Source organism: Phoenix dactylifera, chromosome 3, assembly GCF_009389715.1.
Source record: "Phoenix dactylifera cultivar Barhee BC4 chromosome 3, palm_55x_up_171113_PBpolish2nd_filt_p, whole genome shotgun sequence".
Lineage (NCBI taxonomy): Eukaryota > Viridiplantae > Streptophyta > Magnoliopsida > Arecales > Arecaceae > Phoenix > Phoenix dactylifera.
This window is the reverse complement of record NC_052394.1, coordinates 5,987,990-6,115,492: the sequence shown is the minus strand read 5'-3', so window position 1 is coordinate 6,115,492 and position 127,503 is coordinate 5,987,990. Positions and strand designations below refer to the sequence as shown.

General features: G+C 40.9%; 12 protein-coding genes across 30 annotated transcripts; 7 read left to right on the top strand and 5 right to left on the bottom strand.

Annotated features, from left to right (window-relative positions):
• Nucleotides 1-10,479: 10,479 nt before the first annotated feature.
• Nucleotides 10,480-18,645, bottom strand: LOC103700937 (YTH domain-containing protein ECT4-like). 7 transcript variants are annotated; one of them, XR_003384513.2, is made up of 10 exons: nt 18,401-18,645; nt 16,532-16,589; nt 15,886-16,033; nt 15,708-15,781; nt 15,033-15,542; nt 14,170-14,724; nt 13,855-14,067; nt 11,184-12,378; nt 10,984-11,076; nt 10,480-10,841 (listed from the first exon to the last, which is right to left on the bottom strand). XR_003384513.2 is itself a non-coding variant. In XM_008782835.4 (8 exons), exons 2-8 carry the CDS (start codon nt 16,571-16,573, stop codon nt 11,293-11,295), a joined length of 2,628 nt encoding a protein of 875 aa, XP_008781057.2. In that variant the 5' UTR covers nt 16,574-16,594; nt 18,401-18,645; the 3' UTR covers nt 10,902-11,292. The 7 variants fall into 7 exon arrangements, 2 of the variants coding, with proteins under 2 accessions (XP_008781057.2, XP_008781056.2); XR_603098.4 differs by having other exon boundaries at nt 10,984-11,052; XR_003384512.2 differs by having other exon boundaries at nt 10,984-12,378.
• Nucleotides 18,646-22,553: 3,908 nt separating this feature from the next.
• On the bottom strand, nt 22,554-27,146 carry LOC103700936. Its single transcript, XM_008782833.4, has 3 exons — nt 26,864-27,146; nt 26,667-26,738; nt 22,554-22,891 (listed from the first exon to the last, which is right to left on the bottom strand). Exons 1-3 carry the CDS (start codon nt 27,014-27,016, stop codon nt 22,724-22,726), a joined length of 393 nt encoding a protein of 130 aa, XP_008781055.1. The 5' UTR covers nt 27,017-27,146; the 3' UTR covers nt 22,554-22,723.
• A 1,638-nt stretch (nt 27,147-28,784) lies between these two features.
• LOC103700935 (nitrogen regulatory protein P-II homolog) lies at nt 28,785-34,634 on the top strand. The gene is made up of 9 exons (XM_017841310.3): nt 28,785-28,887; nt 28,971-29,254; nt 29,364-29,409; nt 29,583-29,610; nt 29,730-29,817; nt 31,617-31,684; nt 32,290-32,359; nt 34,023-34,058; nt 34,410-34,634. Exons 2-9 carry the CDS (start codon nt 29,062-29,064, stop codon nt 34,478-34,480), a joined length of 600 nt encoding a protein of 199 aa, XP_017696799.1. The 5' UTR covers nt 28,785-28,887; nt 28,971-29,061; the 3' UTR covers nt 34,481-34,634.
• Nucleotides 34,635-41,158: 6,524 nt separating this feature from the next.
• LOC103700934 (WAT1-related protein At1g09380) lies at nt 41,159-45,744 on the top strand. The gene is made up of 7 exons (XM_008782830.3): nt 41,159-41,615; nt 42,536-42,598; nt 42,799-42,915; nt 44,188-44,443; nt 44,646-44,804; nt 44,909-45,060; nt 45,245-45,744. The coding sequence occupies exons 1-7, from the start codon at nt 41,440-41,442 to the stop codon at nt 45,453-45,455; spliced, it is 1,134 nt and encodes a 377-aa protein (XP_008781052.1). The 5' UTR covers nt 41,159-41,439; the 3' UTR covers nt 45,456-45,744.
• Nucleotides 45,745-47,012: 1,268 nt separating this feature from the next.
• LOC103701030 (ABC transporter I family member 20) lies at nt 47,013-50,380 on the bottom strand. The gene is made up of 7 exons (XM_008782964.4): nt 50,109-50,380; nt 49,851-49,984; nt 49,182-49,301; nt 48,876-48,971; nt 48,621-48,773; nt 48,465-48,542; nt 47,013-47,486 (listed from the first exon to the last, which is right to left on the bottom strand). The coding sequence occupies exons 1-7, from the start codon at nt 50,287-50,289 to the stop codon at nt 47,247-47,249; spliced, it is 1,002 nt and encodes a 333-aa protein (XP_008781186.2). The 5' UTR covers nt 50,290-50,380; the 3' UTR covers nt 47,013-47,246.
• A 309-nt stretch (nt 50,381-50,689) lies between these two features.
• On the top strand, nt 50,690-57,276 carry LOC103701028 (trafficking protein particle complex subunit 4). Its single transcript, XM_008782962.4, has 3 exons — nt 50,690-50,886; nt 51,026-51,194; nt 56,788-57,276. Exons 1-3 carry the CDS (start codon nt 50,827-50,829, stop codon nt 56,982-56,984), a joined length of 426 nt encoding a protein of 141 aa, XP_008781184.1. The 5' UTR covers nt 50,690-50,826; the 3' UTR covers nt 56,985-57,276.
• Nucleotides 57,277-61,675: 4,399 nt separating this feature from the next.
• On the bottom strand, nt 61,676-63,457 carry LOC103701029 (galactinol synthase 2-like). Its single transcript, XM_008782963.4, has 4 exons — nt 62,961-63,457; nt 62,531-62,854; nt 62,303-62,437; nt 61,676-62,204 (listed from the first exon to the last, which is right to left on the bottom strand). The coding sequence occupies exons 1-4, from the start codon at nt 63,297-63,299 to the stop codon at nt 61,959-61,961; spliced, it is 1,044 nt and encodes a 347-aa protein (XP_008781185.2). The 5' UTR covers nt 63,300-63,457; the 3' UTR covers nt 61,676-61,958.
• Nucleotides 63,458-68,866: 5,409 nt separating this feature from the next.
• Nucleotides 68,867-76,381, top strand: LOC103701027 (30S ribosomal protein S1, chloroplastic). Its single transcript, XM_008782961.3, has 7 exons — nt 68,867-69,242; nt 70,209-70,484; nt 74,245-74,325; nt 75,037-75,318; nt 75,399-75,509; nt 75,591-75,677; nt 76,091-76,381. Exons 1-7 carry the CDS (start codon nt 68,949-68,951, stop codon nt 76,217-76,219), a joined length of 1,260 nt encoding a protein of 419 aa, XP_008781183.1. The 5' UTR covers nt 68,867-68,948; the 3' UTR covers nt 76,220-76,381.
• Nucleotides 76,382-77,949: 1,568 nt separating this feature from the next.
• Nucleotides 77,950-84,495, top strand: LOC103701026 (Golgi apparatus membrane protein-like protein ECHIDNA). Its single transcript, XM_008782960.3, has 6 exons — nt 77,950-78,110; nt 78,510-78,566; nt 78,661-78,864; nt 78,981-79,040; nt 82,251-82,377; nt 84,150-84,495. Exons 1-6 carry the CDS (start codon nt 78,096-78,098, stop codon nt 84,236-84,238), a joined length of 552 nt encoding a protein of 183 aa, XP_008781182.1. The 5' UTR covers nt 77,950-78,095; the 3' UTR covers nt 84,239-84,495.
• Nucleotides 84,496-85,308: 813 nt separating this feature from the next.
• Nucleotides 85,309-101,587, bottom strand: LOC103701141 (pentatricopeptide repeat-containing protein At1g13040, mitochondrial). 6 transcript variants are annotated; one of them, XM_017841312.3, is made up of 5 exons: nt 99,217-101,587; nt 98,870-99,001; nt 97,256-97,332; nt 87,150-87,263; nt 85,309-86,107 (listed from the first exon to the last, which is right to left on the bottom strand). In XM_017841312.3, exon 1 carries the CDS (start codon nt 101,231-101,233, stop codon nt 99,221-99,223), a length of 2,013 nt encoding a protein of 670 aa, XP_017696801.2. In that variant the 5' UTR covers nt 101,234-101,587; the 3' UTR covers nt 85,309-86,107; nt 87,150-87,263; nt 97,256-97,332; nt 98,870-99,001; nt 99,217-99,220. The 6 variants fall into 6 exon arrangements, with proteins under 6 accessions (XP_017696801.2, XP_017696800.2, XP_017696802.2 ...); XM_017841311.3 differs by having other exon boundaries at nt 87,150-87,234; XM_017841313.3 differs by having other exon boundaries at nt 87,150-87,234; nt 97,256-97,326.
• Nucleotides 101,588-102,454: 867 nt separating this feature from the next.
• LOC103701023 (AP-3 complex subunit mu) lies at nt 102,455-107,945 on the top strand. 8 transcript variants are annotated; one of them, XM_039124392.1, is made up of 9 exons: nt 102,455-102,620; nt 102,705-102,850; nt 102,982-103,092; nt 104,417-104,506; nt 104,794-105,041; nt 106,207-106,416; nt 106,554-106,761; nt 107,033-107,087; nt 107,718-107,945. In XM_039124392.1, the coding sequence occupies exons 1-9, from the start codon at nt 102,470-102,472 to the stop codon at nt 107,750-107,752; spliced, it is 1,254 nt and encodes a 417-aa protein (XP_038980320.1). In that variant the 5' UTR covers nt 102,455-102,469; the 3' UTR covers nt 107,753-107,945. The 8 variants fall into 8 exon arrangements, with proteins under 8 accessions (XP_038980320.1, XP_038980316.1, XP_038980315.1 ...); XM_039124388.1 differs by having other exon boundaries at nt 107,713-107,945; XM_039124387.1 differs by having other exon boundaries at nt 107,033-107,945.
• Nucleotides 107,946-122,083: 14,138 nt separating this feature from the next.
• On the top strand, nt 122,084-123,827 carry LOC103701022 (transcription factor MYB2). The gene is made up of 3 exons (XM_008782952.4): nt 122,084-122,397; nt 122,635-122,764; nt 122,853-123,827. Exons 1-3 carry the CDS (start codon nt 122,220-122,222, stop codon nt 123,415-123,417), a joined length of 873 nt encoding a protein of 290 aa, XP_008781174.2. The 5' UTR covers nt 122,084-122,219; the 3' UTR covers nt 123,418-123,827.
• Nucleotides 123,828-127,503: the final 3,676 nt, after the last annotated feature.

Genomic DNA, 127,503 nt, shown 5'->3' with positions numbered 1-127,503 from the left:
CTTGTACCTTTCGTTGTCTTCTTTTTTTTTTTTTGTATACCGGCGTTTTGCCAAATTGTATGGGCCTCGGCCCTGAAACAATGAAAATTAATGCAAGTTGAATGTTTCTTCATCTCGCCTTCGTCCTTTTTTTTCTTTTAACTCTCGGTAGCGTCTTGCTGACTCCTGGCTCCCGAAATTCTTCCGGCGCTAGGCCAGGCATCCGAGGGTTAGGCCTCAGGAAACTCTTCCGGCGCTAAGCCAGGCATCCGAGGGTTGGGCCTCAGGAAATTCTTCCGGCGCTAAGCCAGGCATCCGAGGATTAGGCCTCGGGAAATTCTTCCGGCGCTAAGCCAGGCATCCGAGGGTTAGGCCTCAGGAAATTCTTCCGGCGCTAAGCCAGGCATCCGAGGGTTAGGCCTCAGGAAATTCTTCCGGCGCTAAGCCAGGCATCCGAGGGTTAGGCCCCAGGAAATTCTTCCGGCGCTAAGCCAGGCATCCGAGGGTTAGGCCTTAGGAAATTCTTCCGGCGCTAAGCCAGGCATCCGAGGGTTAGGCCTCAGGAAATTCTTCCGGCGCTAAGCCAGGCATCCGAGGGTTAGGCCCCAGGAAATTCTTCCGGCGCTAAGCCAGGCATCCGAGGGTTAGGCCTCAGGAAATTCTTCCGGCGCTAAGCCAGGCATCCGAGGGTTAGGCCTCAGGAAATTCTTCCGGCGCTAAGCCAGGCATCCGAGGGTTAGGCCCCAGGAAATTCTTCCGGCGCTAAGCCAGGCATCCGAGGGTTAGGCCTCAGGAAACTCTTCCGGCGCTAAGCCAGGCATCCGAGGGTTAGGCCTCAGGAAATTCTTCCGGCGCTAAGCCAGGCATCCGAGGGTTAGGCCTCAGGAAACTCTTCCGGCGCTAAGCCAGGCATCCGAGGGTTAGGCCTCAGGAAATTCTTCCGGCGCTAAGCCAGGCATCCGAGGGTTAGGCCCCAGGAAATTCTTCCGGCGCTAAGCCAGGCATCCGAGGGTTAGGCCTCAGGAAATTCTTCCGGCGCTAAGCCAGGCATCCGAGGGTTAGGCCTCAGGAAATTCTTCCGGCGCTAAGCCAGGCATCCGAGGGTTAGGCCCCAGAAAATTCTTCCGGCGCTAAGCCAGGCATCCGAGGGTTAGGCCTCAGGAAATTCTTCCGGCGCTAAGCCAGGCATCCGAGGGTTAGGCCTCAGGAAACTCTTCCGGCGCTAAGCCAGGCATCCGAGGGTTAGGCCTCAGGAAATTCCACTCGTTGGTCGACCAAGGCTGGCGCATGCCGAGGCAACTGGTCGGGGCTTCAGGCTAGTCTGCTCCCGGGATGGTCATTGGGTTAGCCTGGCATCCGAGGGCCGAGCCTCGGACCTTCCACTCGTTGGTCGGCCAAGGCTGGCGCAAGCCGAGGCGACCGGTCGGGGCTTCCGGCTAGTCTGCTCCCGGGATGATCATCGGGCTAGCCAGGCATCCGAGGGCCGTCAAGCCTCAGGAAATTCCGCTCGTTGGTCGGCCAAGGCTGGCGCAAGCCGAGGCGACCGGTCGGGGCTTCAGGCTAGTCTGCTCCCGGGATGATCGTCGGGTTAGCCTGGCATCCGAGGGTTGTCAAGCCTCAGGAAATTCCACTCGTTGGTCGGCCAAGGCTGGCGCGAGCCGAGGCGACCGGTCGGGGCTTCAGGCTAGTCTGCTCCCGGGATGATCGTCGGGTTAGCCTGGCATCCGAGGGCCGAGCCTCGGGACATTCCGCTCGTTGGTCGGCCAAGGCTGGCGCAAGCCGAGGCGACCGGTCGGGGCTTCAGGCTAGTCTGCTCCCAGGATGATCGTCGGGTTAGCCTGGCATCCGAGGGTCGAGCCTCGGGACATTCCACTCGTTGGTCGGCCAAGGCTGGCGCAAGCCGAGGCGACCGGTCGGGGCTTCCGGCTAGTCTGCTCCCGGGATGATCATCGGGCTAGCCAGGCATCCGAGGGCCGTCAAGCCTCAGGAAATTCCGCTCGTTGGTCGGCCAAGGCTGGCGCAAGCCGAGGCGACCGGTCGGGGCTTCAGGCTAGTCTGCTCCCGGGATGATCATCGGGTTAGCCTGGCATCCGAGGGCCGAGCCTCGGGACATTCCGCTCGTTGGTCGGCCAAGGCTGGCGCAAGCCGAGGCGACCGGTCGGGGCTTCAGGCTAGTCTGCTCCCGGGATGATCATCGGGTTAGCCTGGCATCCGAGGGCCGAGCCTCGGGACATTCCACTCGTTGGTCGGCCAAGGCTGGCGCAAGCCGAGGCGACCGGTCGGGGCTTCCGGCTAGTCTGCTCCCGGGATGATCATCGGGCTAGCCAGGCATCCGAGGGCCGAGCCTCAGGAAATTCCGCTCGCTGGTCGTGCGCTTGTCGCTCGCTGCCCGACGGGGTTTCTCCGTGGCCAGCCGCGATCATGTTTCTCCTTTTCTCTAAGCGTTGCCTGGGGGAACACGAGAAGGGCATTAAACGCTAATTAATGCGTTACCTGGGAAATCGGATCGCCAGCTGCTGCTTGCGAGGAGTGTTAGTTGAGCGGCCGCGATACGCGGGTTCTTCGAGGAGGATACGGCCTGGGCGCGAGCGGAGATATGTGGACCTAGGGGTACATGACACCCGGATTGTCCTGCACAAAGAATGCGGTTTAAGGAGAATGACGCTTAGGAAATCGCGGGGAGATACGCCTCGGGAGCCGGAACGGCTCCGGTTTCAATGCGCCTGCATTTATTGGAGCCACCCGCATCGGAACGACCAGGGGGCCGCAGTTTGGCTATAAATACAGGTGCAGGTACGATGGAGTTTGCCAAGCCGGAGCTGTTCAGGTTGCCATGGATCGCGGACCTCCTCCTTGGCATATGACTGAGAGACTCCTGTTGAAGGAAAGGGGAGGCGCTCCCCTTGCGACTTCAGCCAACTAGCCGTTTCATCTGGGATCAACAAGGAGGGTCTTCCCGGCGGAACTCCGCTCTAGGCGTTTCATCCGGGATCACATCTCCCCTCCTTGAAGTTCAGCCTCCCGATTGAGCTCTGCACCAGACGCTCAGTCCGGGACCGCGCCTCCATATGCTCTTCCCCCTCGAATTCCTTCTCTTTCCTACCACTGGGGAGGATGGGAATATCCTTTGGAGGCGGCGTTCCCCTGGGGGCAGCGGGAGCTTCTTCTGCGGCGGCTCCTCGTCTTTTTGGTGAGGTGCTGGATGGCGCCTCCGGTTAGAAGCACCCACTTCCGATGGGATTGCAGCTGCTTTGGGTTGAGGGTTTGGGATCCTCGGTCCTCAGCTCCACGGATTCTCCACCTCTTCTTTGCTTTCTTTACTCCCTAATTCCCCTCTGGGAATTCCTTGTAATCACACGAGCACGCCATTGTAACCAGAAATTATTGAAATGAAAAGTGTTGCACCTTTTCAAATTGTCTTTCTGGCCTTGTTGTTCTACTGGTAATACATCCGCAGGTTAGCGGAATTCCAGCCCCTTGGAATTTCTCGGCCATCTAGGGCTTCCAACTGGTAGGAGCCAGGTCGGTTTACCCAACGAACTTTATACGGGCCTTCCCAATTCGTCGCTAGCTTCCCACCTTCCGTAGGTTGAGATGCCTTAGCTCGCCTCAGCACCAGATCTCCAATTCTGAAAAGCTTCGGTCGGACTTTGGAGTTGTAATATCGGGCCACCCTCCGCTGATACATTGCCATCCGAACCTGCGCCATTTCCCTTGCTTCTTCCAAGAGATCCAGGTTCCCTCGGAGTTGCTCCGAGTTGGCCTCGGGTCGGTGTGCGGCTACCCGAGGTGAGGGAAGTCCGAGCTCTACGGGGACAACGGCTTCCGTGCCATAGGTTAGGCTGAAAGGCGTCTCCCCGGTAGGAGTCCGATGCGTGGTCCGATACGCCCAAAGGACATTCTCGAGTTCCTCGACCCAAGCTTGCCCCGTCCGTCCGATCCGCGCTTTGATACCTTGGAGGATTGTCCGATTTGTGACCTTGGCCTCGCCGTTGGTTTGGGGATGCGACACGGACGTGAACCGATGTTCGATCCCGAACTCCTCGCAGAAGTCTCGGAAATGCTTGTTATCAAACTGTCGACCGTTATCCGAGATGAGGACCCGAGGTACCCCAAATCGGACAATGATGTTCTTCTTTACGAACTTCCGGACTTGCGCCTCCGTGATGGTGGCCAGTGGCTCTGCCTCCACCCACTTGGTGAAGTAGTCGATGGCGACAATCAAAAATTTCCGCTGGGCCGAAGCGATGGGGAATGGTCCGAGGATATCCATTCCCCACTGTGCAAAGGGCCAGGGGGCGGTGATTGGCGCCAAGGAAACAGAGGGGACTCTCTGGATGTTGGCGTGGCGCTGGCAGGCGTCGCATTTCCGTACGTGATCCTTTGAGTCTTCCAATAAGGTCGGCCAATAGTAGCCTTGCCTCATGATCTTATGTGCCAGGGACCTAGCCCCCAGGTGCGATCCGCAGATGCCTTCGTGGACTTCGCTGAGGGCGTAAGCCGCTTCCGAAGGGCGGAGGCACCTTAAGAGGGGGGCGGTGAACGAGGTCCGATACAGCCTCCCTTCGTAGAGTACGTAGTGGGCGGACTTCATAACAAGTCGCCGAGCTTGATCTTCATCTTCGGGGAGGATCCCTTCGGCGAGGTAAGCTACAAGTGGGTCCATCCAAGATGGTTCCGGATCAATTGCCATTACCGCTTCAGCCTCGCCGATGCTCGGGGCATCTAGGGTCTCCAGGTATATCGCCCTTGACAAGTTGTGTGCCTCAGCGCCCACCAAGCGGGACAACCTGTCGGCCCTAGCATTTTCGCTCCTTGGGACCTGCTGAATGTCAATACTGCCGAGGTCGGGAATGAGTGCTTGCACCTTCCGGACGTAGCTCTGCATGGTCGGGCTCCGTGCCTCGAACTCCCCTCGAACCTGCCCGACCACCAGCTGGGAGTCGGTGAAGACCTTCAGACGCCGGATGCCGAGCTCCTTGGCGAGTTTGAGTCCCGTGACTAGGGCCTCGTACTCCGCCTCATTGTTGGTCACTGGAAATCCGAACCTCAAGGCATACTCGGCTATCACTCCATCGGGATTGGTAAGGACCAGCCCAGCCCCTCCACCTTCAGGGTTCGACGACCCGTCAATGTGGAGCGTCTAGATCGGGAGATCGAGGCTGGGTGTTTCCGGCGGCCTAGGTTCCGCCTCCTGCACAGTGCACTCAGCGAGAAAGTCCGCGAGCACCTGGGCCTTGATGGCGGACCGGGGCTGGTAGCGGATGTCGAACTCACCAAGTTCTACTGCCCACTTCACCAGCCGTCCCGCATTCTCAGAATTGCTGAGGATCTGCCGCAGTGGTTGATCGGTCAAAAGGGTGACAGAATGAGCCTGAAAATAGGGGCGAAGCCTCCTGGTCGCAGTCAGCAGCGCGAAGGCGATCTTTTCAGCCTTCGTGTACCGCGTCTCGGCATCCCGGAGGACTCGGCTGGTGTAGTACACGGGCTTCTGAAGTTTTGCCTCTTCCCGAACCAGTACTGCGCTGACTGCGGTTGGGGAGACCGCCAGGTAAAGGTAGAGCATCTCCCCCTCTTGCGGCTTGGACAGCAGGGGAGGAGACGCCATGTACTCCTTGAGCTGGTCGAACGCCACTTGACATTCAGCCGTCCAGAGGAAGTCTTTCGGGCGCTTCAACACCTTGAAGAACGGTTGGCAGCGTTCGGCCGATTTTGCCACAAATCGTCCGAGCGCGGCGACCCTTCCAGCGAGCTCCTGAACCTCCTTCACTTTGGTCGGAGGGGACATATCTTGGATGGCCTTGATTTTGTCCGGGTTGGCCTCGATCCCCCGCTGGTTGACAATGAAGCCGAGGAACCTCCCGGCCAAAGCACCAAAGGCGCACTTCGCTGGGTTTAGCTTCATACGAAACTTCCGCAAGGTGGCAAAGGTCTCCTCCAGATCCGCAATGTGCTGATCCGCATGGCGGCTCTTTACCAGCATATCGTCCACGTACACCTCCATGTTCCGGCCGATCTGCTCCTTGAAGTTTTTATTGACGAGGCGCTGGTAAGTAGCGCCAGCGTTCTTCAGACCGAAGGGCATTACCTTGTAACAGTACAGCCCCCTGTCTGTTATGAAGGCCGTTTTCTCCTCGTCCTGTGGAGCCATCATTATTTGGTTGTAGCCGGAGAAGGCGTCCATGAAAGACAGCAGCTGATATCCGGAAGTCGCGTCGACCAGTTGGTCTATTCGCGGAAGCGGAAAGCTATCCTTGGGGCACGCCTTGTTCAGGTCGGTGTAGTCGACGCACATCCTCCACTTCCCGCTCGCCTTCCGGACAAGTACGACGTTTGCCAGCCACTCGGGGTAGCTCACTTCCCTTATGAAACCTGCCTCCAAGAGTTTGTCTACCTCCTGGTCGACCACCCGGATCCGATCCGGGGCACAGTGTCTCTTCTTTTGCTTTACTGGTCGGTGGGTCGGGTCGACGTTGAGGGCGTGAGAAATGACCTCCGGGTCGATCCCAGGTACATCGGCCGCCGACCAGGCAAACACATCAGCATTGGCTCGGAGGAATTCCACTAACCGGAGCCGAGCTTCCAAGTCGAGGTTGGCACCGACCCGGACCGTGCGGTCCGGGCGGCCTTCTTCGAGGGGAACTTCGATTACGCCCTCGGCCGGCTCCCCGTGCCGCAAGGCCACTTCGTCTCTGGCGTCAAGGGACTCGACGCTTAGGGCCTCCATGGGCTTCTTCCCTTTGAGAGTTGCTAGGAAACACTGCCGTGCGGTTGGTTGGTCACCTCGGACCTCTCCAATCCCGGCCGCCGTGGGGAACCGCATGAGCAAATGGTAGGTAGAAACCACCGCGCGAAGGGCGTTCAGTCCGGGTCGTCCGAGGATAGCGTTGTAGGCCGAGGGGACACGGACGACCAAGAACCCGAGTCGCACCGTGGCTTCTGCGGGTGCAACGCCCGCAGTCACAGGCAGCTCAATGACACCTTCGGCCGAGATAGCGTCTCCAGTGAATCCTATGAGGGGGGTGGATGTTTTGTGCAACAATTGTCGGGACAAGCTCATCTTTTGGAAGGCCTCGTAATACAAAATATCAGCTGAGCTTCCACTATCCACAAGAACACGCCTTACATCATAGTTCGCCATAGTGAGAGAGATCACCATGGCGTCATCGTGGGGAGTCTGAACCCCCTTTACATCTTCATCACAAAAAGCGATTACATTTCCGACCCGCTGCCTCTTCGCGACGGCCACTCCTGATGCTTCCGCCGAGCCCCCTGCGTTCCTCACGGGCCGAGAGCAGCCCCCAGTGATGGTGTGGATCACTCCCGCAACGGGTCGATTCTGCTCCCGAGGCTCCTGAGGGGCCGGGTCGGCGGGACGCGGGTCTGCCGGGGGACGTCGGTCGTTTACATATCGACCGAGACGCCCTCGGCGAATGAGAGCCTCGATCTCGTCCCGAAGCTGGAAGCAGTCTTCGGTATCGTGGCCGTGGTCTCGGTGGTACTCACAGTATGCCCGAGAAGGCCTCCTCCCAGGGATCTTCTTCATCTGCCTCGGGACCGGGAGGTCCTCCCGCCCCTTGACCTCCATGAGGATCTGGGCCCGGGGGGCCAGGAGTGGGGTGTACCGGTTGAAGCGTCGGTGCGGAGAACGAGGGCGTGTGGCGCCGTGGTTCCTTGCTGGTGACGGGCTTCTGCGCCGGCGTTGAGGCGTCGGGCTCCTCCTCTGGGGTGCCTCTTTTCGCCTTTTCTTCCCGGGCTTTAGAGGGGCCTCGGCGGCCTCCTTGTTCCGGTGGGAGGCTGCCTCCTCGGCGTCTGCATACTGGTTTGCCCGAGATAACAGCTCCGGGAAGCTCCGCGGCAGGCGTTTGTCCAGGGAGAAGGTGAGTCTGCCCTTCCGGAAGCCACGCTTCAGGGCTGAGAGAGCCACTTCCTGGCTCAGGTTCCGGACCTCCAGTGTAGCCTTGTTGAAGCGGGTGAGATAATCCCGCAGGCTTTCTCCCTCGTTTTGCCGGACATCAAAGAGGGAGTCGGAGACCAGTCGCCGCCTGCTACTGACGACGAAATGGCTGATGAAGAAGCGGGTGAACTGGTCGAAGGACTGGATGGAGTTAGCCTCCAGGCCGGCGAACCATGCCCTTGCCGGGCCACGGAGGGTCGCCGGGAAGGCCTTGCAGAGGAGCGGATCCGATGCTCCATGGAGGAGCATAAGAGTCCTGAAACTCTCCACGTGGTCCCGCGGGTCCGCCGCCCCGTCGTAGGGTTCGATCGCCGGCATTTTGAACCCCGGCGGGTTCGGGGTCCGCAGGATCCTCGAGGCAAGCGCCGGCTGGGAGGAGATCTCCAAGTCAGCGAAGGGATCTTTGGAGTGGCCCTTCAGGACCTGGAGCTGTCTGTGGAGATCGTCCACCCGCCGGTCCAGGGAGCGCGACCGGTGGGTGGGGGACAAGGAGCGGCGCGAGGGGGACCGACTGGAGTGCGGGCCCCTCGAGGACTGGGGTGTCTGAGAACGCGCCCGGGTCCGCCTCTCGTACCCCGCACAGCTCCGATGAGAAGGTCCTGGCAGAATGGACCGCACTCGAGAATCCTCCTCGCGCCGGCGCTCCTCTCCATGGGAGAGGAAGGAGCGCGGGTTGTGAGGAAGAGGCGAGTGCTCGGGGGGCAGCGGCTCCTGAGCCCGTTGCGGCACCCGAGAGATCACACCCTGCAGATTCTGCACTGCCTCCGCGAGGGTGCGAACCTGCTGGGCTAGCTGGTCGAACTGAGCAGCTTCGACCGTCTGAATGGGAGAAGGGGCGGTGGAGTGCTGCTGAGAGTGCGTTGGGGACGCAGCAGCCTCCCGGCCGGAGGCGCGAGAGGCTCCGCGACCGGAAGCATTGGAAGCTCCACGACCACCTCGCCGTGCCATTACGATCGTTCTAAGATTCGGGCCCTCCTTCTAGCGCCAACTGTTGCTGGTGGTCCAAACCGAGAACGATTGGCACTGCGGTGTGAACGGGGTTCCGTCTGAGTTGTCTTGGTTGGTGTTGGTTGCGCTCCACCTTCCGCCAAGAAACCTGCAAACAAGCCTTGCACCACCACCAGGGTGGTGATGGCCCTCCGACGGTCAAGTCAGAGGAGATTGGAGGAGGAGGAGAGGTGATAATCGCAAGTAAGAGAGTGCTCTGGGAGATATTGCTCACCCCCCCTTTCTCCCCCCAGCCGCATATATACCTGGCTGGGGGGTCTCTCAGGGGGGTTCGTTATCGTGGGGCACGATGGTGTGGCCACTGACATGGCCGTTACAGGGCGTCGTGGAGCAGCACCGGGTACGGCCACGTCAGGGCATAGTGGGGCTCCACTTTGTACGGCTGATGCAGGAGATCGTGGAGCAGCATCGGATACAGCCGTTGCAGGGAGTAGTGGAGCAGGAGGCCGCGGCGTGCCTCTGGGGAATAGCCTGTCGTTATCAAGAGATCTCCGACTCGGGGTCGGAGCGCTGGATCAAGGGGCAGCCGACTCGGGGTCGGGCTGCGGAGCCGAGGATGTCCGACTCGGGGTCGGATTGCTGGATCAAAGGGCAGCCGTAGTCTTCCTGGGCGCGCGTGCCGGTCACGTGGGGCATGGCGGCTTAGTTCCCCCGTAACATTATGTATTTTCATCCTTATGTTAGTTGCTGGCTTGTTATGACTATGTTTAGTTGTAGTGAACCATGATATTTGTTAAATCATTGGTAGTTACATGATCACTTGTTGGGATCATGAATAGTTGCATAGGGAGCTATATTGGAACCCCATGTCTCTTGTTTAGTCAGAGTATATTTTAAAATGAAAATATTGCTTTGGCAAAGATACTTCTAGATTGGAGACTAATAGAGGAGGATTCCTCGAATCCAGTAAATTCCAGATCTTCTTCCCCCCTTTCTCTATATATCGCCTTCTCTAAATTTTCTGTCCCGCATCATGTAATTACCCATATTAACATTACAATAATTATGTACTAACAAAAAACTTGAGTACTTAGACAAGACCGAAAACTTAACTAATAACTTCTAACTAATCTTCTTTTATAATCAATAAACAATAGAACTATAGATTGATGGATAGATAGATATTTCGATATTAGAAAATCAAAGAACAGAAGTCCAATGACCATCAACACTTCCATCTTCACCTTTACATACAGAAAAAAAAAAAGAAGAAAGCATCTCTCTCCCATGAATATTAGTAATAGCTGTCATCAGAACATTACTCTGCTATTATGTGAAGTGCTCTCAAAACCTTGGCTTCAAGCTCCTCTTTCTCTTGTCAAAGAACCTAATACCGCTCTCCTCGAAACTGCATTTTACAGCTTGTCAAGTCCCTCTATCCTTCCCCTTGATGCACACCATGACCAATCATTCCTAGCCTTAAGACTGGCTCCTTGTTTTTATTCAACACAGAGCACGGAACAGAAGAAATTAAAGGGAAAAAAATTATTATTTTCAATGAAAAAGAATTGTTTGATAGCAATGCAACCGTAGAATTAAAACCAAAAGAAGATCTAGTCATAGATCATGAATGTAAGCATGGTCAATCCTCAACAACGAGCCCGTCATACAACTTAAATAGAAGGAACATTATTTCCTCCTCTTAAGTCACAACTCTTTAGAATGTCTGTCCCAAGTATCAACCGCCAAGTCCAGAATAAATGTTTGATTATGACCCATCACCAACCCAACAGACGAGAAATAATTACGAACACATTACTCCCAATTATATTTTTGGTTTGGATACTTTGTTCCCTCCATGACTCCATAGGACATCCACAGAGTTGAGATTCTGTAGGGGCCCACCTCACCAATCTCCTTCAGAATAGCAAGTTAGCGACAGAGGGTCATCAAGTGCCTGATAACCAGGTTCACAGTTGCATCAAAGTCATCCAAACGCGAAAGAAAACACCAGAGAGACCATAAAATAACTCCGTAATTTAGTAACTATATTTCACCTATTGATATCAAAAACAGAAAGAAAAAAAAAAGATTACAACCTGTGAGCTTCCAAAACGAAATTTCAGCAGTAGCTGAAAAACAATTGCTCCATCCCCGATACCATTTTCCTAAAACACCAACCACCAGGGCAACTGAAAACGCAGTAAACAAACAGCAAATAACTCCACCAAAGTTCTAAGATTTGGTGGGATGAATTGGACCGACGAAGAAAGAACGAGCTACTGTAAGTTGGACTAACCTTGGATAACAGAGTTCAGTACGGTCAACTTGCATTGCCACTAAAAGATCCATTGAGACAATACAAAAGATAGAAAAAAGCAATTAGTTTGCTGTTGTAAACCTCGACTTCATTTCTTTGGTGGATGACTGTCAGGAGTTGATCCCGGCTTGTTAAGTTTTAGTCCTTCAGATTGACTAGGAACGGTCCCTGCATTTGTAGGCCCGGAGAATGATTCACCAAAACCCTTCACCTTGATTTGCACCGAACCAACTTTGACGACATCAGTCGGAGTGGCCTCTGCTGCCATGACCCCAGAGCTTTTCGAATCACCTCCCTTTGCGTGAATAGAGAGAGACCCAATCTTCATTATAGGATTTGCACCCTTAGCATCTCCTGCCCCATCAGGCTTCGCATTGGTGGTATCATGAGATGATTTGGAGGAATCCAGCTTTATTGTTATCTGTCCACCACTAAGGACCAACTTACCTGAACTCTTAGCATCCTTGGTCTTTGTGGAGCCATCTGGTGTCAATAGCTGATCAACTTTTCTTCTTGTTCCATCTTCCTTAGGAAGCGGATGTACTGTCCAACTTTGTTTTTCTCTATCAGCTTTTGAAGGCTGGTCAACTGCACCCATTAATTGTTTTCCATCCATTTTCGCATGGTGATCAAAAGGAATATTCAATTGCTTATCATCTGATTTTGAAGGTTGAGCAACTGGAGCTCTGCCTGCCTCTGAAGGTTGATTGGAGACATCACTTGCACATTTTCCATTGGCTTTGGGAGGTTGATTGATGGGAACGCTCAACTGTTCTCCATCTGTTTTAGGAAGCTGATCAATTGCAATACCTTGCAGTTTTCCACCTGCATTTGGAGGATGACCAACTATAACATCAGTCTGTCTCTCATTAGCTGTTGGAGGCTGATCTGCTGCACTGCCAGGTTCTTCCCTAACTACTTTTGAAGAGTGGTCTATAACTGATTGCTTTTCACCTGCTTTCAGGACGAGGTCTGTTGTACCAGCAGGTTTATTTGCAGGAACAAATGCAGGCACATAAGGAGACCCATTGAAGCTTCTCCCAAGATGCCTATATTTTTCTTCAAGCAACACCTTCTGTCGCTCCTCATAAAACATGAAGTCATCAAGTATCGATGTCCTTAGAGGGCTACTCTTGAATATATTCAGCATATTCATGCCTGAGTTATATGGTATCTGATATAAATGAGGCAAAAAAATGAGCTCAACTTGAAGTAACAGGAATTCCACTTTAAACATAATCATAACAGATGCATCAGAAAAGAGCTAAGTAGTAGTAAAAATTCAGCAGTGACTATCATTTTACAATCAATGTATCAGATGAGTCACCAGGGACTACGTGATATCCTACAATTTTAAGTTGATGATAATAAAGCAAAAGGACACAAAAAAAAAAAAAGAACACGGAAGAAAGGACCAGAATACTGTAAGAAAAATATACAATTCACTACTAGCTCTCTCCATGTAATAGAACCAACAGGGAACTTGAAACAGAAATCTCAATGGAACATGCAGCACCAAACCAAAATCACCAAAAAAAATACATGGAAGAAAGGACCAAAATACTGTAAGAAAAATATACAATTCACTACTAGCTCTCTCCATGTAATAGAACCAACAAGGAACTTGAAACAGAAATCTCAATGGAACCTGCAGCACCAAACCAAAACCACCAAAAAAAAAACATGGAAGAAAGGACCAAAAGACTGCAAGAAAAATATACAATTCACTAGCTCTCTCCATGCAATAGAACCAACAAGGAACTTGAAACAGAAATCTCAATGGAACCTGCAAACCAGACCACCTATTCAGTACCAAAATCCCAACATGATCTTTCAACAACTACATGCAAGCAACAAGAACATCATCACCTCCCACCCAAAAATGGAAGAGGGACGCTTAACTCTTTGAGATGGAAGTTAAAGTGTAATGTATAAAAGATCAGGCTGATCAATAAAGAAAATCCTAATTAAAATCCTGTGCATGAGAAACTGTTCGCATGGTGCCCTAAGACACTCAAAATACAAATACAAAGTGGAACAAAAGTTACACTTGTTGAATGTGGCTCTGGTTCTTCACTTGGTTGACAGTGCAAGAGTATGACAAGCATCAAATCAGGTGTATTAAGGCTCAAAGTCTTGGCAAAAAATTCAAAATTCTAGAAACTAAATAAAAAAATTTAATTCTTCCTCCTCCATTTCTCACCTCTAGGCCTCTAATTTTTTTAACCAGCTTTAGAAAACAAAATTATTAAATAAACAAACACTTGAGAAACATTAAGAATAAAGAATGAAACCCTTGAATCTTGACATAAATCCATATTTATGTCAACAAATCGACAAATTTGTTGCATTGAAAAGCAATGTCTACTCACAGACAAACTATGCCATGTTCTTGGTTAATAAGAAACAGACATGACGGATTATATGTGAACTGTCTCTTTATCTCTGCTATTATAACTGATTAAAAGCAATGCAATATTTAGCTACATCTATTTACATGTATTCAATGACCATAGCTGGTTAACATTGTTACCGAATGGAACACTTCAACATGAAAAAAATAAGTTTCAGATACATGCACTTAGCCAACAGTAAATCAATGCTCAAGAAAAGGCAACAAATAGTAAAGCAAGAAGGTTTTGCTGCATACCTCCTGGGTATCTCTGCTGTTTGTTACAGGCTTGTTTTCATTGTTCTCGAGTATGATGTGACGAAAGCTAGCATTCGGCACATCCTTTATGATGTGCCATTTCACAGGGAAGCTCCCAGTCCACTTATCTTGCTGCCAGAAATCCATGTCCTTCTTGAAATCAACAGGTCCAATCATCTCAGCAACACCACAAAACTGGCCACTTGCATTAACCTGCGCACAGCAAAAATTCTCCAGTTAAAGATCTCCATATAACTCGTCAACAGAACTATGGTGCCTCAGATGTGGTATCCAAATTAAAGGCAGATCACTCACAGAAAAGAAGAGAAAGACAGGACACTTTCTTGGATTTCCTACAGATATTCTCTGTGCGTCTTCAAATGCACTATCCAACCTCTTGTTTCCATTAGGAGTGCTTGACCACACATTATACTTGATGCTCTTGTGCACATCATCTTCACTATAAGATTTGATGACAAAGAACTTAGCATCTGGATAGTCAACTGGGAAGTCATCCCTATTATACTGGTCAGCATTAATGATGATGTTTCCCTCTACAACACTAGCACTTCCTTTACTCAGTTCAGCTCCATCGGAACCAGCTGTCATCCACCGACCTTTCAACCTGTTTGTCCTAGGTCCCCTATTTTGCTCACCTAATACATTTGGACTTCCACTACCATTGTTTGCAACTGCATTAAAATGGAACCTTGGTCTATATGTATCCACTGATGCCCATCCATGAACATGGGATCCAAAGTTCGTGGAGTCATCATTAGATGATGCAGTAACTTTTGTGGGACCAGGAATAAAAGTAATTTCATGTGAGAAGCGATCTGTTGCTTGCATCAAACCTGAAGAAATACCATCCTGTGAACAACATATTCAAACACAAGCCCCAATTTAGTTTTAAAAAAAGGTGCAGCAACTAATCAAGATAGTGAAGCAGGTTTAGCAATATAATCTGAGGGTACCTATAATGTGGAAATGCACAAAGAGAAAGAGAAAAATAAAAGGACCATTAACTAATATGGCACAGTTAAAAATTAACTGCAGCCCATGACTAATCATTTTAAGTGGCCAAAGTGATCCCTTGATAGATCAACTGCACAAAGGACATGCAATGTACTTCTGCCCCAATTAAAACCAGTACTATCCCTAAATTTCAGTAATAATACCTGATTCATAGTACTGGCACTACCATGCATCACGGAGTCCTGCAATAAAGGCTGATTACTATGTGGCATATTATCTTGTGGCCCTTCTGATGGTTTTGTTGTGGTTCGGTTTCGCTGTGAGGGCTGGTAAGGCTCATATGCTGGCGGCGGATTCCCTGCGGCAGCTGTTTGAGAAGAGGCAGCTACACCGAGAGATGCTTGCAGAGGAGCAGATTTTGTGCCTGCATTAACAGATCTGCTAGCAATTGATGCACCAGAGCTGAATAACAAAGGGTCTGCAGAGCTATGAGGCACAAAATCCGAAGTAGGGTGAACAACGACTGGAATATAAGCAGGTGAAGAAACAGGAGTCTGGTATTGACTGCTGAAATACTGCTGGCTTCCTATAAATGTGCCATCAACTCCTACGACCGCACCAGGTATGTAAGGATTGTATTGGTTGTATGGTGTCTGTGCATATCCATAGCTAGGTGTATAATATACACATGGCAAACTTTCAGTTTGCATGCCCTGAAAGATCAAAGAGCAGAAATATTACGACATAAGAGGTGCTGAGTGTATATATATATATATATATATATATATATATATATATATATATATATATATATATATATATATATATATATATATATATCAGTTATTCTAATCAGAGTTCATATAATTAAACCTTACCGAGTAATGGAGATCTTGACCATCTAATGCAAAAATCCTATGGTGGTCACCCCATTCACCAGGCGATTCAAATCCTGTTTTATGAAGTACACCGGTCAGGCAACAGAGACACCCAACATTTTAAAAATTACCTAAGTTGATAAATCAACAATGAAATTGCAGAAGCTAACAAATTTACCTGTACAATAATACCCATAATTGTTGGCAGCTGGATAGTTTAGACCCTGATCAAAAATATATTCTGGTGCCACTTCATTACCCATATAATCAACCCCACCAGGAGGTGGAACAAATGCTACATGGGGGTTCAGAACAACACCAGGCATCTGTAAGCCATAGAACAAGAACAGTTCTCATTAACAGATGGAACTCTTATGTCCAAAAAATACTAGTTAAAATTATAATACCATCTTCTTAATGCAGAAAAGCAACTATCATTTCATGCAACACAAAAAAAAAATGCTGAGATTTCCCGCACATCACAGCGTATTAACCTGTAGTGGCCTGTTGACTTACACCATTTCAGCATGGATAAATATAACTTGATACTGCTCGGTACCAAGCCAAAAGGTCCTTTTGAAAAATAAAATAAGCACATCCTCTGCTGTCAGCACTTTAATCCTTGACCTCAAGAAGCTTTCATTTTGCTAGGGATTCTCATTTTCAATTATTTCTTTAGTTTGTGAGGTTTAATCATTACATGACTAGTAGACTAAAAAGAAAAAATGATTCAATCAAGGCTCACTGAAATTGATGATGTCTATATCTCCTATTGAACATTATATGGTATAATGCAACTAACTGCTGCTGAAAGGAAAGAGTACCATGTACGTCTCCGTAGTTCCAGGTTCAGAACCAGCATGCATCTCTGCACCAGAACAGCTGCCCTTGTGGAAGAAACAATGGAAAGTATGAGATAGTAAGCATTTACAAATGCCCATTCACATAAATTATAATAAATAAGAATTTATCAAACAAAATGTATGCACGGAAAATCCAATTATTGGAGAAGTCATCCAAAAAAAAAATCAAAGACGATACAAGTTTTAAATGAACCTTATATATGTGAACAGTAATTGAAAATATATTATGTTACCAACAAGAATCTTACCATTCAAACCTAGAAAAAAACTTAAATAAAGGGCAATAGGGCCCTCAAGGTTGCATCTTCTACAATGTTGGACAACAATGAGGCAGAAATGAAAATGTCGAGATGAATTTGTAGCAAAACCGAAGGATAGAGTGCTACAGTATATTAGAAGGGATCAGAATTGCACAAGTTGAAGACAAAGTGATACGGAACTAACTGGAAAGGTATTGGCACACTAAATGAAGACGTAAGGAGACCAGAAATATTAGTAAGGAGTGTGCTCAAACTTGTGCTGAAAGATCTGAAGAAAAAGGATGGGAAGACCTAAGCTAACATCAGCAGTTTTTGGTTGAGAGGATTTGAATAAGCATGTAGTAAAACTAGAGCCCTTTGTGGGAACAAATGGCAAATCATTGTTCATAAAGCAGAAAACAATAATCTGGACAAGGCATAATGGTTGCGGTTGAGGTATCTAATAACAAGATCCCCCCCCCCAAAAAAAAAAAAAAGATAATGGCTATTTAAGTGAAAGCACATTCAGGAATTACCTTGGGAGAGGAAATATGATTGAATAGTCGGTAATATCAACACATGCAAAAATTAATTCGCTTAATGTAAAAATAGGTCCAAATATCAACTACAGATGATTATTCAACATTCCCTTGGGATCAAAATCAAATTGACATAAAGCAAGCAAACAAAAGAAACAGTATCTTTTGAACGTACTACATTATATGCACCTACATAGAATTGTCTTGAACTTGTCTTTGCTAGAAATTTATGCCGAATGCAATGACATTGACAAGCATAATATTATTCTTCTCATATGATTACTTTAAAGTGCTTCAAAAAAAATATTACTATGTGTGGGCACCAGTTCTCTAGTTTATGGCAAATGATGCACTTTCTCGCTTGAAAGAAAGTTTTATCAGAAAGTTAAATACTAATTCTGCATCTGATAGCACTTGTTCTTGAGTAAATTACCAACATTTGCAGCAAAACAAGGCAAAATATCCACATGTTTGCTGCAGTACCTACAATGCCAATTAAGTCAAAGCAGAGGCCAACTTTAACAATGATGCAACCTCTCTAGAAACACAAAGCAAAAACTTTAATCTCACAATACAACACCTTCCACATATCATAAGGCAGGAATATTCTTTTATCACCAAAAACAAATTATAGTCATCTATCAAGCAATTAAAAGAAAACAAATTCACCAGTTAACGCATCCGAATATCATGTTCTCACCTATTTTCCCTTTCTAGCAGATAAAAGTTGGCCACTGAGACAGGGTCCATAGTGACATAAGAAACTAACATCAATAAATCAACGATTCACTGTAACAGAACATACAATTCATATGATAGAGCCAAACCACTTCATACAACGCGTTCAAGGAGCATGAAAGACCCTAAACCCAACCCAAAATCAATTTTTCCCCATTGCAGAAATTCAAAAGACCATCAAGAACCCAAGAAAACCATAAAATCTTACAGGAAACACAAAAACATACCAAAACACAGCATAACAAGTGAAAAGGTAAGATTTTTTCCACGTATACGAGATGAGAGAATCAAAAAAGAAAAAGAGGGAAGCTCACCGGCAATGGGAAAGTGAACCTAAGCTCAAGCCATGAACGACTCGGTAAGGGGGAAGACGGAGGCTAAGGGGAGGGAAATATGGGAACTTTCTACGGCGACAGCGATTTCTTGCCCCATAATTTTTCCAATTCTGGTGCAGCGAAGCGCCTCAAAAACCCTAACCCTAAAATTTATACATTTGAAAAGGGAAAGGAAAAAGGGTTGAGGGGGCCGTGAGAGGGATCGGAGAAAAAAAAAGGCAATTTATAGAGAGGAAGAGGGGGGAGAGATTCCCAAATGGAAAGCGTTAGGAGAGCCTCTGGTGCTAACGAAAGTATCAAAAACACCCTTATCTTTATGACTAAAAATCGAAAATACCCCTTTGTTCTGTTTACAATTATTTGAAGAAATGACCATTGGGAGAGCGTTTGGTGTAATATGATTCGCTGATAAGGGTAAACTTGTCATTTAAGGATTCGTCAGTTCTCCTCCCATCTGAGCTGCACGAATCTTCAGGTAAATGGACTTGGGGGCTGGGAGCCTGGGACCGTCTACCCCTCTTTCTCTTTCCACCCCTATCCAAAATAATAGAACTGCAAGTGGGCTGGGTGTGAGTAATCCGACCCGGTTTCGCATTCGGGTCCGAATACATAGGCTTGGACTCGACTCGGACCCAACCCGACCCCAATGACCCATCGGGTCAAAATTTGTAGACGTGGACCCAGACGGGTTGGGTCGGGTCCATGTCTGCAAATTTTGACCCGATGGGTCATTCAGGTCGGGTAGGATCCGGGTCGAGTCCGAGTCAACCGGGTTGGGTCTGGGTCCACGCCTACAAATTTTGATCCGACGGATCATTCGGGTCGAGTCGGATCCGGATCTATGTATTCTTATATTTAAAGTTCTACTATATAATAGTAAAAAACTGATCCAAAAAAAATGAATCAAATCGGATCCAGGTTCGGACCAAAATGGGTGGACCCGATCCGATCCGAAAAATATAACTGGTCCAAATTTAGGACCCGATTCGGCCCTGCGGATCCTAAAATTCGGGAGGTCTTATGCGGGTCGGCAGGTCGGGTCACCGCCCGACCCGACGCATTTACAGCCCTACAAAATAATGAGTCAATTTCCGTAGATAAAAATTGTTCTCCACGTAGGGTCTGATGAACAAATTAGCCCTACTGATCTAATTGAGTGCATAGCCATAGCTCAATGATTAAGTTTGGAAGGTACATTGATCGTATTGGTGTACACGAGTTGGTGCCCAAACTTTGCATATGGATACTTAATTTTGGAAGGTGGCGCATGGGTTTTTTTTTCTAATCCAATGTGTCTTGATTGTGGCATCACCGTCAATGCAGCTCCTCTCTTACAATACAATGTGGTATACAAATGGATACTTATCTAATAGACGTATAAATATAGGGTGCAATATAGAAAAAGTTAAGTCTAACCATATATTTTATAACTTACCTAAAAAATAAGCACAATATTGAAAAATATATTTTATAATGAATCTATTAATAAACTTTCTTGATATATGTATCATAATCCTAGTAGAGTCCCTACAAGCCTAATCAAGGATCCAGCACTTGCTCATGGGTGTGCCAATCTATGATACATCATTATTTCCACTATGATCTCAAAGCATTTAAACCAGTGCTCTTTAATTGCAATGCAAAAGTTGCGTATTTCATGGGTTGCAGCCACAAAAATCCAAATGCAAATTGCCTTTCATGAGAATCAAATCCAAAATCTTCTCCAAAAAAACAAATGTACTGTACCAAGCCTCAACTATTAACTGTCATTATTTTTTTATGAGTGCTTTAATATTTTACTAGTGGAAAGATTTTGATACAAGATATGAAAGGATAGTTTTACGTTTTTTTCTCATCTGGTGAGCCAAAAGACAAGCGAGAAGACAAATATAATTTAAGGGCACAATTTGGGTCGGGGTCGAGCCAAACCTACCTATCTAACCCACTCTTTGGGGTAGGGTTGGATTGTTTTATAAATTTAAATAGGTATTGGGTTTAAAAATCCTAACCTGACCTCAAGTAAGATTGAGTTAAGGTTAATCTTCAATCCAACTCATACCAATCCATCTCTGCCCAACCTAACTTAAACCAACTTGACTCGATGTATATATAAATAAATAAATAAATAATCATATTTATGCCTTATACAAACTACTTATATATTTATATAATTTTATGTTTTATCTTGTCATTGACTGAAACTTATGAATGGCTGATGCTTCAGTCCAATATATTAATCCAATAAAATGCTTCAAACTTTTTTCCTATATTAAAATTTCTATTCAAACCAATTTAATTTAATTAATACGGCATAACCTAACTCAACATGACCTATTTGACCTAACTTGAATTTAGCTTAAAATGGGGTTGGGATGGAGCAATCTCAACCTACGTTCAGATTGGGTTAGGTTAGGTTAGGCTTTGCTTGTCCGAGTTATACCGTTGGAATAATTAGCCATCCATATATTTTTAAAAAATTGGGCAAGGACCTCGCAAATTCTAGACCTCTCGCCGAAGAGGAGTGTCAACGAGTCAAGATAAGGATGGCCTGCAATAATCAAGCTAGGATAAATCAAGAAAATCAATTAAGACTCAATTTATCCAATTAATGCTACAGATACAGAATTATACATACACAAGTTTACCAACCCAATCAGTCAATTGACTAAATAAAATATTCAAGCAAACTCGCCATAGCCAATCTATCTGGCAAGGATGAAATAAGTCAATGTTGGTTGATTTCGATGACAGAGTCTTCTTCGAACCAAGGAACATCTGCTCCCAAAACATTACAGGAATACGACAACTAATCCTAAGCCACTCGACATTTGGCTACAAGAATAAAAGCAAATATCACCATGGAATGCCTTCGACCTCGCACCCAAGAATCAATTCTCTTTCATCACAAGAAACATGAGAGGGGTTCGCAAACCGATCACTCTTTAGTCTTTACATAGCCAAAAGTTGGCTCTCAAAGTAGGAGAGACCCAAGTAAAAGAGAAGGTTGAAGAAACTGGGGTTGTGTGGGTTGCAGGAGCCGAGAGCGTGGTGTTGTTACGTATTGCTGGTGTTTTTAGCATGCAAGAATCTACCGAGATATTTGCTCATTGCGAGCTTACCGTGGCCTTCAGCATCTGATGGCATTTTGTCTAAGCTTCGATTATTTGTTAAATTAAATGAGTTCGAACAAGCTTGTTAATGAGCCAATTCTTAGTTTCTGTTTATATTTAGAAACCAAGCTTATACAAGATCCGCTCATTCATGAGTTGACCTCTGAATGATGTCTGATGAGTTTAGCTTGTCTCGTGAAGAAAGAAGCCTGATTCATGAACTGGTAGGTCGATTCGCAGCCCTAGACTTCTTGGGAAAGACAGAGAATGTTCCTCCTAACTCATGCCTGCACTCGGCCAGAGGAAGGACAATAGAGGAGAAGGCCTTCATTATTGATGCACGTATGTGTTGATATATGTCTACTCAGAAAAATAATATAGATTATACGTAAATAGATCAAGAAGAGCATTTGTGATGTTCCCATCATGATAGAGCAGCTTTCTTAGCAAAGGCCTGCATTGCTTCCCTTCTCCGGCATTGCTCTTTATTGCATTCCTCCTGAACTGTCTGATATGGAAAGATGATTTGCATGGCTTTTTCAGATGTTGTAACTTAGAAGGAGGGGGATGGGTCCATCATTTGCAATTATTCCAAGGATACTGTGCCGGAAGATCAACTTTAATTTACTTAAAAGAGATGCTTAATTCCTTCTGTAGAGTTTCTATGGTGGCACCCATTACTGCATTTCCTTCCCCGTCCTCCGCTCTTCCTCTGGTGCCCAGTGCGGTTTGACACGAGCTTGGTCGATTCTCAAACCGGAATTATTTTTCTCTAATTTACTCGAAAAATAATCCATCATATAATCTATTTTCAATCGATTCGAGAAAAAGATTACTGACTATGTGCTCCCATGGCGCTGCCCGTTTGCTATTGTTATTAACACAATAGCAAACAAGCTACCGTGTTAATAACACCTAATTAACAAAAGAACAGATGGAGGATTGATTTTAGAAATCAAATAGTATTTTGGGCTAATATTTCCAGCTAAATACAGCATTTTCAATACGCAAAACATCCTAAATTATAGGCTAAGGCACTGATGGATACTTTTATATTTGTCTGTCAATGTAAAAATACTTAAAATGCAAACCATCATTCAATGTCGAATTTACAAGGACTAATAGAGCTTTTGAACAACAGGCTCGATCCCATTTTCATGACAGCCATTGAACTGAGGGAGCAGAATTAACTTCATGCTTGATCAAGTAGACTACAGGTGAATTCTTCATTTACCAGTTCCAATTTCTCTGCCCTGGTGACAGCATCTATTGAGAGAGGTCTAAAACTCCGAGATGGTCCGTAGAAATGTGGAAAGGCGTTGGATTCATCAACCGCTTCATAAATTAAGCCCTCCCCAAGCTGTAAATTTATTTAAAAAATGATAAGCATGTATAAACATTACATTCGTAAATATGAGGACGAATGAATAAATTGTACAAAACTAATGCCCTTCAATCAAGAACAATAAAATCTTGCTAGTCAATTTAGAGTGTGTTTCGTTGCTGTTATCTGCTAGTTAAGGCGGTTATCCATTTAGCGAACCAAACATGTTCCAAAAGCATGGATTAAGTTTATTTGGTCAATGCCTGCAAAACCAATTTAACCTGGTTAACTTTATTTCATGAGGGAAGGTGAAATAAAGTTAATCACCGGAGCTTTATCTTCTCTCTCTTAAATTTTCCACTGTTTCCACAACTTATCCCATAAACCCTAGAAATATCAACCAAATAGTGGATAATTTTAACCGCTTGTTAGCTGATTTGGGGGTGATTGCTGATGGTTAAATCCATCAACCCCTTAGATACCTATTCAGCATCCAAACGCAGCCCTAGCTAGCAAACCATACATTACAAGACGGCAGGCCTATCTGATTTAGTCTCTAATAATCAGTTTTGGCATCAATTACTAGTTTCTTGCTTAAAGGAGGATGTGAAACAAGGAAGGAGCTGCCAGCAGAAGATGTATGAACATTGAAACTACATATATTCAATGAATTTAACAGGACAAAGGGATAGAAACAGCTACATATTGAATTTTTTTGTCAAAGGAACCATCATTTTCTAAGCTGAATGCCCTTACGAATGAGATGGCAGATAGTGCCCCTTATGAAGATCATAGCAGGGTTGAAGATTTATATATAGAAAAATCATTAAGTCCCAGATGTTTCTTCCAGTAAGACATTTAATATGTACTTCAATTTTCAATCAGTAATTTATAGCATTTTACTAAGAAAAGGAAAAAAATCTGATGACAAAAATAATCTACTTTTCATTCAGTACCATGTCACCTCTTAGGTGATCAGAGATGTTCTCAGGTAGTAGGCACAATACACAGGATCAGAAAGTTCACGCACATCTCTAGCACAAAGAGCAAACTATGACACATAAATGAACAAATTAGAGATGCATTCAGGAAATGCCATTAATTATAGACAGAATTTATAAATTATACTTTAATGCATGCAAAATTAACTGGGAGACCAACATGTAATCATCAATCCTTCTAATGCCAATCTCCAGCTAAGAACTAAAACTGCTCTATGGTAACTGCTTATATGGAGCATGCTCTATAGTTAATGCTTTTTCCATGGAAATAATATAACTTCACTTTCTCCTTGAAACCCTTATCAATCACCAAAATCAAAGGTTTCCATGTCTTAACTCTTGATACGCTTTCTCATTAAGCCTCTTTCCATGCTTGGCGTACAAACTGGAATATCCCCAATAAGATATTCCATGACAAGGCACAAAATAAAGTATGTTACAGGGCATGGTGATGAGTACATGGGATATCTCAAATTGTGATCTTGCAGTGGTATAACAAATCAATGCAGAAACACTACCTTCAGTTCTCTAACTAGTCTGCCATTTATTTTAGGGTGATCTTACAATTGTATTCTAAGTGGTACACACAGCCATCTCCATCACGTGGAGCAAGAAAATGAAACTTGAAATATAAATTCTCCTTGCAGAAACACTAAATTGGGTTCTGTGACTAGTTTACCAACAAAATAACTAAGTAAAGAACTCCTGTTAGACACCTCAATCTGCCATGTAGCTTAGGGTGATAGGCACTCTTGATAGGAATCAGTTTTGCAACTCCGTAGACACCCATTACCAAGTCCATCAAGTGGAACAAGAACCGTAAGCAAATTTAGCATCATGTTTCACAAATTGGTTATCAGATTTCCATGTAATTAAAAATACATATTTTAAGAATATCATCAATTATCAAAACATCCAAAGCTTTGTCCTTAACTGACACAAGATGGACCACTATGAAAAAATAAACAGTAGTTAAATAACTCAAACAAAATATGATTTTGTACCATTAAGTCCACAAAAGATTCAATGTGAAAGCATGGGTATGACAAAGATCCTACAAGGTATCCATGTTAAACCGCTTATGCTGTGGTTGTCCCATCCCACTTTGAAAGTAGCATTCCTCTACAGAATTCTTAGTATCCATAATGTGATATGAATATCAAAAATATTGGTCTAATTATATTCTAATAACATAGCTCTAATTTGGTTCTTTGTATTATAATCTTTGCCTCAGAAACGGATGCAGTTGTGGAGTTGTCTATACCTGTCTTGCTTGTCAAGAATTTTCTCATATCACAACCAAGGCTGTCCCCCCAAGTTGCGTGAACTTAAATTGTGAAACCAACAAGGTAGGTCCCTCTTCCTGCAATCATCTTCTATATTTAAGGATCCTCTACTTTTCAAACTTGACTTAAATAATTTTACCACGGAATTGAAAGTATCCAAAGTTTGATGGATGATAATGCGATCCATATGGCCAACATATACCAGCAAGCTAAGTCGTAGTGGTATGGTCAATGTTAAGTCACCTGCACAGAACTTTCTTCACCATCACAAGATATGATTTCTTAGCTATAGCCTCTATTCATATGCATGCCATGATCTTGGTACTGAGTTCTGCTAATAATGCAACCATTTGGAGAACTTTGAATGTGCAATCTATACAGCACATCCAGCATTTAGTCTTTTGCAAATTGAACTACTGTACAATTTAGTTATAACAATCTAGAGCAACATTTTTAGGTGCTGAAATGCTCATCCAATATGTAAGTGCTCAGTTGTTTACTAAGTATTCGAGATCATGTATGGCACATCTTTTTCTAGTTACAGAGATACATCAATAATCACGAGTAGATTCCCTTGTTGGCCTTTCCTTTTCTGTTTCATCTTTGAGAGAGAGAGAGAGAGAGAGAGAGAGAGATTATCTTTAAGACTATCAATGTCCAGTGAGTTGTTGCACCAATACCGCAATCATCCTACTCTTCACTTTTAAAAGTCTTTGATATTTAGTTGTGTGCTCATAATGTTTGTGATAGAAACCATGATAGTAGTGAAGTTATACGATAAGCAATGTGAAATAATCACTTTAGTAACCTTCCAAGTAGGGTTAACATGCAGTTATTTTAGATCTACCTAAATGAATGTAATTTTGATCCCCATCCCCGTCAATTAACATTCCACCCCTACGAAATAAGCTGTTCCGTAATCATCTTTATTTTTTCCAGTTACACGTCCTTCCTGGTAACTATGAACCCTACCAAGGGCCCGTATCAACAAAGTAAACTGCAAAATATGAAACTAGAGAAGAAACAAAGGTACTCATACAAAAACCATCACCAATATTACATGCTGCGTGATATATCAAACAATATGACCAACCACTTGTACAACCAACCTTGATCTTCCAGTCTTTTACTGATCCCCTAGTTGAATTCTAGTTTATTAATAACCATGAAGCTCAGTTTTCAAACACAAAAACGATGCTGAAACCATGCCTATCTTTTAGTACAAATGTCAAACAGCATATCTGCACCCATTTATCATTTAATCTTAACATTTATCATGCGCATTTCTCATTTATTCATGCACATTTTTCATGGCCTATCTTTGTCTGACATTAGGAACATATATCACATTTTACTACTTATATGACTAAAAAAATATTTCTCTGTCTTATCAGATTTCAACTATGAAGGACAGGGTAACTATCCCAGAAGACAAAATCCAGAATGAATCTTAACAAGATAAGATTTAAACAGCAAAATCCTAACTCCCAAGTAAATGATTTCTTCGGTACATGAAAAAATTACCTTCGCCGCGTCGACTTGGAGCAAGTAAAGATCCTTCCTTCCTTGATAAAAGTTGTTCAAAACCATCTTTACCTGCAGAAAGATGGCAACTTTACATCACCTCGTGGCTCAAAAAGAGAAAATAAAGAACAGATCCTTATATGTCGATTTTGATCAAATTTTCTCGAGGGTTTTGATGGGATTTGGGTTTCTTGTACCTGGCGAAGGTCGCTGAGGTGAATGCAACCAGTCCTGCGGTCGAGATCTCCGCCAAGCGTCGCCTTGGTCTTCTGCAGCTCTTCCCATTCCTCGTCCGTGCTCACCCTGTACACGAATTCTTCTTTTGCGACTCCCGCCGTCGCCCCGGCCATCTCTGTGGAGAGAGTGTCGGAGCTGCGAAGTCGCCAACCCACGAGGGAACCGTCTCTGAGACCTTTTAAAATCGGCAGAACCTAGACCGGGTTCTTCATCCCCATTCTGCTATTCCAAGTGATTCATAAAATCTAGTACTTGTATACGCCCTTAGCCCTTGAACCTTTATTTGTAGCTTTTCATTAGCATAATATAATTAGCAAGCCTGGCATCAGTTATTTTCAGAGATTTCTCATTTTGGTTGGTGGTTATTTGCTTGAGAGTAATTATCTTGCTCATATGGAGGCAAGCTGATTCGTGAATGTAAACTTTTTTTTTTTTTGGTATAACAGAATGTATATGAGTCATCCACCAGCAACAACCATCCTGAAGTCCGAGCCTCTGATGACAAAACTCGTACCACCCCTTCTGCTACCATCTAACACGCATCTGTCGAAGTTGCTCTAGAGAAAACTCGAAAGTGAAGGCTTTCAGGTAAAAACACTGTCTGTGGCACTGTGGTTTCCTTTTCAACTGTATATTAAAAGCCGGCTTATGATGGGCAAAGTAGACACAAGGCTCGGATAGGTACAAGCCAAATTGTAAACAAATATATTGTGCCTAACCTAGCTTGACCAGTGGATTGGGTGAGTTGAATTTGAGACCTTAATCTAAAATAGGTTTAGTTCAAGCTATTCTTGGCTTGTTCGTGTTGGTTTCTTTTTTAAGGACTAATTAATAAATGGATCATATTTGCACTCGCCACAATCAACCAGCTAAAATACATATTTGGATGTACGATTCTATGGAGACAAGTTATATAACGCTTTCACGAATTTTTTAAACCATAAAAATTTTACATTGTATCCACTATCCACCACTAGGTGAAGATAATAGTCTCTATCCAAGGGCCAAATGAACCATTAAATTCATGAAAGAAACATTTAACAAGATTTTTGCATCTGTACCAAGAAATTCTAGTACTAGAATAAATGATTGTTTGTATTTTTGTAAGGTTTGAACTCAAGTAAAACAATATGCAATACCCATGCATCTCATCCCTTTATTGGTATAGATTCTGTTGGTTAATTTGCTCATTTCTTTCACTTACCAATGGAGGAGTAATAAGGAAAAAAGAAAAAGGCTTTTTTTTTTGGTATAAAAATAAAGTATGCTTTCAATATTCATCATTTATTCAATAAGACAATGCAATTTTATGGATGTGCTGTCTGTCCGATGCTCTTTCAACATGTCATCACCATCATTCACTGGAACAACAACAAGTATATGAGAGGAAGATCCTGCATGTTTCTTATTGAACTAAAATTTTTACAACATAATCACACCTGCAGTTATTCATATAATTCACTAAAACAGTTTCTTGATGGACAAATTTGGAGAGAGAGCAAAGAGGGAGGGGAAATTAGAATATTTTATTTAGATGGTAAAATGAGGAGATGATGGTAGAGAAGGGATTTCTCTCTCGGCCTACTTTTTTAATCTCTAAAAAGGTTTGGAAAAGAGAGTTCAAATTATTAAGAGCCAAGTCTGGGTTTTTTTTTTTGGAACACTTTTTATTATTTTTTTTTTGCTATAACAGGAGACTCATACAATTTTCGTGTAAATTTATTCAAAAAAAATAAAAAAAAATAACGAGTCACGAAATCGCTCTTATAAAATAATAATAATAATAATAAAAGCCATCCAATCTATCAGCTCAATTTATCTTGATCTGTCCTTTTCATAGTTGTTTGTCACCCAACAAAAATGCCCGAGGTTATATCTCTTCTAAGTTCGGAAACAAAATTTCTTCTCTGCGGAAAAGGACTGCTGCAACTACTGGATTATGGCCCCGCTACTCGGGGTTTTTTCCTTGCGTTTTCCTCGCGTTGTAAGTACCAACTACTCGAGGTTTTTTCCTTGTATTTTTTCCTCGCGTCGTAAGTACCAACGTATCCACTTGGCACTTGGCAGGCACGAAGCGCCGCTTCCAGCGTTCTGAGCGCTCCTGTTTCACTGCAAGACGTCAGGGGAGATACGGAGCGGCTCGGGTGAGATCGAGAGCATGGCACCGACCCTCTCCACGGCCCCGGCGAGAGCTCTCAACCCCTTCCATCCCCCTCTCACGGAGCCCCTTCTAACCTTTCCCAGCTCCAAGCCTCCCTTCCCCGCATCGAGAGCTTCGCACCCCAGCGGAAGGCTTCGAGGCGGAGGGAATCCCCCTCTCCTTCCGGTGATCAGAGCTCAGAACACCCCAGGTACGCCTCAGGATCAGTTCTTCCTTGCAAAGATCGCACCTTGACCTTGGTTTTTATCGCTTCGAGCCGAACTTCAGATCAATACTTCGTTTGTTCTGGTTCGGTGTAGATTACGTTCCGGATTCGAAGTTCTACAAAGTAGAAGCGATTCTGAGGTGCGTCTCTCTTGCCTGTCTTGTGGTTTTCTTGGTTTCCTTCTGGTTAAATTCTTCACATATATTAAAAAAAAAAAATCCAATCTTGATGGTAGACTGAGTGGAATTTAATGGCTTTTCCTCTTAATTTCCCTTAAAAAACTTGCGCCGTGCTGGTGAATTCGGAAGTGAAGGCCGTGGCGAGTCCCGCATGTTTCATCGGTGAGACGGAAATAGTATTTATGTTTGATTCTGGGACCTGCATGTTTGGATTTTGTGGTTTTGCGGGAGTTTGCTGATAGCATTTGATGAATTAGTGGAATTATTGTGTGTAAAATTAGGGGTTGCTGAAAATGGGTATTCGTGGGGTGACGGTTTCTGATGTTCGAGGCTTTGGGGCACAGGGCAGCTCGACTGAGAGGCATGGTGGTAAGATCTCACCTATAATTGCTATAATTCATGTTGTTGTCGAGCTCAATTGATTGCATTCTATTGCGACAGAGTGTTTTGATGACAGAAACGCTCCTTGGTTTGTCTTATTGGTTTACATAATTTGATCTAGTTATATTTCTGCTTCGCTGCTATTTGTTTGTCACCAAAATGTGTGAACATGTGCAACATTTATATATTATGATTCACCAAACATGCTTGTTTTCTCATCAACAATCCTATGATCTAGTCAGTTCTGTGTTTTTTCATATGTTTTTTCAGGCGCTTTGTCATTTTTCCTTTGAATACATGATCAGTTTGTTATACGTCCAAAACAATTCTACAAGAAGGATTAAATCATTAAGTCTACATATAGAAAACGCCAGACTACATGATCTGAATAGGATGCCTCCTTCATGACATAAGCCATAGATGAAATCTTTACTTATTTATAACCTTATATATTGAGCAACACAAAGAGCAAGACTGACTTTAAACATCAATATGAGAGGAAGAAATAACACAAGGAAGATTCCATTTTTCTCCATCAACCTATCTTCACATTCTGTTGGATTTATCTTCTTTATCTTTCTTTTTGTCTCTCCCTTTCCTTTTGGGATACTAAACAGCAGCCCGGAACATTATTGATGGATTACTTAAGAAAGAACCCCATTCTCTCTGTCAGTTTTATCCAACAGCAAGATCCCAGGATATTCCAAGGAGCAATTATTAATGTTCAAAGAATGTGGAATGCCTCTAGGCTGAAATCAATGGGCAGAAGGCAATAAACTTCTCAATGGTTAGGTTTCCTTGGGAAATTTAATACATGGGTCAGCCTCATCTAAATCGTGCATGTGCATTAAAATTTCCACTAATTATTTGTGTCATCTCCTAAACTCCAGATAGCTTTGCCTGACATTTGATATGAGAATTACCCATGATAGCATGCTAAATGATTTTGGTAACTCTACCCTTTTGGTCCTGGCTATTAAAATCTTCACCTCTTTAAACTTAGAAGTTATCGGCAAACAACTCTTCCTTTTTTTTAATTGATAAATTTTCAATTGGTCCACACTTGCTCCATCAATGCCACTAGCTATGCCTCAGAAGAACATACTCTGAGATAAATGTATCAAAATCTTGAGTATATACTTAACAGCAAGCCTTTTGCTAATTCAGGATCACAAAATACTGAGTTGTACTGACAGAAGATTGTTGAACATATGATTAATAACCAGAAAATTGTTGTATCGACATAATCATAATTTTTCCTCTCCCGCACCTGCTTCCATTATGTGAATTGTTGGTGGATATCTTTATACGCAACAACATGCTAATATTTTGAAAAAAAAGGAACCAGAAGGAAGCTAGAAGAAATGAGTTCTAAAACATAATTTTCTCAATCCTTGGTGCAATGCTAATTTCTTATATGTAGTTAAGGAATATAGTATTGTATATAATAGATCTAATGAGCAAAATCTCCTATTGAATTGGTTCGGGATTAATCTAAAAGCGTATGACAATAAGACTACTTTTACTTAGACATCCTCTTCCTTTAAGTCTCTTCACTTTCTCCTTATTAAGCACATATCTGTGCTGTCACAGCATATGAAATTGGCAAACATATATTTACTCCAGTTAAGCGTTGAAAGAAAAAAAATCAATAGAAACACATGCAGAGAACATATCAACGTGGTCTTGCACATTGGTAACTAGCGTGCATAAGTTTATTCATTCAACTTGCTGACCATAGTTTGCTAGTTAGTAATTCCTAATGTTTGTTTGCTGTAAAATTGCAGGATCTGAATTTTCAGAAGACAAATTTGTAGCTAAAGTTAAAATGGAGATAGTGGTGTGCAAGGACCAGGTATAGCCTCTCTCACTCTCTCATATGGCTTTGACAAAGAATAAAAACATATCTGTCAGTTATTTATTGAAAACAGTCAATGCTTAACAAAGGCACCAAATACCTCATTTGGTACATCTTCCAATTGTATGCATGGTTTCTTATTTATTATTACTTTCTCGAGCAGCATATGCATTGTATCAGAAAATGAAAACAGACAGAAGCATTGAGACCTTTCAAGTATATGATTAATTTATCTATGCCTCCATTTAACAAATGAGGATGGTGCTTTTAAATGACTAAACTATCCATGTGCTAGTGGTAATATTCAAATTAATCAGACCATGTGATTTCAATCAGAAATATCACCATGCTGATCCCTGTAATACCAAAATTATAAATAAAAGATATGGTAATATGATCTGGATAGAGGGAGTTGCTGTTTTCTATACTATCTGTTCTATACTATCTGCTGATTTTATCTCCTAGTGGATATTCTTTCACTTTTTTGAAGGAAGCTAGATTTTTTTTTCCAAATATTGTATGGGTTCTACTTTTTTTATCATTTCTATTTTATTTCCTTTATCTAATTACGAATGATACTTTTGCACCTGATTCTCACTTAGGTTGAAGCTGTAATTGAGAAAATAATAGAGGAAGCAAGAACTGGAGAAATTGGTGATGGAAAGATTTTCTGTAAGAACTTTGTTTCTTGGATGTTCTTTTGTTGAAACAAAGTTTTGGCTCTAAATTTTTACATTATAGTGATAATCCAACAAAAATGTGAAAAGGTCTACTGCATTTTTTAATTTCTCATATATGTTGTTTAGTGTTGTTGTCGTCCACAATTGCAAAGTGCTGAATTTTCTTTCATTTAGTTGTCCCTCAGTTATCTCCGTTGTGTGTGGGAATTGTTAAGTTTGTTTGAATGTTCTACTACAGTGTTTATGCTTATTTTTATGTTACATGCACATAGGCTTAGAACACAAGCAGTGAGAAGTGCAAATTTGGTGCTATTTTGCCATTTAGATAAATAATTCAACTTTATTTTATCTTTGCTTATGGGGGATTTTTCTAAATTTAAATGTCATTATTAGTTAGCCAGTTGTGGACTTGCTTTTTGTTCAATTGGAATTTCCTAGTAGTACAATCATTTTTAAAATGTTAGGGAGTCGGATTGGCAACTCTTTCTATTATTTATGTTTTCTATGTTGAGAGTGCCAATCATCTGTTTTTGGGATGCTCCTTTGTCAAGGGCTCATGGATTCATCTCAAGCATATGTTCAAGGTGAAGGGATTGCTGGGTTCTCCCAAAACATTATGGATGAAGTGGTGAGAGAAAAAGATTAAGAAATGAGAACTGCCATTATGCATTCTCTGTTCTCTGCTATTGGAGGAGAGTAATGCCCATTCTTCACAAACAAGATCTTCTTGCCTAGCAGTCCTAAATAACATCTACTTCTTTGTCTTATTATGGTTGGGGGATGGCAGTTGGGTGCTGACATAGATTCTTGGTAGGGTCAGTAGATTTTATATAGGTTTGGCTGCAAGCTGTAGTTCCCTGGACTTTGATGGCATAAGCTATCCTGTTACAACAGCTTCTAATGCCTCCTTTAGTGTCTGAATTTCTACATTGAATTGGGGTTTTTCCAACTTATCGGTTGTGGCTCTCTTGTTTTTTTTGGGGCGTGGTCAGTGTTTTTGGGCACTCCTATGGTTCCCGACTCTTTCTGCACTTTACCTGTCTTGTTGGGTGCTTGTGTATGTTTAAGCTTCTCACTAAAATGAACTTGGGTGGGACTCTCCCGTCCTATTCTTTTTTTTTTCTTTTTTCTTTTTTAGAAAAAGTTGAGTGACATGTGAAAATGGGATTGTGTCCCCCTTTCTCTTTGGTTTTGGAGTCCATCCTGTGCATGACTTTCTTTCAATTTGCTTTTCTAACTTTGCTAAATACTGTAGATTTTTGTGAGGAGAAAACAATCTTACCCTGCCAATCTTGATTTTTCTTTTTAAAGTTGTCCAACATTTATCCACCTGTTATTACTATTCATTGATCCTATTCTAAATGCTCACGTTCCATGTAAATTGTCTTGCCCTTCATTGTTCAACTCCATGAAATAATTATGAAATATGCTGTAACTGATTGATTTGTGTTAGCCTTTAATTATGATATATATTTATTTATTTATTTCTGCCTAGTGAAGGTTCTTATTCTTCATTATCCTTGAATAGTAAGGAGATATTATGATATCTAGTCTTATAAATTGTAATATTGATATTTATCTTACGAGCGTTAAATTACATGCATTGGATTTGCTGGCTCCGGTATAAATCACTGATGAGGTTTCACTTTTTGCAGTGGTGCCTGTTTCAGATGTTATAAGAGTTCGCACAGGTATGGGCCATGGTTTTCTTTATCTGGGAAAAAATGTTGCACTCCTTTTATGGACTATTCTTATTACACGTAATTGGTATCCTTTTCCTGCGCTAAACTAGATATGATACTATGGTAATGTGAAAAGATCTTATTTCACTCCCTTTTGCATTTGTTTGCTTTGTTTTTTTTGTAAATGATGTTTTCATTTTCAAGATGCTAGAAAGAGCTTATCCTGTGATCCCATCTAATATTTGATAGATTCTAGCTCATGGATGGTATTCTGCACTTTGTTTCCATTCAATATTGTACCGAATTCTTAGAATGGTTTTGCCCATCTTATTTGCTTACCCCTAACGCCTCGATCCTCAGGCGAGCGTGGAGAGGAGGCTGAGAGGATGACCGGTGGACGGTCCGATATGATTTCTGCAGCATCTAGTTAATCAGACATTTGCTTGTTGTAAAATTAGATTTGTTCTGCATTCTGTATCCCTAAATATACTTATGCATAACTTGCAATTATATATCATGCAGCAACTTGTATGTATAACAAAATAAACCTTGCAACCTGTTACTAGATTGCTGTCTCTATGCCTACCACACATGAGTACATACTTGCACACAGATAAACACCCCGATCATCTAATTAATAACAGTTTTATGAATCTTGATGTAATTCGGACATTACTTTGCTAAAGTACGTGAACAAACAGAACTCAATGAAACTGATTGCTAATCTTGCTATTCAACAAGAATCTGAGTTTCTTGAAGATCCTTGATTGACCAAAAACTATTCAAGCTTCAATATGCTATTATTTGAGATGTTTACCTTAAGCAAAAAAAATTATGATTGGATGAAGAAAGAGAGCATTAGGACGACTAGTTAACATGATTGAATGGAAAGTACACCTCTCCGTTGTATTTGGAAATGATATGCTTCTACCAAAAATCAAAAAAAAAAAAGAAGGATGCATGAAGTTGTAAAACAGAATCTAGGAATGGATTTCAAAGATTAGATTTTGTGTTCCTTTGACCATGTATTTGGACGAGGTAACCAAGGTGTTGATTCGGATACTCCTTTTATGGTTCACAAGCTGCTCCCATGAAATTAATTTTCTGTATGTGCTCTATGCAAACCAACACCAACTACACTTAAAACGCTTTTTGGGTAGGCTAGCTACTGTTACAAACTTGCAATTAGTGGTGTAAACAAGACGAACATGAGTGAGCACAACCTGTTTTAGGCTCAAACTTCTCTAGGCCTATCTCGAGCTCGGCTCGAGTTTGAATCAAGCTTAAAAGACCCAAGCCAAACTACAAACTGAGCTCGAGGAGGACCCAAGTCAAACTCTGCTTGAATATAAATGAACCAGTTCGAGCTCCGCTCAATGTGATTCAAAATACAAACTGAGCCAAGCTTGAGGTTGCTTGAGAAGAGTGAAGATTGAGAAGGCAAGATGAGGGACGAAAATATTAGAGTCTGGGCGAGGAAAGGATCATGCTTCATTTCTAACAGTGAGACCAGTCTCGGATTTATGATTTATCCCAATCGCTAAATCTTCATCTAATGGTGAGAATGTTGTTACTGAGTATAAAACAATCCTACCTATTAAATCAACATCTAATGACTAGTATTTTTTTTTTAAAAAAATATATTTATGAGATTATATCAATATCTATATCTATATTTGCATTATCGAGCTATATAGAGCGGAAAATGAACGAAAGCTCAGCTCTAGTTCGGCTTGTTTACTTTTCGAGTTCGAAAAAAACCTCTCTCTGTGTTCGACTTATGTGCTAATGAGTGAGTTGATTTCAAGATGAATCTCGACCCAAATAAAACGTGCTTGGAACAGCTTTACTTAACAATGACAGCTCTCTGTGTTCTGAAATAAATGAAAGAAAGAAACAGAAAAGAGGAGAGGTTGTTGCAGAAAGTTCTCACAGAGAATTATAACGTCTAGTTGGTGTGCATCATGATATTGGCTCCCAAAAGGACCAGAAGCTCGTATCTTTCCACCTATCTTTTTCTGCCCAAATGATGGTGGAAACAAAAAAGCTTGCTCATGTAATTGTCCTACCATTCTCCCATCCATTTTGCGTGCCAGCTACTTTAACATGGACCTTTGTGCGGCAAAAGGAGACCTCCAAAACTGTCTTCTGCCATGTAGTAGGCTATGGTCTGCACCCAAAAAGAAAGGAAAAGGAATCACTTGTTTATAGCAATGCAAATTCATATTTGATTTTAATATCAAATGTTTGGACTTCCACACTTAATCTTGCTTGGGTTATTTAGAATTGCCTATTAGTTTCATCAGACTCTCATCTGACCCATTTAATGAAGAAGGGGACCAAATTGTGGGGTCTGGGACTCAAATTTAGTCTTATGGGTCAGGTTTCTCGGAGATCCAAATCAGGTTACATCTGGGTCAGAGCCAAATCATCTTGCATTCATGCCATTCAACTTTAACTTGATCCTATGAAGAGTCTCCCATCCATAGTCATTCATGAACGATTGGCTTTGATACGATCGAAGGAGAAACATTTTGAGAGTTAAAAAACATGTATCATCTGGCCAAGAATATTGGATCAAGGTAATTAGACAATGATGACATGGTAGGTAGACACAGGAGTTTGTGATATGTTAGTATTCGATGTCGTTACAGAGACGTTTACTATGATGATGCAGCAAAATATAAGTGCATATTGGAGTGGAAGACAATCTATTGAAGTTTCTAATAAAGGCCAAATGGCTTTGCCTCCCTCTTCATAAAGAACAGAAGAAGAAAAAGACAATCTATTAAAGATTTTTGTTTGACAGGAAACTGTGCAACTGCATCTGACGACTTGTTACCTTACGCATCTCGAGCTGCCCTCTGAGATTGTTCTTAATGATCCCTTTCTAGCAATCAGTCATCATCAACCCAACCATTCCATCTTTTTGGCAATAACTGTCATGATCAACCCAACTGCGATCAAACATTTCATAGGTGTCAAAGAGGCTATGTGGGTGGGATTAACTAGAAAGGAATTGCTATTGATGTTGAGTGGCAATTGGTCTTTGGCCACTAAAGACACAATGATATCTTACCTCTAGCTTAAACTGGATTTCTTTACTAACTAGAGGCAGGGGCCTGCATGCAGACGTTCTTTGTTCATTTTAACAATAAATCTCTTCCTTCATTGTCTTTCTTTATCTACTGTTGAACAAACAAAATATCTCTCACTTGTCGAATTCCTGCTCGAAAGTTTCTTAATGAAACAAGAAGAATTGACATGCAGTGCCAAGAATATCGTGTTTTCGAAAATCTAGTCTTTCCTCGAATTATCGTCTGTACTCCTAGTTCATCTCTTTTTCTAAACTTCGTTAGAAACGGAAATTATTCGAGAATTGAAGGCACATATAAGAGGTTTTAGTGGTTGGTAAATTTAAATGAGGCGATGTTGGTCCATCTAAGCAAGTGTACATATTCTTGTGCAGTCTGTCCTTCAAAGATATATTTGCATATATTCTGGTGAAAGATTATGAGGGCATGGAATATGTGTTTGTTGGGGTTGCAGCATTTGATGCTTCTGCTGGGCAAGTTAATGGGATAACTTTTTGGACATCTATATCCTAACACTCATCTTTTCTTTTTCTTTTTTGTTTTTTATCTCTGAAAACTGGGGAAGTTGAGTTTTTTTCTTTTGCCTTTTGAGAAAAAAAGAAAATTAAGTTGTTAAGGGTGGTTTTGAGTACTGGGGAAGAAAATGACATTGGCACTAATTCTGAATAATGTACCTCTGCAAGCTGCAAGTCCCTACATCACATGAAATGCAATCAACAAAAGTTATTCATCAAGCTTGATGGGATCTTGTCCTGAGCATATCTACAGAGACTAAGAGATCACGATTGCCATAGATCTTATCCTGATGAAAGAATATTGACATCAGGGACCTTTCATGAGAATGGTTGCACCTGGTTTCTGACCGGTATAGAATATGTTTAACATCAAGGGGTTTGCCTTGTCTTGAGTATAGGGGAAGTTGATTTCAATTTGTCACAACATTGATAAATTTTGACAAGTTTGTTCCCCTCCAAATACATTCACTGCCGAGCAATTGAATGTGACTAGGTGTTTTACCATAGCTGAACATCTTCAACTAGAAGAATGCTCACAGAAGAGATGTAACAATCCAGGACCTCATCCAAAATGGCTAGTTGGAAGGTATTATTTGGATTTTTTGATCATGTATAAATACTCAAGATCTACTCAGCGAATAATCGGTGTGGAACTAAACACATGCCCATACGGATCCTCATATACTCCTCCCATTTAAGCCCTGATGTCCTCATCAGGGTAAAGGTTCAAATCTAATCATAAGCATCACGATCGGCCCGTGGTCAGCCCTAATAGATCCGTGCTGCAGAGTCTCCTAGTCCACCTAGGTCATGAGTTGGATCCGCTCTGAAACCATTTGCAACAACCCAGGACCTCACCCAAAATGGCTAATCGAAAGTTATTATTGGAATTTCTTGATCTTGTATAAGTATCCAAGATATGTCTAGCAAATAACCGATGTGAGACTAAACACACGCCCGCACGAGTTCTCACAGGAAACATTAAGTATCATATTCGCTAAATAAATGCAGGCTGGTTGGAAAAAGAGAGATGAGCGAGGCCACAGGAGAAAGGGCATCCTGGTTGCCATAGATGGCAGTTCTCTCCTCATCCTGGTTGTTCAGCTTGTTGCGGACAAGAAATCAAAAGATACAGCAAACCTTGTACGAGAATATTAACATGGCTTGCCACTTCGTCACGAAATAAAGTGGGATGCCAAAAAGCATCTAAGAGATGGTTAGTGGGAATCGCCAAAGAACGCATGAATATGTCCCAATATTTCAGCAAGAGGATGTGACGGAAACATATACCAGCCATTTGATGGTATCTTTGCTAATGTTCGATCCGTAAAAATTCGCAGACAAACGGTGATAATGACTCGCAATTTTCAATGAGATGTGATGTTTTTTCTAATGGTTAGTTTGTGGTAAGATCATAGACTTTATAGGTGGTGTTTCATCAGAATTTAGGCCAAATTTACTTGTGATTCGCAATTTTCAATGAGATGTGATGTTTTTTCTAATGGTTAGTTTGTGGTAAGATCATAGACTTCATAGGTTGTGTTTCATCAGAATTTAGGCCAAATTTACTTGTGGCCCTCTGCCAAAAACAGAAAATAACTGATAGTATCAACTAAAACATTAGAATTTAGGCTAACATATTGCTTGCGATGCCATCCGAAGCACCTCCACATTGTGGATTGCTATAATTTAAAACTTTACTAGTCTAGAATCGGATTACTCAAGTCCTTAGATAAGTGTTGTACCAGAATAATCTTTTAACAAAGGAACCAAACCAGCTCCAATTAGAATGCAGATAGATAACGTGGGGCATATAGTGGACTACCTTTTTATTTTGTTGAACGTGGCATGTAGTGGACTATGAACATGACCGCATCATGATGCGAGCTAAACCACTTCCTCAACTTTAGTTTGGAACCTCTGCGGTATATATTTTGTATAATCCTGAGTAGCCACCACGTGCGACAGAAGAATGTTGCAACGTATCATGTTGGGCACACGATACGATTCTTTCTATTCCCTCCAGTTGCGACAACCATTTGTCTTTGTGATAGATGATATGGCATCTTCTTTGGTGCAAAACATGTGCGCCAAAGAATTAGAACTTTTAAAATCGGATGGTCGTTTCTGCCCGCATCGAACATTCTTTCGGCGGACTGGAGATCCAGTGGGAGTTGCTACTTGGGGGTGGGCTTGTTCCTTCCTCCCCTCTTTCCCTTTTTCCACAGCAAAAAAAATTAAATAAATAAATAAATAAAACTTTGAGAAGAGCAATCAACCGCCAAGATTCGCGGCAGAGAGGAACCTTGTTTAGGTAGCAGAAATTATCCACTCTCCCCCTGGAGAGCCTATGATAGCTCGGGTCATCTGGGACTCTTTCTCAGCTCCAGCAGCGACTGGGTTGATCTTCATTACTTGGGAGTTCCCACCTTTGAGTTTCCTCAAGGTTAACTTTGACAACAGTTTGAGTGATGGCAATAGGAAGGGAAGGAGCTGGATTCACCATTAAGGCTCCATTTTGCATCTCATTGCCGTTGGGAATAGGCGGATCTATAATACGTCTCTTCCTGGAGTGGAGTTGCGGACGGTATGGGCAGGGATCAGTTATGCGAGATCATGCTTGCAAGCGGACTTACTCGGCCACTGTCATTATTGGATCCTAATCAGACCAGGGAAGTGCACCGATGCCCACTCCTTCTGGACATCTGACGGTGTGCGAGGAAGCGTACCAATTTCAGAGCAGTCATGTTTACTGCGAGATGAATAGAGATGCGGACTGGATTGCATTCTTTGTTACTGATCATTCTGGCGAGATGTTGTAGATGACGGGACGTGGTTTTACCATCTCCATTCTGGAATATTTTATTTTTTAGGTTTTATAGGTATACTCATACTAGATACGTGTGATTTATTCGTCCAAGCGAAGAAAAGAGATTTAGAACTTCCTCCACCCTATTCGACCTGAAATTTTATGCGTACATCTCTAGCTCTAGGCTGAGAGGTATTCCAGTCAGATCACGCGCATATCGATCGCGACGGATTGCTCCCTACCCTGTCCCATCTACTAAGTTTGTCCTTACGTGCGGGAAAGAACGCGCGGTGCAAGCAACGCTAGGCGAGCGGTTTCGCTGCCTTTCCCCGCGTAACATGGATCGTAGCTGTATCCTTCGCGCGAAAGAAGGATTCACCTTCCTTCCCGCGAATCCGCCGTTGGATCATCCACTGCTCACTTTGATAACCGTGCAGACGGTGAACGACGGAGTACGGATCGCTTTGAGAGCCGTGCGGTGGGTAATCCAACGGTGCATTCGTGCGAAGGAAGTTGAATCCTTCTTTCGCGCGAAGGATACAACCGCGACCCCTTCGCAATAACGTGGACCCCGAGGAATAGTCTGAGAAAACCAAACAAAGAACCATTAAATAACGCCACCTCAAGATGAGGGACTTGAAGGAATAAAAGAAAGTGAAGCCTTTCTTATTAATACGAGGGTGGTGGGGTGGACTGTCTTCTACGCTTTCTGTTATCACTAGCAGAAATCGTTGCAGAACGTCAGCCCTGCTTTCTTCTGCCTCTCTCTCTCTCTCCCTCCCCCATTCCCTATATATCTCTCCACATAAGCCTCTCCTTTCTTATTGGGTTCTATTCTTGTTGGATTCCTCCTCCTCCTCCTCTTCTTCTTCTTCTTCTTCTTCACTTACTCTCTCTCTCTCTCTCTCTCTCTCTCTAAGAACAACATAAGTGATATATAGAGTGAGAAGAAACAGAGGAGGGAGCTAGAGATGGGTGGTGACTGCATCCCTACCTTGGCCATGGTATTGGTTCAAGTGGGCTTCGCCGGCTTGAACGTGGTGTCGAAGCTGGCCCTCGATGATGGCATGAGCCCCTACGTGATGATCACCTACCGTCAGATCGTCGCCACCCTCTTCATCGCTCCCATTGCCTTCTTCCTTGAGAGGTAATTGGTTTATCCTTCCTCTGTCATTACCAGCTTTTCCTTCTTGATGGTTTCTTCTTTATTTCCTTCTTGATCTTTTTAGTGGGGTTTGCGGGACGCTGGGACAGGGGGTGACCATAACCATACTCCTCCCCATAGCCATGCTCTACTTTGGGCTCTAGCAGTTAGTCGTCTCTTTAAAGAGCTAATAGTTCTAATATCTAAAAACCTAATAATTCTAATAGTGCAATGACTGAGAAATTAATGTAACTAAACTCTTTTTTTTTTTTGGCTGAAAAAAAGGGGGAGGAAGGGACAAGCCCACCCCCCCGCGTAGCAGCCCCCACAGTACCCCGTCAGAAGAATGTTTGATGCGGGCTGAAATAACCGTGTGTTGGGCGCCCCGACCGGTTTTATTCATACCCTCTCCACCCGTGATCCCGGCTCATTAACCCTCTGAGCTCCGGTACAATTACCCTTCATTTGAGTACGTCACATCTGCCACCACCGAAGCTACCAGCGAACCAATAAGCCCTCTCAAACCACGTGTCCGAATAGGAAGCATCCGATCTCCACAATTTAATCGACGTCTGCGCGTTTCGAACTCGGAACTACTTGGTTGGAAATAAGGCTCAGTTCCATTAAGCTACCACCTCAGTGACAACTAAACTCATCTTTGAAAAAAAAATGTAACCGAACTCCAAGTCGATCACCTTCTTCCTCTTCTTCGAGCTTCCATTAGTGTATACCAATTCAAACTCGTTGTCCGTGGATCTGCCACATGTCTTCCGATGCCAAGAGTCCGCATTGTAGTAGCACATATATACCCATCAAATACCTGCGTTTGAAGTGTTAATTTGTTATTAAATTTACTATATGATTATTCTTATCATTCTTGGTTCTGTTAATGGATATTCATAATTTTATTTTCATTAATACAGAAAAACTCGCATGGCGATTTCGGGCAAAATTATCTTCCAGATTTTCCTGTGCTCGTTATTTGGGTAAGTGTCCTATAAATCACAAGTGAAACGAGAGGGGACCGCCGTAATTGGGAGACAAATGGTTCGCTCTTCCAAGCACCCAATGCCGCACCCTCATTGACAGATGGGCCCCAAGAGGGCAAAATTTTTATTTTTGTTCATAATTTCTTTATTTTTATTTGTTTTAAATGATGCTTGGTTTGATATATTGGTGGATACAGGGCTACAGCGAATCAGCTATTGTACTTCCTTGGGCTCAAATATTCGACGCCGACGATTGCATCTGCCCTCAACAATATGCTGCCGGCCATCACGTTCGTCATGGCCGTTCCTTTCAGGTATCTCTATCGTAACCTTCTCTCTTTTTTTTTTCCGCTAAAATGGGAGTACCATACATAATGTATAGGGATACAACCAAAAAAGTCAAAAATCAGTAAATTACATAGTGCATTGGCCAACTCTGTCTCTCCTACCCAGAGATGATCCTCCGAATGGTTGCCAATAAAAGAGGCCACCCAATCTGCAGCTCATTGGCCTTTTTAAACACGTGCTTCGCCTGGAGCACCATCCCACTACGGATCCTGGCTCGGATATCTCTAAGCAGTGGGTGATAATCACCGACTCCTCCGAAAACTTGCAGGATCCACCCAATGACTGTCGCCGAGTCACCCTTCAGAAAGACCTCTCTCCTCTGCAAGGCGCGCCAAACGTAGTACAAACCAGCCCAGACTGCTCTCAGCTCCGCCTCCGGCATCGAGGTGTCCAACAAGTGGCAGCCCCTAGCAACAATTACTCTGGAGTCCGGGCCCCTAACAACGAAGTCCGCCCTATTCCTCCTACCTCTATTTAGGACGCATCCATCAAAATTGACCTTGAGGAAACTCGAGGGTGGAGGCTTACAGGTAAAAAAATACTAAATGGGACGCTCCACAAGCACATGAGGAGCCCCAAATATTTCAAGCTGCCAAAGGCCACCCATGATCTACCCATGATAGAGCACCAAATATCTCTACCATAACCTTTTTCCGTTTCAAAATAAAATAAAAACCCCGTAAGGACGAACGCATTTCGCCGCGTCCAATTCACAACTAGACATAACATCAGCGCGATACGTGCACGACTCGATACTCCAAAGGTAGAACCGGCGTCACGTGGTTTTAGATGGTTTTGTTTGGGCGGTTACATGGGCCAATACCTAACATGACCAAAAGAAAATAACTGCGGACCATACAAATTATTTTGACTTCTAATAATACTCCTACCCATCAGTATAATTTTCTTTTATTAGATCTGTTTATTAGATGTTTTATAGAGGTCGAGTCGGATTATTTGTTTAATAAATTGTTTAGGCTTGGTTTGATTTTTTGACTCATTTAAAAAGATTAGGTTAGGTTCAATAAATCTTTGACCTAATATGTATCCGGCACAGCTCAATCCATTTGCCACCCCTACAACTTGCACCATGCCGGCATGGCCTTAGGAATTGGTTGCAAGTTCTATTTATTTTGCAACAAACCAGTAGGGTGTACTACCTTTGGCCAGAGGATAATTTTACTAGGGTTTTTTTTTTCTTTCTTTCAAACTTGATGTTGTGGACTTCTTGACTTCAGGATGGAGACGATAGGGATCCGAACGCTGGCAGGGCAAGCGAAGGTGATCGGGACAGTGCTGTGCGTAGGTGGCTCCATGGAGATGACCTTCTACAAAGGAAGTCTTGTGAAGATTTGGTCGTCTCGCATCCACTGGAGGTATGCCGAGGGCATGGCATCCAGCACTGGTGGCTCCGACGATGGACGGAGCATGGCCCTGGGTGCCGCCCTGATCATCGCAAGCTGCATAGCTTGGGCTGTCTGGTTCATCATTCAGGTACGTAAACAAGATGATCTTATGATCGATTTATATTAATTATTCCATATCAAACTTGGAAACAAGTAGAGAGAGACATTTTGAAGTCAGCATACAATGCTCGATGCTGACTGGGTTGGGTTGGTTGGAACCAATAGCCTCGACCAATGTTCAAACGATCTCGATTACCAAGTATCTAGCTTTTCTGTTTCCATAATGGCAGGCTAAGATGAGCGAAAGCTTCTCTTCTCCTTATACAAGCTCGGCTTTATTGTGCTTCATGGCGGCCATTCAGTGCTTGGTTATAGGAGCCGGGGTGGAGAGGAAGCTCTCAGCATGGAGACTCGGTTGGGACATCAGACTGGTAACTACACTTTATAACGTAAGTATCCTGACACTGCATCAGTCTTCTTCGATCAGCAGCGGCAGCGCTCGTCGTGGTTAAAATCACTCACTGTTTTGTGCTCGATCAAAACATATTACCAGGGCGTAGTTGGCTCAGCGTTAGCAGTTTCACTGATGTCCTGGTGCATAGAGAAGAAAGGTCCTCTGTATGTCTCGATGTTCAGCCCGTTGCAGCTCGTCGTCGTCGCAGTCCTTGGATGGGCAGTCCTTGATGAGAGGCTCTATGTTGGAAGGTATGTGCGTATAGCTGTGAGGCCAATTCCTGCCCGAATTTATATTGTCTGGAGATGGGTCATCAGGTTGGATGTTGAAAAATTTGGATACACTCAACCCAGACTTGGCTTTCATTCAAAAAAATTTTGATACATACGATGCCTGCTAAGTTCTAAGAATTCCAATTTTCCTCTGTTTTTTCAGTGTTACAGGCTCGATCCTAATAGTTGGAGGACTATACTTGGTTCTTTGGGGAAAGGGAAGAGAATTGAAGAAGCTGAGCAACATAGGTGTGAAGAACTTGGAAGAGGAGGTTGAGGAAGGAGGAGGCAGTGTGGCCATTAGCATGCCCATGTATCGCAGTCCTGATCATGAGGCCCGAGATGGCCAACCTCGTGATGGTCCACCGAATTAGAACAAGTTACAGTAGAATTTGAGGTTTCTCATGGTCCAAGGAATTAGGAAGAATTCGCGGAGTCAAGAGAACCCACAGCACAATAAGGACGTACGCTCTCCACGCCATGGATTGAGAAACTTAGGTGAAATGGTCTTTGTCCGTGCAGTGTGTGGGTAAGAGAACGCGTGGAATAACATATTCACCGAATGTAATACCATGACAAATTATAATGAACAAGGGAGCAAAACATGATACTGCAAACTCTTACTTATGTATGATTTCAAATATTAGTGCTAAATTCACATGCACAACTTTGAAACCAATTTTTAGACCGTGCGAATCACACACCGATGCCTCTTCTTGTATGGCCCCTCCTGGTATTTGACCAGAATATGGTATACGCATAAATTGGTGATCAGTTCTATTCTTGCTTGTTATTGACCACTGAAGCTGCCTAATCTGTGTCAAGGGATGATAACAAACCCTAGGTCTTACCTTATTTTGAATAAGGTACGCTGAGTATCGCTCCTGAGAAAATCTACAGGCATGTCAATTTATATTAACTCTGGAATGGAGAGTGCTATCAGTTAGCACTGTTGCGCCGCGGCGCCGGGGGGGGGGGGGGGGGGGGGGGCATCGGCTAGTAGCGAAAAGATTCTGTGCCTTAAATGGGGGATGAAAATCCTTTCCTCTCGAAGCGCCTTTTGAAGGGTAAAACCGTGAGGGCAGTGGTCTCCCCCCATCTGCGCTGGACGCGCGGGCCGGAGCGCCCAAAGCGAATAATACCTCGGGAGGAACGCAATCCTCTTTCTCTGCTATCTTAATGTGGGCTATGTTGTTGTGTGAGGCTCCGGCCAAAGGCCGTCCCCGCAACAGATGGCGCGCCAGGTAGAGGGCGCCTCCTCCCACCGTTGACTACCCCTCAGGACTGCGGAGGCTCAAGAAACTTCCCGCTGGGGAGGCTATGTTGGGGGGAGGGGGGGGGGGTGGAAGGAGCCTTGAATTTAGTCCCACATCGGCTAGTAGCGGAAAGGTTCTGTGTCTTAAATGGGGGATGGAAATCCTTTCCTCTCGAGGTACCTTTTGAAGGGCAAAACCGTGAGGACAGTGATCTCCCCCTGTCTGCGCTGGACGTGCGGGCCGGAGCGCCCAAAGCGGACAATACCTCGGGAGAAACGCAGTCCTCTTTCTCTGCTAGCTTAATGTGGGCTATGCTGTTGTGTGAGGCTCGGCCGTCCCCACAACAACTAGATGGTTTTTTTTTTTTCGTCTTTAACATACTCCTCAAAATTCACTTTGGCAGCTGAAAGCAAACAACCGAATGTTGTTATTTAGCAGTTCTAGGCTGCAGTGCCACTTCCACGGCTTTGTGAGAGATTGGCCTAGCTCTCACAGAGCTATGCAAGGAAGTTTCTGTTTTGCTCCAACCGAATCAACTCCATTCCAATTTCCCTTTTGAATCATGATCAAGGAACTTATAATGCAGAAGTACATATGCCATTTCCCAATAATCTAAAGAATCCCAGGTACATGCCCCATTTCACAGTAATACGAGCAAGAAACTACTCTAGAAAATGGCATGTCTAGTGCTGCAAGCATCTTCAATATGCGTTAAGCAAATTGTGCCAACTTTGCATCTCAAATGTTTCAATATTGGATTACATCTTTCTTGAATATAAAGAGGCCATACTTTTTGATTTACGAAGGGCTAAAATTTTGGGGCCTAGACTTCGTAGAACCTTGTTTGTCAAATGAATAATAGATAAATCATTTTTCAAATAACCGGGTATAAAAGAAGCGTGCGTATCATCATTGCCTGAGAACACGATTTGAACTGAAGAAGAAATTTTCCTCGCCTGCTATGGTGGAATGCAGTCTCCCGGCATCCCACCCATTGTTCATTACTTGAACTGCCCTTCGAGCAGGGTCTCCTACAACCCTGCTGCCTTCAACTGGCTTATCATGTTCTGGAAGACCATTCTCCTGCCTTTCCCTTCTTCTCTTCCTATCCTCATCCCTCTCTTTCCTAAGCCAACTTTCCACTGTTCTCTACAATCCAAAAAGTCATCCAGGAAAAAAGTTATTATAAATAACCTGTATGCCGTTACTGAGAGATAAAAATTATAACTTGACAAAGATCTAAGTTGACTCACAGAGTTAAAACTTAAGCAATTTGATATAAGTAAAATATCTCTAAAAGAGGGTCCGTTATGCACAAGTTTGAAAATGCATATTGTTAGAATCAGGGACTAAGTTATATTATGTAGAACAATAAATCTTAGACTAGCATTGCATTGTTCCATCATTTCATTTTGTATCCATGAGATATCAAAACATTGTTGCATTTCTTGTGCCATTGTCTCAGACTTGTTCTCATCCAGGTGTAATATTGCTTGTTTGCGTGTCTCTGTGCTTGTGTCTGTTCTTCTAATGTAGTTATTCGAGTTACGATATTGCTGCGGTGTTGGCTAAAAAGGCAAACTTTGATGGTAGGATGATCACAGACATTACTGTTGCCATATTTTCCACCTTTCAGACAACGCAATAATCTGAAACATCTGTGGTCGAACCATTTGCCACCAACGTGACATTTAAAGTCATCCAGATTTCTAACATAATTTAGTTTCTTTTGATAAATGCACCCACAAATTATTTGCACAGGATATGATGACAAGCCCACTAAAATTTAAAGATTTATTGCATAATGTTTTGACATTGACTCAACACGAGTAGAACGAATTAGCGAACAAGGATGGTAATCTTTTCTTCTTTTTACTCATATTTCTGGCTTTTTTTTTTTGAGATATGAGGTTCTTTTCATCAAGGTCTTCACAATATGTAGTCTCGAATTATGATTAACAAGAAAAGAATTCCAACATAATTGGAACAAATAATGATAAAATACCAACTGCCATGTTTTATTGCAGGAAATATGAAAGATTTACTGTAAAATAATAGAAAGTGTAACTAGTTTAACTGGTTTAAGATATGACTCATATGAATCACTTTGTCAATAAACCTACGTACCATTAGAGATAAATTACTCATTTCTTTCACTTTTCCCAAAGGCAATGCCAACTGCAATTTTCCATGTGCAACATATACCTGGCATTTGGTGCTAATTTAGTAAAAGATAGTTCTAATGGAAGTTCATGATTGAACAAAGATGAGCACAATACTTACAATATGCGATGGCCAATCTTCAAGGCCATCAAAAATATGTGTTGCATAAATAATTGTTGCTCCTCTTTCTACACATTCCTTCTTAAGATATCTCAAAAGATTGGCCCTTGCCAGCACATCTAGGTCAATGGTAATCTCATCCAGAAGAAGGACCTAGTAAAAGAAAGATAATTGTGCGAGGATTTGATCTGCTTATTGCAAAGTAGTAATATCACAGATGATTTATTATAAAGATTAAGAAGTTAACAAACAAACCTTAAATGGTCTAAGAAGGCCCATGCAAATTTGAACTCGTCTTCTTTGACCATCTGATGCTTTATGCATTCTCCATGAAAGATCAATATCTAAAACCTGAAGTAATAATGACCAAGTATTCTTTAATTGGGTCATTAATACTAAATCAACCACCAATAGGTGGCTGTTAAATGAACATTTCTTTTCAGTCAACTTACATAGCAGTAGTCACAGCAAAAGAGGTTATTGAGAAGGGAAATTGAATAAAAAAGTACACCAAGGTAGCTGTTTGTCCCATAACTTTGATTGACAAAGGAAAAGACATACCTTAATCAATTCCTCTCTCCTTCCAGGATCAATGCCAGAAACTCCATATATCATCTTCTGAGCCGAAATATCCATCTGTATCGTAACCTCAAAACCAGCAAAAGCAACATCTCGCCTCCACTGAATGAACAACATGCTTATCAGATATGATTTTCAACATAAATTTGTTTTTCAATTTATATACACTCAACAATTTACAATTTGAATAGCTAATTGTTTAACCCATGTTTTAGTTGCACGATTGGCTATGAAAAGCTCTAAACGTTTATATTATTTCAGCAAACCATAGACAGCATGCTGCCTTTTTTTGGAAGCTCATTTGTAGTTGCTCAAAAGAAGATGAAGAAGAAGCTCATTTCTAAATTTCAACTTTCACGAGCATACCCAGGTTTGAAAATCCTCATAGTTTTACCCCAGTAAGATGATTTGGAGAACATAAACAGAATTCTCCAATTAAAACAAGCTCTTTAACTAAAAATATTTTTTTCCTCACACCACAGGATCTATTTTGGCATTGTACGCAAAAAGGTCCTTTTTTGCAAAAAATTGAATAAATATCTGAATTATGTTGGGTTTCTCTTTCAATTCACGTGGCACATCAAGTAGCAAGCAAAATTAGTCAAATAATTGCAATCTGAGAAGATAAAGTTAAGAAAATCATAATTCGACCTCTCCGCCCAGGTAGGAAAGATCGCCAGAGGAGGTGAGAGCGGTGTCGTGGAAGGCCGACCGCCCCAATACCCGAACCATCTCCGGCTCCACCATGTGCTTCCCCCCTAATATCTTCAGAATCGTCGTCTTCCCTAAAATCCAAAATAAACCAAAGATCAGATCCAGTACCGCAGCACAGATGAAATATCTCAAAGTTCTCAATCGAAATGGAAACAAATCGATCGATCATTCGATCAGGGAAGCATCCCTACCGACCTGCGCCGTTGGATCCGACGAGGAGGCAGCGGTCTCCGGCGCGGAGGGAGAGGGAGAGATCATCGATGATGGGCTTGGAACCCGGGGGCGGGTGCCCGTCAATCCCGGGGTAGGTGAACCGTAGGTTATTGACCTCCACCACCACCGCCGCGCCGCCGCCGCCGCCGTTCTGCTCCGCCATCTCTGTCTCTCTATCTCTTTTCCCGCTTCTCTTTCTTCCGAGAGAAGCAGGTGCGAGAGAAGCTGTAATGGCCAATGCAACGGAGCGGTCTGGTGGTCCCTAGGCTTAATATAATTTGCGACGTAGCCAAGGTTTACCTACTTCAAGAGGCGGTAACGGCATACTAAATGGACACGTCAACAGTTGCTCCTTAACTAAACTGTGACTCATTCCACGGCCACCAACTCTTCCGGTCCCCGTGGACAGCCGCTACCCGCTAAAGTTCGGATGCTACGCATAGAAAAGAATGCGGTACACATTCGAACCGGCCGTTCGTGGATCCCCGGTCCAAAGCCACGGACGGCAGATCTTGCGTCCCCATGGAGTTTCTATGCGCAGTGATAAAATGGGTGTGTTGGATCTCGGGCGAAATTGGGAACCAAGAACAGGCAGCAGCTGTCTTTCTTCCCGTCTCTCAATTTTTCCGATCAATAAGAAGATTTCTACCGTTAAATTTCTCTTAAACAAGGGAACGAAAATTTCGATCTCGTCTTCGCAATGGCGGCGATCTACAGCCTCTTTATCGTAAACAAATCGGGCGGTCTCATATTCTACAAGGTAGATTAAAACCCTAATCCCACCGAATTTTCGTTTTCTTTTTCGGGTAATAATTTTTATATTTTTGTTTTCTTTTTTTGATTCGATAAATTTTGAGAAAAGATTGGAGTGTTTTCATTGTTTTTTCGGGTGGTGGAAGGATTATGGATCGGCGGGGCGGATGGAGACGAATGATAGCTTGAGGCTGGCGAGTTTATGGCACTCGATGCACGCGATATCGCAGCAGCTGTCGCCCACCGTGGGATGTAACGGGATCGACCTTCTCCAGGCCGACACCTTCGACCTCCACTGCTTCCAATCTCTCACTGGTATCAACTCGACGCATCTCTATGATTTGCTTCATAGAGTTAGATGAACATGTAACTTGGCTTTAGTTTTATTCATAAAATTCTGAGGCTTAATGTTTGAGAAAAAATAGCTTGGAAACTATTGATTTGAATTGCCAATATAGTTTGCTGTGCAATTTGATATGATTTGTAAGCTGAATGCTCGAGAAGGGGCTTGGAATTCATGAAATTTAATTTACCTGTTTGGCTTGGCTTTTCATTTTGATAGCTTTTCTAGGACTGAACACCCATTTAGGTCCAAAAGTAGGGTTAGTAGGTTATAATGGGGAGAAGACTTTGATCACTTGCCTTGAAAAGTATGGGTACCAACGAGGTTGGCCTTGATTTCCGGATGAATCCAGGGGCCAGCTTGGGAGACATACATGTCTTGAATACAGCAAAAATTGCATATATTACTCGGTTGAAATATTGGCTGACCATCTTACCTGACCTCACAAATTCAAGACTTATGACCTTAATCTTTGTATTGTGTCCAACAAAAGGAATGGCCAACTGTTCCTGAACATTCCCATGCGCTGTATCCTTTAGGAGCATACAATCTCTGAAGATCTTAACTAAGGAATGCATTCGGTTCCGTGCGCAAGTAATCAATACAACTTCCCGTAAGTATCCTTCGCATGTGTGCACTCCAATACAGATCCCTAATCGTGTGGATGGCTGTCTAGATATATTTCTACCTCTTCTACGAGTAAGATAGAGGTACACATATGCATAGATGAGAACAATGAGGATCATAACCATGTAGACACGACTTCGACGGATGGCAGGTTCCGTCAACAAGCATGCATTTTCACAAACCCATAATAAATCTCAAATTACAAGGTGTCATTCGTTATATGCGTCAATAGCATCTAGTAGATCAACTAATAAGTTAAATAGAGATCAACTAAGAAAATATCAATTCAATTCACAATAAATACAAAGGTTGAAGCAATCCAAGACAAATGTGCCGTAGTTAGGGTTTCAAGGCTCTGGATTCGAACAAATTTAACAACCATTTCTACAAATCAGGCACCAGGGAACCAAAACCTTGTTTCCAACAAGGTAGAGAGAGAGCAACTTGAGCATTAGAAACAAATCATGAATAATTATAGCATGCAATTGATGTATATGTAACCATAGGGATGTAAAGGTACCAATTAATTCACTATAACCACTTACACAATATAATGAATACCCTAAACATATGCAAAGTATCATTCCTTATAGAGATCAAGAGCAACTAAAAGATACAAGTCAGAAAAATAGAAAAGGAACTTTACAATCCATATAGAAACATAGGAATATAGAAGTACAAAGATTCACCATAATCACTTACACTAGCATTCATTGTGGAAATCATAGCAACTAAAATATCATAACTCTACATAAATTCAGTTATAGCTAGCCAAAATAACAGTGAATTATACGAAACACCTTGCAATAATCCAAAAAGGCTGAACCCTATCATGGACTCTAGAGGCAAATTCTAGATTCGAGGATATCCGAGCTCAATAAGGACAATAACAAAGAAAACCCTCATAATATCCAGCTGGGTTGAACCCTAGCATGGATTCTAGGCAAAAACCCTAGATTCAATGACAACTGACCAAAATATAATACAATAAAAGTGTGTGAAAATCAACACCAGACCATAGCATGATTCTATATCAAAACCCTATATTCAATGAGTACAAACGATAAACAAGAGATTATGATAGAGAAAACGCACAAAATCCAATTCCATAGCACAGATTCTAGCAGTAAACTATAGATTCATCAAGTAAATGGCATGATAAAATGACTGTAATCCACAAAATCCAACACCAACTTTGAATCATAGCATGGATTCAGGGGGAAAACCCTAGATTTGAATATTCTTTGGCATAAGAAGCAAAGAGAATAGAAGGGTTCAAGGGTGAAACCTAGAGAAAAACCTTCTTGAATGTCTTAAATCAACCCTAAAATCCATGGATCCCTCAACAAATGTGGTGATTCACCACAAAAAAAAAATCTATATAAAACCAGATCATCAATCATGGCCATGGGAGCTCTCACCTTAAGTGTATACAAGGGGAAAGGCTTGTCAGGGCTCATCGTCACTATCAATGCCTGGAAGGAGGAGCTCACTGGTCAATGTGAGCCCGTTTGGGCCGAGATCATGGTGGGGAGCAGCAAGGCATCAGGAGAACCAAAAAGATCGGCTATAGATAGAAGCAGAGCACCACAAGAGCGGGATAGATCGCCAACAGGGTGTTGGAAGGATTGGTGAGGGTGCAGGAGGGTTGAGGGGGTAGGAGGGTTGAGGGGTGGGGGTTCAAGGGGAGGTATCCAAACTTGCTCGAGGACAAAAGAAGGGCGAGCAAGGAGAAAGTGTAAGGGAGGACCGATCCCCACTTTCAGCGACTTTTGCCTACCACATTTTGAAGTCAAAAAGGTGGGAAAGTAGTTTGGATGGGAGTGGTCTGCAGTGGTTTCCACTCCAGGAGTCATTTCTGGGCCACCACTCTCACAACCAAATAGCTGGACCCCTTGGGAGTCCCTTTCAAGTGACCAAGAATCACTTGTAGGGTGAATTAAACTGACCCAAGTGGAAAATGATATGAAGTTTTGGATGAACTCAATGTGGCAAACACTTTTACCTTGTTTTTCGTTTCTAGGACAAGTGATTTTTTCTCCTTTTTTAATTTTTGTGGCAAAAACTATTCATTTATTGGACTTAATTTCCATGGTAGCTATCTAATGAAAGGCGAGATATAGAATTGATATTTTTCTGGTGGAATAGTATTGACATGTCTATGTATTTGTCTCTATTCATTTCTTAGATTTTATCAAGTACATGTTTGAATGTCATATTATAGTCAGCCAAAAAGTACAAAGAAAAGGAAAAATATGTTAAAGTTCAACCCAAATGCTTAAGCTCGTAGGTAGGCAGGCCCAAATATATTTGAGACCAACTAAAATCTCTTACCTATCTGGTGTGGGACTATTCCCACTCTCCAATACCTATCTGATGTGGGTTTATTCCCACTCTCCAACACCCCCTCTCACGTGGAGATCTCTCAGGATGAAACTTGAAGAAGGGCTGCATGTGGAAAACATGCAGCCCTTATCTATCCGATAAGGGACAACTAGTTTGATACTATGTTAAAGTCCAACCCAAAAACTTAAGCTCAACTAAATCCCTTATCTATCCGATATGGGACCATTCCACTCTCCAGCAAAAAATATGGTAGTAGTCCATTTACATGGTGGTATGTACAGTGGAGGTTATAGATGAGATGCAAAATGTTAACCAGTTTAGGATATTTCAATGCAACATTGTAGCAATAGACGAATTGCACAAAGAAAAAGAAAAAGCCATAATCTAGTTGTTTGTTGGTGAATAGAAGCTAATGGATGTCATTTATTAGGTCAAATATTGAATCCATGTTTTTTAGGAAAAGTAATAAATGACTAGGTCCTGTTACATTTTGGTGGAATTAAATAACATTGAAACTCTTTCTGTTTGTAGTAGAATGGAAACTTTTGTTATATTAAAAATTTAGATGCCAAATACATTCTTTGTCTTAGTGCAACAAGTGAAGGTAAAGTGACAATTTGAGTCTGATCAATTCAAAAATTAGTGGGTTTGCTTGTGAAAGCCAGCTGTGTACTTCCATATGTTTGCATCATTGTATCTGTGAAAAATTTGATGCACAACATTGAGTCCGGGAAGGATCCTAACCCCCACCTTGGGGGGGGGGGAGTTGGGGGAGACGAAAAAGCAAAAAATGACTGGAGGAGGTAATGAAACTCATTCATATAATTAAGATTCGCCGTCTCCATACCGAACTCCGTACCGCTGCCACACTAGCACAGTGTCGGTATGGTATGGTGTAAAATTGTTTTAGCGTATCGAGTGTCGGTACGCCATTTTCGGTACCGAACTGGTATGGTACGGTATGCCCTATACCATCCGATTCAGGCCGGTATGGCGTACCATGCATACAATTATTAATTTTGAGCTGTTGTTTTGACCTTGATGACACCTATTGTTCTCAGTGAATCCCATTGTATCCATTAGTTTACTAATAACTTGCTGGAGGTTGTTGCACAATACCATGACTTAAAACTTGAAAGAACTGAAACTTTGGCATTTGAATTGTTGTTACTGCTCCTGGATTCCTACGGATAGCTTTCATCAATATAGAATTATATCTCTTGCAGTATTTCCTCCTACATGATATTTGATTTCTTTGACAGATTCCTTCATTCTCACATATGTCTTAAGCTAGAAAACAAATCAGAAGATTTTAAAGAGACTGTAGTTTCTTAGATGTTGTTGGATCACATGGTTGCCATAATCTGAAATTGAATAAAAACCTCTTTCATTTCCATGAGCATGATTTTGCAAGCAACCCCAAATGCTATTTGATATTATCTAGATCTATTTTTGTTGCATAAATCCATCAGCCGAGGAAAGTTAGAGCCTAGAGTGACAGTCAAGATGGTTTTTTTCACTCTTACTACCTTGTTCATATCACGACCATTACCTATCCAAAGCCACCTAAGATAATCACTTTATGGAGATGTGTTGTGAACGAACTCTACAATCAGTATTCACAACTTGATATATAGATGTATCAGTGATTAGACCAACTGTAGTCCCAGATCACTATTATAACATTCTTTGGGAAATCAGATTTGTCAAAAGTTAGATTTCATGTATGTTGGAAGAAAGGCTTGATCTAGGCTTTTATTATGTGGTCAACATCAAGCTGAATGCCAATGAGCTTGGTATCTGCAGGTTTCTGTTCACATTAGTCTGTTTCCCGTTCTCTTAGTTGTGTGTCGCGACTCTTTGAAGTGTGAAATATAATTGCTTCGGTATCTGTATCCTCCTAATTTTTTGCTCTGGTTGGGGGGGTGTTGCCAGTTGTTGTGTATGTAAAAGTCAGTTGTTACAATAAACACTTTACCTACCCCTTTAACCATGTGCAGTGGTTGTTTATGTGAAAGTTAATTGTTAGATAAACACTTTACCTGCACATTTAGCCATCTGCATGTCTCCAATCTCATGTCCTTATGTCAAGTTCTGGAGATTTAGTCAAAAGTAAATTCTCTAAAGCCATTAGGCATCCTTTTTCTGGTACCACGGCTATGCACTGGAGAATAATACCTGAACTCTTCCCTTTAATTTTTCAAGTATCCTGATGGGAGATTAGATATAATATGTTTGCCACCACAGCTATCTTTATACTAGTCATTTTCATGGAGCTCGAGGCAAGTTTCTACGCTTAATTGAAGTCCTTTGATATAGCTTCTGAATTTTCTTCATTGATTTTTAAGCTTCTAGATTGCCTTTAACTGTCTCTCATCGGTAATGTGCCTATATTCCAGCCTAAATAGTCTGTTTTTATGCCATTGGCATGTTTCCTTGCATAACATGCTCCTTAATGAAAATGATTGTCTTCAAAATTCTATGATAATAATTCTTTTCAATTTTTTCTGGGACTTATATTTCTTTTCATTGTCAATACAAATTTTAAATCTTATTCATATATTGAATTTTTCTCCAATTCATGTATGATAGGTACAAAATTTTTTGTTGTTTGCGAGCCTGGGGCACAACACATGGAAGGTCTACTAAAAGTCATCTATGAATTGTACACGGATTATGTTTTGAAGAACCCTTTCTATGAAATGGAGATGCCTATCCGTTGCGAACTCTTTGATCTGAACCTTTCTCAGGCAATCCAGAAAGACCGTGTTTCACTGTTCGGGCGATAAAAAAAAAGAAAAGAAATCCTGACTATATATTTTAGATGTTAGTTTCCCACACTTTTTTCAATCGAGTTTTGTTAATGTGGACGGTTGTATTGTCAGTCAATCTTGAATGAATCTAAGCTTTCAAGAAAGGTGCTCTCAGATTTTTGAAATGCTCAAGGTCTGAATTCAGGTAAATTATTTTTAATCCCATTCTATCCGGCTTATACTTTTGAACTGAGGCATGTATGCTTTCATATTTTTCTTTCCACATAACATATGTACACATGGTAAACTTATTGTTAGAATATTGTGATTACTCTGTTGAAGCGTCCTTTCTTGCATCACAAGGTGGGAACAAAATTGTAAAGGTCCAGGTGTTCTTGTAGATTTTTAACGTGTGCTCAGGTCTGATGGTAGATAAGCTGTCGATGCTGAAAGCACAAAATGGCTGTGATGGGTCCATGGCAGGAAGAGGCCATGTTATTGGCCGCCTCCCCTGTTTTTAAAAGCTCTTACAACCAACCCATCATAAAAGGTAAGGTCAGAACATCTTGGATGCTCCATATTTGCTTGTCTAATATAAAGAATGTTACTTTGAGGGTGAGATAGTTCTATATATTTAAGCTTCACTACTTCGCAAATGGTAAAACTTGCGGCACAGCCTGATGGTAGAAGGGATCAGATCTTGATGAGATCAGCTTCATCTAACTTCACATATTGATTTATCAAACTTGCTTGAGGCATGCCTGTAGACCTGCATAACAACTAATATAGGTTTTAAATCTGCTATTTTTGCAGAAAGACCTTGAAAACAACCCAGTGGGTAAAACTCGCGCTGAACTGAGCTTTCAAATGGGCATACACGATTAATATAAAAGTTGTCAAGAAAATATTTGAAATGATATGATACACTGAAGCATTGGATGGAAAACTTCTCAGCTGTTTTCTTTTTTTTTTTTTTTGGGGGGGGGGGGGGGGGGGGTAAATTAGAAAATTACACTATTCTATTCTAAATACATCCATGAAAATCAGAAAATAAAATATTCAAAAATTGAGAAGGTAGACCAACTATAGATTTATATAATATACTCTCAGTGTAATTTGCTACATAAGACGTCATCCAATCAATCAGCTGCACTATTTGCTAAATTAATCAATATATGTATTATCCGCCAACAATCCGATAGAAAAGGACGGCATCTAAACTCAGGAGATGGTGTATCTGAAAGTTATCTGTTTTGTTTAAAAGGCACAACATTATACCTTTTAAACCGGACACAACGTTCCAAAAACAAGACACGACATTATAAGCTCATTCATCAAATTGGATTAATACATACTTGGGAACTTCCAGGCAATGCAGCCCTGCAGGTGATCCATATCTTTTCAATAACCTACGGATTTGCAGTCATTCAGGCATGACAGGTGGTGAGGCAGGTGCTGCTAGACAAGTTCAAGGATGAAGTGCCACCACAAAGAAAAGACCAGCTTATCAGAGCCTGCGCTAATGCTATTTTCCTGCTCGTGTCGCATTTCTTCTTGAACTCTGTCGACATCTGAAAAGTATATTGTTGTGGATTATGAACCAACTATAGGTCACTTTTTATGTAGGACCAAATTAACCTGCCTCTCTCATAAAACTTCTGTCACTCATTTATATGCATCTCTATAAAGATATTTAATTTCGAAAAATAATCAAAACTTTCATATATATGTGTGTACATGGTGGTGTTGAAAAAATGCTGATGTTGTATATAAATTTTGTTTTTCCTACTAACAAAAATCCATGTCCAATAATTTTATTCTTTTTTTGCTCTTTCAGGAAGCAAGCATAGCCTTGGAACAACTAATCAAAGTAATATTTTCCATTACTTGGACATGTATTAAAAAAAAATATTGTGATATTTTCAAACCGGTCATTTTTTCATATATCACAATTTCATCATTTGTAATGGATGGATAAAATATTATTCATTTTGGATCAAATTTGGTGGCATGGCTAAGTGGGAAGGTTGGGGACTGCGGGGATGTCACCTGATCAATAAAAGAAACTCGAAATGCTCAAAGATAACTGCTGATTACTTGGATTTAGCTCCATTCAGAGACAGGCATCACATCTTTTTGGTCAGAATGTCCTGAATTCTATACTGCAAAAAATCATGATAGATACAAGGCCCTCCTTCCCAATGCTCAAAGATTCTCGAAGGTTTCCACCTAACCTGAATCAGCTTTACTCCACCTTCAACTAGAAGCTTTGTGATAGCATCCACAGAATGCGTCAAAGACGTCGTTATCCTTGGATTGTTGGTTGACATGCAATATTATTCAAGTAATTACATACATACTCTTTCCTAACGAACTTTGGGTCAAGATAAGATTTGATTGAGATACAAGGACTAGTATCATTTGGGATGAACCAGAGGATAATACTTTTCTTTTTTGTTTCTTTCTTTGGATGGATAACATATCTTACTCTCTATCCTTCTATGCGATCTTATCCACTAACAAATTTTCGCCGCCTTCTATTCTACGTTCTAACATCGCAATCGGAGGCAGGTCAAGCTTCCGAATCTACTGGTGCTAAACGAATCACCTCCCGCCAGACTCGCAAGACCACGAATTGTTACCACAAAATCTAACCGACCAAGAGAGCGTGTGGAGCCCAAGTGTGGTAAGAAAAGAAACTTTTTTAGCTGTCGCAAAGGATGGGAAGACACGTACGATGTGAAGGGGAGCGCGTGCGGGGAGCGGGCACGTCGACAGAAAAAAATAAAAAAAAAAGGAACGCGCGTGTCGTGTTCTCGCCTTCTCGGGTGTTGCGGCGTGATGGCAGATCGGTGAATGTTCTACACGTGCCTTCTTGGGGAGCGGATTGGATTCACGTTGAAGGAAATTTGGTAACGATGACCGGATGGACTCGGGGCTTTTATCAAAAAAAAAACAGGATGGATTCGGGGTCCATCCATAACCGATTTTAGAATCTTACTAACTTCTAAACCTTGTTATACTATGTATTAGTTTTAAAAAATCAGACATACCAATAACATTAAAATTAAATAAATTTATATTTAGATTTATAAGTTTATTTTCTAGAATGCTGATCAAAATTATTTAAAATTATCTGTGTGAAGTGCTGCCTAAATTCCGCGCGTACATACCACGCATTGCTTTTAAGAACTTCATATAGATTTTATAATGAGTTAAATCTTAAATGGTCTTTTGTATTTCTACTTTTTGTTTACAAAGATTTTTTTTATCATGATATTTTAATATTATGCCATGTAAGGACCATTAATTAAGTCGTCAATTCAAACAAAAATGATGGGATAAAATGATGGAACACCCTAAGATTCAGATAGTTGGTTTTGGATAGAGGTGCTATAATTGTAAAACCTTAACGAAAAGTGGACAAGAGAAAATGAGGACTTAGACACACATGATACATCAAGCCAAATCTAGAAAGCAAGTATTAGATAAACTGATTCTAGTTCTTTGGTTGAACAAAATTTGATTTAATTGCAATGAAAAAGACATGCATAAAGATTGTAAATAGATGACTATAATGTTGCAGAAATGTCTAATTAAATAAGGTTATCAGGAGAGAAACACAAAAGAAACTCCCGTATACTTGGGCTTGCCTACTCTTTTCTTATCTTGCATAAGACCCTCCTAATTGATTTATGATTTCATTATAGAAGTGCCATGTAGAAAAAAAATTAACATTTAGTTCTTTTTTTCTTGGCAGCCATCATCATATGGGCATAAATAAAACACATCGAACCTGTCTGTCGATTTTTAATATCACGATCTTTACACATAACATTTAGAAAGCAGGATTAGCATCTAAATAATAGCAATTTGGGTTGGAAGCCATGTTGGGGGAATCACAATCTCAATATTATCTTTTGAAATTATTTGCGACAACCTAAAACTAAATCACCAGTGTTTATAGTTACTCTTCTACCAACGGTGTTGGAAAAGTTTGTTTCAAATGTAATGCAATGAGAATCCAAAAGAATGAACAAACATCATATAGAGTGGGCATCTAAAAAGGAAATATGAAGCAGGCATCCTATTTTACTTTATTTTTGTTAATACCCATTCTAGAAATAACCCACAAATTGGAAACTTTTTGAAAAAATAAATTTTGTACTAATAAAAAATATCCAAAAATAGAAAGAAAAATTATATGAAAAAAAAAATCACAAAACTGGTTGTTCTATTAGTAAAAAAAATGCTAACTTTTAAGTTTTTTAATAAATATTAGTAGAACCATAGTAAAATAAATAAATATATTTTTTTAATTTCTCTGGTGCCGAACCCATATGATTTTTTTTTTCCAAAAGAATCTCCACCAAAGGAAAAGGAAACGAAGGTTTAAAAAATACATCATTCAATCTCACTTGTGGGCATCATGGATCCCACAGTTCCCGTTAATTATGCTGCACCCTTTCCGGTGTTATGGGGTGCATTGGCCCTGTCATAAGTGTCACAATAATTACTCCTTGCCACCATTATTCAAACCGTATGGCGTCGGCCCAAAGGCAAGTTGATGTCACGTAGACGTCCACAGGAGCAGCGAAAATCATTAACATTCATTGAGATGCGTTGCTTTTCACAGAAGTTTTCATTCAAACATCTATCTGAAAAGAAGTTTTCTTTGTCGGAACCTTTTCTTTTCTTTTCATTCACTCCATATTCTAACACCAGCATGAACTCCAAATAGTTAACGAAGTCCTGCCATTACGCGATTTAAAGACATCTTACAGTATAAACCCTTTCTTTCCTTTTTTTTCTGTTCTCTTTTGGTCATATTCTATTATATACAAACACAATTCTTATTTATCAACTCCACAGGTTCACAAACTCCAGACCTCAAACACACGATATCATTCCAAAATAGACTCAAAATAAATCTTGAAATAAAAAAAAGGGGAGCGCGAGAGTGCCATTTCGGCTTCCCCGTAGCTATACCCACTTCCAGCCTTGCCCACATCACGCCGCCGAGGGCGCAGCGACGTAATGCACAACCCCGGCCTCCGACAGCACCGCCAGGAACGGCTGCTTCAACCCGTCCGCCGCCGCCCCCGCTGTCGCCGGAACTCCGTCCACCACCACCGCCGGCCCCTTGTAGTCCAACGACTCGTCGTTGTATATATCCCACCACTTCTCCACCAGCATCTTGATGTCCTCCCGGTCCATATTCGCCTCCTTCCCCGTGTACCTCCACGGCTTTGACCCCTGAAAAAAAAAAGAGAAAAACCATATCAGCACCAAATTGAAAGCATGGAAACATGGGATCCACCACGATCAGATGGCCACGACTTGATCACACGTACCGCAGCGCAGTAGTGGACCACCTTGACCTTGTCCAGCTGCACGTTCTCCGGGTGCCTCCACAGCATCGCGAGGACCAAATTGTAAACCCCGGCGATCGGCTTGTAAATATCCTTGAAGAACATGTTCAAAAAGTCCTACGCCCAAATAAAAATACAAAACTCAGCACCGCTTGCCAAAAACCCCCCTGGAATTTGTCCAAATGACGAAGAGGTCGACCGTAGGATTACCTGCTCGGCGAAGGGTGTGGGGGTAATGGACTTGAGGGTCTTAAGGAGAGACTCGGCGGTGGCGAGGCTGGGCTCATGGACGAACATGCCGGCGTTGAAGTAGAGCGCCGGCGGCGCTCCAAGCTTGTCCTCCGGCCAAGATACCTTATCCGGGCACTGCTGGCAGTATCCGATCTGGTATTGCGGCGTGTGACTCCAAGTTTTCTCGCAGAAACAATCCATGACCGCATAGAAATGCCCACCCGGGAGATCGAAGAGGTGGTCGATGTTATCGTATACCTGGATATCCGCGTCCAGGTATATCATCTTCTGGTACTCCACAAACTGCACGACATGACACCAGGACCATATTTAGAATAACACAGACATGGATTCCTTAAAATTAGAGTGAGGGAGAGCGTTGACAGTGGCAACGGGGCGGTGAGATTACCTCCCAGATACGGAGCTTGGAGTAGTTTATCACGTAGTAGGCCATGGCGAACTGGGTCTGGTTTTCCGGGGGGTGGACGGGCTCGATCTCGCGGACGAGGCAGCCCTGGGAGCGGAGGATCCGGCGGTGGCCCTCCGGAACGTCCGGCAGCATGGCTACTACCAGCGGATACGCGGATTTTACCTTCCTCAGTCCCTTCGCCAGCCCGACAACGCCCTTCCAGTAGTCCCCGTCGCCGGCGAGGAACGTCACGTACGCCCTTCTCGACACCGCCGCCGCCGGCCGCTTTCCATATGCAGCGACCGCCGCCGCCGCCCTCCTGACGATCTCCGGCGCCATCGCTGTCAACTCGCACAGAAGTTTAATGAGAAGAAGAGGAGCGGAAGAGAGGAAAGGGAGGAGGAGGAGACTCGGAAAGAAGGACAAGAGGAGAGAGCTTGGAAACTTTGAAAAGTTGGAACGATCTTCAAGAGACTTCGAGGATCACTTGAGGGGGATTGCGGAGGAATAAATAAGCACGAGGAGGGGACAGGTGGCTGCCGGTGTTCGTAAGATGAGCGGTGGGTTGTTCCGCCTGAGCGGAGTGGAAGGTGGACCGTACACGTGTCGTGTTGGTGAATCGAGCGGTCCAGGAGGGTTCTGAGAAGGAGGAGGCGAGAACAATTTTAAGCCCGGCAACTGTCGGATGGTTCACTTTTAAGATTTTATATTTGTTAGAACGGATGAGATTTGTCGGTAGCGCTGGTCTAGTTTAATTGACTTGGACCTGCTGCCGTAAACGGTTCCCTTTGTCCTTTTTGTTAGATGGCATGGGACGTGTCATCCGTTTGAGGACACATATGAGACCAACAAATGCTCGGAAGTTTTTCTATTCAACCCTTTTCTTTCTTTTTGTTGCTGGATATCTAGTTCGTATACATCTTCTCTTTATTTTCCGAGCTTCTAGTGAGTTACAAACAGAGTTATTAGAAAAGATCAAATCTTTAATAATTCCATCATACATGATTGAATTGCGAAAACTTTTGGATAGGTATCCTACATCTGAACTGAATTTTTTCTGGTTAAACAATCTCCTTCTAATTACTCTGGAACAATTAGAAGATTCTCTGGAAGAAATATAGGGTTCTGCTGTGCCAACATTGGTAGTTAGAATTTAGAATGCGTGCTAGCCATACACTTGGTGAGTCCCGCATAAGCCTCTTCCACCGACGATCATAACCGTCCATAGTAGATCTTTATAAGATATCTGCTTCCATGATTGGTTATAAAGCCATTCGAGACCACGTGTACGATGTATCACTTTTGCTGGCTTTGATATCTTATACCACAAGTAATTTGACCCTGCTCTAGATTCACTTAAGCATCTCTGTTGGGGAAGCTATTAGAACCCAAGGACACGGTGTTCCACCCCACGTTGTCACGTGGCGGGATATCACCGCCGCAGCCCGACGGTTTAACTCCGCGACGGAGATTGAGAGGGATTGGAAGTTCTTCAACGCCGTAACAAGCAGGCTTCACTAAGGCTGTCATGACGCCACGTGTCAGTCCAGAACCTTCGCGCGAATCTTCGGTTGGGCTAGCCAACCACCACCGCCCTCGTCGCGCATTCGCGCCCACCTCCCCGATTTAACGCTAAATGGAGTTGACTAAAACAAGCGGTGATGAGACCTGCAGGACAAATTCCTTTTATTCCAGATCTCCTGGGACCCACGTATCGAAGACCGCATTGATCCGAGCACCGGCCATGGAATTCAAAGCCCAAGAATTCGTACGCTCTCGCTTTCCCAAAGATCTAGTTAAGACACTTTATCCTACATTCATATTTAAATCGAGACCAGGAACACGCCGCGCTACAGTGTATCCTCAAAATCAAACCGTTGGATTGAAATTGGATGATGATAGACTGCGTCGTGGAAAAATGTTAAACTATTTTGATGGAATGATGCCGACAGAGGCGACCAGTCTGTTCTAGTAACGGGAGACTCGTTCTTCGTGCATGTGGCGACGAATTGGTCGGTCCACTCCCATGATGATGTTACGTAATTTAGTTTGTGGGACCAGCCTTATCCGTCTTTTCGAAATTTTTAAGGGCTATACTACGTAGGACAAGTCAGATAGGTGCATCGGGAGCCAGTTGGTTGTTAATTTCTGGCTTGGCGTGTCACCATTTTAGCTAGCCTCAAGAACATGGCAAGTCTACAAGAGTGCCACGAACATGGCAGGTCAACTATCTGCTTGTAGTATGACAGTAATGTGAGGAATATTTAATTCAAGTTGGAATTGAACGTAGGGCAAGACTTTTCTACTAAAATATGAAAATTCAAAGATAAACACTAGGCTCAACATGGTTGCTATAAACTTGGCTCTATAAAAAAAAAAAAAATTATGGTATGAGCATATATACTACAGTGTCGCTATCTAGCGTGACAAGTTAGAATGAATTATTCTTTATGATAAATATTATAATTCGCAAATTTAGCGCATGCAAATGAATTTTAGGTTTGGACTTTTTTTTATTTTATTTAGGTCAGCTAATCACCATATGCACGGGTGACTACATCAAGAAAAAGTAGTAATCAATAAATATTGATCATAGCATAACATGCGAAATGGATAATTTATTTAAGTCAAAAAAATACTATATAATATTGAGAGTATATGACTGATATATAAATTCTTATTCTTTATCTCATTGAAATATAAAGATAAACAAAGATGCCTTCTTTAAGAATCACTTAGGATTTATCATAACTTTCCTAAAAAATGTTAAACTTAACAGCACGAGAAAACACCATAATTAATAAAAAATAGAAAGAATGCGGATAAAAACCAATTTTCTACTCAAGTAATAAAATGCTTGTGAGGCAATTAATGAGGTATGCCTAGAATTTACTAGTTATATTCTAAATTTACTATAGTCCAGATTTGCCAACTACAACAATTATATGTTGCTTGAATTTTAAAAGATATGATTGATAATCTTTTTTTATGAAATTAACTAATCAATTGAGTATTTTTCTCTCGTCAAATTAACTAGTTACCATCATGGAAAAGTTGCAAAAGTACCGCAAACATGGCAGACTAAATTTTCTAAAACTAATATGAAGTAATGTTGAGACTGTTTTATCCATTACCATAAGATTTAGACTTCATATCAAATGGTATCCTAAAAAGAATACCAAGCTTCTCATTTTTTATCTTTGAAGATACTGTAGACCCACAAAAGAATTGTGTGCTCTGTAGTAGAATTGGGCTTATTATAATGTTGCTATGTAGACTCATCCATTGTCAAAATTTAGAAAGAGCAAAGGCTTTTTGTTTGAGGGTGTTTTAGAAATAACACCAAGCTTTACATTTGAACTCATTACAGTGTCACAAAAGAAGAATCGGAGCATGACTAGTAGCTTGGTGCATATTATAACATTGCCATTTATCTTGGCGTATATATTTAAAAAGTTAAGCTATTGCTTCATCACTAGGACATAACTTAGACATCATATTTGTTAACCAATTGTCAACATCAAGAAAAATCAACAAACTTAGCATTTCTCTCACCAGCTTAACTTATAACAAATTATTTCCTAGAAAAAAAGTGAGAGCAGACTTACTATGACAAAGTATTAAGGATTGGAAATATTAGCATATCACAAATGTGATGTGTATAAACGATTTATTAGATGTAGATTATGCACCATTTTTTATCATATTAAATATCAATTAATCAGCACATGCATGTATGTAGCTTTAACTCAGCCCAAAATTCAACAAAGAAAAATTATGGCATTCGCAATAGATTGTTATCTACCTTGATGAGTTACAAGTTTTAAATTATCATGGATACAACTACATGTCTTTTCTTTTTATAACTACCTAATTTAGACATTAGATAACTACTTATTTCTAGCAATAAAAATCAACAATCTTGGTATTTTCTTATCTATCTTACATTGCAATGGAGAGAGAGAGAGGGGGGGGGGGGGGGGGGGGGGGAGGGGGTGAATCTATTGTGACACGACATTGTAAGTTATAGGTATCAATTTTTCACAAATGTGATGTATAGATGATTTTTTGGGCTTAGATTTTCTATCATTTCTTTTTATTTATTGTTGTGGAGACGACGCTTTGGCCGGAGCCTCGCGCAACAGCATAGCCCATACCGACCGAGCAGAGAAAGAGACCGCGTCCCCCATGAGGTATTGTCCGCTTTGGGAGTCGAGCGTACCCGGAGCCCTCCTCACGGTTTTGTCCCACAAAAGGGCCATCGTGAGGAAAGAGTTATTGAGCCCCCCATTTAAGGCGCAGAACCTTTCCACTACTAGTCGATGTGGGACTAACTTCGGCAACCCTCCTCCCCCCCGGAACATTTATATTGATCGACATACATATGCATGTGATTGCTTTAAGGGAAAGAAGTGACTATTGCTGAACTCAGATTTGGTTGTTTAGAAAACTTTGTAAGAGAAAATGAAGACGAAAAGCAAGTTATCCATGGAAAAAAAAAGGCCATTTTTGGAAACCCTTTCTACATAATTTACTTAATCATAGTCAGAGGACTCGATTTTTCCAAAAACTTAATCCATTTTTCAGTGCCTTCTCCAAGCAACCAAATGTACTCTAAAATGTTCCATGACTGATTTAAGTGCAAAGAGTAAATCATAGTTAATCTTGATCCAATCAAAATGAAGTCTTTGAATTAAATGTTTGCCACCAAATGCTTTTTGTTATGAATTTAATAAACATAATTATTTCTGATGTTATAATGTAACATGGAGAGGAATCAAGGAGGTCTGGACCAAGAAATAGTTGTATTTACAGATGTTGCATTTGGATGCGGTGTGACTGGCTATTCACATGGCACAGCGTAGACTGTGTTAGAAAGAGAGCATAAGAAAAAAAATCCAAAGTGGGTCCAAACTTGCAAGAATGTGACTAGGAGTAAAAGATACATCAAGCAGCTAATGAAAGGCAAACCTAGGATTTTCTAGTTATAACAAAAGCAGGTAAAAATCTGAATCCAATCGATGCAAGTTCATGGCATTGATTGGTTTGCCATGAAACCAATTCAAACACATAAAAGGAGACGCGAGTGAAATATTCGTCATTGATCAGTAAAAATGCAGATCCCTGCTTATAGTGCAGGTGCAGTGCCAAGATTAGGATGATTGGAACTCAGGCTGGAATTTGCTTTAATTTTTCATTCATTTCGTAACCAACGAGCTCTAGCTCAGTCCTAGAAGGACCGGGCTAAAATCAAATGCAATCCAGCTTGAACTCATCTGAGCTTCCACTTGTGCCCATCCCAATGGCTCAGTTCCTAACTCGAGACTAATTCTTTGATTCCAAGCTGAATGCTTGGATTTTGGACTATCATGGCCTACTTTTCACCCATAAATATAAGGAGCTCCAAGAATATGGCTATGTACTCTTCTTCTCTCTCAATGCAGTCTCTTGCATTCTACCCTTCATGAAAAGTCCCCATGTTTCTCTATGCTCTTCAACTTCATACACTCACCAATTTGTACTTCAATGGGAGAGGTCCAATCCGTGAAGCATGGCCATCCACGCATGGCACCATGACTCATGATCTTGTAGGCCCCTTGTAATATACGGTGCTGCAGGCATGCATCGCACGAAGCTATGCAACAATGTATTGCGTATTTCATAGACATCCATGATATTCGAAGTTCATGCATGATGACATGGGGAAAAATTTACCCTTTTCGTCGATCGCAACATGCAAAACCTTCGTGGACAATTTGAAAACCAAACAAGTTCAGTTTTGTGAGACCCATGGCCAATAGGGCTGGACAACTGGCTCATTGTTTGGATTGGGCCCGGGTCTAACTAACGAGAGCATGGTTAAGCCCAGCCCAAACTGGACGCCAGCTCTCCTTCCGTTGGTCATTCGATCCCACTCTTCTATGATTCTATTGCGGCTCCGCTTTGTCGGCCGTTGGAATTGGATAGGGAAGGGGATAGCGAAGCGAGATGGCCGCCGTGGCGCAGTTCTCCGGGCTGAGATGCCCGCCCCTCTCCTCGTCCCCGCTCTCCAAGCCCACCTCCTCTTCCTCCAAGCCTTCCCTGGGGCGGCCGTCCTTCTCCGTCGCCGCCGCGGCCTACGCCATCACGCCGGCCCAGAAGGAGCGGCAGAAGCTCAAGGATCTCTTCGAGGATGCCGCCGAGAGATGCCGCACCGCACCCATGGAGGCCGTCTCCTTCACCGTCGAGGACTTCCACGCCGCCCTCGACAAGTACGACTTCAACTCCGAGATCGGCACCAAGGTCCGTCCTTTTTTTCTCACCCGACGAAATTTGGCCTGCTTTATGTGCTAATTGGTGTAGTTCAGTACGTTTCAATCCCTTTTGCTTCAGGCAATTTCTGTTTTTTGATGGATTGTTTGATTTCGATGCGGACTGAGTTGCTTAGATGATTTATTGTTTCGTTTAGAGTTGATAAATCGAGTCCCTTCATGGAATGCTGAATAAAAATTTCATCCTTTGCGTGTGTAAAAATAGATATTTGATTAGGAGAGCTGAGTTTTCTTTTCAAAGGGTTCCCAAGAATGGTTCTATGACAATTACTTAATTGTCAAACCCTTTTCCTTGGTTTCAACGTATGGTACAATTTTGATGCACATTGATTGATTAATTTAGCAATTGGTATGCCAATTTGAGCCTGTAATTTATTTGAAAAATAATCCTATTCGTCGATATATAGCATCTTCAATAGTATTGTTTACTGTGGATATATAAGGGTTTCAAGTCTTGTCATTAGTTTTTTGTCCATAGTATTAAATAGAAAAATGAAAGACTGTAAATTTATTGCTGGCTACTAGCTGGAATTAGAATTTGTTCTGTAACTTAGTGGATATGTAGGAATGTGCTGGGATGCACTGGTTTGCTCCTTTTGGTAATTGAATTAATTAATTAAAAGGGGAAAAAGTGTACCGGATGATTTCAAAGCTTGAACCGAATCTACTGGGTCTATTCTGAAATTGCTGACACGGAAATGCATTAAATCAGGGTAGGGCATAAAGGAGTCCATGTTCGATATTGATTTGGACAAATGGTGAAAATGGGTTCTTGGACAAGAGCTTCTATTGGTTACATTTATTATTTTGTTGATTTGTGGCCCTAAGTTTCAGTTTTTTTTAGCTGGACAGATCTTTCTGTAGGCATTGTGTTATTTACGGCATATCTTTGTTGCCTTGGAATGCCTAATTGATTGATCCATCATTTTTCTTTCAGGTTAAAGGGACAGTCTTTATGACAGATGTCAATGGCGCACTTGTTGATATCACAGCAAAATCATCAGCGTACTTACCTGTTCAAGAAGCATGTATTCACAAAATCAAGCATGTAGCAGAGGCAGGTATATATCCAGGATTAGTCGACGAGTTTACTATAGTTGGAGAGAATATGGCTGATGATAGCTTGATATTGAGCCTACGGTCAATTCAGTATGACCTTGCATGGGAAAGATGTAGGCAGCTTCAGGCTGAGGATGTTATTGTCACGGGTAAGGTGAGGATCCGGAACAACAAAATTTCCTAATTCCTTTTTATGTGACAAATAGATTCCCTCTTTGGAGAACACTGGACCCATGATAAGTTTGTTTGAGTTACCTACCGCCCATCCAAATTTGGAAAATTTTGATAATGTTTAGTACAAGCTTGCTAGTTAACAACCATGTGTCTCGATAAGACAAGGCCTTCTCTTTATGTTTATGTAGATATATTAATAGTCGTTGCATGTGGATTTATCTGACTTGTGCTCATAATTTACACTGTCCTGCTGCAATCACTTCTTACGACCTTGTCTTTTTCAAATTTTTTTTGCCTATAAGCATATTCCTGTCATTTATGTGAACCCTTTCTGTTCAACTTGCCTGTAAGCATATTCTTGACAATGAGATATAATAAGCTCAGCTTGACTATATGTACAAACCTTCTCTTCCATGCCTCACTTGCTAATGATCTATCAACTCACAATAAACAGAATACCCAAAAGCAGATACTTCAATTTTGTCTAAAATGTGTGCAGTCCTAATTAGTTTCTCATTATCCTCTCTCTCTCTCCCTTCCCCTCTCTCCACAGCAATTAAATCAAGAGCAACATGTCTCACTTGTGATTGATGAATGAGAATGAATTATGTTAACATCCCAAAGGATCTTTTGCTTAGTTTAAGCTTTCAATTTATAATGCAACATAATTGGAGTATGTTCTCACTTTCACAATTTCAAGCAAGCCCCACAGCCATGAACTTTCCAAGAAATTTTTTGTTAAACTTCAAACAGAATGGTTCTTCTAAAGTTGAATACTCAGATGATAAATTTCTTTCCATAATCTCTCATTGTTAGTTGAATAACTGATTTAGGAGATGCCTTTTTTTTTAGTAAAACTCATCTCTTTACACCAAAATGTTCTTTCTTCTCTTTTTCCCCAACACCTATTTTGGATTATCCACATCTGATCTTACTACAGGCCTAAGTGATCCCTGTGCAACTTTTACTGGAGATCTTTGAGAGGAGGATGATTGAAGAAATTACTATTGGTCAGCTGAAAGCTTGTTAAAATAAGAAATAGCAGGCCTTGACGTGACTTTCAAACCATGAAAAGAGCCCTATTGTGAAAGTAGTCTAGAGGTGGGAAATGATAAGATTTCTTTTGGAAAGACTTAGTCTCATTGCTTTGGGTTTTTTCTTCCCACAAATGCTTTGGTAAGTGACTCCTAGGTAGAGCTGATCAAAATCCGGGCCGGGCCGGGCTCGGGCCGGGCTCTACAGCAGAAATTAGGCCCGATGGCTATGCCCAGACCCGGCCCGGCCCGACTGTCGGGCTTAAATTTTTGTCCAGGCCCGACCGGACCTTATAAATCTGGTCCCAGGCCCGACCCGACAGGCCCGACCCGACCTTATAAATCTGGTCCTAGGCCCGACCCGACAGGCCCGACCCGACATGCCCGATTTCTTTTTTTTTTTTTGGAATCTAGAAATGGGCCAAAATGGCCTTACAGCTTAATGGGCTCTCTAAAACTAGATGTATTTTTCTATCTTTATTTTGTTTCTCCAATGGTTAATTGGTTAATGTTAACCATATAAGTAGCCTATTTCAAATAGATAGTGTTGGTGGTGGTTTCAAACTTTGTAATTTGGATATATCTACAAACATTAAAAAAGAAAAAATTTGCATCTTCAAGCCAATAGAAAGAAAATAAAATGTATGAAACACTATTGTCCAGCTGAGAATTACAACCCAACAATAAAAACTACAAACTTAGACAATTACATATTTAGACAAAATTCAAATTACATTGTCCCATTAACATTATAACAAACATGCATCTTTGTGCATTCAAAAGTAAATATAATCATAATTCTTGAAGCCACTTCCATAATAGAAAACTGTAGAAGAACATCCTTGCATCTTCTAACTCTCAAAACCTACAAACATAAAATTGAAATATTAGCAATTGAAAATTCAGTTATAGCAAGAATAAGAATGGACCCACATGCCACAGGACTGTACAGACACTTTATTGATGGACTGGTATCTAAATTTTTAAAAGCAGTTTATATCTTCAGAATCTAAAATATCAGAAGGAAACATAATGTGAATAAAAAATACTAAGATGCAAAGGCCATTCTCATGAATTACTTGCTTCTTTTTTCTAGAGATAAATTGGTTGCTTCAATATCTTATTGTTGAATAAGCTGCTAGGTTTTCCAAAAGGTTTTTTCTAAGCTTCATGTTTTATTCTTGTTTCCGGGAGAGCCGCCGCCCTCCTCCCTCTTTTCCTCCACCGGTACACCCAAAACAAAACTACTGTCCCCAACTTCACCGGGAAGACTCGTAGCCACCTCGGCAGTCGGCACCTCCCTCTCCCCCCCACCTCAAAACCCGGCCCGATGGGAAGCTCCGAAGTCCCCACCTCCCTCCCTCTCCGAGTTCCGACTCGGAACTTCCGAGCTCTCCCGCTCCCCCCCCACCTCTCCCTCTCCGAGTTCCGACTCGGAACATCCGGGCTTGACTGTGAAGGATTTGGGCAAAATTCATCCGGGATCAAAGAGGAGGAGGAGAAGGAGAAAAAGCTTACCGGTGACTCGGTGACCGGAGCCGTGGAGGTTGCCGTCCGGGGGAGAAGGACGCGAAGAGCCGCCGGTCGGTCGTTGAAGAGGCGACGACACCGAGAGGAGCGGTGGCTACAGGGAAACCGGCAGCAACCGGCTACAGGGGCGGCTATCAGGAAAGGGGGGGCGGCGGCTCTCAGCGAGGGAAGGGGGGGCAGCGGCTCTCAGCGAAGGAAGGGGGGGCGGCGGCTCTCACCTCTCAGCGAGGGAAGGGGGGGGGGGCGGCGGCTCATCAGCGAGGGAAGGGGGGGCGGCGGCTTTCAGCTAGGGAAGGGGTGGCGGCGGCTCTCAGCGACGGAAGAGGGAGGGTCGCGGCGGCTCTCAGCGAGGGGAGGGGGAGGGGGGGGGGGTTTAGGATTTAGTATTAGCTTTTAGGGTTTCTTATTTTTTTTTAATATTATCAGTATTTTATAGTCGGGCCGGGCCGAACCGGGCCTTTTTTTAAAAGTGTCCAGGCCCGGCCCGATTTTTTTGGTCGGGGCCGTTTTTCCTGCCCAGGCCCGACCAATAGGCCTTTTTTCAATGCCCAAGCCCGAAAAATTTCGGGCCGGGCCGGGCGGGCCGGGCGGGCCAGAAGGCCCGTGATCACCTCTACTCCTAGGTTTTCACTACTTGGGTTTTTCCCTTTCTTGTATTGTTTCATAGACTTCCTCTTTGTTGTCACTTCATAACTTGTAGGACCTCCTTTATTATCACCTTTATAAACTTCTTGGATTTTTCCCTGTTTCTTTCTCTTTTCCTCCTCCTCCTCCTCCTCATCATCATCATCATTTTACTTCACATGCTACTGCTTCTTCAAGAAAAAGAAAAAGCATGAGTGGAACTTAATCTAAGAGGAGTTATATGAAATAGAACTTAACTTTTGTAAGCTTATGAATCCAATATGGAGTACATGCGGATCTGTTGCTGGAGTTGCATTAAAAATTTTATATGTTTCATATGTTTTCATTAAAATGTGACTCATATTATGGAGGACACTCAAAATGGGATACCAAAAAGTCCCACTAAGATTTAACGATATTTTTATCGGTTATGAGCAATTATCAGATTGAATGAAGTTATTATCTGATTGAGGCAACCATACTGTCTTGTGAGCAATGTGTTCCCTATATTTTTACCTTCTGATGTGCTGTACCAAATATTCTGGATGGCAGGTTATTGGGGGAAATAAAGGAGGTGTGGTAGCCATAGTGGAGGCCCTTCGTGGTTTTATTCCATTTTCACAGATTTCAACGGTTGGTCTTTAACTTGGCTTTAGCATCCTTTAATTTTTATTGGTGCTATTTTACTTGGACTGTCGAGCTTAATAAATTGACCTCTGCTAACCATGAGTTAAAATTTAATTTTATAGCTGATTCATTTTAAAGTCATTTTCATGTATCAGGCCTCATTGCAGAAGTCTTTCAATCTTCTCTCAATAAAGTTTAGTTTTATTTAGTTACTTTTGTGAGTGCTGTTTAATTGCACATTTGTACTTGATTTCCTGCATGATTCAGCTATTTGGAAAATGACTTGATTTTTCCATTTCTTAGCTAACTGAGGGTCTGTTTGGAATCGTCATTTTTTTGTGTTCTTGTTTCTCTACAAATTAGTAAACTATCACATGGAGATCGATGTTAAAGATAGTATTCATACAAAACTTTTGCTATTCCTTGTAGTTTTCACTGTGGAAAGCAATAAGAAGGGGGTCATCATACATTTTGTTCAGTTAGTTCATTTTTTCTTCTTCGGTTCTTGAAAAAAAAAGAAGCAGCAGAAAACAAAAGCAATTGCAAACAGGCCCTGACTTATCTGCTAACTTTGTCGGTTTGTCCAGCCTAACTTTGCAAGCCTCACACTGTTGTTTTGTCACTGATAACTGTTTAATTCTTTTACTTGGATTCAAAATGCTACCCTCATATAACAGTTTGATTAGTATTCACTGTATTTAATCCATGTTAAACCAGAAATCAACAGCAGAAGAACTCATTGATAAGGAGCTACCTCTTAAATTTGTGGAGGTTGATGAGGATCAATCTAGGCTTGTACTCAGTAACCGCAAGGCTATGGCAGATAGTCAGGCTCAGCTTGGAATTGGTTCAGTTGTCCTAGGAACTGTCCAGAGCTTGAAACCTTATGGTGCCTTCATTGATATTGGTGGAATAAATGGCCTTCTGCATGTTAGCCAGATTAGTCATGACCGTGTTTCAGACATCTCAACAGTCCTGCAACCTGGTGATACGCTCAAGGTATTTCATTCAGTTCATTTGTACTTCCCAGCTTCAGTCTTCTCCATGAGTTCATCCTTGTAAATTCTTTATGCAATAAGGTGATGATACTGAGTCATGACCGTGAAAGAGGCCGAGTAAGTCTGTCTACTAAAAAGTTGGAACCAACCCCCGGTGACATGATCCGCAATCCAAAGCTTGTTTTGGAGAAGGTAATATTAATTAAGTTTATCCTTTTTCTTCCCTCTGCTAGACTCATAGCCATCAACTCTGATCCAATTTGTTTCTATTAGGCGGATGAAATGGCTCAGATGTTCAGGCAGAGAATAGCTCAAGCAGAGGCGATGGCCCGAGCTGACATGCTGAGGTTCCAGCCTGAGGTATTTGCTAGCCCTATCAGATAAATACAAACCTTTATAACTGAATGCTTTCACAGGAGGGTGAGACTTGGTGCAACGGTAAGGTTGCTCTTTTATGACCTATAAGTCACGGGTTCGAAATACAGAAATAACTTCTCCCATGTAGCGTTGAATTCACAACGTCATATGGAAAACTTGATTTATGTTTTTCTTATCATCTGTGACATGGAAAGCTTTGAGTCAGTTAACATTTTATGTATAGGAAGAACTGTTTGCCTGTTTATTACCTATCAGTGCTTTGTGTAGATTCGTTTTAAGACATTTCAATACCATGAAAAATATCAGCATTTGATGATATGATAGGACCTATCCTTGGTTCTAGTCTGCATCATTACCATTGAATTGATTGGTTTTTATTTTATTCCTTTTGGCAGAGTGGCTTGACTCTCAATTCTGAGGGGGTTTTAGGTCCCCTTACATCAGACTTGCCTGCTGAGGGCTTGGATTTGAGTGATGTGCCACCTGCAGAAGACGATGTCACACCAGCAGAAGAAAATGAGTAGATACAGGACCAGCATCAGGTTATATAAATGTTCATAGGGCTGTGCAGGTTCAAAATGTTTATGAGGAGATTGTACAATTCACCTTAAGACTTTCAGTTTTAACTTTAACATGAATGCTTTGGATATGAGAAGAAAATCCTCCTGTTTTTGTTCTGTTACTAATTCTCTACTGTTACAGAAAACCTGCTTTCACTCTTTTTGGGTATTCCCCATGAACTTGCTTGGAAGCTGAAATATTTTTCTTTTTTCCATGGGAGATGCGGGAAGGAACCTGTGGGAGGATAATTTGAAGGTTTCTAGTAACTTTTCTGCTGAACTTGGAATTGGTTAGATAGGGTGGTGGTAGTTGATATAGGATTTTGAGTCAACTGGTGAATGTGATTTTTATTAGCCAAAAAAGGAAAGGAATAAGAAAAATAATTTTGAAAGGGAATATAAATTATCTTTTTGGATGCTTGAGAATGCTCCAAAGGTTGAAGGACAAAATGCATCTCTTAATCAACAATCTCCTTATTGGTTATACTAATGAGGTTGATTTACAAGTGACCATGCATTCTAGTGCATTTGGTAAGACTTGAAAGGAAGCAAGACTTGACTCCGACCTACTTTCTTTGCACAAGGAATTTTAAACAATTACCATGCTTTTTTTTTTTGTTTTGTTTTTTTCCAACCATTATGTGGCACTTGTCATTAATGTCTGTTCCTGTTGTTGTTTGCCTTCTCTTGAGTATACGGCAGAGTACTATAATCAACCAAATCCTCTATAAGGCAATGAAAATGTAATTTCTTTGTACCATGTCGCAAGAGAACTGTACCTGCGTATGTAACAGGAGCCCTATAGCATTACTAGTTGGTAGTAATTTCTGCCATGGAGCTAAGAAATGAATCAGGAGGGAAGGAAAGACAAATCAGAAGCATAATATATTAAAAATCTGTAGATCATGGAATAAACTTGTCTCTTCTGACCTGTTCTTTCATCTTTTCACACCTTATCTTCTTCTGCGGTTCTCCGTGATGCAAAGCGTTTATGGACATGATAGTGGAGGCTGAGGGACATTTATTTTGCTATCATAATGCAAAACATAATTCAACAAATATCTATATATATAATTAATAAGAAGCAAATGGTTTTTGTGTTTGTTTTCCTATCTTAAAAGCTTGCTAAACGTCCAAAAAAAACTATTTTTCACCCATCAAGTATGTAGAATGCCCTTCTCTCTTTAGAGATTCTCTCAGATATATGGCTTAACTTACGTACCTAAACATTCTTAGAAAAAAATCTAATCTAAGTACTCTTTTTTTTTTTTTTTTCTGTGTCCGAGCATAGGAGAAGATAAGGCGACCGGGCTATGAAATACATGTCCATATCTTCAAGCTAGTTTAGTGTGTGTGTGTATATATATATATATCCCAGTTTTTAATAAATTTAGTTACCAGCTAGTTCAATGTCTTCTAAGTTGAAAATCCAAACTGACCGGAAAATATGAGGGTAGTTGTCAATTCATTTACATGACGAATAAAATCTTTCATCAAATGGAAGATCGAAATCATAGTAATTCTCCTGCACCCAAAATTGGGTGCAAATTTCTCATATGCAGCCTAAAAACATTTCAACGAAAAAAAAGATCGACACCAATTGTTAGAATCAACCCACCTGAGAACCGGCTTGGTTTCGAACCGGACCAAACTCCTTAGACCGCTTTGAGTCATTTTTATCAGGTAATTTCCTGGCTCCTCAGCCAGACCGTCGGTTGGTCGCGGAGGGACCGGAGCAGCGAGAGCTATTTACCAACCCACACCTCCTCTTCCCTCGTGATACCGACAGACGAACACCAAGAGATCTCGGCGAGCAATTCCCAAGCCCTCTCGTCTCGAGATGGAGCGGGTGCAGGTAATCCCTTATGCCGAGCTCTGCAATTTCTTTTCTCCAATTGATTGGATCTCATGCACCAGTTAGATCTCTAGGGTTTGGGCACCGCCAATTCATTCCCTCGTATCGAATCGCTTAGCGCTACTAGGGTGTCGGCGACGTGACTTATCTGGATCCGGAATTTTGATTTGACGACCACAAATTTTGGGTGGAATTCTGGTTCTTGAGTCTTGGATCTAGTATTCAAGAATGATCAGATCTGATTTCTTGCGGGATTTGAATGATCTCATACCTTGTGTGTTATTCAGTGGTTGATTTAGATTCTTTGATGTCGAAATCTTGATAGGATTTGATGCATTTCAGCGATTCTTTGGTTCGCACTTTATTTTTTTCTGAGCAGGATGCGATTTCTGTTTGCAGCCTACAGGAGAAAATTATGCAAATCCGAGGACTTGTTTTTTCCATGTTCTCTTCAAGGTTTGTTGTTTCTCCAAGAGTACTAATTTGTTTTAATTTGCGATTACCTTTGTTTTGAAGTCGGTTTCTAATTTGGCGTCTTTGATGTTGATAGGCTGCAGCATTGGCGTTCTATATTCTCTCAGCTCTTTTCTTCAATAGTTTTGTGATCATTTTCGTGGTTACTGTTCTTCTTGCTGCTCTTGATTTTTGGGTCGTCAAGAATGTGAGTGGACGGATATTGGTTGGTCTGAGGTGGTGGAATGAGATAAATGAACAAGGAGAGAGTGTGTGGAAGTTTGAGTGCTTGGATCAAGAGGTTTGAAATGTTACCTTGACACGAGTTTTAATTAGAAATTGTTTGATAGGTCTATTTTCTTTCCTGTTTGTCTTTGACGACGCATCTCATGCTCTTACTTATTTCTTTATGTTCAGTCTCTTGCTCGCATGAATAAGAAGGACTCATGGCTCTTTTGGTGGACACTTTATCTCACGGTAAGTTATTGTGAGCAAGGTTTGCAATCTCAGACTCGACCACCTGGTATGGGGTGTACCCTACCAATACCAGTAGGGTAACGAGACTAAGTACATCCTGTATATTGAGTGTCGTTGCCGAGATTGCAAACCTTAATTTTGAGGAACATTAGTTTATAATAAATTATGTGCTCATGATGCAAGTGGTTTCCATCCTTTGTCTAGATCTGCAAGTAGAGGGAATGATGGTTATCGCTGATGTAATATGCTTGCGTTCCTTTTATGAATCAGTTGTGAGGTTCCTAGAGAGGCCTTGTCACTTCTCACAAGTTATTATGTGGATGACGAACTAAGAATTTGGCAATCAAAATACAACACAAGAATGTTTTTTTAACCATCATTATTAGGATAACATGTATATGGCATGTGTGCACGGATATGTTGATTATGCTTGTGTATTGTCGAAGATACACTTGCATGCATGTGTTATTAAAAGTTCAAAAAAAGAGGTATTAATGTAGACTTCTACATACTTGCTTACATGATTTCATGTATGTGCAATTATAGAAATTTTATTTAGAGAAACATATGCGAAAGGAAGGCTAAAAACTACAGAATTTAGTAAGTTAGCCAGTTTCAAACTCCAAAATGACACATAATACTCTACCGGTACAATTTTTTTTCCTCTCTAGTGCAATGATACCTGCATATATGTGTATGTATATGTATATGTATGTATGTACTTGTCCTTCATGTGACATTTGTCCATCTTTTACTGTTGTAGATCTATCATTTACCTATCGAATTGCTTATATACTTCGCATTACACAAATTAGATATCATAATGACCATTTGGTCCAATTGGTATACATAATCTCAACTCCTTGTCACTGAAAGGCAATCCAAACTCAAGCCATTATTAGGATTTACTGACCCATCTTCCATATCATTGAAATATGTCTTCAGTTTCTAATCGTACAACCAACATGTACTGTGCTATTGAAGTTTGTTGTTATCCTTAGGCAAAAAGTACACTTTTTTATACTATTCTTTTTTCTTTTCTTCTTCTGGATATCCCTAACAACCATCAGTAGCTCGATCAAGTATAGCATGCATCCTTTTATCAATTAGAGGAAGAAGACCTGTCCTTTAACCAAAAGATTGGTACTGAATATTGATGCATAGCTTGTATAATTTAGTAGAATAAAGCATTAGAAAATACAAGTAAAATTCAAGGAGCAAATCTATAACTCTACATTTCTTTTTGACTGCTTAGGAGCACTTTTTTTCCATTTATGCTCTACTTTGCCTATGAACATTGGTTGTTATCTTGTATCTCACATTATGTATTGCAGTGAACTTGGGAGACTCTAGGCTGAAACCTAGGGTGGCAGTTTCTAACCTGGGCCTGCCAACCTGCTCAAACTAGTGCAATAGAAGGTTTTAACTGTGCTTTCTGTAATCGGGTCGGTTATTGGTTGCCCATGTCCAGTCCAAATATAAATGTACTGTGCTTGGATCCCTGATTGACAGGTACCAATTAATAGGACAAGCTTTCAAATCTTAGCCATGTGCCCATAAGACAATGGTAATGGGGAGGTGGGCCATGGGTTAGTCAAGTTCTGGTTAGGGTGATTAAGAAGATGATATACTTCATGTTTAAGAGAGAGAGAATAAAAAAAATTGATTAGAGAAGGGGAGCAGACAACATGTTCAGGATTTATCATGTTATCTTCTCCACTTTGATCTCCTCTCACCTGTCTCTTACTTTATTTGGATGCCTAGTCCTAGATCTCTTCTTTGCCCTATTCCATTTTTACTTTTTTAAGGTTTATGACTGACAAGTGACAAGTTACACCAGTTGGCAGATTTGATAGTTGTCCATATAATATTGCATGGATTAATTCTTTTTAACTTGATTATGAATGGGCTGGGTATGGGTTGAGAGTTATTTAATCCAACCTACTTAATGCCAGTTTTACTATTGCCAAAGCTTGGTTTTAAAGGTCAGGGAGCAATTATGAAGTTACAGTAGCGCAACTCAACCATGTAGGCTCCAAAGAGATAGTTATGCATTTTCTGCTACTAATCTTCTGTTCTGTACATTCTAATTTTTAAGTATCATGCATAAAAGATATCTCCATTTTCTTCAAGCTTAATGAGTTTCTGCAAATCTTGCAAAACCACATATTGTGTTGTTTAATACGCATTTATAAGTCATGTTTTTTCTGTAAATTTCTGTAGTAATGTGAGACGCTACTTGTAAAGATATCCTCATAGCATAATGAAGCCAAAGTCAAACGAGGGGCATATTACCAAACCCTCACCCTTAATGCTGCTGAGGTACCTCTCTTTGTCATGATATATACTGAGCTCAGCCATCTCCTCCTGAACTACCCAGTTCAGGGCGTACTAACTTGAGTCAGTTGATTACTAGGACAAAGTGGAGGTTTAGGTCGCTCAACCCCTCGGTACAACTCGCTTCAGGGTGATTTAGATAGTTCAGGCTTTTGCATACCCTCCCGAGTCCCAACCCTCTTCCGCCTTCCAACCCTCCTCGCCTCTCAATCCTCCTCACCTCTCTTGTGCTAGGGTTAGAGTTTCAACACTTCCATCCCTGACAATGATGAGCATGGACCACCATTACGCATCCCTCCCTTTCACCACATCTCTCCCTCTCAACCTCTCTGTTCAAACAAACCCTCTGCCATGGAATCCCTCGACACCTCTGTCATCTCCTCCCTTGAAGCCCCGCTTGTGCAACTTCGGCTTCACCAAAGATCCCCAACTCCCCGGCTTCTTCTTTGCATCCCTCTCCCCCATCCTCTCCCTCTCTCTGGTTCTAGTATGCCTCAGGTCCGTATGGTATGTATTGGTACCATACCGAACTAGTAGACAGTTGATACAACCTCCAGTACCCGTTTTAGTGAACCTTGACATATACCATTTTGACTGCTTAATTTTGAGAAATCATATAAAACTCTTGAAACCACCATCCAAAACATGGTTATTTCCTTCATGTTTATCTTTTTCTTTATTTCATTCTAGAAATCTAAGTAGGCATGCATTTCTCCACTACTTTTTATTCCTGTTTCTTATTAACTTCAATATCACCCATCATAAATTCATCATACACTATCATAGCAATGAAAAGGTGCACGACGGGGAAACTTTGCTTTATCATGAGAATCTATAATTAGTTCTGAGAGAGGATGCTTCTTATTGGTGCAGGCTGTTGCATGGATTTTCCTTGGGATATTCTCACTTATAAGGTTTCAAGCAGATTATCTATTAGTTGTTGGAGTTTGTCTGAGCCTCAGCATTGCAAACATTGTTGGCTTCACAAAATGCCGTAAAGGTAGTTGTTCAATCTAATACTCTCTTGGCTTGTTTTGAATTTTTTTTTACCTTTGATGACCCAGACTTTTATGCTAGCGTAGTTTTTTTCTTAACTGGGTTAGTCTAGCATAATTTGAATGGTATATAGTCAGCATTAAACATCATTGAGAGATTCAAAAGCTGAGCATACTGCATTGTTCTATCAGTTCTGAGCCATAATTCTTGTGAAGCTAGTGTTACTTTATTAGCTAAATGTTAGGGTTATAGCTAGGTCTGTTAACGGTGGTGCATGACCCTCTGTACTAGGCAAAGACTTATAAACTGTCTCCTAGCATAAAGGAGTTAAGAAGTTCTCCCACTGTTGGAGAATATATAATTTACAATCATTCTTCAACATTTGTATCTAACATTTTTGTAATCTTGAAAAGTTTAACATGTTCAAGCATGTTTTTGGGTAAAAATAAATTGATGTCCTTCAGTTTTTCATTAGTCTGATGAGTCTTTGGAATATAGTCTCTCTTGTGCTCCATGATTTTCTCCCAAGTAATGTCTATTCTCTAAAAGCATTTAATTTTGGATATTGAAATGGTAATTCTATTATGATAATGGTTGAAAATGAAGAACTTTTTTATTGATAGTTTTTTGATCTTTCACTAGTTGTAATCTTTCACTTGAATAATTGCTACCTAATAAGATGTTAGCTGAAACACATGGAGAATTATTTAGGTCTGATTTAATTTGAGATGGGGCACATGAAGTGGCTAAATTTGGGGATCTTATGCTGAATGGATTTGGTCAAATTCTTGGTCAATTGTAGACAAAGTAGGGACCTGGTTGAGTGTTTTGGGCAATCTCTAGGCCTGTTATGAATAGTTTGTCTGAATCTGATCCTGAGCAGCACTTAAATTGGAATGGAGGTTTGTTTGGTTTCCAAATATTTTATGAGGTAATCATACGGTCAAAATTCAAAAATGTGCCAATATGGGATTAAAGCGAAAAGATGCATTCCCACCACACAGGATAACCAAGTTAGAAGCAATACTGTACATGTACAAGGATGTCCATGCCATGGCTCTCTTCCAGTATTTTTTCTTTTTCGTTTTTCGTTTTTCCTTTTCTTGTTTTTCTTGACCAAAGGGCACATGCAATCTTGGCCAGAGCAAAAGCATTCTGTGGGTTTTTCCTTATCATTGTTACTGGATGAGAAAAGGCTGTTACCGCTGGATGTAGTGAAAAGCAGATCAGAATTTGGTAAAGCAATCTGGTGTCACATTTCTACAATTAAACTATGATCAAGCTGCAGCTATTGCTGTTCAAGTTGGCTGCTTCAAGTGGTGGGAAACACCAACAATACTTCCTAGATGGCACATCACGGGTGTAATGTCCCTTGTTTTTTATCACAAAGCTGAAAAATTATGTTTTTAGATACAATGGAAAATGTCCAGAGAAAAAGCTAATATCGAGAACTGAAACTGTTTGAACTTCCAATGAGCCTTGCCCAGAACTCTGCCTCCATGTGATTTCTGTCCAATGTAATTTCAATTTGTAGCATCAATGTCAAGAACCAACACTTGAGTTTTCTTGAAATCCCATGTTCTTGTTTATTCCAATTTGCTAGTTCTTTTTTTCTGTTTTCTCAATGACGTATGGTTATAATTTGCAGTTATCAATGTTCTCAAATGTCCTGAATTTTTCTTCTCTTTATTCTTATTGAAAATTACACCATTTGTTTCTGTGCGGCAAGTGCCTTCTAGATGACTGATATATTTAATTTTCCTTGTGTACTTACAGATGCCAAGAAACAGATCCAACAATTTGCTTCTCAGACAATTGCATCACGTTTTAGCTCGACACTACAATCAGCTTTCAGTGTTGTGTGAGGTTGTATAGGAGTTATAGAGGGCACAATGTAAAAATCATGATATTAAGAAATTTTTGTGTTGTGATCACCATGTAGTTTGATTCATGATGTCTTCCGCCTGCAAGATGATAGCATAGTGCACGTTTTATGTAGAGGACCCTTCAATCTGTGATATCTTTGTATACCAGACGCGGAACATTCACAAGCTGGTGTGGTCATTCTCATCAATATCCCTGAATAAAAAAAAGTCACATTACCATGAGGTTGTAGACTCTAGTTTCCCTGTTGCAAGGTTGTGAAAGTGATTTGTTCCTGGCCTAGTTTTGTATCAGCTATTTAACCACCATTGCATTCAGGACTACTTCACTGCAGATTCTGTCTTAACATTGTTTTACAAAGCAAATATAAGGGTCATTAAGAGGCCATAAATCTATGTATGTTAAATTATGTCAATGTTTTGAGATTTCTAACTTCACACCAAATGCTAGTTTGACTAGCAAAGTGATCTAATATGTTACTCATTACTGAGTTGTAAACTGGAACAAAATTTTGCTCGTTAGCTGTACAGTTTAACACCAAAGTGTGAATGAATCGAGGATTGTTTACTGAGGGCAGCCAACTAGCGATATTGGTTTAGGGCCCATCCAGGTGTCTTCGCCCACCTCCTTGTAGAGGAAAGCTAACTGCTTGCTGGCTGGGATCCACCCCCTCGGTGAAAAACAGTAATACGTCCGGAGGAATTCCGATCTTTAGATGAGTACCCCACCGGAGAAGCAAGAAAGTCTGAATTATATCGTCTCAACCTGAACAAAAAATTCCAGTTGCGCAATTGATCCATAAACATACCTGGTTCTTACAACTTTAATTCTTGTCTAGATGATTATGCTTCACTATTAATTCTTGTCTAGATAATTATGCTTCTCCTAAGTTTTCCAGAGGTTCTGGTTGGGTTGAGGTAGGGCTTACAAATCATGATTCAATATTTTTATGAGTTCAAACTTTTGATATCTTAGCATTTGATTGTTAAAGAGAGATCAAAATAATAAAAAAAAATGAAGATGGAGGGAAAAAAAAGGTTAATCTGAAAAATTGTACTCAAACTTGAATTTTCATTTCATGATTTTAGAACCATTTTGAGATTTTATCATACAAACAAGCACCCTGTATAACATAATAATAATCGAGTAATTTACAAAATAGGATATTCTAAGAAACCAATTGCATCGTAAATGACATTCCAAGTGTTTTCTGTATTTTTGTCGCAGGCATCCAAAGATCCTCGAGCTCTTGAGGTTATATAAAGCTGAAACAAGTAAATTATATACCAGAAGCTCAGATGTAAAACAACCATATAAAACTCTTTCAACCTTTCTTTAGTTTTTATTCAACACGTTGCATGGTTGACACCATGATTATTGCTTTGAGATGTCCTCAACACAAGCATAAGCAAGAAGCTTCAACCCATCAGTTTGGGACCAACTGTGTGGTCCTGACATATGATTGATTTCCATCCAGACATTTACACTTCAAACTTGATCTGCATCTTTGACAAAGGCTGGATTACTGTGGTTCCCTGCCGCCCTTTGTGGTCGAAGACAAATCATTTATGATGATTCAAAGCAGATATAGTTTCACCATCTCAAAAGACTGATATGTAAATTGTAGCTTTTACATCAGTTGACTACCAGATGGATTCATAATAAAAGAGAGTGCAATCTATTGGATGGTGACCATTGATGCATGGTCTAAAAGCCTCTGTAGCAGGTTTGGAAACTCTGTGGTAATTCAAAATGCACATGCTTCCTAGGCAGTTTCTTCTTCGAGTGTTTTTAAAATGTCCACTTTCACACATTCGCATTGGTATCCACTCCCATGCTCGCTCCAGATTCTGACAAATAAGGGTTAAGGTAAAGTCAATCGGCTCAATTCCGAAACGAGAATCCACTGTGACTACATTAAGCAATTATGACATCAAACTGTTCACTGTGTCACAAAACATATTTTAAACAATTAGTACTGTCTACAAAGAACAATGTGAATCATGTTGGTTTTGGTCATTGAAGAATAATGTGGTCAATCCACTTGCCTGAACAATAAGAAATAAAATGGGTGTATTATGAGAAAAGCCCAGACTCGTAAACTTACATATTATTAACTGCCATATCAAGTGCTTGCACTAATGGCTGTGACAAGTAGCAGAAATGCAAATATTTGAGGGAAGATTGATGAAGACACGGCTTCCAATAAAATCAATCACAATGAGTTTCCTAGGAGTATAGTTCAAAATACATTTATCCAGAAATTCATTTTGCAAATGTCGTTTAGAATACAATTATTGATAAATGGAATTGGAGTTTCTGAGAATTGCAAGTCAGCGTGGATCACATGGAACATTTTGAAGACCTTTGGGCCAAATTATTGAGCATAAATGATGAAGTATGTACGCAAGATAAACATTTAAGGGAAGTGCAAACAGAACTGTGTAGGGACAGAATAAGAATATGTTAAAGGTAAGGCTGGGATTGCAACATAAATTAAGGACTCTAACATGGAACTGAATTGGGTTGAAAGGTCCAGGGTACGAGCATGTGTTCATAGAAGCTTGAATTGGAGTAGTAAGAGAGTCTAAGAACAATTTTCATGATGGAGAACAAGGTCATGGGAAGAAAGTGGTGAAGCATGGTTTATAAAGCAATTCCAACTAGATACAAAACTATGATACGGTAGTTGCTGAAATATTTTTAAAAAAATTCCCTCAAAAGAAAAGATTGTTAAAAAGATTTTTCTTCATGAATTTTGACTCCATTAACTACCATTTTCATTGTAGAAGTTCTAGCAGACTCATGAAAGTTGTTGAAGTTGGTAAAGAAGGAAACAGAGATTTGAGAACAATCCAATTTCAAAAAATATTTAAAAGTGAAGTGTCATACCAGAGGTTTAGTTAATCACTATTTGCAAGATTGGGCTCCAGAACACCGAATTCAAGACAAATGCTTCACATATTATCCCATCACACTGCAGAACATCCAGATTAATTGCTATATCTGTAGCTCAAAAAATAATGAACTTAACTATAAAGTTAACATAATAAATTATGCATGGCAAGAAAGCAGAATAAATTTTCAAATAGATCAGGACAATCAACAGAAACCAACTGCAGCATTTAAAGATAGATTTCCTTCTGGACTAAAATTTTCAGGAATTGCAAGGACAATATATGCAACCAACTAGGCCAGGACATTATAATTTATATTGTTAAACATGGTCAAAAAACACAAGGGAACAAGGTCAAGATTATCCTTGCAAGAAAATGACCAAAAACCTGTTGATGATGCATGTGGCACTCAGTTAGCAAAGTTCAATTCTTCTCTTTAATAATAGATATACATGAGAAAAGACCAGGAACCATGACTATGATAAACAAGTGGATAAGTCTTTCCTCATCATTTGTTCCAATTAAAGAGTTTGGAAGAGCAAGTTCATTGGAATGATTTGACAATTTTGAGTTAATTCGTCGTGATTCTTGAGAAGCTAGTTTAAAACTAATTCGGTCATGTTTACCTATCTGAGAGGCAAGTGCTACAACATTACATACGTTACAAAGAAGAAAGTCCTGCACTCACTACATGAAAACTAATGTATAAATTTTGCCCAGCCACCTAACCACATGGCCACCCATCAATGGGTGAATAACTGATCCGAGGTACTCTTTTTTGATAGTAAGCTGGTAAAAGATACTCAAAAAAGATGACTGAAACTGAAGTTAGTGCTGGCTGAGCACTTTTTTTGATAGTAAACTGGTGAAAGATACTCAAAATAGATGACTGAAACTGAAGTTAGTGCAGGCTGAGCACTTACTTTCCTCAACAAGCTCACAAGACCATTAGGTATTCCTATCAAATATTGTACCTACCACATATTTATCAGTTCACTCATGTCATTACTTTTACACTGCAAGCAAGTTTGAGACTCTATTTATTCATTGATCTTTTGTGTGAAGCCCAACCCAGAAACCCGAACCAGGCTCGGTCCACTAACCGGCCTAGAATGTCCCAAAGGCCCGTGTAGGATTTGAAAAGGGCAGAAACCTGCTCGAACACGGAGAAGACTCCTCCACCATCTCGGGTTCTACTAGAGACTAGGGAGCCCTAGTCTCTACTCTATATAAGGGCCTCCCAACTCCCCTTTCGAGCATCACCAACGATCGCCGACCACCGTCGCCTCTTTTCCCCTCTTTCTTCTTCTTATGTGTTGTCCGCCTAGGGTCACTATGCTCGCCGGAAAACAGGGTTGCCGACGCCTCCGGAGATGCCCCCATCTCTGAGTTGGCCCCTAGCAGATGCTGGAACCTTAGCCACCAGCGACTGGGCTGAGATCCGAGGACAACTGAGCCAAAAAAATCCTCCTATTTGGCACTATTTTTGGGCTAAATCCAGCCGGCCGGCCGCTCTCCGCTGCCCGCCACCACTGCCAGCTGCTGCCTCGCCAGATCATCATGATCAGCCACCAGTTTGCCTCCATCCTCTGTTTTGCCAAGAAAGAAGAAAGAAAGAAGAGAAGAAGAAGAAGAAGAGGAGAGAGAGAGCCCATCCCTCACTAGAAGACCTTTGGATCCGAATGCAGGGTCCCATCGACCTGATTTATGAACTTGAGTTGACCTCTAGAAAAAGATCTTAAACTGCCTTGGTGCCCAAGCCGTCTACTAGACCGATCACTTTGACCTTGTTAAATGTCCTTGGAATCCACTGATGATAAACCCTGTCGAATGACCTTGGCCCTGATCAAGTCTATACCCCATGATTCATTGATCGAGTTGCTTCGACCTGACCTACTCGGAGCCACCGAATACTGTCACCCGACCGTCTCATTTTCTTATTATTTTACTTCGATTAAAATTATCGAATAGAAATTAATCTCGCTTTTAATGTTTTAAATAGCTTTAGCAAATTTGCCTAGTGAAATTTGATGGTTTAAGGTGGAAGAGGTAAATAGATCTTACACTCATTATTTTTTAAATTATTACGTTTTTCTTGCATATGATTTGCTAGTAAAAATATCATGCTTTTCTTAAAATTATGGATTAACATATGTATTATAAAAATCATGTTTTATTATGAAAAGTAGTTCTATGAATGTTTTTAATGACAATAGCTTGTTCATTATAGTATAAATATGATCATACCATTTAGTATTTTTTCCATCTACCTATGTGTATGTTTTATGAAAAAGATATAAATTTTCTAAAGACTCTTAGATTGCTATGACTGCCCCTAGAAATGGAGGCCAATCGATACCCTGGAGCTAGCATCCAACGAAAAAGGCCCTCTGCCAATGATTAAAATTGGTAACAAATACGAACTATATATCCTGTCGATTATGAAGATGGCTTTATCACGGATTATAGTGACCATAGCGCGGAAAATCTGTGAGCACTATTTAAATTTAAAGTATGAATAAATAGCAAATATTCGACAATTATAAATATTTTAAATTGCACTTTTAGCTTTACAAACTTGCATGATTTGTGCACACATAACTGGTTTGCTATGACACAATTTGCTATTATATTTATGAAATATTTATTTTACATTATAAATTTACTTTCCAAATGATGCATTGAATCATATAAAAACTTATGCTCGATCTGGTAAGATATAGTAAGATTTACTTACTGAGTTGTGCCGTTCATATAGCTCTTTTTTTTTATTTTTCTCTCTCTAGACAAATAGGTCCATAGGAACGAAGGATAGTTCAGGCTTGGAGTTCGTGCTGACAAGCTTAACGATTTTGTAGAAGAATTTTAGTATTTTAAATTGACTATAAATTTGTAGTTAATGATTTTCTGAATATTGAGAATTATGGATTTGGTATTTATATTTGGATTTAGACGCTCTAAACCGGTATTGGTTGCATGTAATGGATAATGAAATTGAACGTTTATTTATTATATTTTGTTTGAGATGAATTTAGAAGTTAAATGAAATGTTTGGCTTCGTGTTATCACGGGTTGTACCCCTTGGTAGCATGGCCGTGTTATGTCTCGAATTTGGGGCATGACATTTTGCCACTTACAAAGCCAATTGTCCCTTCCACAGAAGCTTTAGATATACTTCTTTTTGATCAAACACACCCTAATTAGTATAGCTCTTTTGCTTGAAGTTGGAGAAATTCACAAGCTAAATTCTGTTCGTGCTTTCTTTCACCCCCAATCATGCATCTCACATGCCCGACACTAGTACTATGTTAGTTCGTCGGTCAATTCCTAGGCAATCCTGTATATGTAAGTACATTTATGCATCAATAAAGTTATCTGTAAGCCTAGAGGTAATTCTCCATCATGTCCAAATTCCAGAATTTTTAAATTAGGAGAGAAAAAGGGTTGGGCCCAAATTTGTTGCTTTCTAGAATTAAACTATTCACTCAATGGAGCCTGGTCAATTTTGGTCCAATCCAAAGTGTCTTCAGGTCCAGCTGAATATAGTAGTCCAGACCAAGAACTCTAAACTAATTTTGTTATGGTTAGGTAGTTTTACTTGGCTCCACAAATATCTGACCCACAGGGAAATTACTATACAGGACAGGTATCAGGACCCAATATTGATAGCATGTTCTGAATCTAGATTTGGATCTAGTCACGCTGACTAATCCATATTCAACCGTATATCTGGCTGTAAAAACTGAGGTCTTCTGATAGGACCCAGCTCTCCTTCACGTCTCAGATCAAGGAAAGGAGAAGTAGCAAGGGAAGAAAGGAAGGGATCTTTATTTTAATAGGCTTCGGAAGCTAGGAAAGATAGATACAGGCTCTACTTTTCTGGGTGAGAGCAACCCGATGCATGCAACTATAAAATACTCTACTTCGGGCGAGAGTAACCCCCAATGCAACTAAGAGACAAGAGATAATACCACACCCTCAGCTACCATCTCACCCCCTCATTTATTCCCCATGGGTGACCTCTTGATAACTGACGTGCGGAAAAGCCGGATGTCACTTCGGAGGACTGTTTCCCACTTCCGACGTCGTGCCCTCGTGCATGGTGTTCGTTCCCTCCTTCTCCTTCGCACCCGAACTGCAAGTGGCTGACCTCTTCTTTTCCTTTACCAGGCTCCCTGCGACTCCGGCGTCTTCGTAGGAAACGTGATCGATGGTCGCGAGATAACGTGGGTTCGGCCTCCGAACTCGTCGTGGTCTGTCGATCCCATCATCCCTCCCCCCTTCAGCCAAAGCCTTGTCCTCAAGGTTGGTTCTTGGGTATTGTTGCTTCAATTGTTGATATTCTTCCCAGGTAGCGTCTTCCCTCGGCAATGATCGCCATTGAACGAGAACTTCTTCGATGATCTTCCCTCCCTTTTTAACCCATCGATAGTCCCTGATGGTGGCTGGTTCCAGTGCGAATTGTCCGTCCTCTTGGATGAGTGGAGACCCTGAACAAGGAACTTGTCCCTCTCCTAGCTTCCGTTTGAGAAGTGATACGTGAAATACCGGGTGAACTTTTGCATCCTCTGGTAAGGCTAGCCTATAAGCGACTGGCCCGACGCGCTGAATAATGCGATAGGGTCCGAAATATTTCTGAGCAAGCTTCTGGTGCACTCGTCGGAAGATCGTCTGTTGCCGATATGGTGGGAGTTTTAAAAACACCCATTCCCCTACTTCAAAAGTAACTTCCCTTCTGTTCTTGTCTGCTTGTTGCTTCATTCGTCCTTGAGCCTTCTCCAAGTTGCCTTTTAACTCCTTTATCAGTTGGTCCCGGCTAGCCAAAGTTTTATCAACTTCATCCACCGCTGTGAGCCCTTCCATGTACCGAACGATTGTTGGTGGGGCTCGTCCATATAATGCCTGAAAAGGTGTCATCCCGGCAGTGGAATGGAACGTAGTGTTATACCAGTACTCTGCCCAAGCCAAATTTTGCTCCCACGTCTTCGGAAACTGACTGCACAAACACCTAAGGTATTGTTCGACACATCTGTTAACCACCTCGGTTTGGCCGTCGGATTGAGGGTGGTACGCAGAGCTCATGCGAAGAGTGGTGCCTTGAAGCTTGAAGAATTCGTGCCAGAAATGACTTACGAATATCGGGTCTCGGTCGCTGACAATCGACCTTGGCATCCCATGCAGTCGAGCCACTTGGTTGACGAAGAGTGTTGCCACTTCTCTTGCAGTGTATGGATGGGATAAGGCCAAGAAATGGGCATATTTGGTGAGCCTGTCGACGATGACCAGGATGACATTCTTCCCTTTAGACCATGGTAATCCTTCAATGAAATCCATGGAAATGTCCTCCCACACCTGGGTCGGCACCGGCAATGGTTGGAGTAGTCCGGCCGGGACTTGAGTCTCATATTTATGCTGCTGGCAGACCACGCACTCGGCCACAAATTTTTGGATATCTTTCTTCATCGACTCCCAGTAAAAAGCCTGAGAAATCCGTTTGTAGGTTCTTAGCGTTCCTGAGTGTCCTCCAATTTTTGTATTATGGAATTCCTCCATCAACCTTGCTCCCAACGGCGAACTGGGAGGGATAACGACCCGATCTTTATAATATAGAATTCCTCCTCTGAACTGGTAGTTCTTCATGCGATCGGGTGTAGCTTCGAGTTGCTGAATTTTTTGCTGCAAATAGTGATCTTCCTGATTAGCAGTCCTTATCTCCTCCCAGATGTCGAATACGGGGCGACTGAGAGCATGAAGTGCACTCTCTTCGGGTAGTCGGGATAAAGCATCGGCAGCTGAATTATCCTTCCCCGGTTTGTACACTATTTCGTATTCGTAACCCAGCAGTTTGGTGACCCATTTCTGTTGCTCCGGTGTGCTTACTCGCTGCTCTAGGAAATGCCGTAGACTCTTCTGGTCGGTTCTTATCTGAAACTTCTTTCCCAGCAAGTAAGGACGCCACATCCGCACCGCTTCCATTATAGCCAACATCTCTTTAGCATAAGTCGACCATCCTTTCTTTGTTACACCCAAAGCCTTACTCATATAAGCAACTGGTTTCCCTCCTTGTGTTAACACAGCGCCAATGCCTTTGTCTGAAGCATCTGTTTCAACCACGAAGGTCTCTGAGAAGTTAGGAATGGCAAGCACAGGGGTGGTCATCATTGCTTGCTTAAGAAGATGGAATGCTTGCTCAGCCTGAGGGTTCCATTGAAACTGCCCTTTTCTTAGCAATATCGTCAAGGGTGCCGCAATGACTCCATAGCTCTTAACAAATTTTCGGTAGTATCCAGTTAATCCCAGAAATCCCCTTAGTTCTGTCACGGTAGTGGGTCGCGGCCATTCCTTCATGGCTTGTATCTTGGTGGCATCAACCTGTACCCCAGCAGCGGATATAATATGACCAAGATACTCTACTTGTTGTTGTCCAAAGAGGCATTTTGAGGGTTGTAAATAGAAGCAATGGTCAGCCAAAATCCTTAGTGTGGTGCGGAGATGGGATATGTGAAGCTCCCAAGTAGGGCTGTATACCAGAATGTCATCAAAGAAGACCAAGATGAACTTACGCAGGTAACTCCTGAAGATGGAATTCATGGCTGCCTGAAATGTTGATGGGGCGTTACATAGTCCAAAGGGCATCACCAAGTACTCAAAATGCCCGTGGTGTGTGCGGAAAGCCGTTTTATGAACATCATCTGGATGAACTCTGAGTTGGTGGTATCCGGCCTTAAGATCCAGCTTAGAGAAATAGCAAGCTCCGTGCAATTCATCCAACATATCATCGACAGTGGGGATTGGAAACCTGTCTTTAATGGTGACCGCGTTGAGAGCCCTATAATCTGTGCAAAACCTCCATGTGCCGTCTTTTTTCTTTACCAGCAAGACAGGAGAGGAGAAAGGACTCTGACTCTCCTGGATAATCCCGGCCTCTAGCATCTCAGTTACTTGGCGCTCGATTTCATTCTTTTGGTAATATGCATATCTATAGGGCCGAACGTTGATTGCCGAGGTTCCCTCTTGCAGCGGAATCCGATGGACATAAGGTCGCTCTGGAGGTAATCCTCTAGGTGCCTCAAAAAGTGAAGAGTACTCCTTTATCAACTGCTGGAGGTCGGTGGGCCATTCCTTTTGCATTGTCGTTGGTTGATGCTCTTTGGTGCCTCGGACCATGATCGCAAAGAGTTGGCTACTCCCCTTGATCTCCTTCTGTATTTCCCGGAAGTCTACAGCTCGGGTGGGTCTCGCCGGTTGCCCGGATAGCCCACACGCTTGGCCGTTCCACCAGAATTTCATGGTCATGTGCTTCCAATCGCAGAGCACAGGTCCAAGTTTCTCCAGCCACTGTATGCCTAGAACGGCATCCAACCCCACCAGCGGCAATGTATAGAAGTCTACCAGGAATCGCTTCCCTTGCAGTTCCAGCTCCACCGACCGGAATATCTCTTGGCATTGTAGGACCTCTCCGTTAGCTACTCGGACTCCAAACTTGACGGTGGCGTCTACGGGCAGCTGAAGTAATTTGGCAACACGGTCACTCACGAAGTTGTGGGTGGATCCGCTGTCTATCAAGACTGTCAAAGGATGTCCTTGGATGCATGCCACCACCCGCATCGTCCGTGGCCCATTCCATCCCGAGAGAGCATGGAGAGAAATCACCGGTTGCGCCTCTTCTCCGGTCGTATTTTCGTCGTAGCGCTCGATGTCGCCGTCTTTAGATCCTTCTGCATCTTCCAAGTGATCGGCTTCGATTAAATAAGCCTGAGGGGTCTTGCACCGGTGTCCTGGGGAGAACTTCTCATTGCATTTAAAACAAAGCCCACGTTCCCGGCGTTGTTGCATCTCCTCCCAGGTGATGCGTCGGATGGGTGTCGGAGCCTGTAGCCGCGGTGCAGTTGTGGATGGGCCCTGGGTTCTCGGAACATTGGTTACTCGGGATGCCACGCCGCGGAATGCCTTCCGCTTCTGCTCCAGTCTCTCCTCCCGCATCCGGGCTATCGTGACTGCTTCGCGCAAGGAGTGAGGTCTCCGCATTCGCACCTCCTTTGCGATCTCCTCCTTGAGTCCTCCGACGAACGTGCCAATGAGTGCGTCTGGCGGCCATCCCCGAACTCGGTTAGCTAGTTTTTCGAACTCCTGTTGATACTCCCGCACAGTTCCATGTTGCTGAATTCGGGATAGCTTCTCGTTGAAGTTAATATACTCGTTGGGTCCGAAACGGGCCAGAAGTTCCCGTTCGAACACCCTCCAGGTGATTACAACTCCCTCATCCTGGGACATTCGCCGTAACCACTGCCACCAATGGTTGGCTTCCTCGTCCAAGTAGAATGAAGCGGTGGTTACCCGCCGGTTAGCGGGTACTCCTTGGCCATCGAAGAACTGCTCAGCTCGATCGAGCCAAACAATCGGATCGTTACCAGTAAACCGTGGGAAGTCCATTCTGGGATGACGTTGGATCCCCACGATGTCCTCCGTTCGCCCAAGGGCTCCTTCTCGTGGTGATGGGGGTAGTGATGCCGTTGGTTCAAACGGCGGAGGGGACTGCGCTGTAATTTGGAGGTGACGGATAGCCTCCAGGACCTCAGTGAGACGCTCCTCCATCCGTGCTTCTAAGCCGTGCAGCTCTTCTCGCATGGTGTTCACGTCGACTTCCAGACGCTCGATCCTTTCTTTATTTGACATAACCGGCTCTGATACCAGTTGATAGGACCCAGCTCTCCTTCACGTCTCAGATCAAGGAAAGGAGAAGTAGCAAGGGAAGAAAGGAAGGGATCTTTATTTTAATAGGCTTCGGAAGCTAGGAAAGATAGATACAGGCTCAACTTTTCTGGGTGAGAGCAACCCGATGCATGCAACTATAAAATACTCTACTTCGGGCGAGAGTAACCCCCAATGCAACTAAGAGACAAGAGATAATACCACACCCTCAGCTACCATCTCACCCCCTCATTTATTCCCCATGGGTGACCTCTTGATAACTGACGTGCGGAAAAGCCGGATGTCACTTCGGAGGACTGTTTCCCACTTCCGACGTCGTGGCCTCGTGCATGGCGTTCGTTCCCTCCTTCTCCTTCGCACCCGAACTGCAAGTGGCTGACCTCTTCTTTTCCTTTACCAGGCTCCCTGCGACTCCGGCGTCTTCGTGGGAAACGTGATCGATGGTCGCGAGATAACGTGGGTTCGGCCTCCGAACTCGTCGTGGTCTGTCGATCCCATCATCTTCCAATGCTGCCAAACAGTTGGTAAAAAGCAAATGCTAGAGAAAACCAGAAAGATGCTTAAGAAGTAAATTGAGTTCTTAGTAAAGAGACACCAAAAAGGAAAAAGTGGGCTCAGAGGAATCACTTTACAGATTGTTTCAGACTATCAAGTTCGCAATAAAGGTTTGTTGTTAAAAGATAGTTGAGTCAAAATAACATCTAAAAATCTTATAGTATTCACATATCATCATTTGCCGATTAAAATATATACATGCATTGTGATGGCATGATTTATGAGCTATTTACCCTCTGAGTGAAAAAAACAAACAATATCACATAGCCTAATTTAACTACATTCCACAAGGATTTCTCTAATTTATGATGCATATGCGTCTAAATCAGTAGTCAATAAAACACTCTTTAGGTAATGCCTGACTTAAATCAAACTTCTGTACAACTTTTCAGAAATCTTCTACTACAGAAATGCTTTTGGTTCTAAGACTTCATATACATCTTTTTTTTTTTTTTGTTATTAACTATTTTCAAAACTAAATTGGTTTCCTATGCTACTATAATATTAACCCACAAGCTACTTATGCTGCATAAGATGCCATATGTGACCAGTCAATGATATTGCCTATGAGCGTGTTTAGCATAAGCTCATTGATATACTTACATAGCATCTTTTAATTTGTAAAGGGAAAAAATACAACATAGCTAAAGTTGTGGGTTAAAGCACTCTCCAACTTAACAATTCAACTAAGCACATAACTTCCCATCATAATATACATACAAATGTTCTGAAACTGACTGCAGTAATGCAAAATCTCACTCTTTTACAGGTACTGGGAGAAAAAAAGTTGATCTGAAGAAAACCTTGCATCATTAACAAATGCATGAACCTTACCTAGCTGGAAAAGTAGTTTTCATGTCCATAATTTCCTCGGAACATGCTCATGCCTCAGTCACCATTGTCCCCTAATTCTTGCAAATAACCTCAATATCAGCCTCTCAGATAAAAAAATGAAAGTAGAATATGTAAGTATCTTTACTGCATCCTCTTCTTTCAGGAAGAATCGAGTGCCATAAAGATAATGAATATCATAGTGTATGACAAGCGATGCATTCTTGAAATGTTTTCAGGCAATTGTGCAGTTTATCAGCTTATTGTCTCATGAAGAGTCTTTGAGTGATTTTATTCAACATTGAAACATTTGGCCATATATTAGCAGACACAGCATTCATTATTAAAGTTATAAACTAAAAATCAGTTACAATCCTGTCAGCAAAGCAATTTTGAAAACCATCCTTGTAAATAGGAGAGAACAAGATAAACCTCTCTTCATTGGAGAATAGACAATCACCTAGAAGTATTTCTCGGGTATGGCTGGTACCTTTTTAACCTCACAGAAATTTTTAAATTGACAAGGAACATGGGGGGGCATGGGAAGTGAAGTGTTGCAACTTCCAACTTGTTGAAATTAATGACATGCTGGAGAAAAAAAAGATAGGTTCTACCTCAATGCAAGTATCTAATGATTTGAAAACTAAGAAAAAGGTACAGATCTTTGGGACTATTTGATTCTTTGACCACAATTTGTGCCTTAGATATGAACAGAATTCCTTCAATCAAACCTTGTCATGGTTCCTATTTATTTAGCTCTTACCAAGTCTACAGGAATTGCATAGTGTTGCTGACTAGTTGAATGAGCTTAAACTGCGACTAATAAGGTAGGTCTTTTTTCCAAATGGCCTTCCAGGTTCAGAAAGGGCACCTCTCTTGCCTAAAAAAATTACCTTCAAAATGAAATTTAGGGGGTTATCATCAGCCATCAACTTGATAACCTGTCATAAAAATCTACACTATCTTCAACTGAGCGTTCTTGACTTACAGTTAGGCTCCTTAATTAATTCTTTCTTGATGGAAAAGGTCTCAGATAATGATGATGGTAGAAAAGATTATGATCTAGATTGTATGTAACCTACCACTTGAGATAAAAATCTTTTACTGGATAAACAAATTGAAAGAACTTGGACTGTCTTTAAAAATCAATATTTTTTCACTGTCTCCTTCCCCCACTTTTTATTTGTTTCCATAATATGGGCACACTCAATCCTTTGTTCAATTCATCAATTTTTGGGTCTTTTTGCAAATCACACCCATCATTTTAATATATAAACCTCACCTTAACCCTAATTACAAATCAACCTAATAATGTCATTTTTTCGCAAAAAGAACCTGTAGTTAGGTTTACTCTAACAAAATATTGGATGGCAGTTTTCATAACCATTTGGTGGGACCTCCCTTTAACCCTTTTCTTCCCTAGCATATGCGCTATCAGTGTGAAGGCTCTGAAATGTTTTTTTTTTTTTTTTTGGGGGGGGGGGGGGGGGGGGGGGGGGTGGGTTGCAAATGAGATGCACTTGGTTTGATTTCTTAGATATGTACTAGCAGCATCCTGTACACTTCTATTTGGTGTTAATCATTACTTTTGTATCTGAACAAGTTCAGAATTCATACCTCAACAGCTGTCTTCTTTTCCAGGCTAACCTGGAGAATAAAATGCTTCTGCTTATGGACTTGCATCTTCATGAACTTGGAGAGGCACTAACCAAGTTGATCATGTTCACCAGAGACTGAAATCTCCAGACGCTGCAGACAAACAAGTAATATGAAGAGAAATTTTGCAAGACAACAGATTAAACAGAAAACATATTCCTCTTGGAAATCAAATGACTCCATTTTTGTACAAGAAAGTTATATCCTATAGCTTAACAAAAATAGCCAACTGGTTAATTAGCAACCAAATATATTATGGAAAAGATTATCGAGATAATCTGAATGATTTTAGCTACTGCAAAGCATACCTTCTCAATAATTCATATCTTGTGTGTTTTTAGACTTGATTGCATGTATCAGTCTTTCAGAAACTGATCTGTCAAGAGTAAAGCCAGACTCCATCATATGGTCCCAGATCCTACAGGCTGAAATTACCTTTCCTTCTTTTAGAAGTCCTCCAATCAATAATTTATATGTCACATCGTCAGGAGTTACACCCCTCTTGCACATATCTTCATATAGATTCATGGCTTCATTTACTCTGAAAGCCCTGCAGAGCCCATTTATAAGAGTGCTATAGGAAACTACATCAGGGGATATCCTCTTCTTCATCATGTCATGAAAAGTACTGCGAGCAAGTTCTATTCGACCGGCCTTGCAAAGGTGGTGTATCATAATATTATATGCATTGACATTCGGAACCACTCCAGCATCAAGCATCTGATCAAAAAGTTCCTCAGCTAGATCAGGTTGGCCTACTCTAAAGAATCCATTAATCAGAGTGCCATATGTCACTGCATCTGCAATTATTCCCTTAGAACCCATATCCTTGAACAACTTGTATGCAGATCCCATGTTACTTGCCCTGCAGAATGCATCAATTAATATGTTGCAGGATACAACATCACAAAATCCTTTAGCATCCATTTCGTGAGCTATTAAAGCGTAAGCCTTTTTAAGCTGGTTAGCCTTGCAAAGACCCTTTAATAGTTGATTGTAACTGTGCCTGTCAGGAGTTATTCCACTTGCATCCATCTTTTTTATCAATTTCTTAGCTTCATCCAGCATAACTTCATTGCAATAATGATTCAAAAGTATGTTGCATGTAACCAAATCAGGTTTGCACCCATTTCTTCGCATGAATGACACTATTGCTTGGGCTTTATCAAATCTGCCAGCTTTACAAAATCCACTTATAAGTGCATTATAAACAGGAATACTCAACTCAATCTTCATCCTTATCATTCCCATTGTCAGGTCATAAGCCATATCAACCTTCCCATGGTTACACAAACCAAATACTAATGCACCACAGGCAACACCATCAGGCCTAAACCCCTTTTTCAACATTTCATTCCATAGCTCTACAGCAGCTGAAAACTGTCTAATAACACACAAACCATCGATGATTGTGGTGTAAGAGACAACATCAGGCTCTCTTCCTTTCTGAATCATAGTTTGCAGCACCATGAGAGCATCATCCAACCTCTTCTCTTTGCACAAAGAATTCAAATATATGTTATAAGCCCAAATATCTGGGACAGACCCCATCTTATCCATATCTACTAAGAGCCTCTCAACAAGCCCAAGATTCTTCACTTCGCACAAACCAGAAATGAACCTTGAGTATGTAAACGAGCTCAAAGAAAATCCCTTTGTAATCATCTTGTTGTAATACTTCTCAGCCAAATCAAAGCAATGTTTTTTAACTAGTACACCTATAAACCTATTGTATTCCACACTAAATATGCGGCAATCAGAAGCTAACATCTCATCAAAGGTATGAATTGCTGAATCTATCAAACCAGACCGGACATAACCAGATATTAGAATCCGATAAACAGAACGGTGCAGCGAGAACTCACTATTCCTTATTCTTCCTAAAAATTTTGATAGAAGATCAAAGTTTTGATCTTTCAACAGCAAACAGATCACAGACTTGATGGTGAAGTGATCGTGCTCAAAACCTGGCTGGGATTCGGCCCACACGAAAAAATGGAAGGCCGTTTCGGAATTCGACAAGCTCTTCAGCACCTGATTAACAATATAGGTGTTCAAATCTACATCAAGCCGCTGCAACTCCATCTCCACCGACTCGGACCATTTGTTGGATTGCAACGCCCTTCTAATCCTGGAAGAGGATTCGGCGAATGTTGGCGCCGTTGGTTTAAAGATCTCCGATAGGTTCTTGTGGGGTTCCGGCAAGCTTTTTGGTTCTGTGGTGAGAATGGAACGGGAGAAGCCGGATTTGGAAGCGAAGCGAGAAAGATACAGAATGCCAACAGATTTTCGGAATGGCCCATTCCATCTGATAGCCAGAAACATAAGAGTCTTCTAAGAGGAATTTCGTCGAACAATTGAGAGGAGAATCCGTGTAACCAAACCATGCATCAGAGCTAGAACTCGAGAAGCTTGGAGAAGGAATCTGGAGTCGATAAAAGGGTTTGGAGGGGCTCGGAAAGATCGCGGGTTTGGCTTTGGATGGAATGCCAAGAGAGACCGCTCCGCCGCCACGAACAGCTCTGAGAAGTTGGATAGCGGACGAGAAGAGCACGGGAGTTATACGTGCGAGTCGCTGAGACTCTGCAAGAAGGTCTGGTCGGATCAAGAGATTGGCGTCTCAAATCCAAATTATATTTGAACAAAATCAAAAACTTAAGCTTAGATATCATTCATTTATATTTACCTAAAACATGTCTAATTTTTTATCTTGAGAGGTGAAGGCATCTAATTCTCTCATATCCAAAATTAACAGTCATGTACTATAATTGAGATCCACAATGTTGATTATAATCTATACTATTAAAAGTATATATATATATATATATATATATATATAATTATTATATATTTTAGTTATCTTTGGCCTAATGTATCAATTTGATATATAAATAAATATATAAGAAAGTATTTTAGTTTAAAAAAATGGGATTTTTGGTTCTGGATATTTTTAATGAAAAAAATTACAATCTACCATATGAATCTTTGATTTGGATACTAGATCATTCATTTTCTTTTTTTGATAAATTGAATAAATTAAACCATTCTGGTATAGAAGATGGATTTGAAAGTCATTTAATAGGACAGATACTAAATTTTTTTTTTCAACTAAGAGGAGTAGATATCCCCTCCAATTCAAGGTTGAATTATTTTTATTTATATTGTATCCTGTATAAGTCAGAGTTGAACTAGAAAGGTCTAGTCTCAATTATGACCATTTAGGTATTATGTTATAGTTGTGGTGAGTGAATCCTATATAATATTTTATTTTATTTACTGGGATCCCAGACAAATAAATTTAAAACGGACATGATGCTGGATTTTGGTGCCACATTATAAATAACAAAAGAAATTAATATCTGTATCTTAAATTGGCTTTAGGAAAAAAAATAGTTTTTCTGATTGAAAGGATTGCGAGGTATGTAGTCATAATTTCAGGTTGGTTCAGGTTGGTTTGGGCTTGAATTCGGTACTCAGAAATTCAGACAAGTCTAGCATCCCAGAGACATCCGGCCCAAGTTCAGCCCAAGATAAGAAATCTGACCCAGCTCCCTTTTTCCCATGCCAGTCCTCCGCTCCGTGCTCTCCCTCCCTCCCTCTCCCTCTCTCTCTCTCTCTCTCCCTCCCTCTGTCTCTGAGATCGCGTCGCCGCTCGAAGAAGATCGAGGGCGGGCAAGATGCTGCAGTGCATCTTTCTACTGTCAGATTCTGGGTAATCCCACCTTCACTCCCTACTCTTTGTTCTGCCACAATTACTCCATACCCTATTCTCCTTGCGTGAATTCGAAAATTTTAGGTAGTTTAGATGTTTGGATTAATGCCGACGCGAAAACAAACAGGGAGGTGATACTAGAGAAACAGATGACGGGGCACAGGGTGGACCGCTCCATCTGCGCTTGGTTCTGGGACTACGTCCTCTCCCAAGGCGGCGATTCCTCCAAGGTAATCCAACCCTCCTTTTTTTTAAAAAAAATACCGATCTAGATGCAAATAGTTGCAGAAAGATTTTCTTCTCAAGCAATTTGGCTAATTTGAACGAATCATCCTTTGATTCTTTCTCTGGCGATTTCTAGATCTTGCCGGTGATTGCCTCGCCGACTCATTACCTCTTCCAAATCTTTCGCGAGGGGATCACCTTCCTGGCGTGCGCGCAGGTCGAGATGCCTCCGCTCATGGGCATCGAGGTGAGCTCCTTTCTGTCAAGTTCAATACTTGTCAATGAATTATAATTGTAGTTATAATTTAATGAATTATAACTGCAGTTTGATAATTTTAATACTTATCATAGCATTGGCAAGAATGCCATGAAAGTTGGAGATGCAAAATGTTTATTGCTTTCTTTGATTGCACAAAGAACCATACCTGTGCAAATTTCTATGTATTGCTCAATAAACTCGATGAGATAGTCATTGCTTACCCATTAGGTATGTCGTTTGGCATTACATGAAGGGTGGTTGCAGGGAAATGGAGGGTTTGTTAGAATGATTTAATATAGTATGTTAAATGGTGGAGCCGAACTATTGGCAAAATTGCAAGGCTTTAGGCTACATGGAAGAATCTTACCATGTATGAAAGTTTGACAGATGTTTATTTGTGGGGAGAGCAATACGGGCTTAGTTAGCGGGGCTGGATTTAGGTATTGGAGTGGATTTAGATATGAAAGTAAGCATGTAGAGTACAAAGAAATTTATGGCATGGAAGCATGTAGATAGTGTCTATATAAAATAAAGTGTCTACATATAATAATCTTAACCATTGTGAGATGATATAAGTTTACTCAGTTGGTTATTGCTTATTGAAGAACTGCAGGAGATATACTCAAGTTAAGTAAGCCTTAATTCCAAACTAGTTGAGGTTTGGCCGTATTTTTATGAGATGTTGAGACGTTATGTGATTTTGGTCTACCTCTATGCCTATTTTCTTCTACTTGTATCAAATCAATCCTTCCTACTGGTGTATCCCTTGGCCTACGTAACTGTACAAGATATATGATTTAAAATTAATGATAATACAATCAATGGCACATCTCCTGTTAAACTGAGATTGCTGGTGAAATATAGCATGATGGAAATTATTATGGTGCTGGTGTACGATAAGAAGTAGGATTCAAGGTGGTCGTGCCATCATAAGTAGAAGATTGAAGCCAATAAGGTCCCAAGTGGCTTGCTGCATGCCACACTTAAGGTAGATGTGCAATTGTGCGTGCTTGTAGCATTACTTTGTCTTCATATGCAATATATATTACTATATGGTCCAACTTAAAACATTCATTGAGCTGCAATAACAATGCACAAGGTGCAGAATAATAGATACATGGGTATGGGTGCCCAATGTTGAGCCTAGGTTGCTAGGTCTTATGTGCAAACCATGCCAAGCTTATATTTGTTCCAATTTCATGTGTTCATCTGGGTTAGATTCTGTTTTTCATAGAACTATACTAGTAAGAAGTGTTACTGCTATCTACAACAGGCAATTAATGATTTAAACCTTTGACCTTCTGTTTTGCAGTTCCTCTGTAGAGTTGCAGATGTTCTGACCGATTATCTTGGAGGATTAAATGAAGACTTGATAAAGGATAATTTCATAATTGTATATGAGGTACATGCCCCAAAATATCTGAATGCCGAACTGCAATCCACAGATTTTAACCACTCTTCTTAACCAAGTAATGGTAGTTAAACAGGGGCTATCTTAGGGAAAGTATACCATTTTCGATGAGTTGCTCATTTCAGAAAAAATAATTATCTTGTATGTGTCTAATTTACTCCTCTTTGATCGCTCATAATGTAAAATATTGGATGATTTCGGTTTCTTTCGTTGATCTACATAATACTCAGCTGTCTGTTGATTTAGGACAGTGATAGAGCGTTTTGTGCAAATTGCAGCTTTTGGATGAAATGATGGACAATGGTTTTCCTCTGACAACAGAACCAAGCATCTTGAGGGAGATGATAGCTCCACCAAATATTGTTAGCAAGATGTTGAGTGTTGTGACTGGTAAAAGTTCCAATGTGAGCAATACACTTCCAGATGCAACATCATCTTTTATTCCCTGGAGAAAATCTGATATGAAGAATGCAAGCAATGAAGTTTATGTCAACCTCGTTGAAGAAATGGATGCAGTTGTGAACAGGTCCTTCTACAATTTTAACCTTTTATTCTTGATTCTTGGTCCCATTTATCACTTGTACTTTGGATCTTTAGTGCCCTATTCTATAATCAATTCTTTTATTCCATAATATTTTTTTGCCTTCCAAGATATCTAAGTAACTTATTAATCATATTGCTCATTGTGAGTAATTCTCGGCTGGTTATATCTGTCCATTATGCTTTCTGAAGTTGTCCATTATGATGGGCAATAAGAGTATTACCTGCCACTAGCATGTCTTTACTATTTCCATCGTCCTATGTTTCCACTTTTACTGCCTCTTATTGGAGGGATGAAGAATGCATAGTTTTGTTGCTTATAATCATCATCTGTTGATTCTTGTGTTATTAGATTGTTTGTTATTTTATTACAAACAAAAAAGGAAAAACAACCTTCTTTGTTAGCTTTAACCCTTCTCAATGGTGTCCGCACTTAACAATGCATGTTTTTGTTATCAGGGTATTACTATGGCAGTGCATGGCTTTCCATCTGACTCAGGCATAAGAAGCCTGGAAATGCAATAGATTTAAGGCCATTTACAATGTAGGCTGAGTAGAGTTTCACCCAGCTTGGCTTGTCATAATCATTTAAGTAGAACTTGGCCCCAAGTTTTCCTTCACTTGGCTTCAATTAGGTTTTTCACAGGCTTAGGCTTAGCTGTTGTTTTTTGCTTGGGCCCGCCTAATCTACAATAGCTGTATCCACATTGTCGGCTGGAGAACAACCAAACTTACATATCTAATAGCTATATGTCTAATGTAAACTACATTTAGGCCACCTAGCTGGTCTCTGGTGCCTTTTGCTTCCAAGGCCTTTTGAGCTTGGGTTCGTCTTATGAACCAAATAGTCTGAGTTCAGTTTTATGAAGGGCCAATTTTTGTAAAAGAGCTGAGGTTGCTATGACTTTTGACGTCACTTAGTGTATTATCAGCAAGCTCGAATCTCTCTACATCCTTTTTTAATGGCTCAGCTTATGAGTCAAATACTCATAGTTCGGGGTTTGCCTTATGCCAACTTGTGAGAAATCTGAGGTCAACCATGATCTTTGACATTCCTGTGCGATATTATCATTAAGCTTCAATCTCTCTATATCCTTTTGTGTTGTTTTCACTAGAACTGAGTTTTTTTATTTGTTTGTTTTGGTCTTCAGAGAAGGGGTTTTGGTGAAGTGTGAAATCTATGGTGAAATTCAAGTAAACTCAAACCTTCCCGGTCTTCCTGATTTGACTCTGTCATTTGCAAATCCTACCATCCTGAATGATGTGAGATTCCATCCTTGTGTTCGATTTCGGCCTTGGGAATCAGATCAAATTCTGTCATTTGTGCCTCCTGATGGGCAGTTTAAGCTTATGAGTTACAGGTTTGCCTTAATTACACATGGCATTTTGTGGACATTGGTGATCCATCATCTATTTGACTCCTTTTTAACTTTTTGCCTTTTACTTGCATCTGGCTTTCTTGTTTACATTACTTACAATGGTTTCTGACTTGGACAAGGGTTAAAAAGCTGAAGAGCACACCAATATATGTGAAGCCACAGCTAACTTCAGATGCTGGAAATTGTCGCATTAATGTTTTAGTTGGAATACGCAATGATCCTGGAAAAACAATCGATTCAATAACAGTACAGTTTCAACTGCCATTATGTGTTGCCTCAGCAGACTTAGCCTCAAATCATGGCACAGTAGACATCCTCGCTGATAAGGTTTGCAAATGGCCCTTCCAGACTTTCTGTCTTGGCATTTTCAATGATGGTAACATGCATTGAGTTTTTCTTGAATATAGGGTGAAAAAAATTTTAAGCAAAAAAGGGAAAAGAATGACAATGTGTTGCAACATTAACATTATGTGTATATGTTAGACGCTTGGAATTTATGCACCTCCTTAAATGTTCCTTGTATCACCAAATAGATACACATGCTAGACCTGCAGCATGTAGATTTGGCTCTTATTTGAATGTTTCTTCCTATTTGCAGACATGCAATTGGTCAATTGGACGAATTCCAAAAGATAAATCCCCATCTCTCTCAGGTAATCTAGTTCTTGAGGGAGGGTTAGATCGTTTGCATGTATTTCCTGTTCTCAAAGTTGGATTCAAAATCATGGGGGTTGCACTCTCAGGCTTGCAAATAGATAAATTAGATATCAAAAATACGCCAGCTCGTCCATACAAAGGTTTCCGAGCCCTCACTCAAGCTGGGGAGTATGAAGTGAGGTCCTAATAGGCACTCATCTTAGTGCATGCATGAGCTGTATTTTTGATATTGGAATATCAAATTCCAAGGCAGTTGATAGCAGCTTTCCCTGCTGCTTTATTCATCAGCTACATTATGTGAAGCTCTCAGGTCTTCTGCTAAATGTATCTTGTCGTATATTAATAGAAGAGTTTCCAACAATATCCACTCGAGCCTTATATGCTATGAATATGTTGGCATCCAATGCTGCTTATGTTTCGCAAAATTCAATTGATTATCCAGAGCAATTATTCATAACTAGGCTGATGTGCATGCCTCTTTATTCTGCTATCTGTGATTGAAGTGGCAAAGATCTCTTGGTTCCTTTGGCAGGGTTGAGTTCTTTCTGACCATCTTTGGTTTTAGTTGTTGCACAATAAGTTCTCGAGGTTTTTATTCCTGTTTGATGTCACTTATTACAGTGCAGATCCATTTGATGGAAATGATTTATCTATTGCATGAAGACATCTTGTGCTTCAAGTTGGAGACAGTGCTTGGAATCGGTTGTGTTATAAGAGAATGTTAATTTTAGTACTGGGTAATGTACTTTGCTTGTGTTTGGAATGATGTATTTATGAAATAATATCTTTTCTGCTTCCTTTGTAGTTTATATAAAGGGTCAGAAATAAGAGATTTCAGGTCTTTATCATGTTTATTTTTGCGATTTATAGTCATGGTGGATGTTGAAAAGTTGAAAAAGGACTTGCATAATTACTTTGTAGTAATTTACAGGGCTGCAGGTATGTTGTTCTAGGATCAACTTTGATGTGGTGCTGGCTTCGGTCGTTGGTGGGTATAAGATTTACACCCTGATCTGGCCCATTATTTAGCTAGTTTAGATCAGGTGTGGTCTCTTTTAGTATTTGGTATTGTTTTGCAAGATCCATGCCAGATCAGCTGAAAGTTAGGTCTTAATTCATGATCCATGCTTGGTTTAGGGGTCTAATTCCAAATATGAGTTGGATGCAAGACAAATATTAGCAACCTACTCGTATTCTTACTAATTAAAGATTAATTCTAAGGGTTGAAGTTTAGATACTATCCTGGTAGCACCATCATTTTGATTTGTGGTCGCTTTGTCACACGTCTCTTAATTATAGATTGATGGCTGTTTTTTGTTTTTTTTTTATAGGACGGATGGATCATTAATATCTAGTATAAATAAATTCTATAAAATTAGAAAATAAAATATCTCGAAGCGGAAGTGACATGGATGGCGAATCGGTTCATAAAATTTCATCTGAGTGTTGAGCTGTATAGGAAACTTGGTAGAAATATTAGATCTTGAAATTCTTTGTGTGCTTGTTCTCTGCGATGGTTTCAGGGTTTAAAGGTAAGAGATAGATTGACAGCTGTTAATTGGTTTTCTGAATTTTGAGAGACATATCAAATAATTGAACTCATCCCATGTCTAGTTGGTAGCATCTGCATTAGGGTAACATGATCGAACTGTGCTGCGTGTATAGCATGTAATCCATGCTGAATGATACAGATGGAAAGATAAAACAAATGCAATGAATACTGAATGGAAGAATTGACATATCCAGTTACCGAGAGTTGCTAGAAAAATATTGAAAACTGTAACCTAAAAAAAAAAAAAAAAGTAAAATAAGAATATAAATGAGTGGCCTTTTAATCAGCAGCATCCTATCCAACATGCAATAAAGCATACCTTCCCAAGAGTTATACAATGACCCTTTAAAATAAATTAAGATTTTTACTAACAATTTCCATGTTCTCCACTCTTAAGGGCTGTTATAATGAGGAAGAAGAATGACGAAATCATTGCTTATTTAAATTACTGATCCAACATTACAGCTGCAGTCATGGCAATACAATTAAGTCATGTTTAGAGTTGCTCTTATAATTTCATCTGATTTTTCTTATCCAAACAAATAGGCCTGCGGGGTCCAAACATAAAGTAAAAACTTCATAAGCTTGTGCCATATTAAGCTGCTAGCTCTCAACTTCAAAAATTAAAGGTGCAGCAGTTTTAGTTTGTAAGCTGTGAATTCTATATTGTTCTTTATCCCCCTATTTTTCCCAGCTGTAATGCAAAAGAGACCAGCAAATGTAGTTTCAATGGAGGATCCATGCAAGCTATGGTCCATTTGCCGTACTATCTTTATCAATCCCATCCGATGGTTTTCACAAATATGAACAGATCTCGAAAGCTAAGGAGTGATTGTTCACTTCAAATATAACCCTTTTGTGCCGTCTCTCCCTGATTGTTCCCTTCTTTTTATTTAAAACATGATCTCCATCATTAGCCTCCACTTTGACACACCTCATGCGCTATCGACCCTTTGGGGACATGGACCAAGCGTCACCTTTCTTTTGCTCGGCTTTCTACCTACCTTAGTCAAATTTGGAAGGCTTTTTCTCCTATTGAATGTCGACACGTTTAATGAAAGGAAGCAGATTAAAAAGTGACTTCAGTTCAAACATTACCTGTGGTCACCAAGTGTCAGACGTGTGTCGATCCATGTATGGTATAAGAAGAAAATCTTTCCTAGATCACCTGTAGCTGATCTTCTTTGGCAATGGTGCTAGACTGCTCGTGGAAGCAGTCCGAAGTTGAAGTGCTCCATTTTCCTTGCCATGGCTAAGCCACAGTAGGCGTCACAAATTCTTACTCTTCATCACATTCAGGGTCCATAAACAATAACTCGAAAGTACTTCAGAGTGACATTCAAACTGTGTTAAAGTCACCATGGCTCAATCTGTGAGAATGGACATGTAAGGTGTGGGAAAAAAAATGTTGTTTAATCAATTATTTGATGCATGACTTTGATTTGATATTGACACTAGCAACTAACACAAGGAATTGACCTTGCAAATCGATAAACTGACTAGAAATTGAAACGCGAACCTGCGAAGAGTTGATCATGAGCCGGGCTTGGAACAGAAAGTGTCAAATTTTGAATTGGCTCAGCCTAAAGCCCAACTAGCTATGAATATAGTTGAGGCCCAGTCCATGATTAGCGCTAGTGGTATGTACTATGGCATGAGATGTCATGGACTTCCATCAGAGGCAGAAGCCACGCAACGCCAATTTTGCATTAAAATTATGGTTATCTAGATTTAAACCCTAGTCACTCCCGAGGACAAATATGCATAAAATTAGAAGATTCCAAGGGGAGGTCCTACTAGAAAAGTAAACCTAGATCATGACAGACGCTACTGCATCTAGACAGCCTAACAATTCAAATCCTTTAAGCTTCCCATCGTCATTTTTGCTCAGCATCTTTTTGAATTCTATCCAATACATCGCCATCTTTAGCTTTTCACCTCCACTAAGGTTACATTTTCTACTTGGATCATCATCTCAGTCATCCTCATCGTCGATGAATCATGCGAATATGAGCCATACCTTTTTGTTCACAAAAAAAATTGGAATACATATATAGAGTCGACCGACCGACCGACGGCCAAGAATGGTGATGATGGTGGCTGCGGAGAAGATATTCCAAAGAGATCATCCATGCATCTCTTGGACTTTGGCAATCTCAAAGACTGAAAACTAGCTAAGAAGAACCAAAGGGGTATGAAAGATATTTGTTAGGTCCTGACAAATCATCACACGGCAATGAACTACTTAGTTGGGAGTCACTCTCACAAAACGCCTTTCATGCACTTGGCCATTCGACCTTCCCTTCGTGACACATGGCGACTCCTCGACCGAACAATCGATACTACGTGAGGGGCCGGAAGAGAACCCTCACATCACTGTTGCAGCTCTTACTAGGACATATAATTGAGAGAAAGATCGACTGTTAGTGTGGATAAAAAGGATTGTAGTGGATAGTGATGAGGAGGAGGATTGCTCCTGCTTTCCGTCTCCATTGACGCAAGCTGAAGAGAGATGAAGGGAAGGAGAGGAACAATGGGGCCACCTTTTGTTTATGGTACAATCATATATGTAATTAAACTAGTAAGCTTATGATAACCCTTGTCTAGTGGTGCAACAGCATGCTTCATTAAAGAACCCCTCCTTTTGGTAAAGCAGTGTGAAAGGAAAATAGAGAATTATAGACCAGAAGATTCATGTTTAGCTTTTGTATGGTAGCAAGCAAAGACAAGCAGCGCCAACACAAGAACACCTATGGGCGTCATCCACACGTTTTTAGTGTGGCAGCTTTGAAAGCTGAGGCTATGTACGGTTTCCTTTATTTCCTTCTCTTTTTTCTATTGTTCTCTCTTTCCATTTATAGCCATGATATACTTTGGACATATGAATGAGTTTATTATTTTCGAACGTATTTACATAGAGCCCTAATAATTGTGCGAAACCCGCTATTCTACACATTTAGTGTGACCAATGACCATCTAGTTCCATTTAATGATCTCAACAAAATTTTCTTTCATATTTAGTTGTTACTTAATGGAACATCTCCAAAACTTAAGTTGCAGCAAACTAGTTGGAGTTGAGTATGGCGGGACTCTGTCGACCGGATTTATTGAAATACAAATACCCAACTATCTTAGACGTAATTAGGCTTAGTCTAATTCCAATTACTTATGCACTAACTGAAGAAGCCCATCTAACTTGGAAACCTAACCCTTGCTGGTGCTATTGCTTCTTTCATGAAGATTAAACTGAATACCAGAAACAATCAAGATATATTTGGCATGCTGGTTTTCTTAAGATTTCACTTGAGTATATCTGCATTAATGTTTAGAGATTATTGATGAATACAAAGTTTATGGAAAGGCTACATGAAAAATAGAGAACTAAAAACCCTAACTTCGTTTCTTCTGAAAGTCAAATACATATATACATACACATACACACACATATGTATGTATGTACGTACGTATGTATGTATGCATGTATGCATGCATATATGTATGTATGTATGCATGTATGCATGCATATATGTATGTATGTATGTATGTATATATACGACGTATGTACATATATATGTATGTATGTATGTATGTATGTATGTATGTATGTATGTATGTATGTATTCCAGAGCTAGAAATCCCCTACGGAGGTGTGAAAGTGGACCTCATTATGGAGGCTGCTTTGGCGGCTTTACAGGGAATACTTGTACCGTCAATTATTGCTTCCTGTGTGCAACTTGCACACGGAAATTGCATTCACTTTACGAGTCTGCCCATTTCAGCAGAGTAGCTTTTGGTGGTCGGCGAGGCAGAGAGATTTTGCACCGGTTCTTTATGGTCCATTAATTTGCAAGTTCCAGTGAACCAGTCATAGAGATGTCTAAGCTAAATTGAGGCAACGAAATTGGCACCACGAAGTAGTCCTTTTCTGTAGATGACATTTCAATTGGAACCGCTATATATAGTTTGAGGCTATAAGGTTATCTAAAATGTGTATGACTTGATAGCTAAAACCTAGAGAAATGTCAATGGTACATCTTGTACCTGACATAACCAGTAACAAAAATAAGTAGTGGACATCATTTTCTAGTTGCCCATGACTTCTGCAAGTTTAAATTTTGTTTGGTTCGTAGCTGAATATTTATCAACCATTGCTCGTAAAGGTTGGCCGCATGAATCAACCACGGGGAGAAGAATAGCGAAGGAAACCCACTTGCAGAGCATGTCTTCTTGTTCATTCCCTCCAATGGTGATCCATATCCACTTGTATGGATGATGCTAGGTGAGTCATTGAACATGAAAGTTGAGCAGTTATTTCAAGAACTAGAGGGAATTCAAGCCGTACTTTTGTTATATAATTGACAAACCTTGAAGGTGACGGATGGTATGAATCTATTTCCGTTGTTACAATTTCGATGGTACGACATCTACAAGTTTCCAACTTCTAAATACTATCCCATTAGAAATCCTAACTCTTCCATGATGGCCTAATAGAACCATATAAAATTACCCAAAACATAGGACATCTCGTGTGGAAACGTCGTACTAGAACAAGACTCTCCCTAGCATAAATCAGCCTCAAACTATAATTAGTTTAAAGTAAATTTTGGTTAAAATTATGGCATTACTTCTTAAAAGTCATATATTATGTCAAAGAGTATTAGCTAAATCCATTCTATTTCTTGATGTCATACCTTCATTAGCTTCTCATAAAACTACTGTCGCTAAAGGTTTTTGGTAAGAGGGTAAAATGAAAGGGATATCAGTATGGAAAGAATGGAGAGAATTTGTAGCTCCATAACTGCAATATTAGATCATTCCTTTTGGAACATCCCATGATCCCATCCAAAAAGATTAGGCTGAAGGTATTATTTAGATTTCTTAATCTGTATAAGTACCCAAGATCTATCCAACGAAGAACCGATGTGGGACTAAACACACGCCTGCACGAATCCTCACATATTCTCCTCGTTTAAGCCCTGACGTCCTCGTCGGGCTAAGGATTCAAATTTATTTAAATCTAATCACAAATTCTACAATCGGTCTGTAGTCAGTCTTAATAGATCTATGTTGCAATGTCCCCTAGTCCGCATAGATTGTAGGCTAGGTCTGCTTTGATACCATTATTTGTCACATCCCAAATTCGGAGCATGATATGACCGTGCTATGGATTGAGGGATATAGCCCATGATAGCATGAAGCCAACATTACATTTAGCTTTCAAGTCCATATTAAATATAATAGAATAAATAGAAATCCAATTTCATTATCCATTAAATGCAACCAATACACGGTTCAGAGCGTCTAAATTCAAACAAAAATATCAAACCCATAATTCTCATTATTCAGAAAATTATTGACTACAAATTCATAGTCAATTTAAAATACTAAAATTCTTCTTCAAAGTCGTCAAGTTTGCTAACGCGAACTCCAAGCTTGGACCATTCTTTGTTTTTATTGACCTTATTCATCTAGAGAGAGAAAAATAAAAATAGAGATATATGAGCGACACAGATCAGTAAGTAAATTTTACTTTACCTTACCGGATTAAGCATAAGTTTTTTCATATCAATGCATCATTTAAGAAAAATAACAGATATTTTAAAATAAGCATTTTATAGTACAATATATCAAGTTATAAAGCAAATTATGGATGAACAAATCATCTATCTTTCATAAATATAGTTTTGTTTATATTGCAAATAAATTTGTAATTCATTCTTCGCGTCATTTAATCTTATCATGGATCAAAACATTGCTCACAGATATTCATGCCATTGTCACTATAACTCGTGATAGGGCCATTTTCATAATTAACAAGATATCATAGTTCGTATTCGGTACCAACTTTAACCCATTGGCATAGGGCTATTTTCATTGGATGTTATCTCCACGGTGTCGATTGACCCTCATTTCTAGGGACGGTCATAGCAATCTAAAAGCCTTTAGAAAACTTATATTTTTTTCTTAAAATACACATAAATAGATGAAAAATACTAAATAGCATGATTAGATTTATATTTCGTAATAAAGCTATTTTCATCAAAATATTTATGAAACTATTTTTTATAATAAAATATGATTTTTATAGCATGTATGTCGATCCATAATTTTTTTAAAAAATTATGATATTTCCACAAGCAAATGTTATGCACAAAAAATATGATCATTTAAAAAATAATGAGTGTAAGATCTACTTACCTCTTTTGTCTTGAATTGTCAGACTTTCCTAGGTGACTTCGCTAGACTTATTTAAAATATTAATAGCAAAATTAATTTCTAATTGATGACTTTAATAAAATAATATGAGAAAACTTGACCGGACGTACAGTGGTTTCGGGTAGATCAGGTTTAGACGATTCGCTCAATGAATCAGACTCAATTAGGCCAAGATCAATCGATAAGTTTCATCAATGAAGGTTTTACGCACATTTAATAGGGTCAGAGTGATTGGTCTGGTAGGCGGCCCGGGCGCTAGGACAGTTTAGGGCCTCTTTTTAAGGATCAGCTGATTCAACTCGGGTTCATTGATCGGGTCAATAGGAATCTGTACTGAGATCCATAGGTCTCCTAGAGAGAGAATAAGAAAGAGAAAGAGAAGGATGGGCTCTTTCTCTCTCCTCTTCTTTCTTTCTCTTCTTTCTTGGTGAATAGGGGAGAAAGAGATCGACCAGTGGTTGTAGTCATATTGGGGGTCAATGTTGGAGTGTTGGCAATGCAATCAAAGGTTTGACTGTAGGTGGTGGCAGTTGGGGATGGCGACCAATGGCCGAAAAAGAGAGAGGATGATTAAAAATAGGGGCAGAATAGAGGTGGTCTTGGATCGGTAGATTTGTGTCCCTGCTTGTTCATCGATAGCTGGAGCTTCGGCATTGGTTAGAGGCTCACACAAGAGAGAGGCTGAGAGCTTTGGCAACAAGTGTCGATGGTGGTGGTGGTTGAAAAAGGAAAAAGAAGGACCAATAAAAATAGAGAAAAAAAAGGGTCCCCTTTGTCGATCGATTTTCGGCCATTTCTCAGTTGGTGGTTGTGATTCCGGGTCATGGAAAGAAGAAAGAGGAAAGGAGAGGAAGGACAGGGCATTACCTTAGCTCCGACGGCCCTAATTTTCGGTGAGTACAATAATGAGCAGCTGCGAACTCAACGGAAAAAAAGGAGAAAGAAGGTAAGGAAAAGATTAGGATTGCTCAGGATGGAGAGCTATGGAGAGATAGAGCTCTCCCTTTATAGAGGAGCCTTGGGGTCCTGGCAACCCTAGGACTTCGATTTCTAGTCGGAGTTGTTGAAGGAAAAGAAGACTCCCTCTGGAAGTCTTCTGCACTTGGCCACTCCATGGGGCAGGCCTCAGGTCGGGCGGATCGAGTGGATCGGGCCTAGACCAGGGCTTCACACCTTTTGTAATAATTAACTAAGTTATCATTTGCACACTCAATAATTTTGGATGTCATAAATTCTAAAGAGTATTAATAACCACTTCTAAGATGGAATATGCTGAGACTCCCTTCTGCACTTGGCCACTCCATGGGTCAGGCCTCAGGTCGGGCTGATCGAGTGGATTGGGCCCAGACCGAGCTTTCACAGCTTCTGTAATATTTAACTAAGTTATCATTTGCACATTCAACAATTTTGGATGTCACAATTAAGTTATATAGAGTGTTAATAACCACTTCTAAGATGGAATATGCTGACTCCAACATCTTCTGACTTTTTTTGGTGGGAACGTCCTTTGACTTAAAACGTCTTTTGATCCCAATGCCCTAGAGTCTTCCAAATTGGTTACTAAAACATATAGGGTTGAAATCCAACCCCTAATAAAACAAAAAAAATCATATAGGTTTGAATTAGAGCGCATTATGGTCAAACTACTGCCTCAAACTCGATTATTCTTGTTGATGTGGATCCTATAGTCCCCATCCATGCCAAGGTCCAAAGTGGGAAGCAATGCTAGTCTAACTAGTAGAATTTGCAAGAGATGTACAGGTAGCAATCCAATAAATCCATGTTACATTTCTATTAGCATTTGGAGGTCAAATGACAAAAGGAAGGGGAAGAAATAAACAACAATATCATGCAAATAGACATTGGGTCAAAGACGCTTCAGCAAAAGAATAGACACTCCATTTCACCCACCATCTACAAGAAAAAGCAGACCAATAGGCGGCCATCGCCCCCTGATAACATGGGTACCTTTTTTTTTTTGACAAAAATACCCACCCACACGTGCGGTTTGCTTTCACACTTCTACCCACTTTGCTCACGGTAATTTTTCCGAATAAAATTTAGAGCTTGCAACAGGTTGAGTATGAATTAAGTAGAAGAACATTATCTGTATCCATTCCATACTTATCTTGAAGCTGGTAAAGTTTTATGATGGAGCAAATCTAAGTTTTATGATGAAGTAGGGTAGGTAGAGTTAGATGAGATGAGTTAAAAACATGTTTTTTTTATCTTGAAGAAAAAATTTATGAAGAGTTATATCGAATCCAAAATGATTTTACTATTATTTTTATCCACTTCTGGTCCGTTATAAATTTGATAAATTTGTTTTATTAAGATTGGGTTCCAGCAGAATAAATTATATTCTGATGAATTTCAGACTGGCAGCAGACAAGAGTGCCTTATTTAAAGTTAAAAAAAAAAAAAAGAAGAGTTAAAGCGCATCTCTTTACTTTTGGGACACACTGCAAATTCTTGGTTCTTTAGTACGGCCTTGTTTGTCTTTTAAACCGCTGGTTCCCTCTTGAAAGTACAAACAGTAGGGAGGGAGGGAGGGAGGGAGAGAGGTAGGGGATGCCCTTTCTAGAATGTTTAGGCTAAGGTGGGGGATGCCCTTTCTAGAATGTTTAACTTGGTATCGCATTCCACTCACTTTAGCACCCATTTCCACCATAGCCAACTAAACCTTTGTCCCATTAGAGAAGAATCAAAGGAGGGATATTATCCCATTGATTTGTTGCGTTTCTATTAATTGTTGAAGTAAAAGTAGATTAAACCAAGGTTATCCTGATGGTTCATGGTGTGGCAAACCTTGAGGTCACTTGTTTATTTTGCAATGTGCACCACGATGGAGATGGATTCATCATCTATTATTGATACCTTTCGATGTATATAAATCGTAATAAAGAATCATTCAAAGAATTTTGTCTATCCTATAACATGATGTACTTTCTTTGTTTGCATCAAAAACCTCATTTGGTTGGTCTAGCATGTCCTGCTCTATGGAGTATAAGGAGTAAACTAGACAAAACTATAATCTAATAGTTAAAAAACAATTATTTTAATAAAATAATAGAAAAAGATGTTAAGATATCTTGGTACATTGGGAAGCTAATTAGTTTTCCTAAAAATGTATTAAAAGTTAAGCTTCACGCAATTGTAAGCATATTTCACCCTAACATACAGGAATAAGATATTCTTGTTTTGGGCATTAAAATCAAAAAAAGAACAAAATATTCTAAGAGTAAAAATAATAAAATTTTAAATCACATGCACGAGAAAAGTGTTTCGATGTATTGCTACGGTTGGAATCTAGGGTAATTTCTACAAGATATATCAAAAGTTAGCTTGAGACAATAGCAAGGATATCTTTATCCTGCCCCACCAGAAAGTATATATATAGTTTTACCTGTACCTTCTTATAAAGAAAAAATATAACTAGCAAAAAATAAAAAGGAGACAATATCCATGTATATTATGTCATTCAGTATAAGAATATGAATGTAAAAGGACAATTTAATAGGCAAGCTTTGAGAAAGTCAAGGAGCAGTGCTATGGTATTGCTAATTCAAGTATACCATTGAAAAATAATTAATCAGAGAGATACGGCAGTTTCCTATTGCTCTTTCACTCATCATCACTACACAAGCTATCACGAGCAAAGAATGTGAAATTATCACAGTTAGGTGAAGTTCTTGAATAACACCCTCTCGGCCCCTCCCATCCTTTGCCTCTCTTTTTTCCATCAAATCTGATATTATAATTTGAATCTCTTCTCGTGCTGTGTGGCCACTCATGGCCCTGGACATCCTCTATTGAGATCTAGCAACTTTTAAGGAGCTAGCTCGAAGAAGAAACCTCTTCTCCATGACCCACCATCCTGGCATTGGACGGAAGAACACTTCTCATTTCACATCAGCCATCAGCACGGAGTTGTGCCTCACGAGACATAAACAATGGAGTGACATTAACTTAAACACTTCGTGCCTCCTCAAAAGTTGTCCCCAGAACAGCCGCTACGTATTCGCATGCCTCGATATTTGCTTCTTCTAGAGTAAAGGTGTTCTTCACTTTTGGTGAGGGAAGGTGTTCCTTGCTACACCATCCAAAGTAAGAATATTGTAATGAAGTGATAGATATATAACAGCAAGAGAATCAGCTAAAGCAATGCCATGACATGCTGCGAAGTGTGCTTGCTTTGGTGTTTAAGAAGCAAGTACGAGTACACACTGCAAAAAGAAAAAGGAAGCTTTGCTTTGAGATTTATCCCTTCTGGTACATCATGGAATGACATAACATGGATACCCACCCTTTTGGTGCATGGAAAATTAAAGGGAAAGGGATGGAATGTGCTTTTGTTGATGCCATATTCCCCAGTGACAAAATATTCGGTTTTTAATCCATGGCCACAACATGGGAGGCTTCAAACACTTTCAACAGTTAAGTGTGGAACAAATTAAACACATTATAGCTACTAATCTGCCCATACTTGGAGTGAGCATCATGTAGCTTATGGTCCAGCTAGTTAGCCTTATTCCAGTGTGGGATAACCAAGGGAAAAAAGAAAGAGAAGGCCTTCCACATTACATATCGATAATCATAATGCGAATATTCTCTCTCTAATAATTATGTAGTTCTTAGAAGTCTATTGAATATTTGCCAATTGCCTATAAGTGAGAGGCAAGTTATTGCGTCATCATTCTTTACTATATTACGTCATTTCTTTTAATATGAAGATCCAGAGATCATGCCTTGCTAGAAGTTTAGTAATTATACATGTTGATTTTTTTTTTTGTTTCATTAGCTGCAGCTAGATAAATTTTTTATGCATTTTTATTTATACAATGCTAGGTAATATGTTCAAAGTGTAAGGAATTCCTTTCTTTTTGTTTGTAGTGTGATATGAACCTTTTCCCTTTGTCTACAGGTAAGTGAAGCCACTTTGAGAATTGGATTTTAGATGATGTGAACCAAGTTAATTAGAAGGTCCCAGTTTTCACATGAATCGATAAACATGCTTTAGTTGCCTGAAGACTTCCTCAAGTCAACTCGAGCAGGCCACCAAACTTTTTTTATTTTTTTGATGATATGTCCTCAACAATTGGCTACATCTATACATAAGAATTAATTTAATAGGATGAAGCTTCTTTTTTCAAGAATAATAATGAGAGTGCCATCAATCATGTCGATAGAATGATACGGAAATTACCCACGTCAATCTGAGCATCTACCTGATTTTATATCTACTAAATTATTTTTTGACAATTTACTCAAAAGGTTCTTGTGGATGCCACTATCCAGACCACCTTTGAATCTCCCAAAAAAAAAAAGGCCCCTACAAAGCTTATTTCTACATGCTTCAACCCTTGCATCCTCCTTTTATTTCCTTTAATCTCATGTTCCCCATTTTCCCTTAAACTAATGGCGAAGGATTGGATGCCATCAAGCTCCAAGCAAAAGCCAAGAGAACACTCTCGCACTCATGGGCACATCAATCCCTTATTTTACTCATGGCCGACTTGGTGTTAACCCTGTTCTTATTGACTTCCCTTTAAGCTCCTTTTGGAAGTACATGGGTTTTGAAGCGTGGGGTTGGGCCCTCTTTGTTTGACCCGAAGGCACGGGTCCTTCAGCTTGCTTGTTTGGAGAATTCTCCTTTCCGCAACTCTAACTTCATCTTTTCCATCCTCATGATTCAAAACGAGTTTCAAGAGACACGCAGGGAAGACTTCAGGACAAGCTTCATCATATTCCTCAACTATTAAAAAATTTGAAAAAAAAAATATATGGGCCGTACAAAAATGTCACAACATCAATTGTGAAAAATCATTTCATAAAACTAGATACGAGACATTTGTACATGCGAACATAATAATATTATAATATGACGAGTATGTGTTAAGTTTACAAATTTTAAATGGTCAAATGCACATCAATTTTAGAACATTGATTTCGGATACCGATCATATATTGGCTTAATTTGATTATTGTAGGAATACTAGTTTGAGCCTAAATTGATTTACTCTATTATATATATCCCTGGTAACCCTAAAGAGAGAGTGTAATTCAGTATCCTAGAGATCGGATGTATTGAAAGTTAGAATTTGTGAGATATTTTTTTACTTTATTATTATTTTTTAATAGTGAAGCTTTGCATTGTCTCTACCCTTAGATGGAACTTAATAAACCATATTTCATCAATATTATGTGCTTTTATTCTTCTCTTTTTTTCTTCTTGCTTCATTATTCTCACCGCCGCCGCAACATAATACTATCCATTTTGGTGAATGCATCTTAGAGAATATTGCCTCTAATTTAATCAGTGCATCTCAAAGAGCAGTGCCATGCCTTTGCTGATCATGTTCCTTGGCAATGATCTAGATTCTATGTCACCATAAATGAAATTAACATGGCCAGTGCAGAAGGTGCCCTAATAAACGCCTTTTAAAAGATGCGATCGAATAAATTCATTAGCAAGATTAATATAGTCATCCAGTTTTGATACTTGATAGGAATGAGAAATGATTTAATCGAAACATTGATACAACGTATTGTTTTACTTCTTTTCTCGTAGTTCAGCTAAATGGCCAATACAAACATTTTACAGCTTATCTCATAGGTGCAACTTGCATCAATGCAGTATATATATATAAAAAAAAAAGTCTGACTCCATGTATTAGTATACCTAGAATGATTTAATTAATTAACAAAGAAACAAGTAGACTAAGGTTGTCTCGTATGGAAGAGCATCCCCTCCTTAAAATGCCAGAAGAATCCAAGCCAATCACAAAACATCCTAATGCACTGTACCCAATTTTTTCAACTCAAAACTGTGGAAACCGACCATCCCAAACTCTAGCGCCTCCGGCGGGTGCTACGGCCACCAAATGGATGCAATGAAAAATAAATAAAAAAAAGAAGTCCAAATCGGGTCTACTCTTCTCACTCATAAACAATCCTCCCTGATAGCAAGAGGAGTCCTAGTAAGAGAAGAAAGCCTCCGCCCGGAGGAGAACAGAGAGAGGACAGGGGAAAGACACAGAATTTGAGGTGGAAGAGTCAAACTTCAAAGCCCTTGTTACGCTGTTTGAAATAATTTATATTTAAAATCCCACCACTTTTGGCTTTAGAAATCTTAATATAAACCATATTCCCATTGCGGCGTGCTCCATCACATGTCTATTTTCCTCGAGCCCTCTATAAAAGCTGACCCCCTCTCTTCCCTACCCTTTTCATCAAGTCCAATCCCATCCCAATCCATCTCCCCAAGTCCCACCCAACTCTGTTTCTCTCTACCATTCTCCTCATCCAACTTTCTCTATAGTTGTCTCTCCTGATTCAACTAGAAGACAGAGAAGAAACTATGGAGATGGGAAGAGGAGGGGAGGTCCATGGAAGGACTTACAGCTCTGCCACCCCACCAAGTGAAGAGGACATGGATTTGAGAAGAGGGCCTTGGACTGCAGAGGAAGACCTCATACTGATGAATTATATCGCTGCCCATGGTGAGGGCCGATGGAATTCTCTTGCTCGTTGCGCAGGTATTGGATCTAACTCATTCCCTATGGATTGCTTCAAGTTTCTCCACAGGATTCTTTTATAACATGTAAAGGAGAGAGAAAATATATTGAATGATCCTCTACTTCCTTATCTCTTAAAAGCTTAAACTAGGAGGAGAGCGAGCCATGATTAATATGTCATACAAGATTATGGAATTTCTAATGTTTCTTTTTCCTAATACCTGCTAATCTTATTACCCTTCTTATCCTGCTACACAGGACTAAAGAGAACAGGCAAGAGCTGCCGGCTCCGATGGCTCAACTATCTCCGCCCGGATGTCCGGCGCGGTAACATCACCCCGGAAGAGCAGCTCCTCATCCTCGAGCTCCACTCTCGATGGGGAAACCGGTAACTAATCCTACTGGAAACCCCTTGACATTGAATCATCCTTACATTCTAGTCCTTACCAAATTGTTTTGGATGATGAAACAAATAGGTGGTCGAAGATTGCGCAGCACTTGCCAGGGAGGACCGACAATGAAATAAAGAACTACTGGAGGACCAGAGTGCAAAAACATGCAAAGCAGCTCCGATGCGACGTCAATAGCAAGCAGTTCAAAGACGTCATGCGATACCTATGGATGCCTCGCCTGATCGAGAGAATCTGGGCAGCCTCGGGCCGCTCCCCGGCAACCGTGTATCAGAACGTTAGCGTGCCGATGGCCGGTGACCAGCCCGCGGAGCAGGGCAGCGAGTCTGGGCAGGTGAAGCCAAGCCCAGAGACCTCCAGTGCTGCAGGGTCGTCGTCGGACTCGGTCGGCATGCAGTTCTCGTCACCTCCTCCGGTCCCTGACTGCTTCGCTGACTGCTCCGCCGGCATGCAGGAAGGTGAGAACAAGGACGGCGACGGGATCCATGACGTGCAGATGGGCGGGTGGTGGCCGGAGTCGCTGCCCAGCCCCGGCGGTTACGGCAACCTGGGGTTCCCGGACTTCGACCAGAACGCATGGGATGAGAACTTGTGGAGCGTGGAGGACATTTGGCTACAGCAGCAGTTCTAAAACTGGGAAAACGAAGGAAAGAAAGATGGCTTGTAAAGACTGAATCAAGACACATAACCATAGATTGGATTGGTGAAAACAAAACAGAAAGGATCGAGGAAGAAAAAGAAAGAAGAGGGGGAATAGTTGGGAATTTTGAAGTTCTCCGATCTCTCTTTTGTGAAGAATAGTTGGAAATTTTTAAGTTTTCCAATCTCTTTCTCTTCTTGATTTCTTTTTTTTCCCCTTAATAGCATGATTTTAAGTTCTACTCTCATTCTTTTCATGATCAAGATGTCACTGTAAACTCTTGTTTCTAGATTTGTAATAAAGCCACTGTGCATTAATTGTACCATTACAAGTCTACAACTGTAACTTGATTTGATTAACAAGAACAAAGATTAATAATATAGGAGTGGGGCCTTCGTCTATGATCTTTCCACCCCTCCCTGATGAATGGAATCGTCATCATGCGTCCTTTTTTTTTTTATCTTAGATCATAGTTTTATTAACCTGCTAATAATAAAAATGCAGCAACAAATATATATAACGTATATGTGCATGATTGGAGATAAGGAATTCCACAAACATAGTGGCAAGCTTTTATTGCCCGTGTTGTTTAAAACCGGTGCACGGATTTTGAAGCAAAATTATACTAGTTTTGTCACTCAGATTAACAGCAACATGAGATTATATTATAATAGCAAATTACTAAATTTAAGAAATGGAAGCTAATTGTGGGAGGTGTTGGTTTTCACACGTGGAGACCTTCCATTAGTCAGTGGAGGTCTCCATCGAGTTCAGTTATATATTACCACAGTTGGGCGCGTGGGTGCTTTCCAATATATTTATATTGCCACTTGAATGGAAGGATGTGAGACTCCATTTCTTAAAGCAACCATCAAGTTTTTCTAATATCTTCTTTAATTGGATAACTATTGTTAAACAACAGATTTATTTAAGTGAGAAAAACAATTTTTGAAAACTATATTTTTTCAAATTTTCTAACTGTACAGGATGCATTGAAAGAATGTTTTCTATTTCTTTTTTAGTACATGATGGTTGCTTAACATGACGTACATTTGGACTTGAGATCTCTTAATTCAAAAGGAAGGTGCCCATCAGTTGAATAATGTTGCCTAGTTACACTGATTTTGTTGTTAAGGTTTCAATATAGCCGATTCTTATATTGGTCAAAATGATCTTAGTCAATAAATCATATCGATTGTGAAACTTTGATGTTCGCATAAATGTTAATTATTAAAAATAATCTTAAAATTTGACAAATCAGGTTTGCCTCATGATAAGACTACTCTGTGTAAATGGGACAAAGCTAACATAACATTCCTTAATTTCGTTTCATACATCAAAACCAACTACTTAATCATTATTTTTCCCTTTTTATGCGTGTTTTCCGCGCCATGGTTGAAATGTCAATTGTCTCATTACAAAAACATGCAATCAGAATTCAGTGGTGTTAGGCGCTATTTTTTTTTTTGGTGAAAATTAGGCGCTATTCATTGGCCCATACATCTCGACCTACGCAAGCAATGACCCCCTCCCCCAATAACGCTGTACAACCTAATGATTTGATTGGCCCTGCTTCAAAGCCATCAAAACATGGGTAAATGTAAATAATGTAAAGAACAATATAAAAGTTAAAAGGCTAGTGTTATCTACATGTAGCTGGATCGACTATGATGACCAATGAGATTAAAAGAGACGAGCGGTAAGCTTACCAACACGGTGTTTATATCCGACAATGGAAACAGCCTGTCTGGACTCTGGAGAGAAGTTATTGATTGAATCAGATTATGAGTCCAACCATCAAAGGACACCTATAGGAGGGAAAATAAAGCGACACACCTATCGTGTTGTGCGTGTCATGTGCATATCTATCTATAGTTCGATTAGTTAATCTAGAATCTCACTCAAAATGACTAGTTAGAAAGTATTATTTAGGTTTCTTAATTCTGGATCCTCACATGCTTTTTTCGTTTAAGCTCCGACGTTCTTGTTAGGCTAACAGTTTAAATCTATTCATATCTAATCACAAATATCGCGATTGACTCGTAGTCAGCTCATATGAATCTATAGTGCAATGTTCCCTAGTCTATATAGATTATGGAGCAGATCCGCTTTGAAATCATTTGTAATAATTCAGAATTTTATCCAAAATAACTAGTCGAAAGATATTATTTGATTTTTTTGATTATATATAACTAAGGTCTACAAATAATTGATATTTAGCTAAATATATATCCGCACTGTTCTCACGTTGGATCCGATCCACCGAATAATATCATCTATGGCGGATGAAGGCCTACGGTAACGCCAAGTGTAGGTTCCCAGCCGCCGGTGCGACGTCAGCGATTACCGTAGAATGAGCTCGCGAGCACGATCTGACCGGTCCAGAGATCTCGGCTTTGGAGACAAGGGGAGCGGGCCCCAGGACCGGAAGCCCCGTGACCGGACTCAGTAAACCTGGTCTTGGTCTTCTGGTCAACGCGGACCGGATAGCCCCTCGTGCGAGTTTGGTAGCAGCCACCACCTTCACGTCGACTTTAAGATTCCACAAGCATTCCACGATCCGAGTCGTCCAATCAGTAGAACTTTCTTTTGACTCTCCTCTTGCTTCTTGTTTTTATGAAACAATGGGTGGAGGCAAACAAAACCAGGGGTGGATTTGATGTTATGTCATGCGATCACTGCAGCCATCTCAATATTAGATCTCGTTTGTGTGCGTTCGGTTGATGGATGTAGGCGAATGTAGCATTTTGATTATATTACAACATGCTCCATGTCTTTGACCTTCCTAGTTTCTGGCAACGTACACCTTCGTTTGTGTTTCTTATATCTAAGGATTTGATGCCTTTCAATGCCATCCTTGTCTAAAGTGATGAGCAATATTTCAATCACTTTCCAGCCTGGGCATCTACAACCATTGTAGAGAGTTGCTGTCGGAGGTTTTGGACTCTTACGTACTTTTATTTAGTAGGGCGCCGAGCACTTCAATATGCGATGCGGAGCATTGTTAGGCTAAATTTTGACTTTGACCATAGTAGTTTTCTCCATGTATGTTCATGTATGGCCAGCTGCCAGGGGCGGCCCAATGCATTTGGGGGCCTAAGGCGAGCTCACTAGAAAGGCTTTTTTTTTAATAATAAAAAATTAATAAGTGTAAAATATTTTAAAAATTTATTTAAAATAATGAAACCAAACAGTTTATTCTAGGAATCATGAAACGTGAGTTTAAGTTCCAAGAAATCCAAATCTCTTCTTTTTTAATATAAAATTCCAAGAAAATACAGCATTGATTTCTAATATCGAAAAAAAAAGAACTAAAAATCACAAGAGCATGAAATCCAAACCATATCTCTTGAATTCGTAAATAGAATTAATAAAAAAAATGAAAAAAAGCATAGGTATCAAATCGAAACTATAATAACAGAATGAGTGAAGAGCTATACCAGGATGGAAAGGGACCTCCGGCCAACTAGTGATCTCCACGGCCACGAGCCCACAACTCCAGCCAGCTGAAATTAATCACTCCATCAGCCAAGAAAAGTCCCAAATATAAAGAAACCAAACAAATCGAATCAAAAGACTCCAAGAAATGAAACCAAAATTGCCATCAAAAGTACCAGATAAAACTTACCTGATAGAAATCCCCATAGGAGAGTGGGGAATTACTCCTTGATGCCTTGATGGGCTCCAGCAATTATCGGCGATCTCAAGCCCATTGTTCGCCTCATGCCCCCTACTCCGCCTTGTATCTCACGGACCCGAACGAGAACGGACCACCCGTCAGATCGGCGGGCGGCACACACCCATGAGAGGAGAAAAATGAGGGCCAGAAGGAACAGAAGGTGAAGGCAGAAGGTCTTCACTCTTCTGCAGGCGGGACGGCGGGTTCTTGCCTTCTTGGAGCCGGAGGACAGTGTCGGTAGCCGAGGAGAGGGGGATTAGAGCGGACGAGTGACGAGATCGAGAGGAGGATTAGAGCAGAGGAGCCGACTGCCGAGGAGAGGAGGACTTGATCTGTTGATCAATCGGCTTCTCTTTGAAGGGGCGAGGGGTGGATTCAATCATTCAATCGCTGCCGCT

Excerpts from the sequence above, each read along its gene's own strand:
- LOC103700937 (XM_008782835.4), bottom strand. The coding sequence starts at position 16,573 with ATGCATGCTGGTTCTGAACCTGGAACTACGGAGACGTACATG. Across the intron at positions 15,543-15,707 it reads GTCAAGATCTCCATTACTCG|GGCATGCAAACTGAAAGTTT; the intron begins GTAAGGTTTAAT and ends TTGATCTTTCAG. Across the intron at positions 14,725-15,032 it reads GTGCCAGTACTATGAATCAG|GATGGTATTTCTTCAGGTTT; the intron begins GTATTATTACTG and ends TGTTGTTCACAG.
- LOC103700936 (XM_008782833.4), bottom strand. The coding sequence starts at position 27,016 with ATGGCCGGGGCGACGGCGGGAGTCGCAAAAGAAGAATTCGTGTACAGG. Across the intron at positions 26,739-26,863 it reads ACCTCAGCGACCTTCGCCAG|GTAAAGATGGTTTTGAACAA; the intron begins GTACAAGAAACC and ends ATCTTTCTGCAG. Across the intron at positions 22,892-26,666 it reads TCCAAGTCGACGCGGCGAAG|CTTGGGGAGGGCTTAATTTA; the intron begins GTAATTTTTTCA and ends ATAAATTTACAG.
- LOC103700935 (XM_017841310.3), top strand. The coding sequence starts at position 29,062 with ATGGCACCGACCCTCTCCACGGCCCCGGCGAGAGCTCTCAACCCCTTC. Across the intron at positions 29,611-29,729 it reads GAGTCCCGCATGTTTCATCG|GGGTTGCTGAAAATGGGTAT; the intron begins GTGAGACGGAAA and ends GTGTAAAATTAG. Across the intron at positions 32,360-34,022 it reads TGGTGATGGAAAGATTTTCT|TGGTGCCTGTTTCAGATGTT; the intron begins GTAAGAACTTTG and ends CACTTTTTGCAG.
- LOC103700934 (XM_008782830.3), top strand. The coding sequence starts at position 41,440 with ATGGGTGGTGACTGCATCCCTACCTTGGCCATGGTATTGGTTCAAGTG. Across the intron at positions 41,616-42,535 it reads ATTGCCTTCTTCCTTGAGAG|AAAAACTCGCATGGCGATTT; the intron begins GTAATTGGTTTA and ends TCATTAATACAG. Across the intron at positions 42,599-42,798 it reads TTCCTGTGCTCGTTATTTGG|GGCTACAGCGAATCAGCTAT; the intron begins GTAAGTGTCCTA and ends TGGTGGATACAG.
- LOC103701030 (XM_008782964.4), bottom strand. The coding sequence starts at position 50,289 with ATGGCGGAGCAGAACGGCGGCGGCGGCGGCGCGGCGGTGGTGGTGGAG. Across the intron at positions 48,543-48,620 it reads AAGATTGGCCATCGCATATT|GTATATGTTGCACATGGAAA; the intron begins GTAAGTATTGTG and ends ACCAAATGCCAG. Across the intron at positions 47,487-48,464 it reads TGAGTAATTTATCTCTAATG|AGAACAGTGGAAAGTTGGCT; the intron begins GTACGTAGGTTT and ends TTTGGATTGTAG.
- LOC103701028 (XM_008782962.4), top strand. The coding sequence starts at position 50,827 with ATGGCGGCGATCTACAGCCTCTTTATCGTAAACAAATCGGGCGGTCTC. Across the intron at positions 50,887-51,025 it reads GCGGTCTCATATTCTACAAG|GATTATGGATCGGCGGGGCG; the intron begins GTAGATTAAAAC and ends GGGTGGTGGAAG. Across the intron at positions 51,195-56,787 it reads CTGCTTCCAATCTCTCACTG|GTACAAAATTTTTTGTTGTT; the intron begins GTATCAACTCGA and ends CATGTATGATAG.
- LOC103701029 (XM_008782963.4), bottom strand. The coding sequence starts at position 63,299 with ATGGCGCCGGAGATCGTCAGGAGGGCGGCGGCGGCGGTCGCTGCATAT. Across the intron at positions 62,855-62,960 it reads CCAAGCTCCGTATCTGGGAG|TTTGTGGAGTACCAGAAGAT; the intron begins GTAATCTCACCG and ends CATGTCGTGCAG. Across the intron at positions 62,438-62,530 it reads CCACACCCTTCGCCGAGCAG|GACTTTTTGAACATGTTCTT; the intron begins GTAATCCTACGG and ends ATTTGGGCGTAG.
- LOC103701027 (XM_008782961.3), top strand. The coding sequence starts at position 68,949 with ATGGCCGCCGTGGCGCAGTTCTCCGGGCTGAGATGCCCGCCCCTCTCC. Across the intron at positions 69,243-70,208 it reads ACTCCGAGATCGGCACCAAG|GTTAAAGGGACAGTCTTTAT; the intron begins GTCCGTCCTTTT and ends TTTTTCTTTCAG. Across the intron at positions 74,326-75,036 it reads CATTTTCACAGATTTCAACG|AAATCAACAGCAGAAGAACT; the intron begins GTTGGTCTTTAA and ends ATGTTAAACCAG.
- LOC103701026 (XM_008782960.3), top strand. Across the intron at positions 78,567-78,660 it reads TTTTCCATGTTCTCTTCAAG|GCTGCAGCATTGGCGTTCTA; the intron begins GTTTGTTGTTTC and ends TGATGTTGATAG. Across the intron at positions 82,378-84,149 it reads CTTCACAAAATGCCGTAAAG|ATGCCAAGAAACAGATCCAA; the intron begins GTAGTTGTTCAA and ends GTGTACTTACAG.
- LOC103701141 (XM_017841312.3), bottom strand. The coding sequence starts at position 101,233 with ATGTTTCTGGCTATCAGATGGAATGGGCCATTCCGAAAATCTGTTGGC.
- LOC103701023 (XM_039124387.1), top strand. The coding sequence starts at position 102,470 with ATGCCAGTCCTCCGCTCCGTGCTCTCCCTCCCTCCCTCTCCCTCTCTC. Across the intron at positions 102,851-102,981 it reads AAGGCGGCGATTCCTCCAAG|ATCTTGCCGGTGATTGCCTC; the intron begins GTAATCCAACCC and ends GGCGATTTCTAG. Across the intron at positions 103,093-104,416 it reads CTCCGCTCATGGGCATCGAG|TTCCTCTGTAGAGTTGCAGA; the intron begins GTGAGCTCCTTT and ends TCTGTTTTGCAG.
- LOC103701022 (XM_008782952.4), top strand. The coding sequence starts at position 122,220 with ATGGAGATGGGAAGAGGAGGGGAGGTCCATGGAAGGACTTACAGCTCT. Across the intron at positions 122,398-122,634 it reads TTCTCTTGCTCGTTGCGCAG|GACTAAAGAGAACAGGCAAG; the intron begins GTATTGGATCTA and ends CCTGCTACACAG. Across the intron at positions 122,765-122,852 it reads CACTCTCGATGGGGAAACCG|GTGGTCGAAGATTGCGCAGC; the intron begins GTAACTAATCCT and ends TGAAACAAATAG.